The 136776-nt window shown below is 37.4% G+C and overlaps 11 protein-coding genes, 2 non-coding genes and 1 pseudogene across 15 annotated transcripts; 5 read left to right on the plus strand and 9 right to left on the minus strand.

The window, feature by feature from the left end:
• Positions 1 to 1804: 1804 nt before the first annotated feature.
• LOC116254896 (dirigent protein 25-like) lies at positions 1805 to 2883 on the minus strand. Its single transcript, XM_031630534.2, has one exon. It carries the CDS (start codon positions 2823 to 2825, stop codon positions 1938 to 1940), a length of 888 nt encoding a protein of 295 aa, XP_031486394.1. The 5' UTR covers positions 2826 to 2883; the 3' UTR covers positions 1805 to 1937.
• A 6542-nt stretch (positions 2884 to 9425) lies between these two features.
• LOC116254389 (uncharacterized) lies at positions 9426 to 11276 on the minus strand. The gene is made up of 3 exons (XM_031629769.2): positions 10343 to 11276; positions 10131 to 10206; positions 9426 to 9873 (listed from the first exon to the last, which is right to left on the minus strand). Exons 1-3 carry the CDS (start codon positions 10940 to 10942, stop codon positions 9737 to 9739), a joined length of 813 nt encoding a protein of 270 aa, XP_031485629.2. The 5' UTR covers positions 10943 to 11276; the 3' UTR covers positions 9426 to 9736.
• Positions 11277 to 27672: 16396 nt separating this feature from the next.
• On the plus strand, positions 27673 to 35105 carry LOC116254201 (spliceosome-associated protein 130 A). The gene is made up of 3 exons (XM_031629400.2): positions 27673 to 30887; positions 33975 to 34466; positions 34573 to 35105. Exons 1-3 carry the CDS (start codon positions 27879 to 27881, stop codon positions 34708 to 34710), a joined length of 3639 nt encoding a protein of 1212 aa, XP_031485260.1. The 5' UTR covers positions 27673 to 27878; the 3' UTR covers positions 34711 to 35105.
• Positions 35106 to 36339: 1234 nt separating this feature from the next.
• LOC116254483 (UDP-glucuronic acid decarboxylase 1-like) lies at positions 36340 to 41600 on the minus strand. The gene is made up of 9 exons (XM_050077955.1): positions 41402 to 41600; positions 41116 to 41305; positions 40368 to 40938; positions 39617 to 39763; positions 38745 to 38824; positions 38040 to 38123; positions 37885 to 37959; positions 36817 to 36909; positions 36340 to 36734 (listed from the first exon to the last, which is right to left on the minus strand). The coding sequence occupies exons 3-9, from the start codon at positions 40936 to 40938 to the stop codon at positions 36540 to 36542; spliced, it is 1245 nt and encodes a 414-aa protein (XP_049933912.1). The 5' UTR covers positions 41116 to 41305; positions 41402 to 41600; the 3' UTR covers positions 36340 to 36539.
• A 9052-nt stretch (positions 41601 to 50652) lies between these two features.
• On the minus strand, positions 50653 to 55556 carry LOC116254566 (caffeoylshikimate esterase-like). The gene is made up of 9 exons (XM_031630034.2): positions 55401 to 55556; positions 55250 to 55282; positions 55054 to 55147; positions 54930 to 54962; positions 54246 to 54392; positions 54031 to 54161; positions 53067 to 53204; positions 52862 to 52960; positions 50653 to 51261 (listed from the first exon to the last, which is right to left on the minus strand). Exons 1-9 carry the CDS (start codon positions 55401 to 55403, stop codon positions 50929 to 50931), a joined length of 1011 nt encoding a protein of 336 aa, XP_031485894.1. The 5' UTR covers positions 55404 to 55556; the 3' UTR covers positions 50653 to 50928.
• A 7977-nt stretch (positions 55557 to 63533) lies between these two features.
• Positions 63534 to 66771, minus strand: LOC116254567 (caffeoylshikimate esterase-like). 2 transcript variants are annotated; one of them, XM_031630037.2, is made up of 9 exons: positions 66568 to 66767; positions 66431 to 66463; positions 66242 to 66335; positions 66114 to 66146; positions 65861 to 66007; positions 65634 to 65764; positions 64742 to 64879; positions 64496 to 64594; positions 63534 to 64125 (listed from the first exon to the last, which is right to left on the minus strand). In XM_031630037.2, the coding sequence occupies exons 1-9, from the start codon at positions 66568 to 66570 to the stop codon at positions 63850 to 63852; spliced, it is 954 nt and encodes a 317-aa protein (XP_031485897.1). In that variant the 5' UTR covers positions 66571 to 66767; the 3' UTR covers positions 63534 to 63849. The 2 variants fall into 2 exon arrangements, with proteins under 2 accessions (XP_031485897.1, XP_031485896.1); XM_031630036.2 differs by lacking the exon at positions 64496 to 64594 and having other exon boundaries at positions 66568 to 66771.
• A 4320-nt stretch (positions 66772 to 71091) lies between these two features.
• Positions 71092 to 76218, minus strand: LOC116254390 (caffeoylshikimate esterase-like; annotated as a pseudogene).
• Positions 76219 to 76798: 580 nt separating this feature from the next.
• On the minus strand, positions 76799 to 81850 carry LOC116254545 (caffeoylshikimate esterase-like). Of its 2 annotated transcripts, XM_031629997.1 has the most exons (10): positions 81776 to 81847; positions 81657 to 81689; positions 81463 to 81556; positions 81347 to 81379; positions 80345 to 80491; positions 80128 to 80258; positions 79656 to 79793; positions 79424 to 79522; positions 76994 to 77276; positions 76799 to 76887 (listed from the first exon to the last, which is right to left on the minus strand). In XM_031629997.1, the coding sequence occupies exons 1-10, from the start codon at positions 81788 to 81790 to the stop codon at positions 76835 to 76837; spliced, it is 1026 nt and encodes a 341-aa protein (XP_031485857.1). In that variant the 5' UTR covers positions 81791 to 81847; the 3' UTR covers positions 76799 to 76834. The 2 variants fall into 2 exon arrangements, with proteins under 2 accessions (XP_031485857.1, XP_031485858.1); XM_031629998.1 differs by having other exon boundaries at positions 81347 to 81386; positions 81463 to 81850.
• A 627-nt stretch (positions 81851 to 82477) lies between these two features.
• LOC116254546 (60S ribosomal protein L35-like) lies at positions 82478 to 85184 on the plus strand. The gene is made up of 4 exons (XM_031630000.1): positions 82478 to 82608; positions 82761 to 82896; positions 83049 to 83205; positions 84944 to 85184. Exons 1-4 carry the CDS (start codon positions 82605 to 82607, stop codon positions 85016 to 85018), a joined length of 372 nt encoding a protein of 123 aa, XP_031485860.1. The 5' UTR covers positions 82478 to 82604; the 3' UTR covers positions 85019 to 85184.
• A 1730-nt stretch (positions 85185 to 86914) lies between these two features.
• On the plus strand, positions 86915 to 86987 carry TRNAE-CUC (transfer RNA glutamic acid (anticodon CUC)). Its single transcript has one exon. It is a non-coding gene; the product is annotated as a tRNA-Glu (tRNA).
• A 27-nt stretch (positions 86988 to 87014) lies between these two features.
• On the plus strand, positions 87015 to 89800 carry LOC116254544 (pentatricopeptide repeat-containing protein At4g19191, mitochondrial). The gene has a single exon (XM_031629996.2). The coding sequence runs from the start codon at positions 87190 to 87192 to the stop codon at positions 89338 to 89340; it is 2151 nt and encodes a 716-aa protein (XP_031485856.1). The 5' UTR covers positions 87015 to 87189; the 3' UTR covers positions 89341 to 89800.
• A 10990-nt stretch (positions 89801 to 100790) lies between these two features.
• On the plus strand, positions 100791 to 103119 carry LOC116253940 (exocyst complex component EXO70H1-like). The gene has a single exon (XM_031628942.2). It carries the CDS (start codon positions 100929 to 100931, stop codon positions 102792 to 102794), a length of 1866 nt encoding a protein of 621 aa, XP_031484802.1. The 5' UTR covers positions 100791 to 100928; the 3' UTR covers positions 102795 to 103119.
• An 806-nt stretch (positions 103120 to 103925) lies between these two features.
• TRNAG-UCC (transfer RNA glycine (anticodon UCC)) lies at positions 103926 to 103997 on the minus strand. The gene has a single exon. It is a non-coding gene; the product is annotated as a tRNA-Gly (tRNA).
• Positions 103998 to 112243: 8246 nt separating this feature from the next.
• Positions 112244 to 117956, minus strand: LOC116254664 (probable pectate lyase 4). Its single transcript, XM_031630197.2, has 5 exons — positions 117262 to 117956; positions 115754 to 116105; positions 114372 to 114582; positions 114199 to 114267; positions 112244 to 112741 (listed from the first exon to the last, which is right to left on the minus strand). The coding sequence occupies exons 1-5, from the start codon at positions 117566 to 117568 to the stop codon at positions 112490 to 112492; spliced, it is 1191 nt and encodes a 396-aa protein (XP_031486057.1). The 5' UTR covers positions 117569 to 117956; the 3' UTR covers positions 112244 to 112489.
• Between the last annotated feature and the right edge of the window lie 18820 nt (positions 117957 to 136776).

The following is a 136776-nucleotide window of genomic DNA, read 5'->3' on the forward strand; positions in this document are numbered from 1 at the left end:
GAAGTTTCTTCGAATATAAACGGCTTCATCGCAGCTCTGGTGGATTCATTGAATTCTTTTGAGTTGATCCATTGAATGTTCGAAGATGGATATTCTGGTACATGATTTCCAGATCTTATTTATACTGTAGCATTGTGATCGTTGATATATTACAGATACGCAGTAGAATCGCAGATTTATTTAGTTGCACATAAGAATCTTTGTTTGATCCTTCATTTCAAAAATAAATATGTAAACTTTTATTGATGAGATTAGCCGACAATTTTATATGATCCGGCCTATTCATAACTGGCCTCAGGTCCTTGGTCTAGCATATCTTAATCCGCCTGACAATTTCAGTTCTTTTCACAAAGGGGCTATAAACCAATTAACCATTTAGCTGACCTTCTTCTTATGTGTTCTAAAGTTTCCTCTCAATTTTCGATTTAAACTCTCACATTTCCACTCCATTCAATCAAAAATATGTGTTCACCTTAATGTTATTTTAAGTCTGAATATTAAACCGGGATATCTAATGTCACGACACAACCCACTTTCATACCAGGTTGAGGCAAATCTCAACCCACCTCCTACCTACTTCTCTTCCTTTCACAAGAAAGGTGATGAACCATGACAATTAATTACCCGATCAACCAAGGTCAAAGCCTAAATTTTTTTAGGGGGCCACATAGTATTTTCAAAATGTATATAGGAACCAAACAATATTTTTAGAAATTTTGAAAAATTCAAATTTAAAAATTTTTCAAAAGTAGAAATGTTCTTTTTCGAATACGAATAGATACATGGCCCTTGCCGGCAAGGGCATAGTATGAGAATCGAACTGTAGTTTCAAAACTAACTTTAATAGAAGCTAAAATTTGATTGTTAAAATTTATTATATAAGTTAAACTAAAATTTTTTATTTTACATAAAATTTTAAAAATCTAAAGGGGGCATAAACCTTGCACCGTCCCACTGCTTTCACCCCTGCCTATCTATGGGCACCCCTTCCCTCCACCCTTATAGCCGATCTTTTTATATATATATCAACATTCGTCTCAATCTTCAATATAAAACTAAATTTTTAAATATTAAAAAAAAAAACCCCTGAATATCTTTCTTCAAATAGAAATTGCAAAATGAGACGACGGCGCTCTTGAGTGGGCCACTGAAGTACTGAACCGAATGGATTTCCAAGACTAATACCGTCACGATCTTGTGCAATTACCTGATTAGGTGCTCATAATAAAAGTTTTATATGTTTAATCTCTTCAGTTAAGTTACATATAACAGAAAATAGAACGCATAGGTACATAGAAAACATTAGCTCTATTTAGGCAGATAATTAACTGGTCATGCAATTTCGGCTACTTGAATGGATTCTTCAATAAATCACATTTTTGCAACACAACTGTGATCTACCATTTTAAAAGAACAGAATTTGCTATTACGTAATTTCACATTTAAAAGAAATAGCTTCTGCCAATCATCAAGTCTCAGCAAAACCGTGATTAATCCATGAACTTTGACTAAAACAACGCAGAAAAATTGTTCTTCGAGCAACTGATCACGACCTTGTGGTAGGAGATGAAACAAGAAGGATTGATTTATTAGACTGGTAATGAGTGGAGAAGAATGAGGACATTGACGCTTCTCTTCTTTCTTTTTATGATCAGAAATTCTACGAAGACCGCTTGATGAGCCCGTTGATCGGAGGAAAAACTGCCGGTAAGCCGTCGCGTTCATCTCTTCAAGAACAAAAACATACACAATATTCTTCATTATTTACTTTAATTGAACTTCTTCACACAGAACAGTACACTCGGATAATTTCAAATTTTCTACAATGGCCACGCCATGAACACTCAGACACTTTGTAGATAGGAAAAAGAGAGTGAGAAGAAACAGAGACCAGAGACTTTCTCAGCACCAAGATGATTTCCCCCATGCAAGCCTTTCTAGTAGGAGAGGTAGACCTCGAACTGCAGCACGGTCTGTGCGCCGTCCGTCTCGTGGGTGTTGACCGGAGGGAGGGTTCGGATGGAGGCGTGGCCCTTGGCGTTGACGTACTTTCCGGTGCCGCCGATGACGGCGATGTACGACTCCGAGACGGCGGTGCGGTGCACGCCGAAGAAGCTGAGGCTGTCAGCGAAGCCGCCGCTCTCCAGCAGGGCCGTGAAGGCCAAGGTCTGGCTGCTGCCGTCCTCAGAGCTGGCCACGTAGAAGCCCTGGGCCTTGCCCACCACGGGGGAACCCAGCTCGTCGCCCTGGGTCAGCTGGTCGTCTATGACGGTAATGGTGCCGAACTCCAGCTTCTCCAGCGTCGCCCCCAGAGGCAGCTGGCCGCCGTTCACGAACGGCTGGTTCTGCCCCCCGGCGGCGCTGCCAACCTGCAAGGCCGTGACGCCGCCCAGGCCCGTCAGGAACGACTGGACGGTGCCGCCGTTGGTGTCCACGTTCTGGCCGTTGGCGTTGGGGAGCGGGACACCGCCGTTGCCGAGGAAGACGTCCGTTGGCTGGGCGAAGGCGAGCATGCCGGCGGCCGCGACGCTATTGACTATGCCGGTGACTGCCCGGGCGGTGGGGTGGGTCCCGCCCAGGATGTCGTGCATGTAGAAAGTGAGACTGTGGTCTCCACCTGGCGTCGTTTCTGGGACCACAGCGGGACCCACGACTGGTGGGTCGGGCAATGGTGTGGTGGGTGCGTCTAGTGGGCTCGGCAAGGGTGCGAGCGGTCCGGGACCCTCGTCTAGGAGGGTTCGAGCGCAGATGGCTGGGGCAAGTGTGAGTGCTAGCAAGGCCATGAACCCAAGCATGGAGAGAGAGGCAGCCTTAAACTGTGCCATTTTTGTTGGTTTATGAACTTTGGCGAGGATTTAGAGAGAGAGAGAGAGAGAGAATACTGTGTTTGATTGATGAGTATGGTTAGGTTAGGACTTGGTGTGGTTTAAATAGAGAGAGAGATTTAGAGAGAGAGAGAAAGAGGAGTTGGTGCAAGCTTTCTCCTGAGTGCCTTGATGGAGTTGTTGCTCAGCCTGCTACTTGCTCCTCTTTCATTTTTCTACTAAAATGGGTTTGAAGGTGGGTTAGATTGGTCTAGAGATGCCAATGGGTCGGGTTATTCATCTAATTGTTGATCCCAATCTAGGTCCATTCTTCTATTTTGGGCATTCAAAATTATTCACTTCCAAATCAAAAGTTGGACCCGGGTTTGTTATTTAATAGTTTCATGCAACTTGGGGACTTGGTTAACTGAAACAAATTTAATCAATTATCTGTTTATCAATCAGACTTGGTCTTATTCTTTGTGTCGGCCGCTGGTCTTGTAAAAAATCGGTTGTCAATTTGATTCTCATGGTTGCTATTCTTCTAAACTGCAAATGGCAGATGTGTGACGCTCTAGTTAATGGGTATACCGCTCCCTTGGGTATCAAAACTGAAACAAACTTAGTCAGTTATCTGTTTATCAGTCCTGCTTTTCAATATTGATTAGGTACATGAAACTTTGATATGGCCAATAATTTGGACCAGATCTATCAGATCATTAGTCCAAATCTAGTGACACATAAGCTGACGTGGGCAGTTGCCCACGCTAGCAACAAATTTTTTATTTATTTTTACATACTTTTACGTAGATCTTTTACAATTATTTACTTATTTATATATGTTATGCACCTTTAAAAATGAGAATTTCTATAAGAGTGTCTTTGGTAATGCTAATCGGATTCTGTTGACAACTGAGGACAAATAATTAGCGTATGGGCTGTGCCATCTGAATATGATTCTCAGATCGTAACCGAATCCAGAATCCAGATACCTCATTCAAACCCTACTGCTTGATGTTTTGGGTTTCGAGCTAGTTGGATTCGGGTTCAAACAGTCACATTCGAGCCAAAATCTAAAAACCAATTGGATCAGTTTCGGTTGTCTAAGACCCAGTAAAGGCGATTCCCAATGCAAATCTTCTGATCCTTCTACATCCCTACCAATCTCTTCCCATGATACTTAAAGTGAATTTTGGACCCAAGTTGTTCAGATCATTACAGTTCCTCAATCAAACAAGGTACTCTTTCTTTCAATTGCTTGCTGATGCCCTACTTATTGTCTCTAGAAGCATAATGGATCGTAACTAATGCACATTCAATGCGAATTAAAGAAAGCAAATAAGACATAGCTTGCTTTCGAGATCAATGCTCCAAAGAAGTCTCGACTCCTACAAGAACTCTTTGTCTTTCCATCCCAGTGGCCGGAAAACCACTCCCGGAAAAAGAGAAAAAGAGAGAGACCTTGATGCACTGGTGCTGGTCCTGCCTGATCTCCGGCTTCTTTTTATTTGGATTCTTTTCCTTATGTCCAGGCCAAAGGGAAAATGCCAAAATTGTCAAAGGTTTTTGCCCACGAGAGATACCTACCTTCGCTCTTTCGGAAAAGAAGATCCACTGAGTTTTGAACTCGTGACATTGTGTAGCACAACCCAGGAGTCGCTTTTGTCAGAAGGGAAAAGACATTGGGACCGATTAGTATTTGAAGCATGCATTCTAGAAAGCTTAGGGAAACTCTTAGGAGGAATGCGATAGTCTTAATTTGAGATTTGAGGTGATCTCAGATAATTGAGAATTTGGTATCTATGGGTTTTAAGGGACCTCAAATATGAGGCTTTCGCTATACACTAAGGTTGTGTTTGAAATCCTAGAATTTTGATACTGGAGTCAAAATTCCAACTCAAACTGTAATTGATATGAAAATTCCAGTTCTAGTTTTCCTTTTTTGGTGTTTGATAAGATTCCAGAATGAATTAAAGAAAACTTGTTTGATGAAAAGAGAGTTAAAATGTCAGCAGCCCTCAATTAAAAAACATCATGCCTTATGCCCCAATGTGATAAAAAAAAAATCCGGAATTCTAGAACCATAGCTCCAGTAATCAAAATTCTTTGTTTGATAACCAAATTCAAGAATGGGAACAGTGATTCTTTTCATTGATTCCAAGCGAATCAAACATTCCCCTAAGGAGTTTATATATATATTTTTCACATAGCAGTAAAATCCGGTGTTTGTTTACATGGCAAGTCTCGCACAAAAAAGAATCTTAGATCAGACTAAGATCTGAGATCCAAGCCTATCAAACACACTTTTCGATTACATGCATCAAACCCTTTTTACTCATCGTTGGACTTGCGAAGGGAAGGGACTAGTAGAAAACGCAGAGTGAAAAACTGAGAATCCAATTACTTGACAAAGAACTACCAATTACTTAACAACCTACCTTACAAGTTCCTCAAATTTCTTTATAATCTTGGATGTAGCACTAAGTTTTTCAAAGTGAGACGTTATAAACTACATCCCTTAAGGCACATTCATCCGCACGTGTGATACTTCAAATCCAAGTGTTGAACCGGCTCTGGTACCACAGTAATGACGCAGCACCCTCCCACATTGGGCTCAGGCCCATACGATCCTAACCCACACTCTAATAACTTCAGTTCCAATTCAGAAGAAAACTTTTTTTTTTTTGGGAGGGAACCAAAGCTCCTATGTACGTTGGGCTGGTTTGTTACATGTAAACCCATCAAGAACTTAGTTATAATATTATTTTATCTAAATATATATTATTATCATCAATTACATTTATATATTATATTGTATATATTTTTATTATAATTGAACCAGGACGGGCTCATGCCCAAGTTGCAGCCAGTCGTCGGGACTGATGCCCACCCATATCATGCAAACTTTGCTTCTCATTATTAGAACACCAAAATGATGTATAAACACGCGCGCGCACACACACACACAGAAGAGAATTTTTTCTTTTTTTTTATTAGTTCGCTTGAGAAATGATGGAACAATTTCTTCTTTCTCTTAGAGATACATACTCAATTTTGTAATAGAAAAAAAGCAAGAGTTGGCAAAAATGTTAGATGAAAAATATAGTAATAAAAATAACAAAAAATGAATAAAAGAATCTTAAACGAGGATCGTCCATCAAAAGGATGGATGACCTTCATTTGATGTCGGGGAATGTTAACTAAAAGATAGGAGTCTATATACACTCTACCTTTTAGTTAACATTTCGGGACATCAAACGAAGGTCATCCATCTTTTTGAAGGATTTTTCTCTTTTCATTTATTCTTTCCCCTTCCAGCCTACTCTTGAGCATATCCACATTTTCACTAGTCACATATATGGGCTCAAAGTTGCTTTTGGGAGGGAGCATCTAATTCCTCCACTCATGCAACTTTCCACTATTTTGCTTCCTTCCTTCCTTCTGATGCATTGGTATCCATTTCTACCATTGGGAATTCTTCCTGTCCATCAATTTTGAAACATTATGAAGTCTTGAAACAATGTCACTCAAACCCAATAGCTCATCCTAGCTAAACTCTCCATGAAAACAAGCCAAATCTTGAACATGTCAAGATTGATTCATTAATTTACTAATCTGGTTCATTACATTGCCAATAAATGTGTCCCTCTGGGGTTGGTGCAATAACTTGGAGTGGTGGTTGGTAAGCAGTCAGTCTCTATTTTGAGTGTCAGAAACATCAACCTCTTGTACTGTAAGAGAAATGGTCATCGATGCACAAGTTAAAACACAGTGGGGGCGACGCCCTAAAGCACCGAAAGCCAGCTCTGTACCCAATAAGGACAAAAGGTTGGACAAAAGCTTCGGATTTGCATTAGGCATTGGGGACATAAAATTCTGTTCATCTCTTAGTAGGGCATCCCATAAAGTTGAGCATACTCTTGCAATGAAAATTTTGCGCTGCTCATTGTGTTCTTCATTAGTATCATTTTGAGAGTGCATCGTGACCATATGCAGACAAGAGCCAATGCACACTTTATTCTCCATGTCTTCGCTCATCAATAAAGTTCCTCCTCTCCTTTCTTTGCACCAATTACCTTATCATAAGTGCCTTGGAGTGGTAGGAACCTTTTTCTAGTTTGAACCCCAGATAATTTTCATACTCTTTTTTTTTTTTTAGTGTATGCACATAATTTATTGAATAATGTAAGGATGTCAATATATTCGGTTTGGATTGGATATCTGATTGAAACATTTCTAAAAAATTGGATATGGAGAAATTTAATATCCGAGATCGGGTCGGATTTATATTTTAAAAATATCGTCTGATCGGACTCAAATTCGGATATACATAAACATCTGATTGGATTTGGATTCGAATCATATTTAGTTTTAAATAAGTACATATATCCAGTACTCTAACATTTTGTAAATCGGCCAGATCCATTTCAAAACTCAGATTCAGCGAATAAGTATAAGATTTAATTTTAAATAAATACCATATATCTAATGCTCTTACAGTTTGAAAATTGGTCAGCGTCGGTTCAAAATTTGGATTCAGATATGAATGTAATATTTGGATTCAGATTGTGAAATTAGATTTTGGATTCAGATTCATATATGACTTTTTGTTTTTCGTATTCAAATCTGAACATATAAATATTCTAAAAAACAGATAATGTTAACGGAATATCTGATTTGAATCCAATATGTTGATATCCCTAAACTTATGTTGTTAAGATGATTATCCATGAAACTCTTGGGATGCAAGAATTGGTAGAGCTGTGTATATATATATATATATATATATATATATATATATATATATATATATATATATATATATATATATATATATATATATATATATATGGAAAACGTGGCTATGTGTAAGCTTCCAGTTGAATTAAGAGATTATGTAAGTTGGTTTGAAACTTCCAACTTGTTGAATTAGGAGACTACTTAAAGTTCAACACTTGGAGCACACATGGCTAAAGGGAAGAAAGGGGGAAAATACTTGGCAGATTTCTATGCTGACAATAGTAAAATAACGCATGAAAAGATGCTTTATGTTGGCATGAGGACTACTCCTTCACGCTACAAGTGACAAATGAAAGGACCTATTTTCTTTTCTTTTCCGTTCCCTTTGCTTCTAGGGTTCAGGTTGTGTCAAGGTCCGATGCACTATCAAGTTAGTGTTCGGCTCCATTCCATTGGTTCGTGAATATAACGCCTATGAGAATCAAATTAAAGTTTTAATAATTTATTAGGACAAAAAGATCAAATTATCAATTTAATGACTTCTGAGGTGAAATTATATAAAAGCAAAAAAAAAAAAAGATAAAAAGAAAGGCTTTTAAGAAAAGCCAAAAAAATTTGATCTTGAAAGTTGGAATGCCCGTTTCTAAGGTACGTAAGAAAGGCAAAAAATTGTATTTCTAAAGAAGTCATATAAGTACTTTGGCGAAGTTCTTCTCAAGGAAATGTGCTTACATTATTTTAGGCACGATTCCTGATCATGTTGGTTCATCCGAGAACAGCCAAAAACTTTAAATATTTGCGCTAAGCCTTTATTTTAAACTTATATTCATACAAGCTTGTAGCTCACACATTTCTAAGTTCAAGATCAACGATTTCTAAATTAAAAGCCTAACTTAACGTTTTAAATCCCGAACGTTTTGAAACGTTAAAAACTTTTAAATTCACTGTATTCTCCTTTGTAAGAGTCAACACCTCATACCCTCCTGGTTAGTGGCAACAAACAAGGAATGAGAGGGGGGCAGAAAGAAACAGAGAAATATATAAATTATATGAAAAAGTGCAGGGATGAAAAATAAATATCGAAAACTTGACGAGTACATTAGGTTTCACGAATTGAAAAAGTTAAAGACTCTTAATTTTGAAGCATAAGTTTTCAATTGATATAAATTTTAATATTTTGCATTTATTTATACAGTTGAATCGATAGAAAACAGCAGCGCTCATAAATCATAATAGTGCCATAGAGACAAGAAACATACGAGCCATGATTCTCTCACTTCTCTTTATATCAAACCGGACCGGAGATAGGCGTGAGAAGCTAGAGCATATTTTATCTCCTCTCTCTCTTACATACATGCACACATACACACACACACACACACATATATATATATATATATATATATATATATATATATATATAAAAGTAAAAACAAAATAACTCACCCAGCCATCTAAGTAAGGCTGTTTAATGATGAATAGTTGAAAAAAAACCAAACAAAAAATATGCTGGACATTTTTACCATCTAGTACTAGTTCACAAATTTTTCTTATTATTTTTATTTCAATCGATCATATGTTTTAAATGGATTATTCTAGTTAAATGACTGTGTTATATATATATATATATATATATATATATATATATATATATATATATAATGGTAACTAGTTTTTTAAAGTCACTTACCCATTTAATTAGGACCGTCCAATCCAAGATAATGGACGGTTAAGAGTTAAATGAAAAGAAAAAATTATGAACATTTTCATATATTTGTATTAGTTCACATTGATTAAATAGACGTCTTTAGATGGCTAAGTGACCTTGGATAGCCATGATCAACATTCAAAATATATATATATATATATATATAGACTAGATTATAAATATTTTCTACATTCATGGAAGATGAATGGGCAGGTATACGACAGTCGGAAAATGTGGAATGATTTCCGAAGACCAAAAGATGCCTTACAAGTTCTTTCTAAGAGCCATCGCATACATACACTGAAAATCCGGCATTTTTTCTCCTCTGCGCACAAAAGCCTGCCTCCACCGCCGCAAGCTTTTCTCCCTCATATCCATCAGCACTCAATTATTTACATATATAATATTGCTCCCTCCCTTTCCCCCCTTACAAATGTAAGACATTTTTTTCGTCTTCTTTTCTCTTTTCCCTGACAAAGTGGTGCTACGAATTCGCTGCTGCAGAAGACCAGAACTGTGCATACTTCACACGAGACACGCTCTGCAGAACTCCCATCGGCGACACGTCCCCCACAATAGTCACCTTCTTCGTTTTTGCGTCTATCGTGAAAGAACTCACTCCTGCCAACCAGCCAAATTGCAAAGATATAAAGCATTTGAAGAGGAAATAATAATGCAGATCAATTTATAAGAATGACTGTAATTTTCTTCCTTCATTTGCACTGAACCCTTAGCATCTATTTGTATTCAAGATATCTGAACTATGAATTTCTTGCTAACTGACATGCAATGTTCTAGTTGGAGTCCTGATCTTATGATAAGCGGTTGATCAATTTACAGATGAATGCAGTCAATAGAACCATGTTGGCATGTGATACCTTCCATCCTTGAGATGTGCTTTCTCACTTTCATTTCACAGCCTTTGCAGTGTATGGAGACTTTCAGGACGACAACCTTCAAGATGAAAAGGAAAACGTGAGACGTCCCAAAAAGAAATTGAAAAGACAGAATGACAGTTTGAATAAAACTAATCAAAAGTTGAACTCTATAATATTGCATTTTCTGCTTTTAGAAGTTGCAAAGCAAGTACCTGATCTGAGGGAGGAGTAGCAGGGGAATCTTTTGTGGGGGATTGATCTGTTTCTGTGGGTTTGATGGGAATGAGAGCAGGAAGAGGCTCAATATCAGGAAGTATGCTCAAGATGCTTGTGTCACTGAGCAGATACCTCGACGAGCTTGAAGGGCTTTTGGATTCAGAGATCTTCTTGGACTTGCGGCCATGGATTTCTTTGGATGGTGGGGAAGGACTGTGCTTGTTTCTGTTGAAAGTTGTGACCTTGCTCAAGAGAAACCTCGATGAACCAAATGCAGAGCTGGCACTTTCTGTAGGAATTTTGGGTTTGTGGCCATGAATTTCTCTAGTAGAAGATGCAGGAGGAGAAGAAGAAGAGGCAGAACCAACAGAAACAGAAGCATAAGAGGAAGAGGAGTGCTTGCTCTTCTGCTGCTGCTGCTGGTGGTGGTGGAGGTGGTGGAAGCCTTTAGGCTTCGATGGTAGTCCTGGGATCAACGACTTCCTCATGGAACTATTTCCTTCAAGCCTTCCATGGCGAGTTACAGAGCTCACGTCGATGCTCCTGCAGATGGCAATTGAGGAAGCAGATGCGCAGAAAATGTCAATCCCTTTCATGGCTCTGACAGTGAAGTGAGGAATCAAATTTAACAAGGATGAGGCCTTTTGATCGCTAACCAAACATTTGACATAAGAATGAAGAGAGAAATCTAACAAGGATGAGATCTTTTGGCTGGTCGCTAACCAAACATTGACATGAGATTTGAGAAAAGGAATCGGACAAGGATGAATTATTTTTGGCTGATCGCTAGCCAAACATTGACAAAAAGAGAGACAGAGGGAGAGGAATAAAACTTCGATTTCAGTTGTGTCTGTGTGTTCTTATACAAAAAAGAAGGAGAGGGAGAGAGAGGGAGGGAGACCACCCAAGTGGTAGATGAGAACCCAATTCTAGAAAAAAAGAATGGATGTCATACGCACAATCGGGTAATTTGGTTTATGTCAGTTTTGATTAAACTCTTTAGGTATTTCATGTCACATGGGACTAAGTGTCCCTGAGATTTATCGTCTCAGCTTTTTTTTCTATGCACTCATTGAAGAGCTTTTAGATCTTGTTAAGTGTTTAATAGAGTCAACTCTGTCAATTAGGAACTTTTAATCGTTGCAGAAAACAGGTCTTGACAACTAACGGAACTTTTTTTTTTTCAAATTGTTTCTGGCCACTGATAAAATTACAAAATATATAGTTTTTTTATCTAAAAATATTTTAACGGCATATTTTTCATGTATACTTGTGTAATTTTTTGCATTTTGATATCGTGCTAGAGTTATGATATCAAATTTAACTTGTGTTCTTATATGACTATATTGAGTGATTTATGACTATATTGAGTAACATATGTTTTGGCATTTATGACTATACTGAGTGAGCTTCACTAAAGGTTAAAAAAAAGTTGCTTTATCATGGTACTCTTGTTAATGCTAAATAATTTAAACTAGTGAATGTTTTTATAATAATATAATCTACTTTTATAATAATATAATAAGATGAAACAGAGATAAAGGAACCGGAATCACCATCTATAAAATCCGACCCGGACCCGACCCATTTGCACCGTCACTAAAATCCCACGCTGGCTCTTGTCCAAAATATGAACACAATTATTCGCATGATCCAGTCAAAGCTTTAAACAGTTTGTCTTCATCCCTCAACTGTCACGTTCTGACAGCTTTCATGTCTTCCTTCGTTCATTAAATTTGAAAAAAAAAAAAAAAAAAACCTTTTGTTATTCCCACAAATGCCAAATTAAATTGTTGGCAAAGAGAAATATTTGCTACCATTTTTCAATTTTTTTCTATTTTTTCATGAAAAAACTAAGTGTACAAATGTTTAAAAAAATAGAAGAAATTAACAGAGTGGGTACGCTGACAACCAGTTTAACGAAAACTACCATGAGATGATATATGAGGTAATATGAAAGATCTAAATATGTAAACTTGCCACAAAAATACAACAAATGATTGATAAACGACATATATGATTTCCTTTTTTTATTAAACTTGTTCTCCATTTGCCATGCAAAGGACAGAACTAATTCATTCAACTTTGGTGCACATGAGGTAATGAATAATTATCAAAATAATAATGGGAGGTAGAAATGTGCAAAGAACTTCTACAGCTAAGCTTTGTTGCTAAAGGACATCAGACACCATGTCTTTGCAGGGCATCTGCATTATTTCCATTGCAGCCTCTTTTTTGTGGAGAGAAAAATTTCATTTATTATTTATCTACGCAATCATTTATGTGTGTGCATTTTTTCTGTATAAAAATATAATGGAGCTTGCTTTTTTTTTAAATGTTTACTCAACAGAAACCACTTTTAACATAAAACCCTCAATATCATATATTTATGCCTCCAAGGTTTTGTCCTGCTTTAAGTCTTGATGGATTTATGGTACATCATTCGGCTCGAGTGTCATATTTACCACTGCATGCAGATGAGTAACATAGTGGATCATGACATAACTACAAACCTCAAAATCGTTGAGTGTGACTCACCATTGTAAATTGTATATATTTTTTGTTTAAATATTGGATTTTAATTTGTTATATATATATATATATATATATATATATATGTATGTATGTATCGTCTTTGCGTTTTGAAAATGCCTTCAGCAACGACCCAACCATGTAGATAAATTTTATATAGTATAGGACTGAACAAGAAATCATGCAATTCCATTGTGTGAATTTGATCTTGTAAAAGCCATTATAAAAACAAACAGGTATGCGTGTTGGTTCATAAAATTTGACAAATCAGGAATATTACTGATTTTGTTTTTATGTTTTAGTGACTTTTATAACTGAGCATTTGGGCAAGAGTTTTTTTCTTATCTAGACGGGAAAAAACTTATTGGAATTTTTTTTATCAAATATTACACAATAAAAAAGAGGATTTTACAATTTTTGGAAATACAATAGAAATCTTCTGAATCAAACAAAAGAAATAAGGAATAACATACAAATGTTTTAAAAAAAAAACATGGATTTTCAACTTCACAACCCATATTAAAAAAAATTTGGCAAAAAAAATTTATGATAACATGATTTTACTGCCATGACTTTCAACTATTTAGGAAACCCCATTTTTTGTTCTTGCGATTTCAATCTGCTTCCTCAGAAGTCCTCTCATATTCATCTCTATCAACACCGCATGCCCAATTCATTCAGTGGTATTTCAAAAGCATGAGTTGGCGTTCCTATCTTTTTACAAAAGTGAGAAGTTAGTGGAAGTTCGGGTACCACAAAAAAAGTTTCCAAAGTTCTTTAGTTTCTCAATTTCCTGACATTTGTCACAAAGAAAACCCTAACAAGATCCAAATATTTTCTTGGTTTTGCCAGAATGTGGAAATTCAAGAATAGAATGACCAACAAGATGAAAAAGAAGCGAACTAATACAAATGATAAAAACACTTATTACTTTTTTCTTCTTGTTTTTCTTTTAACCACCATCTATCATGTTCGATTAGATTGCCTGACTCTAAAAAGTTAAAATCATCATTGACTATATATATATATATATATATATATATATATATATATATATATATATATATATATATATATATATATATATATATATATATATATATATATATATATATATATATATAAAAAAGCATACAAAGGGCTTTACATGGGTTGGTAAACTAGTGGTGGAAGAAAACATTTTTTTTTTGGGCTTAGGGGCACTACCATTATAATATAAATATTTAAAATTTTAAGAGGGTACCCTATATACAAATAAAAATATAATGAGGCATCAATGTATGTATAAATGAAGCACTTCTTGTGAGCTGGTGTCGGCAATTGCCCATACGGACCTACACCTGCATCCACTACTAGTTGAATTAAAAGTTCCAAATTCTAAAAAATCAAGATTTATAGCAAGGGTATACATCACTGGCCATGAAATAAAAGCGACAGAGAGAAATGTGTAAGCATTACTAATCAATCGCGGTTTATGCCGGTGAATAGGGTTCTAAACATATCCACAACAGCAAAAATAAGTCAAAGCCAAAGAACTGGATCCGCGATAATAAAAAATGACAAAATCCTCGAACCAGATTCAGACCATTTGCAAGACTAATGTGGGAATGTCTAAAAAAATAGTTGCCCATGTGTTAAGGGAGAAAAAAAAATCCAAAGTAAAGTATGTTACATTAGTTTTATCTTTATGAATGTGACATGCAATGTTGAATACATTCTCTCTTTCTCTCTCTTAAAAAGAAACACATCAAAATAATTTTGAGTAAAAGTGAAATAGCGAGATTGAAGCTTTTGAGTAACAAAGAATTCATTTGAATCATCTGTTGTTTATGAGTTTAAATATAAAGTAGAAAAAAACTTTTGGTGTAATCCCGTAAATAGCCGCCTTTTTACAGCAAAGGACATCCTACCACTTCTCAAAATATCACATATAATTGGGCAACCCTAGAGGGAAAGAAGCTGTGGAAAGTTTATAAAATGTCTATGTGAAGTGGTTTTTGACACAAGAAAGGGCCAATGCATAAAGCCAAGAAGCATCAGATTCCATGGTTTTAATTTCAGTGTTCCCAACATCCACTGTGGGTGAAGAAGGGATGGGAAAAAGGAAAGGCCAATAGTGCCTTCATGTCCCTTTCACTCACCTGCCATGGTCATCTTCTTGAGACATCTGTTTCTTTGGTTCCATGAGAATCCATCCTCCCTACTCTATTATTGTTGTTTCTTTTCCTGCTTTTCTGCTTTCTTTGTTCTCTTCCCCTTAATTCCTTCCTGGGTGAGTGAAAGAATTAGAATTCTTCTGTTTTTGTTGATCATTCTTTAATCTTTACCTAATAAAGTTAGGGCCCTACCCCCCGCATCCATTCATCGAAGAGAATTTTAACTAAAAAAAATGAAGCTCCCAGATCAATATAGTCCATGGTTGTGTCGATGTCTGGTGAGGTTACAACATACATATATTTTGGTATCGAGTTTTCGCCTCATACAGCTCAGCAGTCAACTCTTTTTTGGCGTTACATCTTTCTTAATCTACCGTATCTAGCTGAATGAGATTTATCGGAGATCTATCCCTTCTTGGATTAGCCAAATCAAATAACCTGAAGAGGTTAAGTTAATTACATAAGTTTCAAACTCTCTCTTCTCCCACTCTCAGAAGAATGAAGCATAGATATCTCCCTCTATCATTAGAGTTTTTTGAAAGTTAACTATCTGGGTTTCGTCTAGAAATTCATATAGAATCTTTCAAAAAGGTTTGAAACTATTAAAGATGAGAAAATACCTTTGATCTTGAATTTGCGGAATCTTGAAACAATTTCAGGTCTGAGGTCAGAAAAAATGGCCTCTTAGTTGGTGGATACTGCAGGTTGTACATATGAATGTCAGCTTTGGGAAAAAATGTATTTGAAAGGCTGGATGCACATATGGGAGTGCAAGTACTAGGAGTACAATATGTGGAGAGGCATAGTGACACCCCCACTAGCCATGTGCATGGGGAAATTTGGATCACATTGTCCTCAAGAGTTAACATGGAGGACCAATCTAATTACTATCAAAAACTAAATTAATTATGTAAACCAATCTAATAAAATCTCACAAGGACCAACCGAGATTCTTGTGGCCGGCATGGTGGAGAAAAGGTTGTTGGTGCCGGAGAAGATGCCGGAGAGTCGATCCTTTGTTATGCATGTACCTTATGAATGTATCTCCGAGCAATTTGAATGGAATATGAGAATGCCATGATTTAGATGCTCTTATTTTTGAGAGAATGTAGATCCTCAACTTCTATACTCAAATACAAATTCCAAGTGAGCATGAGGCTTACAACCCACCTTTTTTAGAAAGATCTTGAAGTCTCCTTCCTTCTTCTATCTAGGTACTGAGTTGCATGAGTGTCAGCGATATATAAAATGCAATTAAAATGTTGTGATCTGTCACTTAAGACACAGAAGCATAGCACCCACAATGCAAATGCACATTCAGAAACAAAAAGAATTTTTCCCACAAATCTTTGTATTTAATGCTTTCATTATTTTAATAAAATGTGTGTAGGCCTTACCAAAGAACTATGGGATGCAATGAAATGCAATAATATTTTTCCAGGGGAAATATACCCGAGTATGGGACTTGGAACATTACCATTCAAATAATGTCAGAATTAGTTTGGAATCGGCTTGGCCAATTAACCAGCGACAGTGAAATAATAATGTCTCTATTTGCTGTTTTCAACCATGTTCAAATAAAATATTAGTCATACCATATGAAGACAGATTCAAGTTCAGGCGCCATCATCTTTTCCCCAAGATAAGCACAACACAAGAAGATCATAAACACAACGTCCCAAAGATGAGAAAGACTGTGAAATGAGATAATTATTTTAATTAAACCAGTAAGGTCCCATGTCACTTTAGCCGATGGCACCTTGACGATCGAGAGGCGGTGAAGGGTGACAGATACGGCCTGCAACTTTTTCTTTTCCTCTCTTGAGTGGTTTTCCGGACAGGAAGGTCAAAAAGGTTGGGGGTTTGGGGAATCGGAAGATGCCAAGTTGCCGGTTGCCATCCATTAATGTACGGTCACCGAGAACTCATCGGTTTCATCAATAATAAATGCTTTACTATGTGTTATTTCAATGAAATCATGGAGGAGAAAGGAGAGAGTTGGTGCTTTCTGTGTTATCTTCAACCTGCTGTATTTTCCTTCTTTCGAGAAGACAGACCAAAACAATTGTGTTATCAATGTTATTGATATATTTTTTGATGAGTTGGTGTAATGGAGCGGGGATGGTAGGCGGTTAGTCTTTTTTTTGAGCAGAGACTGATTTTTCAGGAATAAAGGAAAGGTGAAAGCTTCTACGAGTGGACAAGCATGGCGTCGGTAGGGAAAATGAAGTGGCTGATACAGCTTTCTTGGAGGATTGCATTGAACATGATGAATATGTTCAAAGTGGTTCCTATCAGCCACTATGTGAACATAAATTTGATTTTAAAAAATTAACTGAATTTTTTAAAGTTAATTCTTTCTTCTTTTTTTCAAGATGAGTGGTTATTTCCTTACTCCCCAGTTTCATAAAGTTTGCTTCAAGCTTTTCTTTTTTCTTTTTATAATACAAAGGAGTAACACATCAGGTGGTGGTGGTCATAATAATCCCAAGTTTCGTAATATCGGCCTTCTTTAAATAGACCGCCTTGCTACCCAGTGCACTACATCTCTGAACAAATGACAAAGCCTCTTTTGCATCAATCATCAAAGCAGTAATATTAGTTGAATGGTTTGGCAAGTTACAAATAAAAAATAATTAAGAGAATTAAAACAAAAAACTTGTTACCCTTTAAGTCACTCTTGACAACGACCGTATATCCAACTTTGACTTATATGAGAAAAAGTGTCCCCAGAATTCAAACGCGTGACTACATGGCAGCCAAAGCCCATCCGGCTACACTAACCCTTTTCCGCATAGATTGTTGTATTTATATTTATGACTGCAGAAAATCTAGGTTTATATATATATATATATATATATATATATATATATATATATATATATATATATATATATATATGTATATATATATATATGTGGATGTGATTTCTTATTGCTTTTATAAATATTAAGAATTGTCCAAAACTATATTGAAATAAGCCGGTGACCCTTTTTTTAGATGGTTAAATATTTAAAATTGTCATTATAAACCATCGTTAAGAGAATCATTAACCATTTACATGATAAGCTGCCAGTAATTCTTTTAAAGCTAAAATGTTTAGCAGCATGTTTTAGTTATTTAACCATCAGGTAACATCTAGTAGTATGTTGATTTCAATTTCCACAGAACTACTTATCAAAAATTATTTTAACAGCATAAAATCATAACTTTTTTCATTAAAAAATGTGTAAACTCCTTCTTCTTAGTAAATGAATCATAATGAGCACATCCTGGTTAGAGTTGTGGAAAAATAATTTTAAAATTTTCTCTAGTTTCAGTCTTCAAGTCTTACGACATACACTTGCAATATATGTAAGGGATCCATAATCAGATCTGCTAAAAAATTTTGGATCGAATTTCTAACTGGATTTTGGTGTGTACCGATCCGTAAAGTGAAATTGAATATGATGCACAACTGGGGTTCAAAAAAGATTCGACTACATTTCCTTATTATGTCAAAAGAGGTTCTGAATCCAAGTCCGAATCTGAATCCTATTAGTTTAATTTGGTAAAATCTGGATCCAAATCTTATTTTCATAATCAATATCATAATATGTGCAGGTGCAACCGCCAGTCTTGAATTTGATTCGTAATTAAACCAAAAATAATCTTTGAATTCCACACATGAAGAGCATTTTATTGAAAGGTGACGTATAATTCACTATCACTAATCTTCAATTGAAAATAACTGAAAATTATTAAAATTTAATAAATTATTTCTCTCTCTCTCTCTCTCTCTCTCTCTCTCTCTCTCTCTCGCTCTCTCTCTCTCTCTCTCTCTCTCCACACACACACACACACATATATATATATATAGAAAAATTGATGTAACATGTAGGTTTGTTATGGTTTATGAATATACTTGTGTAATATACGCAGTTAGATTATATTAAACCGACCTTTGACTCGCTAAAGTTGGATGATTAGGCTTGGTCATTCACAAACAGGAAATACCCTAATCATCAAGGATTTGGAAGAAACCAAATGAGATTCTCAAGGAACAAATGCCCAACAGTGCAAACTTTTTCTTTGAGGCCAAGATGGGTTTGGTTCTACATAATAGAGAATCAGATTCTTGGCTTTATATTGTTTTTGCCGCCCCATTAGTGAATGTTAATCACTTTTTATCATTCTCATGATGATTACCAATGAGGTAATCTTTCTTATCTGCTTTTTGTTTCTCTCTCCCTCTTTTGTTTTTCATGAGAGAGAGGAACTTTGACAAATAAACAATTAGGGGCTCACTTTTTATCATTCTCATGATTTCTTATCTGCTTGTAAGAGTTGGCGATTTACATTGAAATTTTGTAGGATAGTTGGTCAGGCAGGCGCGAGTGTAAAAAGCTTGTTGTTTGTTTGATTTCTGTGGATGCTATTCTCATGGACCGTCAAAAGTGAGATCGCGGCACTCTAGTTGCAGGGTGTATCGTATCCCACCCAAGACCCACAGCTAGGGGGAATGGGGTGGTCTTCGGATCTTCTTTGGGTGGTGGGTTGTTAAGCTCTTGCTCACCAAAAGAGTTGGGTAGGTACACTAGAAAGAAATTTCAACACTCTTCCAATTCAAAAGTGAGCTTTATTTAGTAGATTCAGTAAGAAAATAAAAGGAACAGAAGTGAATAGCAATTAGATTTGATATTAATATCAAAGTTCTTACTGAATCAGATCACCTGTGAAAATTTGGATCCGGGTTTCAACCTTTTTTTATACTTGAAGTTGTATTAAACTCAGACTCTGATTAGAGGCATCTGATCAGTTGAACATGGTAATAGTGATATCTAATCCAGTGACATACTTTATCCTATGGAGGGCTGAAATCCTGATTTCTCTTCATTTGAAGGGCCTATCATGATGAGCATGTATATATATATATATATATATATATATATATATACACACACACACACACACACACACACACCATCTAACATGGGTCGAAGTAGCTTGCTTGTTCATTAACTTGAAAATATTATTCAGGATGGCCTGTAAAAAATGTTCTTATTCAAGTAAGTCTCTGTTTATCATTTTGGTGTGCTATAGTACAGACAGATTGATTGGTGAACAGAGAAGCTTACGGCTTGGGTGCACCCAACTTAGTAAAATTAACTCATTTATATTTGGCCAGAGTAGCTCAAGAGTTGCTCATTAAGGCCAAACTAATCAAGCACAAAGGGAACACTTGAGAGCATCGGATTTCCGATGATCTCATTCTGCTTGACAGTGTTGATGTCCCAGAATCTCCAACAATTCCCATAGTTTATCAGACTAAGGATTTCAGTTCAGACCTAAAACCCGCACTTACATCTACAATTTTCAGTTTCACATACACAAAAGATCAATTCAAGTTTAGATTTGAAGGGATCGACTCTTTCCAATCATAAACCTTAGGGGCCATTTGGCATTAGGATTACTGTATCAGCATTCCATGAATCTGCCTTGAAATTCATGGGTACCCCACTTTCCATGAGTGTACCTCAATTTTGAGGCAGATTCATGAAACACTCATAATGTGCTCAAAGACACTGTTAGGAATTTATATCAGAAGAATCAAGTCAAGTAAACATATATAAGCTCATATAATATATAAAGTGTAGTATGGAATGCAGTATGTTTCAACAAACATATAACTTTGTCTAATTGGTTAGGGTTCATGGCATGTAAGAAACAGCAACTAGTTTCCATGCACGCCAGTTTCCATGAGAAAACTGCAGGAGGTTTCCTTTATTTCCTCACATCTCTTTCCTCTAAGCTAGCTATTGAAGGCTTCGCGATGAGTCCACTACTTAAGGCTTGTCAATCGGACTGGGTGGGGTATCATCAAGTCGCCGTAGATGAGTTTAAATTTGGACGGGAGAGATCTAGAGCCAAATGCCACTGAATTCCCTATGATGAGGTTCAGATAGTCATTGGGATCCAACATATTTCAAATATTATGGATGAAAACTACATTTTAATATAACACTTCAAAAGTTTAGTATTGCATTGAAGGCAGTGAGATATTTTAAGAGCTTCTACATGAGATTATTAATTAGTTAGTTGCCTTGATTTCTACTTTGCTTTAGGGCTGAAACCAGAACTATTAATGACCAGGTTGGGATCTACGGGATCAGGGGCTCAAGTTCAATGGGAAAGCAGGTTGGTTTATTATGTTGGCATCAGAGCTCGTTCAATACTCAGACCTGCAGTCTCATACTCGTTCAATACTCAGACCTGCAGTCTCATATGCATACACGTGTGCCTTAAGGAAATGGGTTGTAACTCTCTAAAAGTTTAATTTTGTATTGAAGATTATAAAAGATCTTCAAAGACCTAAGTCCCTTGTGGGCTAGATTGTTACACCTAATCCCTCTCATCATCAGATTGACAACCAAAGGTTCTCCTTTCCTTAAAAAGACATGAATAAAGAAAAAAATCTTTGGCCAAAGCCTTCAAGTGGCATAGCCAATTGATTGTAATACCACAAATTCAAATTCAAAGTAAGCTTCTCCTAAACTGGTGATGAGCAATGAATGAAATCTCTCATTTACTTAGATTTCAGAGAGGAGTGTATCAATCCATTCACGGAAATCAATTTTAGTTTTGGACCATTGGGACCTCAGGGTAAGTTGTCATGAACTTGACTTGGCCAACGAATTCATTATGTGAAATACCAAACCAGCTTACCAGCTCTGGTTTTTTGCATTACTTATCCACTTGTCACTCTCAATTTTTAATGTGTTTAGAGGAAAAAACAAGAACCTAAAAGTGACGCCACAAGGGCTCTATACCATGTTCGAGGAAACTGCAAATTCATGAATAGTGCTGGGGTGATATATGCATGGAAATACATAGGTACGGTCGCTGTCGTGGCAGTGCAAAGCTTCTCGCCCCCTGCCCTCCTGACTATTATTTCTTGCACGTCTGTGAATCTTTTTATAATATTGTCACTTCCCTTTTGCCTTTCATAGATGCTGTTTCTATGATCGTGATGCGGTTGCTTCGCTTATGATTGTCTACACTCAAGACAAATTCTGCGTCAGTCAAAAACGATCTGCAAATTATGCACAACCTACTTCTAAAGAGATACCATGAAAATCTTTTTCATTTTATGAGTCTCATATGTTCTTTACTGTTTAATCTCATAAAACTCCAACTCAACTAGCGTTCACAGGCTACTGATTATTAAAGTTGGATCAACCATAATTTATGACATGTGGACAAGGTTAACTCGATGGTTCGAGATTGCCCAAGTCGACATCAACGCTATAAACTGAAATTTATATGGAATTGATATCTGAGACTTTCCAGCAACCAGCAAGAACCTACCACCCATCTCATTTGCACCCAATAGCATCAGCATCCCTTCTACAATTACGATCCATCTCTAATATATGAAAGAGAGAGAGAGAAAGAGCCAGGATATAACAATAGTAATGTGGAAAGTGTAAATAGTCAAAGAGTAGAAAGCTGTAGCAAGCTTCCCCAATCCCATGTCATTTATTGTAACAATTGCTGAGACGTCAAAGAGAACGCTTCTAGTTGGACGGTCCAAATTAATGTACAGTCCATCCGAGAAGACCAGACCGTCCACCAGATGTTGAACTCATGCTCATTAAGGCCAAACTAATAAAACACAAAGAGAACACTTGAGAGCATCAGATTTCTGATGATCTGATTCTGCATGACAGTGTTGATGTCCTGGAATATCCAACAATGCCCATAGTTTATCAGACTAAGGATTTCAGTTCAGACATAAAACCCGCACTTACATCTACAATTATCTGTTTCACATACACGAAAGATCAATTCAAATTAAGATCTTGAAGGGATCGACTCTTTCCAATCATAAACCGTAGGGGCCATTTGGCATTAGGATTACTGTGTCAGCATTCCATGAATCTGCCTTGAAATTCATGGATACCCCACTTTCCATGAGTGTACCTCAATTTTGAGGCAGATTCATGAAACACTCATAATGTGCCCTTAATGTCAAAGACACTGTTAGGAATTTATATCAGAAGAATCAAGTCAAGTAAACATATATAAGCTCATATAATATATAAAGTGTAGTATGGAATGCAGTATGTTTCAACAAACATATAACTTTGTCTAATTGGTTAGGGTTCATGGCATGTAAGAAACAGGCTGTTCTTTTTGGAACCACATTGTGCTTAGATTTAAGGTTAAGCCTCGTAGGCTTCCATCAGCTGGCTTTGTTTCAATCGAGCAACTTGGATTATTTGGTAATTCATTCAACTCATTTTTAAATCTCACTGGAGTAAGAACCCCATGAGGTGAAACGAACAACTCTTCATTTTCTAAATTTCTCTTTAGTAGAATGGTAAACTGGGGCTAAGGCTCCTACTAGAATGTGCCATGAGTTGAGTGCGCCTCAGGGGTCTAAGTCTGGGATCCTTTCAACTTGAAGGCCTTAAGTCATCCACCTAGCTACTTGGTACTGGTTGGCTCTGAATAATCATGAGGGGAGGATGAATTAGGTCTTGTTCTGCAAGAGGTTCCATTTTCAGTTTTAACAAAGGACTGTTGTTCTGCACACAGAAGAGCGAAAAAACAGGAGACAGAGATCCTTCTTTTGACAATGCAATAAGATAGTTGCTGAAATCAATTCATTCTGCATCTTCAGAAAGAGAGAGAGAGAGAGAGGGAAGAGTGAGATAATCGAAATTACTTGAACCTGCATGGAGCTATGAGGTTTCTGTCCTATAAATATAACAGATGCTTATAATTGCTATTTTTACCACTGGTATGCCATTTGTGAAGCTTTGTTAGTCATTAGATGTCAATGTCTGCCAAGAAGATGCTGATGCACTTGATCATAGCACATGTTTGCTTATGACCTTCAAGTTTAGTTGGTCCACAGTTCAGTTTCTAGTTGCATGTTTCAGCATAGTCAGATAGGATCTACCTAATCCAGCTTGCCAATTCTCAGTGAAAAGTACAACAAATTTCAGCCAAAGATCAGATTTGCTTAGAATCCTTTAACACCTCTCTAATAATGAGAACTTGAGGGTGTAATGATCAGAACCGAAGGATATGCTGATTCACCTTATAACATGATCTGGCCTAACTTTGGTTGTACAGCTGCAGTTTATGGCCTAAACGCTGCATTGGCAATAGTTCTTGGCCAAAATCTGTTGCGAATTCTGCGATCATGTTTACCTAATCAACCCGCTGCTTATGAACATCCCTATGCAGCATGAGAAGCAAGCTAGATCCCTTTGTAGCTGATCCCATCCTCTAGTCTTCTCAGCTTGAAAACCCACAGTTATGCATTGATTTGAAGACAGAGCATGAAAGAGTGTTCAAATAACAATATGCTTACCTGCTCACACCATTCACTGCAAACAATGAAAGGCTGCAACTTGTTAGAATTAAAAGTCAAGGCTTTTTGTTAAAACAAAAGAAATGAATTGAGATCAATTTGTACTAAATAGACCAACATGAATACATTTACGTGTTGTGATTTCATCAAAACATTGTACCATCCTTCAGCTTTTGGAAGGAGATGTGCTCCTTAAGCATAATTAAAGGATCATCAGTTCAACTCAGTAACTCCATTTTCTTGTTATATTCAGATCTATGCCTCCCAACTTCAATACACTGTTTTGTCTAGAAACTGTAGGCAAGTGTGGACACCCAGGAAATGAACAATGTTAAATAGGTATTTGAACTCAAAGATTTCAGCACTATGGGTGAAGCCTATGCTTACAAACAGATCATATATGGACACTTCCACATTTTCACTTCACTTTATTGTAACTCACAAAAACTATCTTGCAGTATCATATCATGACAGAAAGGACAAGGTTGCCACCATTGTCTCTTGCAGATGATGAGATAGTCTCATAAGAAATGGAGTAACATGAATGAGATTCAATTGGACAAACGGATTTATTTGGCTTTGTTTAGCATCTATTTTCCGCTTGAGATAATAAATACCATGTTTAGAAGTTGTTTATTATGAAGTCCATGCTTTTTCAAATGTCACCTTAATCCATACAGCATTCATGACTTCATGGTGACCATTAGTCCTTTTACTTGTATAACGAACTGGAATCTGATAAATTGTTTGGCCGGATTTTAGGCTTATTATAAAAATCACAGGAAGCAAGAGGTACATTTTCCCATCAATGAATCCATTGCTTGCTTACTGCTCCTTTCACAGTAGGGAGATAATGCATACATGCTCTGTTGCTCAGGTATTTATTAAGGAAGTAGTAATACAGTAGCTATACTGACAGTCTACGGAGTCTGACGAAAATCCGGCAACTTAATCGACAAAATGACCGGATTAACACCAGAGAAGTGGAATAACTCTTTAGATAATCATCTGAGTAATTTAAATGCAACAGGAATGGAATAGAATCACATTCTTGGCAGCCCAGCGGGTGTAAACCATCTTTGATTTTACAATTTCGTTTTGAATAGATTACATCTATGGGATAGGTAAGTGATAACCTCCCACAAGCTGAACCCACCCTTACCTCTAGGGTCCATGGTTGCTTCGGAGCTTCATAATGAAACACTGCACCAACAACTTGGTGCTACACACGAGAATAGCACTCATGAGAATTGAACTGAGATAGTCCCAACTGCACACCCGACGAACTAACTACACTACACATAACATAATATTTCAGGAGGCATTTGATTAGTTCATATTTAACATCCATTTGATCTGATGTGGTATGCATGTGTTGATGTGGTAAAAAAATTCAGGGCAAAATCCATAATTCATCAAATTAAGAATTTTAGATTAGACTTAAAAATCCCACTTCAAATATTTAGTTTCTTTTCTTGCTTTGAAAAAAAGGTCTGATTTAAGATCAAGGGGGTTTGATTTAAGATAAGAGAAGATATGATCTCGGATCCCAGATCCTGAAGATCCAAGTTTCAAATACCAGACATGGGATCACATGTCAGTTCCGATAACCTCCATAAATAGGGTTGGTAGACCGGATCAGTGTTCATGGTAGAAAATGGTTTTGAGGTTTTTAGTTTGAAAACCTAAGTGTTTAAACACATGATAAAACCTTGCCGGGGCAGTTGGGATTTAGTGAAGACCTAGAATACTACTATCTATAAGCAGGGGGGGTTTTATATGTAAAAAATCAAATATTTTTAGTTTGGCCCGACCCATCGCTTCTCTTGGCCATACCGTCGCTCCTCTTGGCCCGACCCGCGGATGGTTTGGCCTGCCCCTGAAAAAAATCCTAGCTCCGCCCCTGTCTATAAGTAAGTTCCTGTTGGGCAAGAAAGTTGTAAACATATCTCATCAAATTTGATTAAATAAATTCAATCTAATTCTTACTTTTCTGGGATAAAAACATAGAGATTTTCATGGGCATCGTTTTTAGAATCATATAACGTCATGTCCATGTGCTGGACCAGTTATCAAATAATGAATTGGGCAAACTTGGATGAAACAACCACATAAATCATATCCCATATCATCAAAGTTGATCAAATAGAAGTGGAACACATCGAGGTCTGATGGGAACTCAAGTAATAAGACTCGAACTCACACACAAGTTCCACTCGTCCTTGTAAATTTGAGCTTCAACTTTATGGGTTATATTTGCATGTAGATTCAAGAACAAGGTTTGGATTTGAAGAAAATGCAAAAGCGTTTTATTCGAAATTTTTGAAAAAAACGTGTATAACATATGAAAAACAAGTCAGCCGTATAAAACGTAAAAAAAACGTGTTTAAAAAAAACGCCAACAAATAAAAAACAGGTATAATACGGGCATAAAACATGTTTTTTTAAGAAATGCTAAAAAATATAAAACGAGTATAATATATGCGTTTTTTAATATTTTTTTCATATTTTTATTAATTTTTATTTTTTTTATAATTTTCAGGATTTATTAAATGTTTTAAATGTTTTAAAAATTCATCAAAATATTTTAGAGATATACTTTGTCATACTCGAAAAATTCTTTACTTATAATACCCGTACACAAATTTTTTTTTTATGAAAATGGTTGGTTGTTTGCGGTGAAGAAATCTCTTTTTTACGGGCATATTTTTAGTAATAATTCAAAAAAAAAAAAAACATTTACGAATTTACAGCTAAAGCTTAAATATATATATTTTCATGCATTCTTCAACGTCTTTATTGTACTCGACAGTTCTAATATTTGTACTTCTACGTAAGAAACTCTACTTTTTACTTCAATTGTTGTTTGCAATTTAAGTAATTATGAACTCAAAAAACGAGTTCAAAAAATTACTCACATTCTTTCTTGACAAATTGTTCATTTCCTCTTTCCTAGGAACATTCATATTATTTATTGAAAAAATAAAAAGCAAATTCATCAAGTTAACTTTAGGGATATTCATATTATTTATTGGAAAAAATAAAAAGTAAATTCATCAAGTTAAATTTAGACCTAAGGATACAAAAAACATAGAAAGGGTACCAAGTTGAAAAGCTTATACCCAAAGGTCATTCGTTACGAAAAAACCAAATCCAAACACTTAAAACAAAAAGTGAGGACGAGATTGTCAATTTCCCTAGAAGGCGGTGCTGAATTTGAAAAAATCCCTATTTTGCTATAAATCGGATGCTGGTTTGAACCCGATCCATTTCCATATCCCGATTCTTAGGGCATCTTCCTCATTCCTCTCTCCCTCTCTTCTCTGAAACTCCAGTCCCTCCATTTTCCCTCCTTTTCTTGAAACCCTAAACCCTAAAAAAAATCCACTTCGGATCTCCCCAGGAAGACGAAAGGAGGGAAGCACCACTAAGGAAGAAGAAGAAGAAGAAGAAGAAGAAGAGAAGGAGGGAGGAGCGGAGATGTATCTCTACAGCCTGACGCTGCAGAGGGCGACGGGCGTTGTCTGCGCGACGCACGGCAGCTTCGTCGGTGGGAAGACGCAGGAAATCGTGGTGGCGAGGGGAAAGGTCCTCGACCTCCTTCGCCCTGATGATACCGGAAAGCTCCAGACCATCCTCTCTGTCGAGGTCTTTGGCGCCGTTCGCTCCCTCGCACAGTTTCGCCTCACCGGGTCCCAGAAGGACTACGTTGTTGTTGGCTCGGATTCCGGCCGCATCGTCATTCTCGAGTATAACAAGGAAAGGAACGCCTTCGACAAGGTCCACCAGGAGACCTTCGGAAAGTCCGGCTGCCGGCGCATCGTCCCCGGCCAGTTCCTCGCCGTCGATCCCAAAGGGCGTGCCGTCATGATCGGCGCCTGCGAGAAGCAGAAGCTTGTCTACGTTCTCAACCGTGATACTGCCGCCCGCCTCACCATCTCCTCCCCTCTTGAGGCCCACAAGTCTCACACGCTCGTCTACTCGATCGCCGCCGTCGATTGTGGCTTCGATAATCCGGTTTTCGCCGCGATTGAGCTCGATTACTCCGAGGCGGATCAGGATCCGTCCGGTCAGGCTGCCAACGACGCCCAGAAGCACCTCACTTTCTACGAGCTCGACCTCGGCTTGAACCACGTCTCCCGGAAGTGGTCTGAGCCCATCGACAATGGCGCCAATTTGCTTGTCACTGTCCCCGGAGGCGGCGAGGGCCCCGGTGGAATACTCGTTTGTGCGGAGAACTTCGTTATCTACAAGAACCAGGGACACCCGGACGTTCGTGCGGTTATTCCCCGGCGGGCAGATCTCCCGGCCGAGCGCGGTGTCCTGGTTGTTTCCGTGGCCACCCACAGGCAGAAGACCATCTTCTTCTTCCTACTACAGACCGAGTATGGGGACATCTTCAAGGTTACCCTGGTGCACCAGAACGACCAGGTGAGCGAGCTCAAGATTAAGTATTTCGACACAATCCCGGTGACGACGTCGATGTGCCTGCTGCGCTCTGGGTTCCTTTTCGCGGCCTCCGAGTTTGGTAACCATGCTCTCTATCAATTTAAGGCAATTGGGGAGGACCCTGATGTGGAGTCGTCGTCAGCTACGCTTATGGAGACAGAAGAAGGGTTCCAGCCCGTGTTCTTCCAGCCGAGGGGCCTTAAGAACCTGGGGCAGATCGACCAGGTGGAGAGCTTGATGCCCATCATGGATATGAAAGTCATCAATCTGTTTGAAGAGGAGACGCCTCAAATTTTTGCACTCTGTGGTCGGGGGCCTCGCTCTTCGATGCGAATTCTCCGACCTGGACTTGCTATCAGTGAGATGGCTGTTTCACAGTTGCCTGGTGTTCCCAGTGCCGTGTGGACAGTGAAGAAGAATGTGAACGATGAGTTTGATGCCTACATTGTGGTCTCCTTCGCAAATGCTACTCTGGTTCTTTCTATTGGAGAGACTGTGGAGGAAGTTAGCGACAGCGGGTTTCTAGATACGACACCTTCTTTGGCGGTCTCGTTGCTGGGAGATGATTCTCTTATGCAGGTTCATCCGAATGGAATCAGGCATATCAGGGAGGACGGGAGGATTAACGAGTGGAAGACTCCAGGAAAAAAAACAATTGTGAAGGTTGGATCGAACCGGTTGCAGGTGGTAATCGCACTGAGTGGTGGGGAACTCATATATTTCGAGATGGATCTCACTGGTCAGTTGATGGAGGTCGAGAAGCACGAAATGTCAGGTGATGTTGCTTGCTTGGACATCGCACCAGTACCGGAAGGGAGGCAGAGGTCAAGGTTTCTTGCAGTTGGATCGTATGACAACACAATTCGGATTCTTTCACTTGACCCCGATGACTGTATGCAGGTTCTGAGTGTTCAGAGCGTTTCATCTGCGCCAGAGTCGCTTCTGTTGCTTGAGGTTCAGGCCTCTGTTGGTGGAGAGGATGGTGCTGATCGTCCGGCCAGTGTGTTTCTGAATGCAGGGTTGCAGAATGGGGTCCTTTTTAGGACAGTGGTTGATATGGTAACTGGGCAATTGTCTGATACAAGATCTCGGTTCTTGGGGTTGCGAGCACCAAAGCTTTTTTCAGCAATGGTGAGAGGGAGAAGGGCGATGCTCTGCCTTTCAAGTAGGCCGTGGCTGGGATACATTCACCAGGGTCACTTCTTACTGACTCCTCTTTCTTACGAGACTCTTGAGTATGCAGCTTCCTTTTCATCAGATCAATGTGCTGAGGGTGTGGTGGCTGTGGCTGGAGATGCATTGAGAGTGTTCACTATTGAGAGGTTGGGGGAGACATTCAACGAGACGGCAATTCCTTTGAGATATACACCAAGGAAATTTGTTCTTCATCCAAAAAAGAAACTCTTGGTGATGATTGAGAGCGACCAGGGAGCTTTTGCTGCTGAGGAGCGGGAAGCTGCTCGCAAAGAATGCTTGGAGGCAATGGGAGAGGGTAATGGAAATGCTAACACTGAGCAAATGGAGAATGGTGACGATGAGGAAAAGGAGGATCCTCTTCCTGATGAGCAGTATGGTTATCCTAAAGCAGAGTCAGGTAAGTGGGCATCATGCATCAGGGTTCTCGAGCCAAAGAGTGGCAATACAACCTGTCTGTTGGAGCTCCAGGATAATGAAGCTGCATTTAGCGTTTGTACTGTGAATTTTCATGATAAGGAATACGGCACGCTATTGGCTGTTGGGACAGCGAAAGGTTTGCAGTTTTGTCCCAAAAAGAATTTTATGGCAGGATTCATTCACATTTATAGGTTCTTGGACGATGGAAAATCACTTGAACTGTTACATAAGACGCCTGTGGATGGAATTCCTCTTGCCTTGTGCCAGTTTCAAGGTCGTTTACTAGCTGGTATTGGGCCTGTGCTCAGAGTCTATGACTTGGGAAAGAGGAAGCTGCTAAGGAAGTGTGAGAATAAGCTATTCCCTAATACAATTATCTCAATTAACACATACAGAGATCGGATTTATGTTGGTGACATCCAAGAGGTATGGCTACTGTTCAACATAGCATTTTCTTAGATGATATTCTTCCAGAGGTTGTGCTTTGAAGTGCATAATAATTATTATTGTCCGTAAAGAAGTTTTTCAGCTGGCATCCTCTTGTTCCTATTTGCATTATAAACTTGAGACATACAACTTAGCCTTACTGCTGATGTACTTTTAGTAAGTAGGCCATTAAAGGAGGAACTTGTTGCTTAATTTATAAATCTTCTAGTTCTAGATGCTTATGTTCTTATTTACATTATAAACTTGAGATGTACGACTTCTGGCCTTACTGCTGATGTAGTTTTTAGTAACTAGGCTATCAAACAAGGAACTTTTTTCTTAATTTATGGACATTCTAGATGCTTATTTATCTTAGATCCTTGATATGAACAGTCTGTGCTGATGTAGCTTTCATTACAGGTATTTAGTTGCCATATGATATGAGACTTAGTTACCTAGTAGATAGTAGATAGATTTACATAATAAACTGTTGGGCTTTGTCACTATATTCTACAACTTTGAAAATAATATTTTTGCAACAAGGATGTATTGTACTCTGTTCTTTAGATGGGTTGTGGATTGGAGTAAAGGACTTCTGAGGATTAAACAGGCAGGACTAGGCTTGTGGAGCTTTAAGAGTGAAAAGTAGTTTTTCCCTTGTGCTTACGTTATGTGAAACATAGTGGCGAATCCAGAGTTTGGACCTACTTGGATAGGTCTTAAACAAGAGTCAACATATAATATATCATTGTAGATGGTTGCTCTTTATTTGACAAAGGTTTTGACTTTTGAGGAAGCTATTCTCCGTTTCCCTTCAAAGTTATCCTATATACTAGAGTTGGCTGACAAGGGTAGGCCACTTACTGACCTTTTGGTTAGAGTTTATTATGAGCCAGCTCTTTACTTGGCATCAAGCACCTCTTATGTCGTCGGACATTGTGCATGACTTTTTCTAATGGAAAACTTCAAACTGATGTCGAGCGTCTTGTTGGTTTAACTGGTTGGACACCTCTAGAATCCTAAGTAGGCCAAATCACCAAAAGGAAGGAGACAAGAATTTCACTGTTGATGAAAGAGTCGTGCTGAACTATTTGGTGCAAGCTGTAATATATTGTCTACTGGAATTTGTTGTGAAGTAGCCAAATTTTAGAATATTTGTGTTAGCCAGACCCTAGTCACTTCAATGAACTTTGATTCATAAGCATGATGAATAACTGTTCGATTGAGCTTACAAGGGGCCTTCTTCCTTTTTATACAAATATAACATTAATAGACTAAAATTGACTATGAGATTTATAATCTATTTTTACTTAACATTCATCTAGTGCAAGCATGTTATGAAAGGTAATCAGCCCTTGTTTAGTTGCAGTATCCAGTATTCTGTAGCTGGTGCTCAAACATAAGAAAGGCAGAAATATATCTCAGTGCTGTTCAAGCCTCTTGCAGTTCAAGCCTTCATTAGTTGAAAAGGCCTCAGCTTCTCATCTTGCCTTCTCTTTGTTCAAGATTCTTCCATTTATGTCAACTTATCCTCTAAACCTGGGGGCATTATGAATGATCGAGAGTCACGTAGCAGTTCTCATTAGTTAACCTATGTGGGGCTTCTCTTGTTCAAGTCTAGAAGGGAACAATAGGGAACCATGACCATCCGTCCTGCAGATTCTGTCTCTCTACATAAATGGTTTGGCTGACCATTCTTACCATGCATTTGGTGCTCTTTCATTGTACTTATTCCATTGGTGAATTAAATTGAGAGGAGATTGGGACGTCTATCTCTGCCTGCAGGTTCTCTCTCTCTCCCCCACCCCTCTCTCTCTCTCTATATATATATATATATTTATATATATAGACAACACAAGTAAATGATCTGGCTGACCAATCCTGTTATGCATGAGCATTATTTTATCTATTTGTTTTTCTACAATTTAAAATATCAAGGATCCTTTTTAGTCTGGAAATTGTTAACTTTTCAGAAAACTTGGGATATTGAAAGTTAATATCTTGAACTTGAATTTCAATCCTGAGGATTCAGATGTAGCTGAAATTTGAACGTTACTTAATTTTTGAGAGAGGGTTTGCTGTTTGATCATCTCATTCTTTCAATGTCTAAATTAAAACTTTATAAGTAGGGATGAAAATGCCAATTTCGGAGTCAAATCTAGGTTTTCCAAGTTCAATTTAAATTGACATATTGAGCCTACTTTTGAATTGGTGATGTAAAACATATCGTAGTTCAGCTAACATAATGTGACACTTTCATGTGTTTGGATACTTTCGAGGGCATTATTAATTAGGTCCACTTTAAGCTACTGAATGTTCTATATAATTTTACTAGTTGAAACTTGGTGGTTATTTGTGTTGCACTTTGTTCAAATTTAAAAGTAGTCTTCTCACATAGTTGGATTTACGTGTTTGTAGTGTCTTTCTTTCTAGCTTTCTTTTGTTATGTTTATATATAGAGCATATAATTTTAAAGATTCACAAGGTAGAGGTTATACGGAAGGGGCCTAGTGCTTTACCTTTTTTCTTTTTGACAACATTGGTTGGAACTGTATCTGCTTTGGTTCTTGAACACGTCCTTCAAATCAGCACAATACAAGCATGTGAATTGCCACCTAATGGACCGTGGGAGTGCCATTATATGATATCCTTTTTGGCCTTTTCATATGTTTACGAATCATATGTTATGTGTGTAGGCATGTGGTTATGGCAATTTTTTTCTTTGCTTATGCTATACTTGTTGGCTACATGTTGTTGGCTAAGCATATGGAGATTCAGCGATATGGTTATTGAGCGTGTTTGTTTTTGTTATTGACCACATGAACCTTCAGTCACCCAAACTTTTGCACTTGTTTTGTAAACGTGATATAGCTTTTTTATCATTGAACGTTTCAGCATCCTGTTATGGAAGTATGGTTAAACCTGGAATTCTACCTGCAAGTTTAGTCTGACTGATGTTATTTTATTACCTTCTACTGGCATTGTCAATCTTTCTTTTTGGGAGGAGGGGGGTGGGCGTGGGGGCATTGAAGAGTGGATTTTTTTTTTTGTTTTCTTTTATGACTAACTTGAGTTGTCCTCTTGCAGTCATTCCATTATGTGAAATATAGAAGGGATGAGAATCAGCTGTATATATTTGCAGATGACTCAGTTCCACGGTGGTTGACTGCATCCCACCATGTAGATTTTGACACTATGGCTGGTGCTGACAAATTTGGAAATATATACTTTGTAAGATTGCCTCAAGATGTGTCCGATGAGATTGAGGAAGACCCTACTGGTGGTAAGATTAAGTGGGAGCAGGGCAAGTTGAATGGGGCTCCCAACAAGGTTGAAGAAATTGTTCAGTTCCATGTTGGGGATGTTGTCACGTGCTTGCAGAAGGCATCGCTCATACCTGGTGGTGGCGAGTGCATTATATATGGCACCGTGATGGGTAGCCTAGGGGCTTTTCTTCCATTCACGTCAAGGGAGGATGTAGACTTCTTCTCTCACTTGGAGATGCACATGAGGCAGGAGCACCCACCACTTTGCGGTCGAGATCACATGGCCTACAGATCTGCCTATTTCCCTGTCAAGGTACTTTGCTGACAGTGACACTTCATTTCTTTGAATTACTGCTTTCTTGACCTCCCAATGTTCTAGTTCCATGACTAACCTGATATATGGGGCGGTGCATGTGCAGGATGTGATTGATGGGGATCTATGTGAACAATTTCCAGCATTAGCTCCTGATTTGCAGAGGAAGATAGCAGACGAGTTGGATAGAACTCCGGGAGAGATTCTAAAAAAATTGGAAGATATTAGAAATAAAATTATTTGAAGGGTTAATGCAGATCGATTGTTGTTTATTTACATCCAATCGTTCTTCCAACACACTGGTGGTTCGGGGTAACATTGCTCATTATGCTACCAACAAAAGCAAAACTCCAAGCACCTTGGGAGAAAAAACTGAAAGCTTTGAAGAGTAACTATCTGGTGTTTTTTTGGCAGTTGGAAGGCTTTTGCAACTTGGGCCTTTGAGGTGGTGACTGGTGGTTGGCTGGCGCCTCTGCAAAGACGCCCTGGTGGCTCTTTTGGCAAATGTCATTGTTTAATGGCTGCTTCTGAGATCATAATGTCATAATGTATCATCTTACCACTAGTATCCTGACAAGCTGTCTATTTTTCGGATGTAGCTTTTAATCAATCTTGCAGCTTGCTATGCTATTATTTCAACTTCAATTTAGTTATTTTTGCTTTCTGATTGATTAAATTGAGTGTTTAAGTCTTCAGTCTCGTTACAACTACACCTATGTGTTTTTGATTAGGTAGTACAGGAAGTTGATTGAGAACTTGTATTAGAAACATGACTTTGGACTTCAGAAGTGCACGCCTAAAACATCAGACCCAGTTTGTGATGCGACGGTGGTTCGGCTTGTATTGGCGACATTTTTATTTAAGGATAGTGCTGTTTGATTCCTGTATTAGTTGATACGGGGCTGTATTAACGAACGCAGACCCTCAGCTGACTGATATTTGATAGGGGTCCGATTCTGGAGTTTGTTGCCGGTACTGTATTAACGAACGCAGACCCTCAGCTGACTGATATTTGATAGGGGTCCGATTCTGGAGTTTGTTGCCGGTACGATTCCTGTATTCCCGTCCACAGTTACGTTGATAACTGCCGTATCTTCCCACATTGTGAATTCATCATCTGTAGTTTTTAATCAGCCAGATAAAATTATGCCATCGTTTTTTGGTTTTTGATTCTTGAAGCAAGTCCGGTAAATAGCTGCCGTCATCTCTTCTACTTTTAGTCAACCGGTAGATCATGTCCGTCTGGAACTTTTCGATTCTTGAAGCACTCCTGCTGCCGTCCGCCTCTTTTCCTGTGCAAGCGATGATGTGTCCCGACTCGGTTCCTTGTGTATAATTGGTAAGCGAAAATATCAAAATCTGACCATCGTTTCTTTATCAGCGGCAGTTATCTGATATTTAAAAATAATTTCGATTGTTCTTCTCATCATTTAATCATGGAAGTGAGACTCAGTAATTTAAATATTAAACTGATCTTTTATGATTCGTTTCTGAAACCCAGATGCAGCAATTGACTTTGAAAGGGAGGACTACATGGGTGAAAGAGAAATGATGCAATATCCACGGCAGCAATGTAACTGAACTTGGAGGCAGGACGGCCTAATTAAATATTTTCTTCAAATAATTTTCTGTACCAAGCTTCATCGATTATACTACTAAATGCAATCTGAATTTCTAGAAGCCTAAATGGGCGAACCCCCGTCCTTGAAGCTTCGCTGTACCGTATTGCCTTCTGTTAAGGTGAAAAACGGAACAGTAGAACCGCAGACCATGGGAATGAAGAAACTGCCGAAAGACAAGTTGCTAAGAATTGAAATATTCACATCTAAAGATGATGTGAAGAGTACGAAAAAGGGGGCAGCTGAGGCCTGAGGGCATGAAAAAGTTACATTTATAGTTTAAGGAAGATTTCACAAGAAATCGATCATATCTGCAATCGACAATGATTTAGCTAAGTGTAGGGCTAACTCCTATAATGCTATGAATTTTGAACACGAATAGGTAGCTAGAGATGCTTGCTATTATACAGGACAGACGGAAAAATAATAATGCTCATATCCCTTTTATTGACTATCAATTGTCATCATTCATGACACGCTTCCGAAAATCAGTCACCATCAAGGGTAGTCCTTCCTTCAGCGGGACCTTTGGTTCCCAGTTCAACAGTTCCTTTGCTTTACTTATATCCGGTTTCCTTTTGTGAGGGTCGTCTGCAGTATTTGGTTTAAATACAATTTTGGCGCTGGGATCTACAATCTCCTTCACAACCTGCAATTAGCAGACAATTTTGTACTGAATAAGATGAAACCAAGAGAAGATGAATCAAAGATGCCATTTTCCAGTGACAAACCTCAGCGAGTTCTAGCATGGTGAACTCTCCAGGGTTACCCAAGTTGAAAGGACCAACGTGCTCCCCTTCCATTAGCCGAATTAATCCATCAACCTAGTCATAGTTAAAGACACAGAAGGTTTAAGCAAGGTGAAGTAGAAAAATGCCTCAAGAGTGGCCAAGCAGTTAGATCCATTTTGAACAGATAATTTCGATCATAAGGGATATTTTAGTTTTTTGATACCAGGATGACATGGCCAAGTCAAATGGTCAATGTATCAGAACCAATGGCAATCAGCTTTGCCAGAAGACATGCAATAAAAGATCTTTCAGATGTGAACTGAAAATTTTGTTATTTTGAGTTGACGATTTGTTTTAATGCCATACGAAATTACCATTCCATATACAATTAAATGACTAAATTTCTTACTTTTTCATTCACATAAAGTGATTTTTTTCGTGTCTAGAATGTCATTTACCTTACAGAAAACAGATACAAAGGCCAAACTAAAATGCACATCATAAAATTTGAACATGTGACTACTACAAAGTAAGCAGATAATGAATAAAAAAACATAGTATAACTGGCATGCAGTAATTCAGCTAAAGCATGTAACCTGTGATTTATTGTGTATGCTTGAAGGATATTTCTCATAATATCGAGACTAATATAAAAGCATTCCAGCTTCAAGTTGAGCTTCCAAAGCAATTTCCTGTGAAGCAAGCTTCCTAGATAAATAGCATTTGACTTTCTTAATTCCCTTAAGTTTCAAGGTTATAGATGTGCTTACTTGGAATCAAATCATACAGATTGATAAAGAAAAATAGAAGTAATATGAAAGACATCAAGCACTATCCTCGTACATCTAATCTACACTATAGGCGGGATTCATGCAAATAAACATGTGAACTAAAAGTTGCTAAAAATAGAGCATTGCATTCTCCAATAAATACCCTGTACAGCAGGGTTCAGCAAATTCAACAGGCAACAGTTGTCCAAAAATAGCAATAGAGGATTAGAACAACAATGCTTCAGGCTCAGCCAACTCAAGAAGGACAAACATTTGATAAATTTATAGAGGAGAATACCAGATCAGAAACATATTGAAAGCTTCTCGTCTGCTTGCCATCACCATAGACAGTCATTGGCTCCCCACGGAGGGCCTGAACAACAGAAGTGTCAGCTTAGTATGAGATCTACGATCTAGGGAAATGATAGACGAATATTGTGAACTGAAATGAACCTGAGCAACAAAGTTGCTGACAACACGTCCATCATCTATACACATCCTTGGTCCATATGTGTTGAAAATTCGAGCTATGCGTACCTGAAAATAAAGAAATCTTCGATCAGAAAGTATTTTATGAGGAAAATTTGGGAAGTCAGAATTTGGTTTCTTGAAACACCAAAAAGATATTATAAAATTTATTTCTCCTTTGGATACTCATCAATTCTTTTGCAATTATTAGCTTCAAAAGTGGAAAAGAATAAAATTATTATCTCAATAAACCATCCACTATGCCATGAAAGACTAAAAAGAGAAAAAATCCAAACTGTTCTGCATTCAAAGAGCCAGGAGCATGTTGAAAAGTCATAATACAGACAAACTTACAAGTAAATTTGCTGGACTTCCAAAACACGGAAGAGTGCTTCATCTAATTTGTGAGAGATCTTTTGAAGGAAAAGGCAACAGGAAACAACAAGAAAAACATGGACATATTCTGTTCTAATGGTAAAATGATGCAACAAATTGCACAATACAAGCAGTCATCAAGAACCACATATTGATGAAAAATTTCCTCTACCACATTTTAGTAATCTGCAAAATATTGGTCACCTTTGCCAAGTAAAGGTCAAGTAGAAATCAATAAGATAAAAGATAGAATAGATTATGTTGATTCTATATCATGGAGACCTGTTCATGGAAGACATTATAATGGTTTGTTACCTCAACATTTGCACCTCGATGGTAATCCATTGCCAAAGTCTCTGCTGTCCTTTTTCCTTCATCATAACAGCTTCTTACACCTAAGCAGCCAAAACCCTTGAAGCTTCAAAATTAACATGAAGACAATGCAGAATCTACACCTCAATATAGGGAAAATGGAATTTCTCCCTTTCATAATCAATATTATTAACTTAAAATTAGCTGCCTGCTTGAATTCATTGACAAATAATATCACTGCGTGAATGTGTTCCCAGTTTTCTCTAGAATTTTAGACTTTTACTGGAAGTTTCCCTGAGAAAATTGAATTGTTATTATGTCTCCAAATAATTGAAGTACAAACATTGTCAAGATAAATAACATCAGCAACATAAAAATAATGGCAGCCAAACATTGTAATACTTTAAAGTGATATAATTATTAAAAAAAGAACTTGTACTTTTCATACCAATTTCAAATAGCTGAAGTGAAATATATCAAAATTTCACTTTAAAGTTTCAGTTTCCTAGACACTAACGTTTGTACCTTCAAAATTCTCAAATGTTTTTCCTTTATTGACAAAAATTGAGTTTTTTTAAAGAAAACTTTGCTATTAGCATCAGGAAGCCTCTATGGTGACAGAAAAAGAGCATAGAAACAGGCAAAAAGCATTTTGAATTATAAATATAAGGAGGTAAAAGGAGTTTGAAATGTATAGAAAGAACTTCAAGGAAGAAATGAAGTCCAATGTGGAAGATGAAAAGTCTAAAGAACGAAAGGAAATAAAAACTGGGTTGAAGTCCCACCACCGATATCAAGTCAACATTAACAGGCTCATCTATGAATGTGTTTGTCTAATGTACATACACATGTTACCTGCAAAATAGATCTCTCACCTATAGGGTTGACATGGCCCCAATATGTTTCCTTCTGTGGGTGCTCAAGTGGGTCGCCGTAAACCTCACTGGTACTTGTCAAAAGAAACCTTGCACCAATTCTCTTTGCCAGGCCCAACATGTTCAGGGTCCCCATTACATTAGTCTTGTAAACATAGTTAAGAAACACATGATATGCAGTTCGAATTTAAGCTTATAAAGCCTAATAAAATTAATATATACACATATTGAGGCTCGGATTACTCCGTCCAGGTTTGAGCAGAAATCCTCCAGCCTCTCACAGCACACTGCCCGATGCATTGCCATCAGGGGGCTGTGATTGGATGGATGTCCTGATGGCCAGAAGATTTCACCTCCAATGTATGTGTTGTATATATCAATATATATATATAGACACACACATACACACACAGCCACCCCCTAGGAGAAACCTGTAACTATGAAATTACTTTGGAATTTCAGAAGTCTCTATTTGAAGTCTTTCATTCTCCATAGAAAAGAGACATCACATGCCATTGAGAATGGAGAAGTCCACAGGCACAGAGACTCACTCACATGGTTAAGCTACAATAGGGCACATTAATCATTTAGCACAATATCATCCAAACACAATTTCTACCAAAAAGCGTAATCCAATGAAGACTTGCAATTTGCGAAGCATGCAGCTACTTAGCACCAAAGTTTCTAACAAACATGTCAAGCCAACATAAGGAACAAGAATAGGACAACATAATAGTCACTGCAAAGGATATGATAGTCTTGATGGGATTATACTTGTAGTGAACAGGTGAAGCAGGGCAGGCCAGGTGATAGATCTGATCGACCTCCAAAAGAATGGGCTCAACCACGTCATGTCGGATCAGCTCGAACCTCGGATTGCCAAAATGGTGCACCACATTCTCCTTCCTACCAGTGAAGAAATTGTCCACAACTATGACATTATCGCCTCTGTCAAGCAACCTATCCACAAGGTGACTGCCGACAAATCCCGCCCCGCCAGTCACCACTATCCTCCTTCCCGGGCTCTTCACCCCAACAGGCACCCTCCTGTTCTTGGCAACCATAGCGGAACCCCCGTAGCCGTATCCTTCAATCTCTTCACGGTTCACTCCAGTGACTGCCGATGGGTAGACAGAATGCCGGCTCTCCACAGCTCCGAGCTTCGAGACGCTAGGTTGAAGCATGAAGAACGTGGAGGCGATCAACATGCCGACGAGGACGAAGAGAAGCCTCTGTTCTCTCAATAGATAATTGAACCAGAACTTCGGCCATGATCTGGCCTTCTGAGTTTTCGTGGAGAAAGGGATCGAGTGCGGCGGCATCTGCAGTTCATCGTCACCTCTGTAACTCGAACTATATTGCTTGTGCAATTGTTTCATGATGTGGTTGTGCTCAAAATCGAAAGAAAAATCGCGATTTCGACTAGAGAAATGCTGTGGAGGTTGAGTGTTTCACCAAGCGAAACAGAGAAACTTGGCTATGGAGGGTGATGGGCATACCTGTAAAGCGCTGGATCTCCGAAATTCTCGAATAAATCCCAACGAGATCGCGAAATTGGCGCGGGAAAACTTTTCCTCCCGACAAAAGGAGGAGACTGGAGACGTCGGTAGGCCGATTAAAACGCCCTTACAGCGTCGTCAGCAGATCTCCGGAACTCCTGCCACCCTCTTCGAATCATGAACTGGGCATCTTGAAAACGCAATGGAATTACAAAATTTGCCCCGAAAAGCTATGTGGGTGTTCGGAATTTCTTCCAGAAATGAAGAGATCTCAGATGGAACGTACCTCAGACGACAGATCCCTATCGTTTACGCGGTGAGTTGGTCTCTAACGATTTCTTACCCCTTTCAATGGTGTGAAGCGGATTCTTTTATCATGGGAAACAGTTTAAAAAATGCACAGATGGGCGGCTTCAATCTGATTTATAATGCATGAGACACTGTGACCGCGTGGTCTTCTTGGACGCGCAAAACCACAAGCCGCCTTTGCTCCGGCTAAACGCTAAATACACACTACAATTTACATCACCACACAAAATCTCGTGAAGTCTTCAACTTTCGTCGAGTTGGCACCCTTGCGAAATCTTCAAGCTAGCGTCATTGACTTACAATCAACTGACCCGTTAACAGAACAAATTCATTGTTTATGTTGCTTTGATTAACGCATGAACGGTGATCACATATGTGAAATTCCAACACTTTTTCAATTGATCTTAATCGTTTCATCCCATAGTCCCCCTTACCTCCCTGCCCCAGGATTTAAGGCTGCTGAGATGTGGCTGATCCTTATAGTACATCATTCAATTTGCATTAATGCAACTACTACCATTTACCATGTAAAAATGTCTAGAATCAACACATAATCCTCAAAAGCATATCAACGTGCTCATTTGTAAGTCTTTCAAATCATGTGTGTTCAATATAATGCATAAAATACTTGGGGGGTATTTGACTGACAACCTAAACCTGGTTTTGCCTCATAACACCAATTCAATAATGTTTGGATGACATTGAGACTGGGTTTTTGCTAAAACCTGGTTTTGGCAAAACCAGGCTTTCATGAAGGACCTGAAAAACTTGCTTCTCACCAGGTTTTTCAGGTAAAACTAAACCAAGTTTTTCACTTGTCATCCAAACTTCCAAACCAAGTTTACAAAACCGAGTTTTTGATCACGTTTTCACAAAACCAAGTTTTTTGAGTGTCATTCAAACACTCCCTTACATTTGATAATAATCATAAGCTATAGTACTTTTGAGTACAACTTTTAGTTCTTTTTGTCTACAAAGTTTTCTACATCGTTTCTCATGCACACCCTGGTAGCTTGTTTTCTTTTTTTTTTCAATCAACTATTTTTGGTTTCAAGAGCAATTGTATTATTTCATTAAAATGAATTATCACAGCCTAGCTGCATGCTTTTTTTTCTTTCCTCCTCATTTTGTTTTCAAGAGCAACTGTATTATTTCATTAACATAAAAAATATTACCTCTGGATTGAATGGCAGAAATTAATAGGTCAGTTTCTATTAAGTTGGGTGAACATGTAAGTCATATGATGAAACCAATGCGGAGCAGCGGAAGCATATTATAGATATCACGAGATATGGCAAGCAAGGAAGCCCCAACATGTTGACCGTGTTACTTGGCCTGGGCATCTGGCCGGGCCGGGCCCTGCCCGATTTGGTTCGTTTAAGATTAAAAAAATATTTTTTTAAATTTTTTTTGTTATAATAATATATATTTATTATTAACAAATATATTTTATATTTTAAAAAAAATATTTTATAATTAAAAAATTATTTTTTATTTTTAAACCGGTCGGGTCGAGACCCGGGTTATCGGGCCGGGCCCGGGTTGACCGGCCCGACGGCCCCGATCGGGCCAGACCTTACCGGGCCGGCCCGGCCTGGCCCGATACCGACCCTTACGTGTTGCCGGCAAGCTGGGACTTATTGATTGCGAATGAAGAAAAGTCAATACCATATCCAAACCTGAATTTAAATTCAAAATTTGGATGACTTTTAAATTCTTAACCGAATCCTAATCTTTCTTTTAAATTGACAACTGCTTCCAAATTTGACTTTTAAATGCATTCCATATTTGACTTTTAAATGCATAGCCAAAACCATCCACATATTTGTATACTAAAATTAGCTTTCAAAATGTATGAATATAGGACATAGGAAATTCAATGAGTTATCTATTTAAAAATCGAATCTGAATTTGAATGCGATTTAGTGTCATTTCTTTAAATGCAAAATCGTTCCAATTTGCTAATTGGATTGTCAATTTTTCCCACATCCAACTTTTTAAAGTAATTCGGTTCCATATGTGATTGGAATCAGATTCATTAACATCCCTAGTCCCTTGGATTTATAAAAGGAACATGACATATTTAAAACATATCACTAAAAATCAACTGTCACTTCATGGTGTTTTTAGCGCGCACGCACACACACACACACACACACACACATATATATATATATATATATATATACAAGGCCTGAAAGAAACCATTCTTTCTTGTATATATTTATTTTAAACTGAATCCAGTCCAAATGTGGATCCGAATTCGATTGGATATTTATGTATATCGAATCTAAATTCAATTGTTGGTCATTTCCAAAGTCGAATTCGATTCAATTTGATTTATTAATCAGATATTAAATTTTTTTCCATCTCTAACTTTTCCTGAATGGTTCGGTCAGGATCTGAATCCGATTCATTGGCATCCAAAGTACAAGGAAAAGACAGATCTTGCTTATGTGGGATCTAGATTTGGTTTGATAAATCCATATCCAAGTGTGTGTGTGAGATATATATATATATATATATATATATATATATATATATATATATATATATTAGGAGTAATCCATATCTAAAATTCAAACTCGTTCCAATTTGCTAATTGGATAATCAAAATTTTTCCCATATCCAACTTTTTAAAGTAATTAGGTCACATATATGAATGGAATCAGATTCATTAACATCCCTAGTCCTTTGGATTCATATAGGAACGTGATATCTTTATATATATTAAGAGTTTTAAGATGTTATGTGCTACATGTTGCCGGATGGTTAAAAATTTAAAACCTGTCATTAAAAAGCAACTGTCACATGGACATTAGCAACAATATATGACACATTAACAGTTCATTGTGTTTTTAGCACAGATTTATGATGCTTTTAGCAATATATATAAAGTGGCATCGGTGAAGTGTGCAACCCTTGGCGATCCTTAGTTTCAAGACCTGTAAGAAACTATTCTTTCTTGTATATATTTATTCTAAACTGAATCCAGTCCAAATGTGGATCTGAATTCGATTGGATATTTACGAATATCCCAATCTATATTCAGTTGTTGGTCATTTCTAAAATTGAACCCGATTTGATTTGATTTCTTAATCAGATATTAATTTCTTTTTCATATCTAATTTTCCCGAAATGGTTCTGTCAGGATCCAAATCTGATACATTGGCATCCTAAATACAAGGATAACACAGATCTTGCCTATGTGGGAATTAGATTTGGTTTGATAAATTTCGATCCAAGTGAGAGAGAGATAGAGAGAGGACCATGTACAAGAACTAAGGTCATGACAGGTGCAATCGGCCACACTGTCAACCTTTCTTGATGTCAATGGATCCAATTCGAATTGGATGTACCCTTTACTATACTCCTAATTTTATCTGGTATTCACATGTTTGGATTCAAATTATGATTTGAATGCGAATGAAAAAAAATGTCAAATACCATATACAAATCTGAATTTAAATTCAAAATTTGGATCTCACTTTTAAATTCAGACCTGAATCCTAACCTAGCTTTTAAATTTAAAGCAATTTGGTCGAATATCTGATCGGAATCTGATTCATTAACATCTCTAGTCCTTGAAATTGGCTTACTCCTCCATTAGCTAAGATTCGTTGAGATGAAGCAGTTCTCCCGCACTATTCTCATCCCCAAGATGGCTACGCGATTGAAGTAAGATGTGTTTTCGCTTATATATATATATATATATATATATATATATGTCAATTTTATTAAACAGATGTAATTTTTTTTTCTAATATTTTGGTCCCATACCCAATCTGAATGACCTCTGTAGTCTGGTCTAAATATTTTCATAAATTTCGCCATTCTTTGGCTCATATTTGTAACTAGTTTTTGTATGAGCATAAATCTTATCACCCATTTAGTGAATTTTCCAATCAGTTTAATGATTTAGTTTAAACAAGTTATAAATCGACAAAAAAAATATCATCACGCAACTAGAAAATAATGACGAAAAAATAACAACACATGAGACCCTTGCATCAATTTATCCAATTCCAATCAGCCAAGTTAAGGCGAGGCTTACAATGAAGCGTGTCCAAAACAAGCGTACCCTGTTCTATTGGACTGTCCCAACTGCTTTTCTTCCCTTCCCTCACTTAGTGCAAACACCCAAAAAATGTCTTTCACTTAAAACTTTTTCTTATTTCATCAAACACACCTAAGAGATGGTGAAAAACCTCTTTCATACCAATGAGAACTTTCCCTTTTACTCTAAGTCACCAGACTCTTCTATTTTACTGCTGCATCGGAGTCCGCATCGAGTCGGGTGCGCACCAGACATGGGTGTGGCTTCGACTCACACCTGAGCCTGAGCCCAGTTAAAATGTCATATTACTAAATTATTTATATAATATATGTTGTTTTGATATTTTCCTATGCAATACAATTATTTAAGTATGTTATATACATTAATAACTAAATTGTAATAATATGATCATTTTGATATATATATAATAAATTAAAAAATAATAATAATAATAAAATACCATCGCTGCATCGTCGCACTTGAATTTTTTGAGATGTTCCATTCCGGCACTCGCACCCGCATCTGTGCACCCTGCACTATGGCGCGACATAGCTTTTACTGAAGTATCCCCCCACAACAGGGGACATATCAAAAATTTTTTTGATTGAGGGACACTCAAGTCACTAGCCCAAGCTTGACGTGGGCGTCATATGTAATTTTTAATTCATCACAATGTCACTTTGAGATTTTCCAATGAAATTTTTGAATGGGATGGTATGGGTAGTGGCCTACACCAGCCGCCGTGTATCTCCGCCACGCCGGGGCGGAGCCATCAAACTTTTCTATGGGGCATTAAGTATATTGTTAACAACCAAGTTCACCTAAGCCCATGGGACAGTGACCTGAGTCTCGTGGGGCTACTTCAGTGAGACACACGTCCGATAGAGACCCCACCTATCTCCGGCCCTGCCGCCACTGCCTCAATGAAAGAAAGTGCTGTCAGTTCCATTATTTGTCATATATAATGCATGCAGCTCAACTAGTTGCATTGCATGTGATCTTATGATCGGTTGGGTAGAGTCCAACTATGGACCATAAAAATAACAAATTTCTCGTGTTTTAGACTTGCATATCCATGGGAGGTGTTGTAGGTGGGTGGTGCCTTGGCTGTAATGCATGAAGCCACGGATCAAATCCCATGGTTGTGTACAATTGTGCAAAGTCTCCTACTCAATATAATATTCTTAGAAATACATGTTGTTATAACACATTTTTTAAAAGCGTCATGTTTCTATTTTGGTATTTTTTAAATTAAGATATTCTTCTTGCCAAACAGTCTCAAAAGGGAGTATAGCAGGTTGTACATGTTAGACCCCTAACACAAGACAGTGTGTTCGAGAGTTTGTAATGACAATCATGCCCTCAATGATAAACCATAAGACGTTCGTCTATAAGAAAAAAAAAGTGGAATCAAATAAATAATTTTATGTAAAATGACGAAAATACCCTTGTCCGAGCCTAAGATGAATTTGCGGTTGATGCTTCTTGTCTTTTTTTTTTTTCTCCTTTCTCAAAACTGGATTCTAGAGTAATATGTATAAATCATATTCTGCATATCGATATTTAAAAAGTCTATCTAATTGCACCCTGATTTTCAATAGCTTTAATTATGCCTTTTACGTAGATTTGGTAGTAGCAAATGAATGGAATCAAAGATTATGGAAGTTCCTAGCCTTCTTATTTTTTCAAGTTTAAGCATTAAACTAGTCCTGCTATAACCCAGGATCAGTAGAAAAAGCAAGCAAATTGTGCTATGTCCTCTAGTTTTCATAGGCTGGTGTGGGCAGTTGCCCACACCAGCTTCCCAATTTTCTTCCATTTTTACATTAAAATCGTTTAATATTTACTTTGTCATATATGTAAGTGTCCTTTTAGGTATGAAAACCTTTGAATCAGTGTCCTTCCAAAAAAATTTTCTAACTCCACCACTGATTGTGCATAATAGATATTGTATTTATTCAATTGTTATTTTATTGTCCTCAATGTTCAGCTGAAATTAGTTTCTAGCAACTTCATCAATAACCTGGTTTTCGTCATCAATCAATAACAGGCCTAGGTAATTTTGGATCAGTTTCGATATAAAAAGTACTCAAGTATGCCTAAGTATCCACTTTGAATACTTGGGTGGGGGTGGCAGTGGTGCAGAGACCTTATTTAAGTACCTTATTGAAGTACGCATAATCGCATATGACTTAGACAAAGGCATATATATTTTCTAATAATTTTTACTGGTAAAATTTTTGAAATTTTTACTTATAAGTTTTGCTGGTTTGAAGCTCCTTCAACAAGATTCGGACTACATCAAATGTGGTCACCATGTTTGAAAACCTACGTTTCAAGTTTATAGTTAAATTCTTCCATTAATCAACTGTCCTAACTTCTTCAGGCTTGCAAAAATTCCATTACATGTCAAAAAGACAAATTTATACCACTTTCTAAGTTTTTAGACATGAAATTGCATATGTGACAACATTTCTGATAAATCCTTAATACACACACACACAGGCACACACACACCCATACTAACCTTTTTTTATCTATTCTTGAACATGAGATTAATTTAGGAACTTTATGTTTGCGACGGAAAAAAAAATGCTACTGAAGGAGATGCCGCTGATGCCAGGCAGAGAAGGGACACCTTTATTGGCACAAAAGGAAAATATTCAAAATATGCTTTTGTAAAAGTGTCATGGAATTGGTTTGGGATGTGATTTAGATTCAGGCCTCTCCACATTGTGGGGGTGGGCATCGGGCTGGGTACCATCGGCTTGACTCAGCTGAGCCTCTAAAGTTGAATCTCTGGCCAGTGATAACTCATTTTTAATATTATTTTTAAAATATATACATATATATCATCATATATCTTTTGTTATTATTAATTATATTCATATAGTATTGTATTAAAAATATATTTTTATTCTAATCAAGATGGGTGGAGCCTTGTCTCGGGACCGAGTTGCAGGTAGTCGAGCTGGGTGGGGACTGCAGGCCGCGGCCTAGCATGGGCCTGACTTCATATCCGGTTGGGCCAGCCCAGCCCGATGCAGCCGAACCCTATCCACCACCAGTAGTTGTTAAGTTTTTACCTGGTAGCTTATGGATGATGTATGTTCAAGTTGGATAAAATATTCATGTGTTCGACCCTTTCATAGTGGCAAAGCTAGTTGCGGGGTTGTGTAGGCAGTTGCCCATACAGACTCAGCTAATTTATTTTATTTACATATTAGATCTTACACACAATTTAATTTATTACATATTGAGTGCAGTTTACATTTAAAAGTTCTTATATTAAATAGTGTTTAACAACTACAAAGTTGTAGCTGATGTACTGTCCCTTCAAAAGTAAACAAGCAGTCACCTACTATGAAACTGGGTGACTTTTTAAAGCTTTCCAGCATTTTTTTTGCTAATAAAGGGAACCTTTTTTAATGTGTAATTTCAGCATATTCACAGCCAAACACTTTCATTATTTCTGGAGCCCAAAACTAAATGAAAGCTGCTTGGATGTTTCACAACTCTTAAAGGCTGCTGGAATTTTGTTGCCTCCTTAAATATATCACTTTCTATCTCCTTGCTCCATGCACTTGACCTCACATTGAATCACAGATCATATCTTGGCTGGTCAGATTTGTGATTTTGATTGAACTTGGGTCTTTTCTTTCAATCCTTCATATATATATATATATATATATATATATATATATATATATATATATATATATATATATATATATATATATATATATATATATATATATATATATATACTCCAGCTATCTAGAGTCATTCAACCATCTAATCAATACCGTCTATCTAAAGTAGATGAATGATTGAGAGAAAACTGAAAAGAAAAAAGTATAAACTAATATATATATATATATATATATAGTCTCTCTCCTTTGACAGAGTCAAAACTGATCATATCTAGACTTTTATTAAAACATTCCTAGAAATTCAGTGACCTAAGAGCATAGCAATATCTGCTGGAAAATCGGAAGAGGCAGGACAAAATTCCAACCTCACTGCCCACACTTTTTAATCAAGTTTATAAGCCCAGCAAGTGGGACATATGCAGTGGAGGATTTAGGTGTAGGCTTGTATAAAAGTTTTTATTCCACCCCCTTAAAAGTGATATTCGGAAAATATAGTTCGCCTTCGGTAAACATTTTAGAGGATATAGTTCGGCTCCTATTCCCTAAGAAAAATTCCTGGCTCCTCCCTTGCCCGTTTCCTTTTTTATTGTCCTTCTGTATTAATATGCGGCCGATGGGGTCACAAATTGATGGGTCTGATTTGGTACCAGCTTTGCGTCATTCTTTTGTCTGCAAAATCTGATTTCTACCCGATCTCGAACTTATTTAGCTGTCCCAAGTCTGTTCCATTTTCATCCTTGGGCAGATGCACCTTTCATGTCCTCTTAATTGACTGATAATGAGATGCACCTACTGCTACCAATATGTTGATGATTTTAAGTAAACATTCAAGCAGAAATGATGTTGGCATGGAGCATCAAAATGCCCAAGAAAGGTCTGGATCATAATCGGATGCTTTCTTTATGGAAAGAAGAAAGAGAGCGGAAAAAAGGAAAAGAAAAATGAAGTTCACGTTCTACGTGGTCATCTCAATAAATACTGATGGCGACCATCTAACTTTCTTCTCACAACTAAAGAATTACATGTTCTACTCGGACAAAATTTTACGATGGCAGAAAGATCAGGATAGGGGTAGAGCCAGAAATTTTTCATGAGAAGGGCTGAATTAAAGTTTCTAAATTTTGACATGGACAGAAATATTATTTTTCAGAAGTTTCATATAGGAGAAGTAATTTTTTTTAAAAATTTACTTCTCCTATATGAAACTTTTGAAAAATGATTTTAATTTTTTCTTTTTGAGGTAGGGCCAGGGCCCTTGTGGGATGAAAATGGACAAGGCAGGGCTTAAGTTTTGGAGCTTTTCCAATGTGTGGTTGCTTCAAAAGATCCAAGCAAATCCGACAAAGTACTGCAAAGACCACTATGAAGCAATCCAATCTTATAGGACAGCTTTATGATATTGAAGCAACTTTCTATGCATATTTTCCCACTGTGGAGACATCTTTTCCATATCAAGTGCACAAACAAATCCAACTTAAGTGCCATTCAATAATGTAGACCATGCACAAGTAACATCAATGAGGTAATATGTGGCCCACATCATTACTCCATTTGGTTTATACAGCTATGGTTGTTTAGAATTGACATAAATTTACTCCCTTTGGTTCATTTCTTCATCTTATTAGGCGCTTACTTGATTTGGTGCCTTTTAGACACCTTGGCACTAATGTGATGTGGAGAAACAGGGCACAAGCAGGTACAACAGGAAACAAATGTTGTATGCCTAAGGCAAGAAACTATAACTACACTCTAAGTTGAGTCCCATATTATTAGTTATATACAATGTTTGCATGGTCATCTCCCTTTTAGACTGAGTGAGCCGGCAAGCGACAAGGTCAACCTCGGTACCAGTAGGCTCGAGTCCGGGTCACCGTAGTCCGTCTTGTGGTGATCACTGTCTAGCCTTGAGTTTCCTTGTGCGATTTGCTGGTCCAACCAGTTGATTATGTCGGAGAAGACGAGCCCAATGTTTTCCGGTGGCTCGCCGGAGGTCAGTGCATGCCACATCCCGGGATAAAGCCTTAGGGTCTTGTCTGTGCTTGATGCAGACTCATATAGGAGCTTGCTGACTGAAGGGTCAGTTACTTGGTCCTCCTGACCATGTACTACCAAGAAGGGCAGTGATACCTAAGCATACCCAAACAAGGTGAACGTATTCTTGTCATAAGGCAGTACATGGAAACTAAACCAACTTGCAGTTTGAGCTCTTAAATGTAGCAAGCAGCTTGAGAGAGAAAAGAAACACCCAGGTGGAAGGGGAGTGAAAGAGGTATGTGTGTGTATGTGTGTTGGTGCGTGCTTGATGGCCGAGAAAAAATTAAATATTTTAGTTTCTAGTTATGCATCAACATTTACGAACTAGGCCAGGTCGGGCTGGGTCAGGTAACCAACATACTTCTCGATGTGGGTGCAGCTCAGTTCTTATAGGACTGGCTCGAGCTCGGGTCAGGCTTGGTCTAGTGGCATGACATAGATCTGGGTTCAAAGTTGCCTTATTTGTATGTTGATACCTCGGTAACTTTTACTTATTCCATTAAAGGAGCTCCTGAAAGTTTAAAAATTTAAACTATTAGTGCCCCTTAATTAGCTAGAAATTTCTGGCTCCGCCACTGGGCCTACGTGTCTAGGTCTTATAGCTCATCGTCGCACCATTTTGACTGAATTTATTAACTGTTGGGGTTGGTGGGGCTTGACTAAGTTCAACAATGGAGTGGTTTTGGAGAAGGAATTGATGGAACACTATTTGATATAAAGAGATGCAAGCATTTTTTTTTTTTTGAAAATTTAAACTGAAAAATTTATTTATATTCTATATCCAATGCCAACAAGGACGACCAAAATCGATTGCGACAAGAAAAGTCAAGGATATACAACAATAACAATGACAATAAAAAAAAAAAAATATGTGGTGCATAATGTAGGAAAGTGCTTGAATTTCCCTTATATTTATATAGCAGAAAACAAGCTGGTAGCTTTGCTAGCACAGTTGTCCAAGCATTATGGAGTCAACATTGTAAAAATAAGTGCGTCATCTGTATTTATCTATGAAGAGATAAGATAAATCAATGCAAGTCAATCCTTGCAGTTAATGTGGTCAACAAGATATTCCTACCGCAATTTCTAAATTATGGAGTTATTCCAACAACAAATTTGAAAAAAAAAATACAGTAACAAATTATATTTGAAGATTATATATATATATATATATATATATATATATATATATATATATATATGTGTGTGTGTGTGTGTGTGTGTGTGTGAGTGAGGTGGGGGGGGGGGAGAGAGAGAGAGAGAGAGAGAGAGAAAAGAGACTTTTCTGGCTCATATGCGCCCCTATATGTACGCTTAGATTGTCTCCAAACACGTTTTGTGGTATTTAATCATATGGATGAAACTAAATAACCATGAAAATCTGATGTATATGTGAGGTTTATGATCGTTTTATGTTTAGTCTGAGCTTGCTTGTTTGAAAAATCATAATTTAGATGAGTCACCTTCTTGAAATCCAACTATATACGCGAATTCTACATGTCCAGCGCTATAGAATTAAAAAAAAAAGAAGCATGCGATTCATTGACATAGAGAACCGATTTTATAAGAATCTAAAGGGCAACCACTTTGAACTTTGTTGATAACTTTATCAGGTAATATTCACATATAAACTTGGCAGGCAGGTGATAATCGTGTATATGTAAGAACACTTGAGTTGTATAAAGGATTTTACCTCATGGAGACTCTTCTCTATTTGCAAGCTAATCTTCAAGAGCTCATGCCCAGTCTTTAACCGAGGCCTTCCCTTGTAACAATATCGATTGGAACGAACCTGCAACTAAGGAAATCTTCATAAGAATCCGTTTCATCTGCAAGCCTAAGTTCTCCTAAGAAATAACTCAAATTCAATTCACGAAAAGGGGTTCCATTTCATCCACCTCTTCTCTTCTCTTTGGCTCTTTTATTGCTACATTTATGATGTTCTTAGTGGGGACAATCTTCCATGTAGGGATGATCTTGCATAGCTTCGCGGAAATGCTGATTAACAAAGCATTCGGCTTCATGTCGTCGGCTATCTGGACATGTAAACAATCCCATCAGATTACTAAAATCAATTAATATAGTCCCGAAAGGTGTAGCACAACCGGGCGCGGTAAGGTGACTCATGAAAAAAGGGTTTGAGTTCTAAATCCCCGTGATCATTGTCACACTCTGGCGCTACTCTCACAAACTACAAAACGGTGTTTGGCGTTCAAGAGGGGAGGTATGAATTTTTCATTAGTGGGGTCAAATTTTAATTTTAGTCTCGAAAGGTGTAGCACAACCGGGCGGCAAGGTGACTCAAGAAAAAAGGGTTTGAGTTCTAAATCCCCGTGATCATTGTCACACTCTAGTGCTACTCTCACAAACTACAAAACGGTGTTTGGCGTTCAAGAGGGGAGGTAGGAATTTTTCATTAGTGGGGTCAAATTATAATTTGAAAGTCGAAATATATTTTTTTTTCAAAATTTTTATATAGATAAAATGCTCTTTTTTTTTTAATTACATGTAGAATTTGTGTTTTTGAATATTTGAATGGGAGATGGGCCATGGCTCCTGTCTGCCTCCATTGGCTCCACCCATACTGGTGCTACTCTCGAGTTGAAAGGTGTGATCATAAGTTCATGTAGATTTCAAAACTGCTCTGGACCCAGGGACAAAGCAAAGAAAAAAGGGTTTCAGCCACCCACTCGGCAATAGAGTTGGCAAACCCTTAAAGGTGGCTGCCATCACCACCGCCACCGTCACTATTGCCGTCACCGGCCGGGACCATGACCACCTACATTTTGGGTGCAATAACTACTATCACAAACAAAGTAAAAGTTTGGAAGAATGTGACTTCCATTTATGCAGCGATTATACCTTGCACATGGGTGCAACCAGAATTGCACCATCCCAAAACGAAGGCTGCCTCTTGTGCACAAGAAGGGCGACTGCACCACCCATGGACTCGCCCAACAGGAACCTCTTCTTCTCCTTGTTCTCCTTCCTCTCTGCCAAAGCCATGGCGCCGGAAAACTGATTAAAACTCAGTCACGCAGATCAGTCGAGATTAATCGATTTACGGTGTTGCTTACCGGCGACGGTCGCGAAGAAATCACAACAATCACCAACAACTTGATCAAAACTAGAGACCAATCCCTGCAAGCCTGATGATTTTCCATGGCCCTCATAGTCTATTCCATACACCGCCAGCCCTGCTTCTGCTAACCTTATTGCAGTACCTACATTACATACCAATATGCAAAAACTTACTCTACATTTCTTTCTATATACATACATACATATACATACGTGCCTGTGCCTGTGAGTGGTAGAACTGCATCGTCTCTTTAACTTTTTAAAAAGCCAATTGCATCATTTCTTCAACTTTTTAAAAAGCAAAAGCCAATGTTGCCAGATGGTTCTATGAATCATTGCTAAAAACACTCAAACCATCAATAAAGTTCATACTACTTTTAATTTGTAGTCATATATATATAAGTATCCGTTATTTAGCTCATCAAAATTTTTAGTCCAGTTGCGTGACGCAAGTACCTTCATGACTGGGAAACAGGGGACTAATATAGTGAATAAAAAAAAATTTAATGAATGCAATATTCACCTGCTTCCGCTTCCTCTTATGTACACACATACGCAAATAGTAGCATAAATATATGCGTGCGTGCATGCTTATGCGCTTGTTTGCGTGTGTGTATAGACTGCGTGCGTGCCAAAATTTTTTCATAAAACAGAACAGAGAAAACCAGAGAGCACGTTACCTTTCATGGAGATGCTGCATTCCATAGCATAACCTGTAGTGTTTGAGATCAACATAAGAGAATGAGAAGCAATTCTGTCAAATTTGAAGCCGAAGAGGAGAGACAAAACAGAGGAGGGGATCACCATGGCAGAGAAAGACGAGGCCTCTGGGCTCCTGGTTTCTGGGCAGCCATCTGCAGGTGAAGAGCTTCAGCCCTCGCCGGTTGATGATGCATTCCTGACGATGGAGGTTGCGTTCAAGGAGTCAAAATTCAGTTGAAAAAAGAAAGCAAGAGTCGATGAAAGCAATTGAGAGTTCTGTTTTCTTGAGAAAGCTTGCCTCTTCGTATCTTACGTTCTCCGTCGTATCTGCCTGCAGAGAAACAGAAAGAAGTCTTGAATTGAGATCTTGGAAGAAGACCATTAAAGGGAAACGCAACTCTTAAACTGAAATGGGAGTTTCAAGGATTCATGGGGACCTGAAATATTACCATTAGAATATGGGGAATGCTGGTTTTGTCGCCGTAACAGGAAGGCTGGAGAGGGAGAGGGAGAGGGAAGGAGAGCAGGGAGAGGAGGATGATATAAGTAGAAGATCAGAAGATGCCCTTAAGTAGTTGCCCTTACTGCAAGTATGGCTTACCAATTTTGAAATGACGCTACTTTCCTGTTTTTAGTTGTGACAACGCGTGCGGAGAACTGAATAAGGAGTATAAGGACGGTTAAGAAAGTACCTATCCGTGAGTTATATATATATATATATATATATATATATATATATATATATATATATTGTTGCTCAACTAAGCTAAAAATTCAGACACTTATGGGAAACATCTAGGTCATCAATTCCAATGAGAACAAATGGTAGACATTTTGATGCAAATATAAAAGTCAAAATTGTTTTTTTTCAATAATTTACATAATAGATTTCGTTTAAGATAACTAATCAGTTTCCTTCTTTTTCTCTATCTCATCACAAGATGAAGGGTATTTTAAGTCTTGAAAAGCAATTTGACTTTTATATTTTTAATTTGCTCATTTTCTTTGCAGTTGATAGCTTAGATGATTCCTATCAAAATTTGATATGATAGTTATATGTTGGTGACTTTGTCATTTCAAAGTTATCGAGGCATCTAGATAAGATCATTGATCTATCATAACAGGCAGTTAAGAGAAAAACATTGAAAAAAAAGATGATGAACATTTTAATTGTATTTCTCTTAATCATTCATCTTTTTTAAATAGACAACCTTGATTAGATGGTTTAGTGACTCTAGATAACAAAAATCATTTCACACACACTCTTTTATAGAGGTTTCAAAGGGAATGGATATATATAAAAATAAAATTGTAGAACCTCTTAGCATCTAATCCACCTGCATCAAGGAAACAGACTGAAATGCAAAAGGAAAGTAAATAAAAATTTCGAAGCAAATTTCTCTCCAAAGTGTATCACCCCCAGTCAGATCCAAGATCACGATTTAAGATTATTGGAAACTTCAAAAACCCAGATCTTGAATTTCCAGCCCTCATTAATTCCTGCCGGCCCACTTGAATGGGATGCTCCAAGTGAATGGATTTTATAAAGTCGAGCATTGCAGATCACATATCCACATTGCTGCTAAGTTCTTGCTTCCAACAAACTTTGAAAACGACCTCTCTACTCCATATTTTACCTCATCTGTGTTTGCACCTATTGGAAATTTTTTTCCCTCTACAAAAGTACTTTTCATGCACTAAATCATCTAGAAGGAAAAGTTTTTCCCTTTTTAGATGGATTAGTTGACTGACAACCATGGCCTACCTCACATTTCAAGGGATGTAAATGGTTTGGGTTCGACTCAGATCCACTGTTTACCGTCTCCCATTTGATCAGATATATTTTAATTAGAACTGGGTTGTTGTGGAACTTAAGTAAAGAGCGGAACACCCGTCAACTAAAGTATCGTGCGTTTACCATATGCAATTTAGATGAGTAAAGCCTACGAAAATGAAACTGACGACCGAACTTTTACGTATAACCACAGTCACAGAAAACACATTTTTTCGAAAAAAACACGAAAAGGCGATAAATTAAGACCATTTTAAACTAAAAAAACGTTAAAACAGAAAAAACGTGTTTTTTTTCAGTTTTTTTTTCACTTTTTCATTTAATGTGAAACATTTTCTTTTCATTTTCTATTTTTTATTTGTTACAAATCTACTTATCTTTTGATGTTGTGTTATCAGTTTCTCACTTATTTTATTTTCTCATATTTTTAGTTTTTTAAAATTTTAAAAATTTACCTTTTTCTGTTTTTTTTTTCAAACTCACCATATTATACCCGAAAAAACCTCACCATTTATTTGAATTTTGGACTCGAGTTTGCATTAAAAAACCTGAAACATATATCGAGCCCCAGTCTTATTGGATCTCTCTAGATTTGCTTAGTTTCTAGTGCTAATCTTACTAACTCTTGCACTTCACCTACTCCAAATCTCCACCGCAAATAACTTCTTCACCTACTCCTTTTTACGGTTGTTCCGGGATTATCGTGTTGCAGGTAGATCTTAGCATTTACTTGCCGTCAACTGTATTTTTCCTCTTTTATGTACAATATTTAATGGGGTTAAGCTGACCGACCTAGATATTAAATGACATAATTGACAAAAATGGTTCATTCATGAAAGAGAAGGAACAGAATATCAATGGAGAGAAACCTACCTATCTTCTGCCGAAGAAATTATAGAAATCTCTTTATGAATTGCAAATAAAAGAACGACAACAACAACAATCTTCAAATGCCCGTAAACTTCTAAACCAAACTTGTTACCGAACCAAATTGGAGCACCAGCGGAGCTTTCTTGGGGCTGCTGGGCAGCTATTATTTAGTTTTCCATTATTACTTTGAAATAATGGACTCTCTCTCTCTCTCTCTCTCTCTCTCTATATATATATATATATATATATATATATATATATATATATATATATATGAAATGTTGAATTACTACCCATTAACCAAAATTGCCTGTGAATTGGAGCAGCGAATGAAACGAGTCCCAGAAGCAGATTTTAGTGATTATGTGCAGGGATATCAATAGATCGATTTAAACTAGATATATGAAGTAACTGATTCAAAATAGTCAGAAATGGATTTTCTAATTAAAGTCCGGTTAAAAGCAGTGGCATCAAATTAAATTCAGATTCGATTTTAAATTAAATATCCATTTGAATTCAGATCTGGATTTAGCTTCAGATAAATATCTTACACCTAGCATCTATATATCATTTTCAAATTCTGTTCTTAATATAACACAATGTGGTTGGAATTGGGTTGCGTGTTTAAAAGTCAGATTCAGATTTGAATGTGAAAAAAAAAAATCAGATTCAGATGTGATTTGAATTGTGAATTTAAAAACTCAGATTCATATATGGTATAAGCTTTTCTTCGTTCATATTTGAATCCAAATTTAAACCCAAATATATAAAACGCTGATAAATTGGGTATGGCAAAGGAGCATAAAAAATAGAATCCAATCTTTTTATATCCCTAATCACATGCATACATTATATTTGTATCAAAATTAGAGAAGAATCACAAAGTAAATGAATCAAAACAAGCCTGCCCATTTAACATTCAAACATGAATATATTCTTTTCATTTGTTTTTAAAAGAAAAACTTGACAAATTCTAATTCTTTTTCCAATTTCTCATGTGATTATTTTCCCCAACTCCCTTATGAGAATTGGGTGTCGAAGGATTAATTATACATCTACAAGGGAGATGATAAAACTTTGCATTTGATATCAAACACATTTGAAGTCTGAGCCAATATAAATGAAGGCCCTAGAGAACGAATATTTCTTCCAGTTTGATCCTTGGGCATGTGGGACAATTAAGGCCACAAAGTAACTCCTAATATGTAAAAAAATATCCAAGATTTTTATTTCTGCCACAAACGCATGGTTTACTACTTCGACACAATGGACCTCCCCTGACACACCTTGTTTGAGTTAGTTCACATATATGAAAATCCATGCCCACTTGTCCACTGGTGCTTGGCCGGACCGGAAAGCGAGCGTGGCCCATCTAAAACTCGGACACATGGCACCAACGAAGGAAAGTCACGTGTCTCTCTCGCCAATTATTTCTACGTGGGGGCCAACCTATCTACCAAGTGATTAATACCGAATTACAAAGCGACATTTGTGCCGGGGTCGGCAAGCTCACCCAAAAGAACATTTAACTAGACTAGAAGGTGGACTAGAGACTGTTTGGCAACAATAATGCACTGTTACTGTCTCATGCATCTACCAAAAAAACATGGAACATATTTATGAAATATTATAACATGTGATCCATAAAAAATAGTTTTCAATAGTTAAGCGTAAAACGGGACATGCAATATGCATGCATAATCTTTTTCTAGTTTTCCAATTACACAAAAAGAGAGATCAATTCAACTTTACAAGGCCATTTTGACATGATAACAAGTTTATATGCGCTTGTTCATGTGACATTTTCAAATAAGAGAGAAAGAAAGAGAGAGAGAGAGAAGATAGATTACTTGATTAAATAGTTGGACGTGTACTGTACTGTTATTTGCCCTTCTAAGTAACTTAAATTGGCTATATTATTTAGGCTCTTTAGATATTACCAGTGAAAGCATAGATGTAATATCCTAACTTCCAAAAAAGCATAGTGATCGAGAAGAAAGCATGAAACTGCAAAAGATGAGAAGAGAAGCATCCCATGGCTCATGCAAAGTTGTGGAAGATGAGAAGACTATGAAAAGCCACATAATCCGCAACAAAAAAATTTCCAATTGTTAGCTTCTTCTTTTTCGGATGTTCTGTTTTATATCTCGCTAGTTGTTCTTTTAATTTTGATCCTTATAATTTATCAAGCAAGAGGTTATGAGTTTTTAGATCACGGTCTAAACATGAAACTGAATTTGAACATAAGATCGAAGAGATACCAATCATCGCTTGAACAGATGCAAAGTTGCATGGAAGTGGGGGCTTTTCATTAACAGGAATACTCCATGTTTTGGAACATAGTGCTTAACGAAGGTGTCCTTTTTTTTTTTTTGGACGTGACGGCCAAGGCGATCGATGAAAATGTTATAGTAATACACTGTCATTATTCAATGAAAATGGAGCAGATTCATGAAATGATATGTTACTGTTGACATTGGAACATATTCAGAGGACAATAATGATATGTTACTGTTGCCAAACGACCCCACATGAAACGTTTTTGATATGTTACTGTTGCCAAACGACCCCACATGAAACGTTGTTCCAAAATATGCCGCATTCATGCTACCAAATACCCTCTAATTCTCTACTTGACTTCCCCTAGGTAAAGGTCACATTTGATTGCAAACCATTGGATGTGACAGCCAAGGTGATCTAAGATCTTAGGACCTTTTGATTTCAAACCATTAGTTTCTAACAAGACTAAATTCGCTGTTTGAAAAAGATGTATAAACTTGTTTGTAAATTTGTAATTCTTGCATGTTACGATTCGTAAACCCTTTCTGCCGTCTAACTTAGGTCCATAGATTAATTGAGATCATCGACAAATCCGTGGTTCAGCCTGCCCTATTGTTGGACAGTAAGATGAAATACTCATTCTTTTCACTCAACTACATCTACTACCCCTATATCCAATTTGTAGCAAATTATGAAGCTAATATATACCCAACCTAATCTACAAAGAACCAAGAAATAACCAACGGTGAAATTATGGATCTGATATTCCACAATAACTTTGCTACTGCAAAGGGAAAAATAAAAGCTAAACAAAACCGTTGACTGCCCTAATTAGTCTGTCAGGTCAAAGTCAGTCTGTTAGGTCAAACTGTAGTCCAAAAAAGTGTCGGCCTAGCTAACCGAAATCAAGACAGTCTTTAGCCGATCAAGCCAGGCCCACTTGATATAAGTTGTCCCATCTAAGATTGTCTGGGCTCTTTAACCCGGTCAAGATGTACTTGGCAGCTTCAAATTTACTCTGGTGGGATATCCTCAAGACATTGAAGCCGCTCACCCTTTCCCCTTGCTTCTAGGGTCTGGCGCTGCTTTGGGACCTCGGTAGGAAGCGCGATACCTGTCAACTAAGCGCTGCATGCTCACTGTTTGTGGTTTAGGAAAGTAGCAGTCGTAGGAATCAAATTGACGTCCGGTTTTTCACTATTCTACCAGTCCAACCAGCGACACTATACCCCTTGAAACAGTTTTACTATATTGGAGAAGTTGTCAAGATCTTTAAGCTTAAAGAACAACACTGTACATGTTCTTTCTCCAACGTGTGTTTTGAGAACATGAGGTTCTTATTATGTGGCATGGATTCAAATATAATATTCACGACCACATCATACTTCTTGATACAAAACCATGGTATTTTCAAATCATTTGTTATAAGAACATGTGTTCCAAGAACATAGTATTTTTCTTATCAAACGTGCTCTATAGATATATCAGGTTAAATAATGAGCATGACCAAGATTCTTACCCTACCTAAAAAATAGTTTGTCAGCTATTTTTTTTTTTAAAGAAAAAGGTTATCACAAAATTAATTTGCATGGCCCATCGAAAAATTCTATGTGGATATATGAAAGCAGGCATGCAAAATAATGAAAAAATGCCTGCAATTTGACATGGTGGACCAGTTAATAAATGGATTGACTTTCAGTCGTATTTATCATGAATACTGCGGACAATAACCCGGAAGCAAATAAAATATATAATATACTGCATTATGGTGAACAACTTATCAGAATATTTATAATTACATTGTTTGGTATACTGAAAATAGCACCATATTTTTTTATTATTTTGTGCATTAAACCCTAGTTCAATAAAAAGGAAAAAAAAAATCTACCCATAAATGGATTATCAGAGTCCACCGTGCTACGTTTGATAATGAAACAATATGCATCTGTATGAAGGGATTAGAATTAAAATTATGCATCTGGTTTTGAGCATCATTTTTAAAATAAACAGCCATTATCAATGTTATCCATCCGGACATTTGGGAGTCTTGATCTAAAAGATGAACAACATTCAGGGGATGCCTTTGCATAAAAATTTTTGCCCAATAAGATCTGACCTCAAATCCAGTTGCTTATGAAGATCAACCACACAAATGTTTGGCAGATGTTGCATGCCATGGTGATCATCTTACTTAATTCAATATGAAAAGAACTATAAGAACTTTATTAGAAGAAAAAGGCCATTGAAAACTACTACAATCAATAGCTACTTGAATGTGTGGTTGGCTGTCATGATCAGCTCATATCTTGCCCTAGATGCATGGTTTGTGTTACTTTTGCTTCTTTCTCCATTAAAAGCGTGGTTTATGATAAACGTTGACATTGATGTGCAAGTTGAGTGCCGTATTGGTTTACAATTCAAGACAAATCTAGACAATATATATATATATATATATATATATATATATTGTGACAGCTATCAGATGTTGCCGGATGGTTAAATATTTATATAAGTTGTAGTTAAATGCATCGTAAACTGTTGCTAAAAGCACTATAAATCATCCTTATACTATAAAATGTTGTTAGTGCGTCATTTGCATATTCCTAAACGTTTTGTCTTCTAGCAACATCTGACAGCAATATAAATATATATATATATATATATATATATTATAGTGGATGTTTTTAGATGACTAAAAATAAAAGGTTTGTCACTAAAAAAAGTCATTACAGGAGAGTTAGTGATGGTTTATATTACAACAAAGGTTAATGGTCCTTTTGGCAAAAGTTTATGAGTTGACTAAGTTTTTAGTTATTAACCATCTGTCAATTTGAGAACTATATAAATTAAATATGAGGTTTCTGATCGAGAATCACAAAGTGTCACATGGAAAATACTTTTTAAAATTCAAAATACTAATCATCATCTACCTTTTCTAAAAAATAAATCTCCGCTTGATGCTGTAAACCATTAATCAAGCTGGCCGGATATTATTGTCAGTCACTTGTTCTATAAACAATATATAGATGCATAATATACAAATTTCATGCAGAATAAATTTGTAGCCCATACATGTTCATCGCAGTGATCCAAATCAAAATGAGTTTACAAGTTCGTACATTAACCGTTCATGTTTACAAGCCAAGATTGAAGACAAAGTCAGGATTTGATCTATTGGCCAATTCAAGTGTGTCATGTGCGTCTTTGAGCATTTTTTTATATAGTTTAAGGTTTATTATAATTACGTTAATTTTATTTATTTATTTATTTAATTTTGTAAACAGAAATGTAAATAATGCATTTAATTAGTGTTTGATAGCCTCATATCTCAGGCTGCATGAAAAGGTGCTTGTTGTAAGATCCTCAAGTTTAAACAAACAGAGGAACTTAGTAGCATGGATCTTAAATCCATGTTGCATGCAAAAAATTATGGATTTCAGGTCAGTTGAGGGGAGACTGTGACCTAGAATTCACCGATTTGAGATCCTGTTGATCTCAAACTGCCATGGAACTCATATCAGCGGTGAAACAAACACAACCATTGAAGAATTGATCATGGCCTATCCTAAAGGCCTTTAAGTCAAACTGTGGAACAACTTTTGTTCTTTGTAACAGTGTAAGATCCAAAACTATGATCATGTGCTTGTGATCCACATGAAAACTAGATGTAATAAGCTTGTAAACAATTATTTCACTATGTTCAACTGATCCCATATGTGAATCCATTGCATCTAAGATGTCCTCTTTCTAGGTGAAGCACATTTACTATGAATTGTGCCAAAACTATTTGGTTTCTTCTATTTGGTATTGGAGAGGGTTGATACTGTATATTATCTATAGAAACAAAACCAAATCTAGAGAAATGAGTCCCCCCCCACTAGCACATCATTTTTTCCAAGCCCTGTTTCCTTTTGACCGACTCATGCGCCGCTAAGAAACAAGGGCCAAGCTCGAGTCTAGCTTGCCGGGATCTGGTCATCTTGCTCGGCCTTGATCTCGCTTTCCATCCTTGAGTTTCCTTGAGAGATTTGCTTGTCCAGCCAGTTGACGATGTCCGTGAAGACGAGTTCAATGTTCTCCGGCGTCTCGCCGGAGATCAGAGCGTGCCACATGCCGGAGTAGAGCTTGAAAGTTTTATCCGTGCTTGACGCAGACTCGTATAGGAGCTTGCTGACCTTGGGATCGGTCACTCTGTCTTCCTCACCATGTAAGATCAGGAAGGGAAGTATCACCTAACAACAGATGAAAATGAGACACATGAAAACCTCTTTTATATATATATATATATATGTGTGTGTGTGTGTGCGTGTGAAAAGGAGAGGAATTGGTAGGTATATTGCTTTAAGTGCATGACCCGTAAGAAATCATCTTTAACTGTTGATCTTTTGAAGATGAAAGGCTGAAAGAAAATCAAAGAGAAAAAAGATAGGATAGTTTAGTCGCCCAGCATTAATTAACAACTTTTTTTCTTGATTTTTTTTCGATCTTAGAAAGATCAACAGCCAAAGATGAATCCTTACAAGTCATGTACCTACCAATTTCTAATATATATATGTGTGTGTGTGAGAGAGAGAGAGAGAGAGAGAGAGAGAGAGAGAGTACCTCATGGAGGCTCTTCTCTAGTGCCGTACTAACCCTGAGCAGTTCATAACCAGTCTTCAAACGGGTATTCCCCTTATAACAATAAGGATCAGAAAGAAACTGAAAAAAAAAAAAAGAAAACAAAATCAATGTTCATGCTTTTGTGAGCACTAGCTTTAGTAATATCCCCGCAAAAATTCATGAAATTTTGCTAATTATTTATTTGAAAATAGATATAAAAATAATAAGCAACTGTCTGCCATTTACCTCCTCTCTTTTGCTTGGTACTTTTATAGCGACGTCCATGAGATCCTTGGTGGGGATTATCTTCCAGGTAGGGATGATCCTGCACAATTTGGATAGAATACTGATTACCAGAGGACTTGGCTTGATCTCATCGGCTATCTGGGCAATCAGTATCAATATCACCACATTAATTACCAGATTGATAAATAGACACGAAGATCTTAAAGTTAAACATAAATAATTTTATGTCAACATCCCTAATATATATATATATATATACACACACACGAGTCTGGTGCCAAAACCATGTTAGAAATCTGAATTTAATAATCAAACAATAGAGTCTTTAAGATTGATTTTTGATGCTAAAATCAGATTACTAACACAGTTTTAGAATAATCATCTAAACCGGCAGAAACTTTTCAATAGAGAAGAGAAAGACGATGAAAGTTTATTTAAAATGATTTCCAAAGACAGTTTTAGGACGGGCCGTCTGGCAATAGTTGTCAGTGTTTCATGAATCTATCACAAGTATTGGAAACTTTTTAAAATACTTATACAAATAGTCCATCAATATGTTTGACTATTTTGAGAAGATTCATGGAACACTCTTATAATATTTTTCATGCCAAACTGCCCCATAAGGCACACTGCTAAAAAAGGTTTTATGTTTGGGCCCGAACGGACATGGGAGACTTCCTAGCAACAATAACAACATGCTATTCTTTTATATATCTCTTGTAAAAAATGAAGCAGATTCAATATAGAATACTTTTTATGTATTTCATGAATCTATTCCAATCTTTAGTGCAAATTAGTGAAATAATAACATACTGATACTGTTGCAAAACAGACCGTCAGAGTTTATTTATACAATAAGGATAAATAAAAAGATGAACCCATGAAGGTGGACCTTGCACATGGGTGCGACCAAAACTGCACCATCCCAAAAAGAAGGCTGCTTCTTGTGCAGCAGAAGCGCTACTGCACCACCCATGGATTCCCCCAGCAGAAACCTCATCTTGTTCTTGTTCTCCATCCTCTCTGCCCACAACCAAGAGATCCCGAGAAACCCATTAAACTCAGTCATAAGACTGATCAGTTGAACTGAATACAATACTGTTTTCACCCTCTGCTTACCGATTATGCTAGTGTAAAATTCCCAGCAATCACCAACAACTTCATCAAAGTTGGGAATGTATCCTCTTAGGCCTGAGGATCTTCCATGGCCTTCATAATCGATTCCATAAGCCGCCATTCCTGCTTCTGCTAGTCTTATTCCAATACCTGAATTATGCATCAAAAGGTTATAATCTTAAGTATTTTTGTCTACATGAGCTCAGCTCTGTCTGTAGTATGAAAGAACGGGAAGAGGAATCAAACAGATCGTTACCGTTCATGGAAGTTTCACATCCCAAAGCGTACCCTGCATAGAATTCAAGGCAGAAAAAAAAAATGATGGAGTTGAACACCAAATTGGAGGGGATGAAGCTGTAATTTGAATGGTGATAAAAGAATCACCATGGCAAAGAAAGACCAATGATTTTGGTTCCTGGTTTCTAGGCAACCATCTGCAGGTGAAGAGCTTCAATCCACGTCGACTGATGATGAATTCCTGTCATGAAAATTATGAAATTATGCGATTTTTATGTCAAAATAATGTTCGGAATAAACGTGAAACGGAAAGAAAAGAAACATTGGTAGCCTTGCCTCTTCGTACTGCACCTGCTCTGTATTTTCTGCCTGCAGAAGAACGAGAAAAGATCAACCAAATTAACCAAGAATATAGTCTGAGGAAATTTGAAGATGGGTGTTCCGAAGAATTGATTCAGACACAAAAATCTCACCATTTGAATGATGGAAAATAGTTTGCTCTCTTCTCTAAGAATTAAAACAACTCCAAAACAGAGGGACAGAGAGGCAGAGACCAAGTGACTCTTATGTATAAGTCCAAAGTCTTAAAGAATCTGCCTCTTCTTCTCTTCCGGTTCCAAAGTTCTTCAGCTTTTCGGCTGCAAATTTAGGCCTTTCGTTTCTTCAGGCACAGCCTTCGTCTCAGTTCTCACTAACTGACGTGGCCGCCACAGTCGGACCTGAAAGGCCCACTGAATCTGAGAAACGATTGGTGAACCAGTCTATTTTCATTTATCAACTAAGTTAAACAAATTAATTTTCAAAAATAATTTGTGTGATGAAGATGCTATTTCCGGATGACATGCTTATCTGCCAATAAAGCCGTTTATGGCAGTTCTCTTTCCATCGTTTCATGCAATGGCTGGAAGTTATAAAATTTTGTTTAAGTGACGCTATTTATAAAATTTTAAATTTTTCAAGAGCATTAATTTATAAAGAAAGAAAAATTACTATAAAACATCAATATAAAAATAAAACATACTTTTCGCCAGTTCATTGGGGCAATTGCCCACACGGTGCCTACACCTGCCTCTATCCCTAATTGGTGTTCTGATGAACATGATCTAGCAATGATATTAAAGCTTCCTTTCTTGGATTTTGATTGACTTAAAAAATTCATGAATTATTGAACCAGTTATGAACTACATTACAAGTAGGGCGGAGCCAAGGAGAGCATGAGCACTGGCCCCACCTCAATTTTTTTTTTAAATTTACTCGTAAATTTAAAAAAAATTCACTTGTTTTATATAAAAATTTTGAAAAATGATATTTAAGCCTCTATCAAAATTTAGAATCTTTAATTCAACTCTTCTCATGAAAAATTTCTTACTCTACCCTTAATTACAAAAAACATAAAATATCAGTAACCAAATGAATAGGGCCGAGAAACTCCTGTATATCTTCTTTTGTTGCTATATAAAGGTTGAAATTGAGAAACAATAAACGCTACTATATATTGTCCGGTGAGCAAGCAAACACCCTTCATTCCTTTTACCTTTGGGTAACATGACAGTGATGCATCCTTCAATACACAAAAAGTAAGAAAATGTACTGTATACTTGCTCAAAAGTTAAATGACTGGTTGCCAAGTCAATATATTTCCGAATATGATGTAAGCATTAGCGTGTGAGGCCAATGTTGGGGCTGGCTCGGGTACATGGTGCCATACTTTAAGAAGCTAGTAACTGCATTTTAGGATGTTCATTTTCATCCATACTTTAGTCGCTTAGAAACTAGAATAAGAATATATATATATATATCCTGCTCATTTAGAAACTTTTGACACACTCTTAAAAATATTTCTCACATATCGCTTATTGCTTTCTTAAAAATTTTTAATAAGTCATTAAGCCTGGACAACAGGCCTGGGTACTCAATGGGTACCCGACCGGAGTCGTTCCAATGAGCTCGATTCAGACTGACTAATTTTTTTAATTTTTATTTAATAATAATATATAATTTATTATTAAATAAAATATGTATTTAATAATAAAACATCGATACACAGCTATCGTGGTCTTTTTAATAAGTGGTACTGATAGCTCCCTTTGTTATAGCATAAGAATTAACCACTTTTTTCTAAGATCTTGTGCATTAGACATGGAGACTCGAGGATGTGAGTGGAGAAAAAGATACATGTTTGGCATGACTTTTCGTTGTTTTTATTTGAGTCTGAATACGAATAAAAATATATGAATATGAAAAAAATATGGTTAATCCGATTCGAATTCGATCTGTTGACATCTTTAGGTGTGGGCCTGTGCCCACACCAATTCTTCCAAAGACTCATGCGGCTAGGTCCAGTTATATGGAATTTCCACATCAAAGATGAGTTGATAACTCAAAGTACCTCTTGGTCAAAAGACGTTTGCACTGCTACTGCTTGTGTCATTCCTACAGCATGCATGCATGCAAAAAAAAAAAAAATCCTGGAAAGAACTTTATCGTGTTTGTTTGATGCCAAAATCATCCAAAAGTTCTAGTTTAGGCAAACGTTCAACAAAAACCCAGTTTAAATAACTAATATCTGCTTCTGATATGGTTTAAGCATCATACAATTACGGGTCGTTTGGCTAATGAAATTGTTACACATCATTTTACCAAAATGCTCAAAAAGATTAGGGTCGATTCATGAACCACTGGTTTGAGCTAAAGTGTTTTTATATAATTTGACGCTCCAAATCTGAATTTAAATAACTTCCATGTAAAACCAAATCGATATCCAACTTTTACAGACATTCAAATCCATTTATATTACATGTAATTCAAAATGGGATATGGTGTTGTGTCATATACATATTTAATAAATATCAAAACAGTCAGATATAGTGCCTATGCCCGAACCAAACAGTCAGATATAATACGATTATACGTTCAAGAGTTAGTAAGCATTTAATTTAATCATTAGCTAAACATAACTTTGGGGAAAAAAAAATCGCCTTCTTCAATGACATTTTCACTATCCACTTTTTAAAAGAAAACTGTGCATGGCGAAAAAGTACCCCAATTAAATCCTCAAAGCATGTTGGAGGGACTCTGATTTTAAAAACTATGGACTTTTTTTTTTGTTTAATTTTATTTTGAGTTGTCAAAAGTGACATTCAAGCAGTTGGGCACTTTTGTTTTCTTAAAATTTTTCTTCTTTTCTTATTCATCCCTACGAACGACAGTTTTTGCTTCTTCTCTACAAGGGCATTTTTGTCATTTCAAGCTGGATGCCCAGGCTTACCTACATGTAGGGATGTCAATATATCTGATTTTAATTGGATATTTAACTGAATTGTTCTAAAAAGAGTATCAAACCAAGGAATTGCATCATATTTAAATTTAAGAAATAACATCAATTTTCATCTACACGAAAAATGTGATCATATTCAAATTTTGATTGGATTGGGTTTGATTTCAAAGAAATATTCTATCTCCAATGCTGGTACATTTTAAAAATTTGCCGGATTTGGTTCAAAATTCAAATTGAGATTCAGATGTGGATGTAAAAATTAAATATATATCGGATTCAAATTGTGAAATTGGATTTCGAATTCGCATCGTACTTCTTTTTTTGTTTGTGTTTGAATTTGAATTCGAATCTGAACTTGTGAATATCCAAAAAGAGCTGATATGGTTAATAGTATATTTGATTTGAGTCTTAGCCATTGACATCCATAGTTGCATATTAAGGGCTGAAAATAACAAAATACGCTTGATAATAAACATTTATAAGAGTAAATGTTGAATTCTAAATGCAGACTTCTCATAAAAGAAAAAAAGAAGAAGAAAAAAACCTTCTAGTGAAACATTGGAACACAAGTTCCTGTATTATCTACCTAACATGGAAACCAGCCTATGGGCCACTTACTTGGATCCTGATATTGTTTTTATTACCAAATTTATACTTTCATTAATTTATTGTGCAATACTTTATTATCACTGAAAGAAAAGAGCCTAAAAAATTACATCGTCATGGGAAACGAGACCTAGGTTCAACCACATGTAGTGCCCACACCCAGGGGGCGGCAGAGGCCATGGCCCTTCTCATATTTTAGAAATTTAAAATTTTATATGTAAATTTTAAAAATTTTAGTTTAACCTACATAAACAAATTTTGAAAAAATATATTTCAGCCCATGTTAAAATTTTGAAACTATAATTTGGTACATACAACAAAAAATTCCTTTCTCTACCCCCTACCCACATCACACCTGAGTCCATAATTCAAATGCTCGTTAGCCAAAAAATCCGAGCTCTATTTCCTAGACAATGTGTAGGCTCTTCCTATTTAATTCTCATGAGTGTTACTTGCTATCTTTTTCTTCCCAGTCTTTTGGGTGAATGCCTTCCATATATATATATATAGGGGGGAGGGAGGAGGGGGGCCGCCTAGGCCATGGCCCCACCTTGATCAATGAAAAAAAAAACTTTTACATTGAAAAAAATATTATTTTTTAATCACTCTATGTATTTTTTAGATTTAAATTCAGTTTGACCCTACCCGAATCCAAAGGTTAGACTCTCATGTCTCCGCCACTATATATATATATATATATATATATATATATTAGTCACAGAAACAGGAAGCGAGAGCAAAAACATGATAAGAGCACTACCAAAACCACATGGTCATGGAGAAGTGAACCATGAAACTGCATTGCAAAATAAATCAGAGATACATGGCCGAAATAAGATTGAGCAAAAATTACAAGGCCCAAGAGATTCCACTTGACCCATCCATGTGCCCATTCTTCGCCTCCCAGCATCTCGGATTGCATATGTGCTGGTTTTAAACTCGCCCTCTCCTATATACATAGAAGCATAGCGCCCACTGAAATTGAACGAACGGGAACTATGTTTGCTATGCACCACTCACCCAACCCAACTAGACTATGCCTCGTGGGGCTTATAATGACCCTAAAGTCAATCCAATGCAGTGTTGTGTGCATAATAGTTGAACACATTCTAATCTAAACTAGGGTTTCTTCCTCGCCCTTGCATTCTCTTTCAAGTCCTGAGTTTCCTAGATCCACATGCTTGTCCAGCCAGCCGGTTATGTCGGAAAAGACGAGCTCGATGTTTTCCGGTGGCTCGCCGGAAGTCAGTGCATGCCACATCCCGGGGTACAGCTTGAGGGTCTTGTCTGTGCTCGATGCAGAGTCGAAAAGGAGCTTGCTGACTGAGGGATCAGTTATTCTGTCTTCCTCACCATGCACCACCAAGAATGGCAGTGATACCTAACCAGACCACAGCGGCGGAAGTTAAGATCCTTCCAAGTACATTGAAAGCCTAGTTGCAATCAGGAGGAAGCCATTATCAAAGGAAAGTTCAGATGGAGATTCACAAACACCTCACTCCCTTCACACACAGCAAACGCAGTATATTTTAGTTAAAATGCATTGACTGCACTGTTTGGTTCTCTTTAGTCACGAGACATGATATCTCAAGAGTACCTCATGGAACACGCTCTAAGCTTTATTTTCTCCAAAAGAGCTTTTTCGTGGGACTGAGTTGTCCTAGCAGCCTTAGTTGGTTTTGAGTCTATTGGCCTCTGACTATTCTCTTGACACTAGAGGAGCGTTTGATTGCTTCACATATGAGATTGATGATCTCAGAACAGAGGATTTAATGTCGGAAACTCCCTTCTCCCAAATTTTTTTCCCCACGCAGCATCATATTTAAGGTTCTAACTATAATGACAATCTCCAATCAACATTTTTTACACAGTGGAGAAATATGGAGTTCATTTATTTTATGAGCTTTGCATAAAAGAGAAACTGTGCATGTTGGTATATGAAATTCAGTAAAAAAAAAAAAGAAGGAAATGCATTAGTCACCTCGTGAAGACTCTTCTCCAATTTCAAGCTGACCTTTAGGAGTTCATTCCCAGTCTTTAACCGAGGGATTCCTTTATAGCAGTATGGATTAGAACGAAACTGTAATTCATAATCACAAAAAAAATTAATCAAAAAGTTAACAATCTACTAATTGGAAAAGACCTAAACGACAACCCCTTCCCTTTTTGGGGTTCTGGTTTTATTGGGACATGTGTGGGTTATGATAAACTCATCAACTATAGTGTTATGTATAGGGTATGGTACACCTGTCAACTACAGTGGTAGGGTACAGTACACTTGTCAACTACAGTATGACAACCTCCAGATCAAAAAATGACAACATTACCATTTATGTCTTTTACGTGTCAGTTTGGCTGATAACTTATGCTACACCCTTTCATACGATAATTCTTAAAAAAAAAAACTTAAAAAAAAGATAAAATTAATGCCTATATAATTAAAAGATATGAAAGAAAAAGCTGTAAAATTTTACCTCTTCTCTCTTCTTTGGATCCTTTATGCCGACATTGACTAGATCAAGAGTAGGGATCAACTTCCACGTGGGGCCGATCTTGCATAGTTTATTCAAACAGCTGTGCACTAGAGGATTGGGCTTCATCTCCTCTGAGATCTGCAACAAATCATCAACTAATTGAATAACTCTCACAATAATATCAGCGAGCTCATCAGAAAATCACTTGAACTCAGGGGCGAAGCCAGGATTTTTTCTAGGGTCGGGCCAAGACGATTTGCAGACCGGGCCAAGGTCGGGCCAAGAGGAGCGATCGGTCGGGCCAAACTAAAAAAAATTGATTTTTTCAATGTAAAAAAAAAAAAAAATCCTGGTGTCACCCGGGCAAGCCCCCCCTCCCTCCGCTTCTGCTTGAACTGACCATCAAAACTAGATCCTCCGGCTTTGATTCTTCTTAATTTGACAAAAAGACCAAAAATGAAAAGAACTTGAGTTTTCATGAAATTTTTAGTGGAAGACAGTCATAGGGATGCTAACAGATCAGATTTGAATAGGATTTATCATTTACTATATCCACTCTTTTGGATGTTTGTGTATTTGGATCTGAAAACTAATAAAAAAAATACTATATTCGGATCTGAATCTGAATGTACAATTCAAATCTAATTTTTAGATTCACATCTGTATCTATCTTCTAAACTGAATCCGAACTACTGCATCACGATATGTAAGGATAAACTTTCAAAATGTATGGATGTGGGATATACTGGAAACTAATTTAAGCCTAAATGAACCCAAATCTGAATCCAACTCCCATGCTGTAATTACTTAAATCTGAATCTGAATCGGTCCGGATGTCTTTCTTAAAAATTCCAAATTTAATTTGATTTCTTAATTGAATATTAATATTTGTGTTTTTTAAAATGGATCGGTTTGATATCCGATCTAAATTGAATTTATTGACAAAACTGGATTTGGAGAAGCAAAAAAAATCTGCCCCGGTATTTGGACCCACTCTCAAAGGAAGTCGTTTTCTAAAATTCAAGTTTAGTTAAACTCGTTTTTTAAATCATTTTTTAGAACTTGGCTTTTCACAAACTTAGTTGAGACTGTCACCCAAACACGTCTTGAATAACATTTTAAGGGCAAAGCATCATTTGAATCAAAATGCATGGCATGATAAAAGATAATCAACATAGATATGAATAATTTTGGAAAACAAAGAGAAATAAACTTAAAAAGATCTAACAATAATAATTCTAAATTTGGATTCATCTTTATACAAGGGAATTGAAATCAGCTTATAGTCACATAGTTGGTGTTGTTTTTTTTTTTATTTCATATAATTAAAAGCGGTCGCTGTGTATTTACTACAGCCAATTGTTTGACCATGGTTTTCCGGTGACATGAAAAGAAATTACCATTGAACTACAAAGTAGCCGGCTGATTTGAGATTTTAATATATATATATATATATATATATATATATATATATATATATGCACCATTGACACCAAAACTATATAAGACTGTATAAATGAAAGCAGTATCATGGAAGTAGACCTTGCACATGGGTGCAACCAGAATCGCGCCATCCCAATAAGAAGGCTGCTTCTGGTGCAGAAAAGAGCCACCGCACCACCCATGGACTCCCCATAAAGAAACCTCATCTTGTTCTTGTTCTCCTTCCTCTCTGCATAACCAGAAGATCCAAACTCAATCACATAAATGATCAGTTCATAAGATGTTGCTTTTTCTTTGGGGCTTTCTCCGCAGACTCACCGGCGACGCTTGTGAAGAAATCACGGCAATCGCCGACAATTTCATCGAAGTTGGAGACGTATCCTCTCAGGCCTGCTGATTTTCCGTGGCCTTCGTAATCGATCCCATACACCGCCATTCCTGCTTCTGCTAGCCTTGTCCCAGTACCTATGTCAATACTTTCCGCGTCAATTCTTCTCCATTTTTTAGTTTCTTCAGAATTCGAGCGTGTAATTTTAGAGAGAGAAAGACGATACCTTTCATGGTTATGCTACACTCCATAGCGTAACCTGTCGTAATCAGAGAAAAATCTATCATGGGGAGCACAAATTTTCGAGAAGTTACTGGAAATGTGTGTTGGGTAGTTGAAAAATTGCATGGAAGGAGAGATGGTGGTCACCGTGAAGGAGAAAGATCAGGGCTTTTGGCTCTCGATTTCCGGCCGGCAGCCACCTACAGGTGAAGAGTTTTAGTCCCCGGCGATTGATAATGAACTCCTGCAAAGGAAAAATGAAAAGGAAGACTGTTAACGGAAATACAGATCACGAAACGTAAGATACAATTGTTTCTGCTGTAGATTAGATTAATGGTGCTTAATTACCCCTTCATATTTCACTTTTCCTGTAATCTCTGCCTGCAAAATGAACAAGAAAACAGGAAAAAAGCACAACAAAATTGATAAAAAATTAAAAAAAATAATAAAAAAAATGAAGATGGGGATAGGAGAACTATTAGTGACAATCAAAATTCATTCTTACCATTGAGAAGAAAGTAAACGAGAGAGAGAGAGATAGAGAGCGAGAATGTCCGGAAAGGTGGGTGGGAGATATCAGTTCTATCTTGAATATTTGTGTTCTATATAGAGTAACGTGCTCTTAATCGTAGTCAACCTGACCTGTCTTCCTCTGCTTTTCTTGGTTAATAAATCTCGTCTTTGACACCAAATGACAGATTTGATCCAATCTATTTTAGTGACTTTCTTTCGATTTCCTTTTACACCTTTTGACCAGCTTAGATCCGCTTGAACTTACTCTCTCTCTCTCTCTCTCTCTCTCTCTCTCTATATATATATATATATATATATATATATATATATATATATATATATGTATGTATGAAAAAGCTTGCAAAAATCATAAGAATATTTTGAACTTTTAAGGCTTTCATAAAATTAGTCTTGTATCTCTTCTATCCAATCATTCTTCGAACCAAAATCTTACAATCTATGCATGCTAATATGATGAAATAAGAAAGGTGATTTTTCTAAGGTTTTATGAAAATCAAGCAGTATATGTATTACATAAAGATAAGTATTTATTATATTGAAGAGGATACTTTGAGGTTTTAGTTGTCTCATATTAAGGAAATTTAACTCGTGTATATAAACTAATTAAAAAAAAGTTTTAAGTAGATCGTCTTGATATGATGCTTTTGCCATAACTACATGGCTAAATTTTTTCATCTACTTTCATCCATTGCAGTTGAAATTTTGGCAAAACTAAAATATAGAAAAAATGTCAAGACGACAAATGTGAGGGCACCTTTTCACCAAACATGCTATATATATATATATATATATATATATATATATATATATATATATATATATATATATAAACTGACGTTATATTTTCATCTTCTCTCTCCTTTTTTTTTCCTCTCCTTCTTTCTCATCTTCCATCTTTCCTCTTCTGCCATCTTTCATCTTCTAAGGAGAATCCGACAGCTCCTCCCCCACCATTGCCGGAGGGCCAGATCGGTGACCGGTGATGTCGCCGGACCACTGGCAACGGCAGGAGAGGAGCTGTCGGGTCCCCCCCTTCTTAAAGCAATGTTTCTTTAAAATGACACTTTTATCCTTATGGTTGATGGTGCGAACTTTTGTTCAAGCAATGTTTTATTCACGAGTACAGCAAGTAAATTTTTGAAGAGAGAAGGTCGTTTTGGTCATTTAAAGAACGAATGGATGAAGCACAGAGAATGAACCCTGGTTCGGAATGGGAATTCATTTCACCTACCCAAATCATCTCAAGCAGTTATTATGGAGCAGTGTTATAAAAATCGACCCGAATCAGCATGAATCGGCCGGCTGTCATGAACCGATTCAAGAGTGCCACATTTTTTATTTTCTATTAATGTTGTAATATGTCTTAAATTTTTTACTTTTATTCATTTTTTATTCGAAAAATGACTTCTTTAATATTTTTGGCTGATTGACAACCGATTCACATATAAATATCTAACTGGATTTGAATTAAGATTCAAATGGGGAGTCAGTTTTAAGTAAATATCTTACATCCAATATCCATACATTTTGAAAGTCAGTTTTCGATATATAATATTGATGTTGGGATTTGGTTGTACATTCGAAAGAGAAATTTGGATTTCATTGTACAGTCAAAATTCGGATACGGATTAGGATATGGTATGGGATTTTCTTCATTCACATTCAAATCCAAATTTAAATCCGAATATTGGAACATCTGATAAATGGGATGTATGTTCCTTATATTGTCCAGATCTTAGGGAATTTGGTGCAATTGGAAGCAAGTTTGACAAATAACATGTTATAATGTGTTTCCAATTCTACAAAAAGGAGTCCTTGTACATTAACTGAACCACAGGAGACCACAAACCCTTTTATCAATTGGTGACCAGCCAATGTGCAGTTGGTGATTGAGGAGGCATTCCTTGTCCTAAAAAAAGGAGAAAAAGAAGCACACTTGTTACAAAAGAAACTAAAACATTCTATACATTATGCACATCATTTGTTCACAAAATTGTCCTCTTTTGTAGAACAACCTTGACTTTGAGATGCTGTCATCTGGCTTCCATTTTCGTGCCCGAGCTCGATCTGGACCTGCGAATTTCGCCGCTCAATCTGCTTGTTCAACCAGCTGATTATGTCTGAGAAGACGAGTTCGATGTTCTCCGGCGACTCACCGGAAGTCAAGTAGTGCCACATGTTTGGGTACAGTTTTAGGGTCTTGTCTGAGCTTGGTGCAGACTCATATAGGAGCTTGCTGACTGAAGGATCAGTAACATGGTCTTCCTCACCATGCACTATCAAGAAGGGAAGTGATACCTAATCATACATAGCAAGGGCAGTTCAGATCCTGTCATATGAAGTATTACATGAAAATCTCCATTTCTTATCATGTGGAAATAATCAGTAGTTAAAATGATGTGTGAAAGGGGAATTGAAGAAATAATAATAAGAAGTCCACACCAAACATAAAAGAGGCAAGCTTTTCTTCGTTATAACTCCATTGAAGTACAAGAAGCCAACTGTCTCCAAACTGACCATCCAACTGCTCTATGCAGTGGATTTCAACCCACTTTGTCGCTAGATTTCGTTCCACATTCAAAAGGCTATAAACCATAACAAAAGATAAGCATGCTTTTAATTTATAGGCCTTGGCTTAACATCTCATTAAATGCAGAGGGATTGAATATGTTAAGGCTAGATAAGACTGAATATGATCTAGGGCACACCAAGCAATCTCTCAGTATGAGAGATGTGCACTTTTTTTTTTTTTGTTATTAAGTTCAAAGGATTATATTATCTTAGTTGGTATACAATATTCTTTTATGATTATAGGGTTGCATGCTTATTGTCAGTATGTTCATTAGTGATGCCTACAATTGATACACTTTTGAAGTGTTGTAATATCTCTACAATGATTGGTAGGTCTGTGTAATGAGTCGAGCCACCTCGAGCTTGACTCGAACTCACTTGTTTAGTTCTACTTGTTTGTTAAATGAGTCGAGCTCAAGCTTAACTGAAAACTCAAGCTTGTAAATTAATCAAGTTCAAGTTACATGAACTAGACCCATTTGTCCTCGATTTACTTGCCCCTGTACTTTCCAGCAAAATGAGGGTGACAGAGAGAAAATATTGATATCTACTAGTGGCTTGTATATTTAGGGGATGAAGCAATCAAATGTGTATTTGTGAGATATCATAAAAGTCAGAAGTACAAATACTTTGATCTTATTTCCAAAGGGACTATGTTAGTGTGGATGTCACATTCTTTGAGTACTAATGCTACTTCTTTCATCACTTATCCTTCGAGAATACTGAAAGGTCTAGCTCATCCCAGCTTCATATTCCATTAGAGTCATTTCCTTGTGTCCTTTCGTTTGTTCCTGTGCAGTCAACCCCTCGCTTTGTTAATCCTCCATAGGTTTACATGGGACGACAACTCCCTTCTTATGACTCTCCATCTGTTCCTTCGCAAAAAGTAAATCTCCCTTATGAGTTTAATAAGGCTAATGAAGTTCTTGGCTGCTCTACAGGTTCTCCTATAGCTTTGCAAAAAGAAAAGAGACAATGAACTCTGCATCCTATTTCCAAATTTGTGTCTACTGATTTATGTTGGAAAATGTATGCAGAATTTTATTGCTTTCATGTCTGTTGTGCCTATTCCAACAAATGATCACCAAGCACTTGTTGGTCCCAAGTGAAAACAGGTTATGCAAGAAGAACTAGATACATTGCTTTCTCAAGGGACCTGGGATCTAATACATCTACCTCCTGAGTGGCAGTGACATTGTTAGCTTCAAGTGGGTATTTAAAGTACAAAGGCAAGTTGGTGGCAAAAAGACACACAGACATATGGAGTAAACTTCTTTGAGATTTTTTCTCAAGTCGCCAAATTAGACACTATTTGGCTTGTCATTTTAGTAGTAGTTCATTATGAAGAGAGCATGTATCAGCTTGACGTTAAAAATGGTTTTCTATATTGAGATATGTTTGAAACAACATATATGAAGCAACCACCAAAATTTTAATGGTAGAGAGAGGCGTGGAAAAGTATGCAGACTGAAGAAAACTATATATGACATAAAACAGACTCCACAAGTTTTGTTCCATAAATTGTTTGATATTTTATCTAGATACAAGTTCCAAAGATCTCCCTCAGACCATTTACTATTCTTAAAAAAGAGTTTCAAATGGATAGTTATTATGGTGGTTTGTATGGATGACATTATTTTGACATGTGATGATGAACAAGAAATGATAAACACTAAATTGTACCTACAAAAGCATTTTTTTGACTAAATATCTCAAACCTCTTAGATAATCATATTCACTTGTTTGTATCGTGAGCCTTCTTTTTGTATACAATAGTTTAGGATGGTGAGTATTAAGTGTTATTTCTGTTTAGTCTTTCTTTGCTATATTTTTAGTTAATGTGTAGACTGATGCAGGTGAAGTGTCATTCTTACCTCATTGAGACTCTTCTCCATTTCCATGCTCACTTTGAGGAGTTCACATCCGGTCTTCAAACGCGGCTTTCCCTTATAGCAACAAGAATTCGTCCTAACCTAACATTTGCCAAGGTATATCAGCATCATGTTTTATAATTTTAATGTAAGCTTTTGTACATAATTAATAATATTAATCAACCAAAAATTTACTAACAGCATATTTATTATTTTATTTGTTTTTAAAACTTACCTCCTCCCTTTTTTTGGGATCTTTTATGCCAACGTCGATGATATCTTTAGTTGGAACAATCTTCAATGTGGGCATAATTTTGCTTAACTTATTTAAAACCCCAACAACGAAAGCATTTGGCTTCATCTCATCAGTTACCTGCCCACAAAATAATCCCAAGATGATATCCATCAAATTTCCGCATCATCGATGTTGTAAAAATGATTCAATTATGTTTTAGTTATTTCTTATAAACTTATCATCATACAATCATTTTTTAGAATTTACTCTTAAAATACTTTCATATATAAGTGAAAACCCTAAAAAAATTTATCTTTCAATTAATGAAAGCAAAATCAAAAACTAATTATTTTGTTTTTTTGTTTCTATTAACAAATCCACCCCACCACTTAAGCATTAAATACTTAAACCAGAAAAAAAAAAAAAAGAATGAATTCAAAGACAGCAAGATCTTGGCATGCAGCAACTAGACCTTGAGCATGGGTGAGACCAAAATTGCACCATCCCAATAAGTAGGCTGCCTTTTGTGCACAAGAAGGGCCACTGCACCACCCATGGCTTCACCTAGAAGATACCTCAACTTGTTCCTGTTCTCTTCCTTCTCTAGGAAAACCAAGATACTGAGAAGCAAGATATACATAAGGTACCCCATTTGGGAGAGCTTGTTTGTTTTGGTTCGCTTCGCTTACCGGTGATGCTGGTGAAGAAATCACTACAATCGTCGACAACGTCGTCGAAGTTGGAGATGTATCCCTGGAGTCCTGATGATTTCCCATGGCCTTCATAGTCGATCCCATGCACTTCCATCCCTTCTCGTGCCAATCTTATGCCTGTACCTGTTGCGCCGAATATATGTGTGACCAAGCAATGGCCAGATGAGACATTGCTTTTTGAAACATGAAATACCAGATGAGACATTCTGATGTCAAAACTTGGCAACGCAGCTTAATCTCTGACTTTGTAGCATAGTTTGTCGCATAAAATGCGTATTATTCGAAAAATGTGTATAATACCCGAGAAATAAGTCACCAGTATAAAACGGCAATTTGATGCGTCTTTTTTAAAAAAAACACATCACAAAATAAAAAAAACATGAAAAAGCAAGTATTAAAAACATTCTTTCCTATTTTTTATTAATTTTTATTTTTTTATAATTTTTAGGATTTATTAATTGTTTTAAATTTTTAAAAATTTACATCAATTTTCTCGAGATATGCAACTTTGGAGCATTATACTGAAGAAATTTATCGCCATATAATATCCGTACATGATATATGTGACAACACTTTGGGCCATTTTTTTCAAAGTTGATTATCATAGGTTCAACTCTCAAGATGCCCAAATCCTTAAAAACCTGATGTGCATATTAGTTTTTAATGAATTTTATTCTTATATTTTTAATTATTTGTTAATTGGCTCATGAAAAAAAGGATTAAAAAATTAGTTGCAGAATAGAATAATGGTGAATACCAAGCACATTTTAGATGCCCTGAACACACACGAACACACAAAACATTCATTGGCACGATAAACCATTGCTAAAAGTTCTAATAGTTGCTGCACTATAAAGTGTCATTAATCTAGGCATTTTGTAGTCACATATTTTAAATTTTTATGTATTTGATTTAAATTTTCGTATATACAGTAGATAAAAAAAAAAAAAGAGAGTTCAGGGTGCAGAGAGAAATTACCTTTCATCGAGATGCTGCATTCCATGGCGTACCCTGTTTGCTGGGAAAGAAAAATCAATCAAACACGAACAAAGAAAAACAAAAAATCATGTCCGGAAGGGAACGACGGCGATCACCGTGGAGAAGAAAGACCAATCCCTTCGTCTCGTGTTTCCGGGGTCGCCATTTGCAGGTGAAGAGCTTCAACCCTCGCCGGTTGATGAAGAACTCCTGGAACGAACCCAGCCGATCATGATCTCAACAAAATACATTCACTGAAACAGAAATCGAGTGAAATAAACAAGAAATCCTGAGGTTTCATGGTGCTTGCCCCTTCGTATTTCACATCTGCTGCATGTTCTCCCTGCAGAAAACAACACCAAATTAGCAGATTTAACCCACAAACTGGTTTTGATCAGAAACGAAGATGACGGCTTCCCGGGATCCTACCAACCGGGCGCTCATCTTGGTGATCGGAGAAAGAGGGAGAGAGAGAGAGAGGGAGAAATTGATCGATCGATCGAATTGAATTTTAACTTGTGATCGAATGGGAGAAGCGGCGGATTTGCTGAATCGGCCACCGATTCGAGTCTGGATTAGTCGATTCTGATAGCATTTGTTGTTCTCCCAGAAATGGCGGTGCGGATCACTGGGTGCGGCCAGCTGATAACTTCCTCGCCTATTTTTGGTGGATTTGATAACGAGTGACATACAATTTTGGATTAGATTTGAGTGGTTTGGATCGAGTCATGTGATCCACAAAGCAGGAATGGAGCAGCCAAGATTAGGTTGTACCCTCTACTAAAACTGGTAACTTGTATGTATGGTTGCATATTTGGATTTGAATTCAGATTTGGATTTGAATCCAAAATGTTATAAGAATTGCCAAAGATCGAATTCGAATATGACATATCAATGGTCAAATCTAAATTTTAAAATATTGTTTTTAAAATTCCAAATTCGATTCTAATAGGAAGAATGCAAAACCATAATTGAATAGAAAATCATTTTGTTTCAAATATTTATTGGACTGGAAAAAAAAAAGGAAGGAAAGTAGGAAGCTCTGTACCATGGATGATTTATGAAAAGTAGAAAGGCTCTTATTAACACAAGGAAAACTTGATAAGCACTTTTTCGAAATAGTGCATAAATTGGTAGTCAAAAGTGAATCTTCTTTTCCCGTATAAAAGCCCTTGTGGCTGTGGAATTAGGGTTTCTCTCACGGTCTCTCTGTTCGTCGTCGTCCTCAATCTGTTCCACCGCAGCGTTCGAATCCGCCATGGGTGAGCTTTACCGATTCGGAGTTTTCTAATCCTTTTCAATTTAATGGAATGGAAATTTTGTTTTTCTTTCACGCGTTTTCATTTCCTCCATTTTTTTTTGTTTAGCATTTTTGAGTAATCTCTGTTGGTTTCTTCTCGTTTTCCTCTGATAGCGAGAATCAAGGTTCACGAGCTCAGGACGAAGACTAAGACGGAGCTTCTGAACCAACTGAAGGATCTCAAGGCGGAGCTCGCTCTGCTCCGTGTCGCGAAGGTTACCGGCGGCGCCCCGAACAAGCTCTCCAAGATGTATGCTTTTCGCCCCCTCTTGTATCTGTTGTTTTTTCGTCGTCCCTAGGGTTTCTTCTGTTCTTCCTTGAGATCACTTCTCTAAAGTCTCTGATTGAGTCCTTTTGTTTTGCTTTTTTGTGCTTACGTTTTCGTTGTTTTTGGAAATGCAGAAAGGTCGTGAGGTTGTCGATCGCACAGGTGCTGACTGTCATCTCGCAGAAGCAGAAGGCCGCGCTCCGGGAGGCGTACAAGAAGAAGAAGTACATTCCACTCGATCTGAGGCCAAAGAAGACCCGTGCTATCAGACGACGCCTCACAAAGCATCAGGTTGGTATTATTTATTTACTTTTCACCTATTTCTATTTTACGTTTCGTTGGTGGTTCTAGCTTGGTATTTTCCACACAAAATCAAGGAGTCCTTATTGTATGTCCGTGTGTTCATTCTATGCACTATCGTCATTCCAGCGTGTGGGAGTTTCTTAACGCATGCTGATTTGTGGAATTTATGTAGTTTACATATATTATGATGAATTGGTATAAGGACAATCAAATTATGTTTTTTGACGATGGGTGATGACTTCTCAAAGAGATGCAAGTTGTTTTCACTTGTGCGGTTGTTCAAATATCGTATATCGTGCTCCTTATATTTTGTTTCCAGGTGTATACGCAGAGAATATGTAGTAGTTTATATTTAGTGAATTGGTTCATTTTGGGGAAGGCGTGCCTTAGAATTCCAACTGGTATTTGAAATTTAGAAACTGTCCTAAAGAAACTTTATTATGTTATATGTCTGCAGTAGTACCTATGCGATGTTGTTTTATGCTCATTGGTATCATATCAGCAGTAAGCCCACGAAGCCATGTTTTCTTCAGTTACTGGTGACTGGAATTTGGGTACTACTTTAGTTTCTCTACAGCTGCCAAAACACAATATAACAAAACCATTTTGTAGGAATTGGACTTTTGGCCGATGATACTGATTTCAAACCTTTAGAGCACTGGAAAAGCAGTAGACTAGGAGGAAGGCAATTATATGCAATTGCGTATTAAGAGATACTTGATATACATGAAATAAAGCTGACTTTTGCAGAATTCGCAATTGTTCTATATGGAAAGACAATTCTCTTTGAAATGTGAATTCCCATTTATTCCAATTAGCGTTCTATGTGAATCAGGATTCTCATCACTAGTTATCCCGATTTCAAACCACAGGAATCAGTCTTCTAGTGGTAGGAGTCAAAATTCCTTTGTTACTAGTGCTGCCGTGTGTTCCCAAGGCTTTCATATCGAGTCTCAAACCATCATCAGTGATCCATATTTTTGTGTATCAACTACCAAGGCTCTTCAGCGTCACTGTCCTGAACCATCTACATAATCTCATGATGGAAAAAACTTTGAATTTCAAGATTTCTGGATAATGTTGTTGAATCCTGTTTTTGCCAATGTTTAGGTGCAGAATATCGTGATCACAATATATGGATATTCAGATGCTTAATACGATTCATGCTGTAGCTTTTAGTGGCAATGCAGCTTGTATGCTCTGTGATGCATATAATGGTTGATGTTGTGCACTAAGTTATGCTTGAGGCAGTGTGTTTACAGTAGCTAACGTTTGTTTTGAGAACCATACATGTGCATATATACTCTGCTTGTCTCTTCTCTGCTTCCTAATGGGAGATATAACTCCTGAATTGAACTTTGATCACTTGGAAAAGCTTCCATGTCTGTTGTCTTCTCCAACTTTCCGTTAAACCATCTTTTGCAGGTCGGGTGCATCCTACTTTTGCAACTTGAAAATTGCATGGATGTTATAGAGGCCTTTAATATGTCTACTTGGCCATGACATAGGGATGGAATGGTGGCCTAGTAGGATATGGTCAGGCTATTTGCTTCCTTAGTGATGTACACAACCATGCCATGTTGTGATGTTTCTCTTTCATGCAAGCTCAGAAGCTTATGCCGATTATTAGGTTGATTATCAAAATGAGAATGTATTCAACGCCTGCTTGATGGTCAAAAATCTGTTTCTTATTTCTAATTCGACAATTGTTGCCGAACTTGTGCAGGAATCTTTGAAGACAGAACGCGAAAAGAAAAGGGAAAAATATTTTCCGTTGAGGAAATATGCCATCAAGGCTTAGATGTAGCCAAATCAAGCCAGTAATTGCTTTTGGTTAGATGAACTAAAATTATTTTCCAATTTTGGGGAATTGATTTTGTTAGTTTTTTGGATTTCCTCCGTGATATTTTCTTGTTCTGTGTTGAACCGTTGCGTTTGCATCATTTATATCAAGCTGTCTCTCTGCATCTCTCTCTTCCACACGCACGTGTTTTAGTTGGACTTGTTATGGTTTCATAAGTCGTAGATCCATGGAATTTTATTCAAGTCTCCCTATATTTTGGATGGGGATGGGACAAGCTCTAGTGAGCATATTATCAGATTATGACCAGGTAGATGTACCCAAATATATTGTGAACTCTTGACCTTTAGCTTGGTCTTTCGTTCAGGCCTAGCAGCCAGGTGGATGGTGCTCTTAGCCTTCTTAACTCTTGCTATAAAAGTAGTCTTGTTAAAATTCCTTGGCCAGTCTGAACACTTGCTATGAGAGCAGTCGTTTTAATAGTTCAAACATAATCTGATGGTTGGTCTGAATTCGAACTGAGCAGTTGCATTGAATAAAAAAATAGGGTGGGAGTGGGACGTTGTTCAGGGTTTTTTTTTACACACATATTGTGATTCAATTGCGTTCGAAAATTTAAATGAAGTATGGTTATATTTTTTTTTTGTCAATGAGCGGGACGCAATGGAAGCCATATCCAGTCTGAATACTTTGGGCAGAAATTGAAGGCAGGCAACCTAGCGGGTGTCGTCCTATCTCGATGCACGTTTCAATCTATTGAAGAAAATTTTTTGTTAATTTGAGACCGTCACAAAGAATCCGATGCACTTTCGAATTTTATTAATTTTTTATATTATATCATCTGAAGCAAAATGTTTTTGAGTTTCACATTCTTGACCTCCCTCACCTCGAACCCTTCTGCTGAAGCCTCCTGATCTACAAATATGTTGTTTCCTTTGAACCGTAGTGATAAACATCGACAACCTTCTGATTTATCCAATATTAGACCATAGATTTTGAATGTATGCCGGGAGAACCGTGTAATTTTATAGCGTCTTTGGATAATCGCCAGTTTTATCATCACAACTGAAATCCTTTTTATCATTGACGTTTTTTTTTCAAGTATATTTATTACATGTACTGGCAAACTTCTCAAGGTTTTTCATAGCTTTATCATCATTAGTGTTGGCTTGTCTTACTTTTGACGGCGTTAAATTGATGACAACCGGTTTTTAACATAACTTGCTTTACTCGAAGAAACTTCCCTTAACGTAGTCTAAATCAGGCAAACGGTTCCATGTTTTCTCTTCTTGCATCATGAACGAACTTGACAAGTGCAAAACAAGTTGATTATCATTGACATGGTCCGTCAATCTGGTTTTTGGTTGATAGATTATTCCGTCTTGTGAATGTAATGAGCATATGTTAGACGTGTACCATACTATCAATAATGTACATTGTATATGTATGTGCGAAAGATAATATATAAGTATGAAATAAGAGATAATATTTATGAGATAACAAAACTGTATGAGATAATGTCAAACATCAATATAAGATAATGTTTATGAGATTGAGATAATGCTAAACATAAGTATGAAATAATGTATATGAAATGATAAAATATTTATAAGACAACGAGATAATAGAGAGATGTATGAGATAATACTTATGTGTTTTTTTATTATTCAATGGTCATAACGATGACAAATTTTATTTTTATCTCCAAATCTTTTTTTTTGTCGGTTTTTTTTTTTATCATCATTAAAATGACACATTAAATTACATACGCAGAAACAACTTCTATAACTATCTTTACCTTTTACAAACACATGTAATGCTTAGGTCTCGCCTCTCGGCGCAACTAAAATTCCACTATATTGCTCATTTAAGAAACGTTTGGTTGTCGAACATCGATCCGTTGTAGTCTAGTTGGTTAGGATACTCGGCTCTCACCCGAGAGACCCGGGTTCGAGTCCCGGCAACGGAATTTAATTTTTTGCTCCGTTTTCTGGTTCGTCCCTTTCCCCACTCTTGCCTGTTTGAGTGAAGGTATCAGGGTCTCGTTTTCCCTTTGTTGTTTCGTGGAAGCCATTTTGCAGAAGTCATTACCTTTGTCTTCCTCGTCTCGTTGTAGTTCTTCTTCCTCGAAGAATGACGAAGAGCCTTCCTCCATTCTGCACTGGGCGACCATGGCGAAGTTTCTCCCTTCTCGTCGCATACTCCCTACCAGAACTCTCCCCCGATTCAGCTCAAGGCTGTTCGGTCAAGCCATTGTCCATGCCCACCTGAAGCAGATTCAGAGAGCCCATGCCCACCTCCTAGTGAATGGCCTCCATGAGGACGACAGCCTCTTAGCAGACACCATCTTCCACGCCAAACAAGGCTCTTACTATGACATTCTGTACTGCCGCCTAATCTTCGATCGGATCCCCAGCCCCACGGTTTCTACATGGAACTGTCTGATCAGGCTCTATGCAGATTCCTACTGGGACGCCTCGTATTCCTTCCTTCTGTACCGGGAAATGCGGCGTCGGGCAAACCAGCCTGACCATCTTACGTTTCCCTTCTTGCTCAAGGGCTTAGGCAATGGTGGGACGCTTTCAGACGCCGTTTGCGTCCACACCCATGTTCTGAAATCGGGATTTTTGTCGGATTTGTTTGTACAGACCTCGTTGATGAGTTTTTATACGAAATTTTGTTGTATGGAGTACGCACACCAAATATTCGATCAAATGAGTGAACGAGATACAGCGTCTTGGAACGTTCTGATTGGTGGGTATTCGCAGAAAGGCTGCTTAGGATCCGTCTTTTCGGTTTTCCAGGGGATGCGGCGTCTGTCTTATTGCTCACCGGATTGTATCACAGTTATGAGTTTGATGCAGGCCTGTGTGGGGGAAGACAATCGGCAAGTCGGGGAGTCCATTCATTGTTTGGTAATTAAGAATGGCATGGAGAAGGACGTTTCAGTCAAGAACACGCTGATTGCCATGCTTGGCAAGTGCGAAGATAGCGAATCGGCCGAGTTATTATTTAGTGAAATGGACCCGCTTGATCGGAACACGGTGTCTTGGAACGCCTTGATTTCAGGTTGCTGTTGTCAAGAGGATTCTACCGGAGCAGTAAATATTTTCAATCGGATGCTGCAGTCGGATGAAAGACCTGATCTGGGGACTATTTTGAGCTTGGTCTCAGCATTGGCTGAATTTGATATGCTGCCGGCTGGAGGAAGCATTCATTGTTATGTTCTCAAGGCTGGTTTCGATTCAAACATCTCCGCGGGGAATGCAATTATTTCAATGTATTCAAAATGTGGGGATGCGCAGGCTGCATATCAAGTTTTTGCTGAGATGAGAACGAGAAACCGCGTCACCTGGACTTCCATTGTTTCTGGGTTTGCTCAAAGTGGTTGCTCAGATGAAGCTAAACAGTTATTCAAGGACATGTTAATGGCTGGTGAGAAACCTGATTCCGTGACTATAGTCGCCATGCTCTCTGCTTGTAGCATCTCGGGGGATCATGAATATGGAAAATGGATACATGACTACACAATTGCAGGAGGGCTCATTACTAATGTCATTGTCTGCAACGCGTTGGTGGACATGTATGCTAAATGCGGCAGCATGAGTGATGCTCGCCAAGTTTTTGAAAGAATGCAGGAGAAGAACATTATCTCTTGGACAACTATGATACTGGGTTACGCCATGAATGGAGAGTTCAAAGAGGCACTCAATATTTTTTCTGAGATGCTGAAGTTGGGCATAAGACCTAATCATGTTACTTTTCTTGCTGTTCTCTCAGCATGCGTTCATGGTGGTCTATTGGAGAAGAGCCTACAGATTTTTCACTCCATGACTGCTACGTATCATATACTTCCCAGGTTAGAGCACTATGCTTGTGTCGCTGACCTTCTAGGTCGCCAAGGGAACATCCAACAAGCACTGGATTTAATACAAAGTATGCCCGTTAGACCTGATGCTGGTATATGGGGTGCCTTGCTGGGAGCTTGCAGAATTCACCACGAAATCGAGATAGGAGAGTTTGTTGCAGAGAGACTTCTGGAGCTAGACCCAAGTGCTGTTTCCCATGTTTCCATGGCCAATATATATGCAGGAGAAGGGAAATGGGAAGGTGCTGCAAGATTAAGAATGATGATGAAGTCGAAGAAAGTAAAGAAAACACCTGGTTGCAGTTTTGTTCAAGCAAATGGCAGTACTCATTCATTTGCTGTTGAAGATAGGTCACATCCTGAACATCGGATGATTTATGAAGTTGTTGATGGGTTGGCATTACAGCTGAAGGGCATTGAAGTCGTGGAAATTGAAGAAGCGGTAAATTTTTGAAGTGCATTTTTCTAGCTATGCACCTGAGTCAGAGTTCTTCAATTGACAGATGGTTTGTTTTCCAAGTGTTCCTCCGCCTTGCTATGAAACAGATTTCTTCTTCAGAATGGTTGTTCTGTTAACACCCATCCAACCGTTAAAGACCAGCAAATCCACTATCTGCTCCTGGACATCCATTTAAGCGGGAACCCAGGCAGCAGTAGGCCAGCTTTAAGCACCTCAAACTTTTGGTTCTTAGATTGTTGTGGAGGTTGGAACTATTCCATGAGGATATCAGGGATATATTCATCAGCCTGTTATTTCCACCAGCTGAATGAGGTTAAGCTAGACTGATTTTCTATGGATCTTTGGTTCGCAAAATGATCTACATCTGCGACAGGTCTGCAGAGATTAATTGTAAATACAGCATGGTCTTAATATCTAAACTAATTCAGGTGTAGGGGCCTCCAATTTGGATTCCCACTGCAGCAAAAAGTTTTGGGCCTGAGTTAGATTTGCATGTTGAAGGAAATGACCAGTTTAATTCCACCAACTCAAATGCATCTCTTGGGCACAATCTAGTCTTTGGCTGATTAAGCTCAGCCATATCAATCAGATAAAATGTCCGTACAGGTGAGATACACCTGCAATCCCATGGAGATAAGATCTGCAAGACTTGGGCTGGGAATCTTTATTAGTCAATTTTTGCACTTTCCACTGGTGTTGCAGGCCCTTTTGGGCAATGAACTGTCTTACTTGCCAATATTTAGATCCACAACTAGGACCCATGATAAATAGATAAAAAAATCACATGCACTGAGACTCAAAGAAAGGGGCACCAACTTAGGGGGGTCTTTATATAAATAAGATCCAACAACATAGATATAATGCAAGTTAACAGCAACAATCTCAAACCTAAAGAAAGTGGACTCTACTTGGGTCAATAACCAAAGGATCCAACCAAGGGATGGAACAACCGCGTGGACTGAAACCTAAAACAGCGACCTGGCCCACATCCAGTCGTTAAGCAAAGACACAAGTATGACCAAGTAATATTACTTTTGGCCGTCAACATCATCATTTGCAGGTAGATGGTAGGACTCATAATTTAGTTTAATCTTCTTAGTTCCAATTGATCTTTTTTCTATTTTTTTCAGGTGAGTGGTTATTTTTCTACTACCAAAAGAGAGGCCATAGTCTCCCATGTACCCTCGTTGTAGTTCACAGAGCTTGTGTCTAAAATTTTGTCGTTTAAGAGAATAGCACACTGGAACGTAACAATGACCACAAGTTTCATAAGGCGGACTTTCTTTTGAGTGGACCACCTGCTGCCCAGTTGCACTACATCCCTTGGAGCATGTAATCTTTTTAGTTGGAAACCTGAATGCACCCATGTATGAATCTAGTGTACATAAATGTGCAATTGAAGTTAAGAGGCATTTTTTCTCTCTCAGGGTGACCCCCAAGTCAAGTTCAACTGAAAATGGAGTCACATCATCCTAAAGAAAAGCTGCAACGTTGTCCGAGAATGACAGCATATATCAGGAAATCAGTCCACTGAAGGCCGCCTCTATTGACCATTTCTTGGGATTGGATCAATAAACTTCACTTTGTAAACCAGGTTTTCTTTGAACTCAGTTGCTTGTGAGAAATCCATAGACCAGTCCACATGAACTACGACTCAAGCCATGGGAGTTCAGTTGAATTGTATGCCTCGAGTGCGTGTTTGTTGCCGCAAACCTAAGGCAATCGAAAGACTCTCTACTGGATGAGAAAATGAGAAAAGCATAGAGATGTTTCAGAGACACCTTCGGATGCTACCAGGATGTCCATATCTATGCTGACTTCTTCTAAGAAAACGGCAAAAGATCGGAAAAGATGCGGATTCGAACCAGAAAGAAGATGGTTTTTGGCTTCTTCTCTGTTCTCGTGGAAGTTGGTTTATTTTCAAAGTAATGAAGCTTGGAAAGAGATGTTCCTCCAAGAAACTGCTCTTGTTTTTATGTACGCAACAGGGTGAACCCACTTGCTGCCGCACCAAGAAATGGAAGGTCCAAGCCTTTAGCTCATCAACGTGATGCCCTGAGCTTATCCCAAGTATATCTACCATGACTTCTTCCAAAGGGCAGATGGGCAAATGTCTGTACAAGCCCACAAAATACCTTATCTATACATTGACATATCATTATTATTTACTTATTTATACATGGAGTGCCCCTTAAAGTTAGATTTACATGTCAGTGTCCTCTACTCAGAAATTTCTAGCTCCGCCGCCCAGACGACTAACCCCCCTATGAACAGAGGCCATAACTATGATGGTCTTAAGGTAGTAAAATTTCTTGCAAAGCATGTTTCTAATCACACAAAAGCAGTAATGATCTGTGTACAGTCTATGAGAGCCATATATAAGATGAGAGCTACCTTAAGCCTAGTAACGACATCTATTAAAGAAATCCTTTTATTTTCACTTTTTTAAAGTCTCGATGGACATAGCATAATTGGTCGAACTGGTTGGTAGGTGAGAGTTTAGTCATTCGTTCAACTTTCATAGGTGCTACTCATCTGAACGGCGAAGGGCTATTCTCAAATTAAAGGGAGTAACTGTAAATTCACTCGATCCTGATGCAACTCTAAACCTCGGAACAGGGGAAAGGAGGGAGCTTCTGCTTCTCACTCAGACATCTTGATTCCTTCCTGCTCAGCCGAAAGGCCTCTAGAAGAGGACCAAACTTGTGAACAAGAAGACCAATCAACCAAAAATCATATGACATGATTGGATTCAGTTGGTTGACGGGTTCGTGTAGGGCCAGGCAAATTAGTCCGAGGAAAAAATCTAATTTCAAACCGAGTGAAAATGGATATTAGGTAGGACCGGTACTTGGAAAAATAATATCATTCAACATTTGATGCTTTCAAAGCCAACAAGTTTGATACCGATGTGTCTCAAAGTCTTTTGAAGTCCATTAATTACTCTGAAACACAACACAGAGTAAGAACAAAAACAGTTACATGTTTGTTGAAGTTATGGGGACCAAGTCCGATATCCTCCTCTATGCAAGGAAATGCACTTGGCCTTTTAATAGTCAAATGGACTAAGTGGGATCCAAACCATTCAACTACAGAAGTAGTCGTTTGATTTATATATATATATATATATATATAACATATCCAGAAATGATTTTTAAGTTTACAATCTAAATGCGATCGGAATTATAGGTTCCCACCCAAATTCCAACTTAGAAAAGCACGACTATGATATGTCAAAAACTGACTTGCAAACAGAAATATCGAAATAGGATGTTTATTTAAAACTGAATGTGATTTTGAATCTGAATTCTATTGAGTTCTTATTTAAACCGTGTTTGCAACCAAATTCCATCAAACGTGATTTCTTTAGTCAAAATCCGATCTGATTTCTTAATTGAATGTTAAATCTTTTTTGGTATTCTACCTTTTCTTAAGCAGTTCAGTCAGATATTTGATTTGAATAATGATCTGTCGACAATTATTCCTAGCTAAGGTGTTGAAGTTAGGTTTTTTTTTAACACAAAAATTCATATATATATATATATATATATATATATATATATATATATATAAGGAGAGATGACATGTCCCTTGACATAAACTGAAAGTGTTCTAGTTATTCTAACTTGCATCTTGGAAAGAAAAGGTTAAATCCGATAGAAATTCAAATAACAGGAATTTTAGGTGAACAAGGAATACCCTTTTTGACTTGGTGTGTGATTGAACAATTTCAACAACTGATGAATGGCATTCCTTGTGAAGAATGATAATTCATACAAATTTGTCCGTTGCTTATGGCTCGTAGTGTTGTTTTCTCACATACCAATTTTCTTAACTTGTATAACCATAATTAATAAGAAATCTTCAAACTGATGACCTCACTTCTAAGTCTGCATTTCCTTTGACGCCTAATCGGAAAGGTCAGATTTGATTAATTCTAGTCACATCTGATTAACATAATACACAAGATTAAGAACTTTCAGGCAAGCTCCTGCCCCAACTTAAATCTACTAAGATTTGAAAAAGACTGTTGAGACTGCAGGGAGAGCTACATGTGAGTTTGTGCGTGCAGTTGCCTACACAGCCCCACAAAATTTCTGTATTTATATATCAGTTGAACCCGAATATATATACATATGTGTATATATATATATATATATATATATATATATATATATATATATATATATATATAAGTGCCCTCTCAAGCATTTTGTTATACATGTGAAAGATTCAAAATTTTTTAATGAGTTCCTCTCAACCAAAAAATAAAGGTTCTAGCTCCGCCTACTGTAATTACAGAGCAAAAGAACTATAATATTCAGTAGACCTTAATGAAACATTTAAAATTTCTGGACGTTTCTCGATATAATTCTTTTTTTATCTTACATTAAATTCTTATGCACAGTAAAATAACAATTGGTATATGGTCGTACAATTTTTAAAAATATAAAATCAAGGTACGTATGTTTATTGATTGAGAGTTAAGTGCTTCAAGTTTCTAACTCTTGTTATCTTTATTTTAAGATGATTTCCTTTTGACAGCTATTTTCTTGTCATTTTTACAATAGGATATCACTTATGTATAGTTAAACGAACATCAAATTTACTCCCATTTTTACACATAAATAAGGGGCCGATGTCACTACGTGCATACTCAACCCTTAAAATTGCCTTACAAAACATTAAATGCCATTCATGTAGTCACTATTTTAATTTACATAAAAAAATTCTGAATTTCCAAAAGTTCTCCCTTTTAATTTTGATAATACATATACCCTGTCGGTTGTTTCATCAAATTTGCATTTTGCCAGGCGAAGATAGGGCCGAGTTACACCATATCATGTCAACAAACAAGTTGCAGGCTTTTGGCGAGGACAACATTATGGGTTCCGCCAATCAGAACAGAACATGTCAGCTAATTCAGCCTCATTAGAATGAAACCACTTTTTTTTTTTAATGTTTACTCAGGAAAACTGTCTTTAGCGTAAAACCCCCAAGAACCCAAGAACATACTCTTATATCTCTAAGGTTTTGGCTTGCTTTAGAGCTTAAGTGGACCTACATGCAGTACATTCTTTAACTCAAGTGTCGCACTTGCTGCTATTTGAATATCAAAGAAGTAATACACCAGAACGTGACAGCGACCACCAGATTTGAACTTTAGATCCCCTGGTTGCGTATGCCTCTTGAGGTAAGGAAGAGTTTCTTTTCAATGTTATGATCTTTTATTTTTTCTTTTTATCTCACCTTTATAAGGGTTGTTAAAGTCGAACTCTTGCAGAAGCCTAAATAACAAAGTCTCTTAGCTCGGGCACGATTTCTTTGGAACCCAAATCAAACGGACCAGCTTCTGTTTTTCTTTTGTATTCATTTGCTGAGGTCTTATTTTAAGGTTGGTATAACTCCTAATATTGAAACATGCTTATTCTATAGAGTCTACTCCCTTTAATGCATACATGTTATCAGATTTTTTTCTTCTCATGAATATGAGAAGAGAAACACCAACTTGAACCCTCTTGGGGAGCAGAGAAGCAAACATATAGACTTCACCTCCTTAATATGAAAGATCATGCCATGAGATGCCTATCAACTGTGAATTATTTACCTCCAGCTTTGAAGTCCTTGGTCTGACTTTAAGCTAGGTTGGCACTAGTGGTCGAGTCGCATCGGGGCTGGCAAGGACTGTATTAAAGTCTTTGTCCGACTTTAAGCGCGGTTGGTGCTAGTGGCGGTGATACATGGCGGCTGGTGTGTGCTCCATCAAAAGATTCATTAGAAGATACATGGCGGCTGGTGTGTGCTCCATCAAAAGATTCATTAGAAAAATGAAAAATGACATTGTGATGACTTAAAAATTACACGTACCACCACATCAGACCTACGTTGGTGAATCGACTACCCCTCGGCCAAAATATCCTAGCTCCGCTGCTGGTTGGTAGATTTTGTGGATTCACAGGTTGCTGAATCAGTAGATTCACCAAAATCAGCACAGTGGCTGATTCAATTATATATATATAGCATGAATTTTTTGCACAATTAGCTGCATGAATGCTTGAGTTCGAGGTTCTCTGGATAGCAGAAATTTTTCATGAGCGGAGCGGAATTAAAGTTTCTAAATTTTGACAGGGCCGAAGTATGGTTTTTCAAAGTTTTTACATAGGACAAGTGAAATTTTCTAAAATTTACATATAATTTTTTTTTAAAAATTTGAGATGGGACCACGGCCCATGCGAGCCCCCCTTGGCTCTCCCTCTCGCAGCCATTAATTCACAATTCCCATTTTCTTGGTTCAGAAGCAAACAGTACCACACAACAGCTAATGCAAGTTCGAGTCAGTGGGTAACCAACAAAACATAATTAAAGCCTTAGTAGAATTTTCAGCTCCCATGGAGCCAAGACCCCTTAACATTCGCACAATGATAATTGGGTTGACCGACTTGACTCAAGAACCAATGGAGCTTCAAGAATCCACAGAAGTTGCAGTCACCATCTTGACTCTGTCTATGCCACCACAAGGTACAGGCGTGGCTAAGGAACTACTTTTCTTTAAACCCTAGATTGGTTAAGGCAGAACAAGAAAGATCAAGAGCATGTACTCGTGATTAAGCCCTATATACGCCTAAGTCGAAGCTTAATTAGTTGTTGGTTCATCTCTAAAACACTTGGACAAAAAGTTCTTGTGTAAAAAGCTCAAAGGACAGAGTTCCTAGTGCATCTTTTGTCCGCCATGCAACATGCAAAGCTGAGTATGAAGTGGGTTTTTTGTTTACATATAGGTGTCTCTTAAAATTTTAAAATTATATAACTAGTGCCTCTTAACCAAAATTTTCTGGCTCCGACCCTGAATGGTTCCCCTCATGGAGACAGTTCCTGGTCTAACGCGTGGATCGAATCTAACAATGAACTTTTCCTTCATCATTTATACATGCCCTAAGTATTCAAATCTTTACTCCTAGGCCTAAGTCAGCTTCTGTTGGAGCCCTTGGTAGATTGGTAAGTCAAGAAAGAGAAGAGAAGAAACAGAAAAATGAAGACAATTTGCAAATGCATTGTGTCATGACAGGGAAGTGAATGAAAAGGGCAGGAAGGTGCCAACCACTAAAGTGTAAAGTGGATGAAACAAAGCCACAAGAAGTTTCTGAGCTTGCTGATAACTCCATCCACAAGTTCCCACTGACATTAAACTCTAGGAGCTTTTGTTGAAGAAAAAAAAGGGCAGACAAATTGTCCACAACTGTTATCATGTGTCTTTCTTGATCACAAAAATGTTTGTGGCTAACCTCACATCTCATATGTGATTATCAATATCTTATGATCAGTTATATGTATGGAAAATGGCCTCTCATTCATTTGAGGGTGTACGTGCCAGTTCGGGAGTCCGCCATGCGGAGTCTCCACCAAGTGTCGGGATGTGCTTGGCCGGCCTACCGCATTGTTGAAAAGCCAGGACAAATGAGAAAAGAAGTGATATCTTGGAGCTCTGTGTTGAATTTTGGCATTGTCTTCATCATGCCATTTTGAATATAGGCCATAAGATTTTTCCATGGTCTCCAACATCTAGAATCACAAAACAGATTATGTAAGGATAATTCCTTAAAATCTTGACTTAAGATGAAATCTGCTTGTAAAGTCACTAGGAAAAAGAAATTTTGGAGTTTGGATTCAAAATATTATTCTTTGTTATCGAGTTGTAGAAAGTGGGAAAGATTTTCCCTTGCTTGAAACGGCGCAGGCTGGGTGTATGAACACGAAAATTTTCTCCTTGTCTGGTCCACCCTGGAAACTTTTCGCCTTTGTATCAAACACCTTCTTCTGAATTAAGATAAAAACTAAGTTGTGGCAATTTGTAGAATTGTGCTAATTAACAATTTTTTTTATTTGATTTTTTTTTTATTTCTTTCCCACTGTTCCAAGCTTCTCTTTGAAATTAAAACAAAATTGGGCCCAAGTTTGTTCTAGAAGGTGTTTGGATGGAATTCCAAAATATATATGCTGTGTTTTGTCTTCAAACCCAAGTTTTTTTATTGAGTAAGTGCCATTAAAACTGAGTTTTATAAGGAAAACCAGTTTTGATAGGACCTGGGTTTGCAAAAGGAGTGAAAATTTTGATCTCCTTCAAGTTGTTTATAAAAAACCAAATTTTGTATGTCACACAAACAAAGAAACCAAATGTGGAAAATTCATTTAAAAACTTGGCTTTTATAAAACCAGTTTTTCATAGACCTGAGTTGTCATCCAAACACCCCCCTACAGTTTTCATGCAATTTAATATCTTCTGTCATTTCTTCGTCAGCAACTTCAAAAACAATTTCTTTCAACTCACTGAGTTGAGTTGATGATAAGAGTTAGAGAACATATCTATCTCTCTCTCTCTATCTCTCTTTCTCTCTCTCTCTCATGAGCATACTTTACTCTTCTATTATATGAGACGACAAGTTGTTACCAGTTTTTGTGAATATATTATCATTTGGTTGGGTATCCTTTCTTTCTAGAATATATATGTATATATAAAATGAGAATTGAATGGTGACTCTAGCTTTTTAGAGTGACTCAGCCATCCAATCTATACCGTCTGAATCGACGACTCAAAGAAAAATAAGAAGAAAAAAGTGATGGTCATTTTCATCATCTAATATTAGTTTATATTTGTTTCTCTTTGTTTTTCTCTCAGCCATATATATACTTTAGATTCATAGTTTTAGTTAGATGGTTGGGTGTCTCTAGATAACAAGAGTCATCGTTCACTCACTTTTATATATATATATAGAAAATGTGCTACAGGCAAACGTAGATATACGTTAAAGTTGAGATCAATAGATTCAATATTGATATGCTTCAAAATGTACACAAGTTTATAGCTGCGACAGAGCCGAATAAGAAAGCATAAGAAAAGCCTTGGAAGAATAAAAAAATTGTGGGAAGGAAGTCCACTCTCACAAATCTTAGAAGACTTGAACATAAGAAACCACACACACTCACACCCTCACTCACTTTTTGATATATATATATATATATATATATATATATATATATATATATATATATATATATATATATAGTGACTTTGGCAACGCCCATATGATGCAAATATGATTGACAGAAAGCCAAAAAGAAAAATATAGAGAATACTATTAAATGACGAATATATATATATATATATATATATAAAATGGGTATCCCGTCCATTAACTGCTGCCTCATGCATTACATATTATTACATATTATGTGTGTGTATGTTTGTACGAGCGGATAAATTTAATAGTTGCAGTGAGATGCATGGTTGGATCCATGACAGGTAGCTTGCAAATCATGTTAGATTTAATATGTGGGTGCGAATCTGATCCACTTTTTGGGAGACCAGCTCCAATATCGCACTCATCCCTACACCATCACTGGTCAGCAAGGCGTCATTAGTGGCTGAAACCCTTTCTATATAAGCAATCTAAGGAAGCATTTGCATCCCATCGGATTTGAAATTCATGAATCTGATGTGTATGTGACGAGGCATTTTTTTTTTTTTTTTACAGATCGTAGATTAAATCCATGTTATCGAAATATTTTTCATTTATCTTCAACTCATCAACTCAACGCATTGTTTCATTTTGTACTGTGGTAAAAATCCGTTTGGAAACTGAATCAGTGGGCTCCTAATTCGGCGAACCGACTGATTCAACCAAATCAATGTCCGCTGAAAATTTTCTAAAAAGTTACTTTTAAAAAAGATAAAATAAAAAATACAGGAAAAATAAATTAAAAACATGACATTAATAGTTCAAAAATCGTCTGAATTTGGAAAACAAAATTATAAATATGCTATTCGAGTTCCAAGTGAAATATTTACTATGATGTTCTCCCCATTGTTTTTCTACAAACTTTAAGTTGAAAATTTTGATGCTCACTGAAATTGACTTTTATATTTCCAGAAGCTTCCCTTGCCCAAGTCAAGCTCAGATAGGAAATGGAGAAATTTCCACTTGCAACTCACTTTTTAACCATAATTTAAAGATAGGTTTGATGCTTCTAATTTTCTTGAAGCGGGCCTGAATTTTATCGACAAATACCAAGGAACTAGAAAGAAACAACCATTCCACCCGGTTTTTCTTCAATAAAAGGGAAAATCTGAAATGATGTTGAAAGGGAATCCCCCTGGAAAAACAGTAAGCATACCTGCACCGGTCTTTTAGGATAGTGAGTTCCTTGTCAGGCAAGTCTTCACTTCCGCAAAAGCCTGTGGAAACCAACTTCCCAAGAAAATGAAATTAGTCAAGGAACGAAGCGAAGTGAACTGACCGCATCATCATCACCATGAATAAACATCCTAAAATATATTGCAATCACGATGGAACCTCAATGAATTTTGCAATAAAGTGAATTTATGGCGACCCTCACCCTCACTGGCCTGTTCTCTTGGATACTTAGGCATGAAGTTTCCCTCCCATTTTAACTTTAATTTCAATTTTTTTAGGAGGCGTTTTATCGTCTTGAATTTTGGTTTTAAAACTAAAGTTCTAGAGATAAAATTTCAAGTTCGAGTTTTCCTTTATTTGATAATTCAGAATTTTGATTTCGAAATTGAAAATGATATTTGATCAAACATGAATTAGGATTCTAGACTTATGAATTAGAGCTGTCATGACATGTGTCTTAAGAAAAGATTGAAAATTTTTAAAAATTTTGGAGTCATATTTTCACCTTTAAAAGTAAAATCACAATTCCAAAATTTGATTCAAGTTTATAATTTCAAAATCAAAATTCTTTATTTGATAACACAATCTTTATTTCATCAATATTGAGAATTTTAATTTTAAAATTTAAAGTTTATACTTGATCAACAATGGTTAAGTCTGGGCACTGGACCGAGCCGCCGCAGAGTACCTAGTACTTGCTCGACAAGAGCCCAAGAAAACGTGACCCGAGTCCAGAGGGCTTGTTATCGAGCCGGTTCGAGTGGGTCTGATAATGATTTTTTTAATTTTTTTATTAATTTATGTATATGTATATATATAATATTATCATTAATTATTATATATATTATTTTATATTAAAATATTTTTTGAATGTAATCGGGCTGAACTCGAGCTCGAGTTTTACATAAAATACAAATTTTTTCTTTAATATTTACGGTTAATAAAATTAAATTTAAAAATGAAAAATGATGTTTAGAAAATGGCATTTATGAAGTTAATTAGAATAAATAAAGGGGAAAAGGGAGACGCGTATAACCCGCGTATCGAACCCACATGTTACCTCAAATGCATAGTGAAGGGCCAAAGATGTGTTTTCCTTGCCAATGACGTCACGGACTGAGAACGAAAGATGAACGGGCGAGGGAAGGAGCGGCCGCCCCACCTCTCCCGACTCGCAGCCACCAGCTTTTGTCCCTGACGCAACCGAAATATCGTGACAAGAAAGCGCAGTTAGCCATCGAAAATCGTTACGTTAAGTTGCTTATGGCAGCAAGCAATGGCGGTCAAATCCCGGAGCTGTAACTTGCAGAGAAAACTGTCTATATAAACCCCATTAACCCTCAGCTGTCCTCTGAGCCACAGTCTCGCATCTCTCTCTAACTCTCTCGACGAATGATGGCAACGAAAGCAACCTTACTCAGCCTTTTTTCTTCCAGAGAAAGAGGAAGAGGAGATGGGGAGCTTTACTCCGCCATAGCCGCTTCCTCCGGCTCATCTGGCCGCCTCGCTTCGGCGACTCCACGTCGCCTCAATTCCTTCCAGGTTCGGGACATCCTCTCCCGCGCACAGGCGTTCGTCTCCAAGTGGGATCCCAACTCCTCCGCCTATGCCAAGATCACTTCCCTCTGGTACGAGAGCCGCCAGGAGGCCAAGGAGTACGTTCGCTCCGTGATCGAGCTCCAGGCCGCCATGCTGTTCCTTGCCTCCAGTAACCCGTCCTCGCCGGACCTCATCCGCGCGCAGAGCCTGATGCAGACCGCCATGAAGCGGTTAGAGAAGGAGTTCTACCAGATACTCGCCGCTAACCGCGACTACCTGGACCCCGAATCCGTCTCGGGCCGGTCGTCCACCAGCACTTTGGAGTTCGAGGACGATATGAACTTGGACGACGAGATCAGGGAGGTCGGGAAGTCGATTGGCGATGTGGAGAGGGTGTCCGCGCTGGCCATGGCGGATCTCGCCTCCATCGCCGAGTGTATGATCGCCACCGGGTACGGAAAAGAGTGCGTGAAGGTTTATATGATCGTGCGGAAGTCCATCATCGACGAGGGGCTCTACCGTCTCGGTGTCGAGCGATTGAGCTCCTCCCGGATGAAAAAGATGGATTGGGGAATCATGGAGATGAAGATCAAAGGATGGATACATGCCGTAAAGATCGCCGTCAAGACGCTCTTTTACGGCGAGCGTATCCTCTGCGATCATGTCTTCGCTACGTCCCAACACATCCGGGAAGCGTGCTTCGCGTCCATCACCAAGGAAGGAGCGCAACTGCTCTTCGGCTTCCCTGAAGCTGTCGCCAGAGGAAAGAAGTCGCCGGAGAAGATGTTCAAGATGCTTGATCTATACGACGCGATCGCGGAGCTCTGGCCGGATATAGAGTCCACCTTCTCCTGCGAGTCATCCAGCGCCGTGCGAGCCCAGGCCGTCTCCGCGCTCACCAAGCTCGGCGAGGCCGTCCGATCGATGCTGGCGGATTTCGAGGCGGCGATGCAGAAGGACTCGGCCAAGACGCCCGTGCCGAGAGGCGGCCTCCATCCTCTCACGCGCTACGTCATGAACTTCCTCTCCCTCCTTGCTGATTACCGCGACATCCTAGCCGATATCGTCGCCGGTTGGCCGATGAAGAAGTCTCTTCCGGTTGAGATTTCCGATCGCATTGACGATAACCCGATATCCGGCCGGTTCGCGTGGCTCATTCTCGTCCTCCTCTGCAAGCTCGACAGCAAGGTGAGCCTCTACAGGGACGTGGCGGTCTCCTACCTCTTCCTGACGAACAACCTCAACTACATCATCGGGAAGGTCCAAAGCTCCAACCTCCGGTTCATCCTCGGCGACATGTGGCTGCAACTGCACACCGAGAAGCTCCGCCAGTACGCCATAAGCTACGTGCAGACGGCGTGGAGCAAGGTGGCGGAGGCCCTGACGGAGTTCCCGGAAGAGCCCGACGCCGAGAGCGGGAGAGAGGCGTTCCGGCGGTTCAGCGCTTCGTTCGAGGAGGCGTACCAGTCGCAGACAGCATCGATCGTGACGGACGACCGGCTCAGGGAAAGCCTGAAGCTGTCGATCGCGCGGATGGTCGTTCCGGCGTACCGCTCCTTCCACGGCCGGTTTAGCGGTTTGCTCATGGAGGAAGAGGGCCAGAGCGTGGTCAGGTACTCGCCGGAAGATCTGGAAAACTACATCTCCGACCTCTTTTACGGGAGCAGTGCCAGCGGCAGCGCAACATCTTCCATCCAATCGCAAGGCTCCTCCCTGTGATGAAGAGCTCGTCCGTGGTGTGTACATAGTACAGCAAAATAAAAAAAATAAAGAAACGAATAAATTTTGTTTAATTGTAATATAAACATTTGTAACCACAATTTACGATACGAAGTTCGTATTAGAAGGCCATTCTGGCTCTCAAGTGAGTGAGAAAATTTTATGCGCCTTTTTCTTTAACTCAACAAAATTTTGATGTAGGCACCTCATATAATAATTTTAGAGTCACAACAATGTAATGTTGAGATATTATAATGTAAGTTTTTAATGAGCTGGTGTGGGCAGTGGCCCGTCCCAGCTAACAAGTAGCTTGAAAGAACATGGATTTTACGCCACCAAGCAAACGACAAAGTCTCTCAGCCTCGGATGTGAATTTCTTGACACTCAAATTCATTCAACAAAGAAGAAAAAAAAAAGTAAAGAAAATAAAGAAACTAGGACTTGTTACTTTCCCAATCCAATAGAAGATGAAAGCTGAACAAAATTGTTGTATTTTCTCTTCATGTTCGACCGTGCAAGTATTACACTCGTTCTAAACGTGCATTTTGAAGAAAAAAGAAAAAGAAGGAAATCAAAATCAAAACGAATACTCCAATTTAGTATAAAATTCAGATCCAGATCAGGTTTATCTTTGGATCCAAATGGAGGATCCAGATCGACGTCAGCCATGATGCATCAGCGGTGGACTTGAGATTGCATTACTCAGTCTGCCGTTAACGGAAGAACACCTTTGACTTGTTCTCGGAGACACTTGAGTCTCGCTACCCATAGATTTTGGGGAGTCAAGGTTGATGAGGACAAGTTCTTCTGTCTTTTGCACCAACTTTCGGACTTTTTTCACAAAAAACGAAAGATCCATTTGAATTTAACGTTTTAAAAAGGATAAAAATCATCACCCATCAAATTTTATCTCTATGCCTCTTTGAATGTTTATTTTGTTTCGCTTTATCTTTTAACTTTGACTGTTTAGAATGGTGCAGCTGGTAGGGCTGATGGGCCCGGCTTTTTGGTACTATTGATTTTTCTTATTACAAATTTTGTTGAATACATATGAATGAATTTATGAGACTGGTGACTTAAAATAAACGTGCCAAGACTATACAAAATGGAAATAGGAATGGGGAAGGATATTGCGTTTGCCGGGAGTCGAACCCGGGTCTATTGCTTGGAAGGCAATTATCCTAACCGTTGGACTACAAACGCTTGCTGGACAAGGTTACTTGTATGTCCTATAAACGTAGGCGTCTCTTGACCGCTCGTGCGCCTAATGGTTCAGCCACTCAGGGCTGGCTTATCTCGACATTGCAAGTCGCACTTGTCTATTGCGAATGAATACATTAAATACGTAACGCGCTCATCATATCAAGTCCGTTTACGCAAGCTATGTGACGTGGTTGCAAATCTTTTCAAGACTTTTGGTTCCCTAACGTCAAGCGGTATTCAAGAAACGTGTGAAAGGATAGGCTTGTTTTGGAATTTGGTTTTACTAAAGGAAACCTTTCTTAGGGACTAATTCTTCTTTTAATCACAATTCTCTCGCCCCCAAGAAATGCTTCCCAAATAAAGAAGCTTCCAGACAAGTCTTCCTTCCAACATTTTTGCCCCCCCTTTCTCTTGTTCTCTTTATATATATATATATATATATATATATATATATATATATATATATATATATATATATATATATATATATATATATATATATATATATATAGTTGAGTGGCTTGTAGTCATGCTTTAAGAGTGGTATCGTGATGGTATTAAAAAGTAACATTGATCTATAAAATAAGGGATTATTTGAGTGGCTTGTAGTCATGCTTTAAGAGTGGTATCGTGATGGTATTAAAAAGTAACATTGATCTATAAAATAAGGGATTATTATGAGGCTAAGTGGTTTGGTTCTTGTCCGACCTATCTTTTTCTCTCGATATTTCGGGATATCTCTTTTTTTTTCTCTCTTTCTCTCTCTTTGGATCTATTATTTTTTAATTGTTTCATAATTTGTTAATTTTTGGATTGCAGAATTTCTTTTCATTATTTGATCAAAAGGATTTTCGAGATATATTTTTTTATTATTACCCTAATTCAATTTATTTTTTTGGCTTTGAATTTATAAATAAATAAAGATTGTGCAATGGAGACACTTAAGCTCTGAACAATGAAATAATGAGGCTTTTTTATTTCTTGATTTCTGAAACAATCCTAGATAATCATGGAGGCAACCTAAGGTAGTGGCTACGCTTCTCCTCTTGCAATCGGTCAATTCAAGTTGAATAAGTGGCAATTTTATGCTTCGATGCTCATTCTTATTTGAAATCTTTAATATTTTCCTTTTTTAATATCCAAATATTCTTCTTTTTTTAATATCCAAGAACTCTTGGCTGATGCATCAAAAGTTCTTAAGGGAGCATTCGGTGACACGAAATTGAGTACAAAGGTGTGTTTGTTGGTTGGACGTGTGCCTTGTGTATACATAATTTGAGACAGATAATTAGCAAGATATCAAGTCTGAGACCATTCATCTACAGCCACCGTGTTTGTCTAAAACGGATATGAGGTCTTAGATCATAGCCGGACCTGATTTTTAAATTTGTATTCTGAAATTGATCTAGGCCCAACTTTTATTTTCATATATGATTCTGAATCCGATTGTTAGATAAACAATTAAATCCAAACCACATTATCATATGTTAAGAACCAACTTACAGAATATATGGGTATTGGACATAAGACACTAAACCCAAACCTGAATTTGTATTCAAATCCAATCTGATATTTACTTGAAACGAATGTAAATCCTTCCGGATATCGTTTCTTAAATATGAATCTCATTCCATTTCCTAATCGAATATTAATCCCTTTTTTTTTCATATTTGACCTTCTTAAACCATTTTGGTTGGACATCTAGTCTGAATTTGATTCATTGGCATCTCTACGGAGACACCAAGAAGATGATATTTCCTTGCACCCAGGAACGGGAAGAACAAATGCAACTAGAGATGTCAATATATCTGATTTGCATTGGATATCCGATTGAACTATTCCGAAAAAATTGGATATGAAAAAAAAATTAATATTCGATTAAGAAATAAGACCAGATTCAGATTTAACAAATGACAACCTATCTTATTCAGATGCGGATATTAATATTCAATTGATTCAGATTCGAATTGGATTTGGTATTAAATAATGTTCTACGTCCAATGCTTTTACATTTTGAAGATCAGCCAGATTCAGATTCAGATTCAGATATGAATATTAAAATCAGATTTGGGTTGTGAAATCGGATTTTGAATTCAAATATGACTTTTCTTTGTTCGAATGTGAATCCAAATTGGAATCTAAATATGTGAATATCCAGGAAAATGGATATGATTAAAGATATATATGATTCGAATATGATCCATTGATATCCCTAAATGCAGCCTCAAGAGTGGCTGCAATTGCGAGGCACTCCACAATAAATGTTTCTAGTTGGTTTATATCCAGGATCCAAAAAAAGTGTTTCTAGTTGTTCTAGATCTGACCCGTTTGCATCCAAAATTTACATTCTTGAAGAAAGTGACATGGAGCCAATTGTTTTCTTATGCCATAACTGATGTCAAGGGATTAGATCTCCAACTCATCAAAGGAACCTTCAGCTTCTGACTTTTTCCCTTTTCTGGTTTTTGGTACTGTGCTTTTATTTTATTTGTATGATAAACACACTGAAACAAGCTGTTCTTATCAGCATCCGACCAAGAATGCTTATAATATGGCCGCCACAATCTTACTGACTTTGCAAGCCAGAAAGCACGGTGCACCAAGGTCAATGTGTTGCATGTGCAGCTGCTTATGGCAGAAGAATGAACAATATTGGCTGTTCATGATTCAGAAGTCAACCATATTAGAAAACAAATGCTCTGGGAGTTTTTTAAACTAGCATATGATCTTAGCATGGGATAAGGGTTTTTGTTAGTTCAGATGATAAGAATGTGAAGTTGGATATGCTGATAAGTTGTTCAGACATTTCATAAAACTGGTTCCTGTAACCATGGCTGTGGGGATCTAAATGGTTCAGATTCAGATAATGCAATTACATTGAAAACAGATTCCATAGGTTTCTATGCTAAAAACTTGCAGATTTACGACGTTCTTTGAAATAAGGCATCAGATTCAGGCAGCAGCTTTATTTTCACGCCACAGTTTGTCTGGCCTTCATCACACTTTTGTGCACTTTTTCTGCGATTTTGTTCCTCTTGTTAGATTGCTATTAGCATCTAACAAAAACAAACTCAAGTTTTCTTCTGCACAATTTGAACGCCACATAGTAACAGTTCTTGCCCTTTAGATGTTGCTGACAGAGTAAAGAACTTCAACATTATTTTCTCTTTTTATCAGCAAGATGGGGTTAGGCAGATCCTACCCGATTATGCCAAGAGATGCACTCTGAGTTGGGCACTTTTAATAGATTACGCCAACAGATGCATCAGGGTTTTGTTGCAACTCCTGACCCACTTCCGCTTGAAGGTGTTGAGCTGAACACCTAGCTAGACAGGTGGACAAAGTTCTAGTTGGTACAAAACTTCTGTTCAGGCAAAACAACCAGAAGAACCAACACTCAACAAGATCAAACTAGAAAATCCGAACAAGTCAGGTACTGAGATGAGCTAAAAAAGTACATAAAAAGCATCAGTTTGACCAAGCTGATTATGAGCTCAGTAGTCAGTAGCCGAGCGACGCAATTGAAACTCAAGTTTGTTTCCACCAAAACTTTCCATTAGATGTCACCTTTCACTAAGAAAACCAGTGAACGACCACCATTTTTGGTACATTGCCATTCAAGATTGAGATATGTTTTCCACAACAAACATCTGAAGGGACAATAATTTTGATCTACGTGGGATAGGCCGCAATTAAACTTTGATTTGGAGGCGTACGGATGAACACATCCTAAAAGATCTACAACATACATAACATCAACCAGCAGTCAGAACTAGAAGTGTTGGTCTGCTGTCTATCTTTGGATGATAAAACTTGCAGTTTAAATAACTACCAACGTTTAATTGAGGAACAAAAAAACTTCGTGTTGGAAGGATAACAGTTAACACAGTCTGCCTGATGCATATGTGAGCCTGTATAGCTCATGGCTACTTCACAACCTCACCTGTCACCTCAATGCAGGATGCTGTGGACATCATGTGTGAAATGACAAATGAGCCACGTATCCAATCTCATCTACTACGATGGGTTCTTTAATTGTCAGGAATCAGCCGATACCGTTACATACATCCAAATCATGTGAAGAGAAGAATGGTACAGAAGCAGTACAATGGTCAATGAATGACTTCTGCAGCGATGCAGCCACTCCATTTTATACTCCATAATGTCATCCAGATTAATTGGTCCTGCAAACCGAGAGATTTGTGAAGTTTTAACCCCCTTTTGTCCTTATCTATTATTGTAGTTTACCAATTGTTTTACCTTTTTTTAAGCTGTTATTATCAGCAGTCAGTGCAACACGAGACTTTTCGATGCTTCACCCTTATTCTATTCCTCGCCATAAACCCTCTTACAATCTATTCTTCTCCGTGGTTCACTTAGAACACCTGTACTTAGTGCAGGAATGTTTTCAACAGGACGATGTGGATGGCACACCGCGGTCAACAGGTTGCCTGTGCGTCACCGTGTGACAGAAGCATGAGAAGCCATTCCAGATCATAATTCAGGAGTCAAAACTGAAAAAGAACAAGGAGGGAGATTAATAAACACAGACGACCTTTATTGTACAGGTGGAATGAGTGCCAAGGTTGCGTATTCGACATGAGTACTTTACAAAGCAAAACCAGTTCCAGTGGGAACAGCTACCATATAATGCTTAGGCAGTAGCATCGTCTTCCTCATGTGTTACAAGTTGCAGTATTACCCACCATTTTGTTACAATTTTTAATTGTTTCTGTTAATTTTAAATTTCCATGGTACAGTGTACACGTTGTGTGATATGTAATGCCATTTTAGGCAGTAGACCCTGTGCAGCACAAAAGAACTAGATGTTTTCTCTTTCTATCAGCAAGCTAGGTTAATTTAGGCGGATCCAGCCAGATTATCCAAGAGATAAATCTAAATTACACTTACCGCCATCAGTTGATGCCAAGAAACACATTCCCAGTTAGGTACATTTCTGCTAGTTTGTGTCAAGAAACAGGTTGTGGGTTTGTTGAAACTCGATCTACTTCAGCTTGAAGATCTAAGCGGAACACCTGGCCAGGTGGACAAAGTTCCAGTTGTTACAGAACTTCTGTTCAGACAAAACAACCAGAAGAAATGACATCAAGATAGAATTGGAAAATCTGAACATGTGAGCAAATTTCAACTACTGAAAGGAACAAAAAAAGTATGCAGAGCATCAGTTTGGCAGATGATGAGCTCAGTAGTTAGGAGCCAACGCAATTGAGGATCAAGACTGCCTGGTTTAACCAAGGTTTCAGTTAGATAACCTCTTTCACTAAGAAAAACTAGTCAGCCGCAGCCACCGTTGACATATTGCCATTCTAGATTGTCCCATGGTTTTCATCATAACCATATGGAAGTACAATAAGTTTCAGCTAGATGGGTAGGCCCCAGACTTTGATTTGGAGGCCTATATTGGATCAGCACCTCCTCAAATCTATGTACTGTAACATCACATAGCAGACAGAGTTGGTATACTGACGACACTTGCAGTTTAAAAAAATACCACGTTTAATACATGTACGGCAAGGTCTGCGTTGGACGATAAGGCAAGTTGCGATATGCATATGTGATCCCGTATGCCTCATAGCCGTTTCATAACCTGACTGTCACCTCAATGCAGGATCCTGTACTGTGCGATAAATGACAAATGAAGCACGTAATCAATCTCATCTACCACAATGGATTGTTTAATATTCAGGAATCAGCAGACACCATTAAGTGCACCCAAATCATATGGAGAAAAGAATTGTACAGAAGCAGTACGGGGGATGATTTCTGCTGCCACTTCATTTCTATACCATGATGTCATGGCAAATTAATTGGTCCTACAATTCATGAAAGAATCCCCAAGTTTCAACTGCTAACCTTTCTATCCTTCCCAATTTTTGTAGTTTACCAAATTGTGGTTACATTTTCTAAGCTACTCTTGTCAGCAGCCACTAAAATATTAATAATAAAGTGTTTCTGACGTCTGACTTTTTGATGCTTCACCCTTTATTTTATTGCTTGTGATAAACTCTCTTGAAACAAGCTATTCTTCTCCTCGATAGTCAATTCACTGACAACAACTGTAACTTAGTAGCACAGAAATGTTACGCAACCGCACGGTATGGTTGATATGGCAAAGTCAGCAGGTTGCATGTGTGTCAGCTTGTGACAGAAGCATGAGTAGCCATGCCAGATCATTATTGAAGTGTGAAAACTAAAAATGGAATAAGGGGAGAGCTTAATACAAAAGACCTTTGTTATACAAGTCCAAGTTTGGAAGATTTTCAAATGTGTACTTTACAAAACAAAACCAGTTCCTGTAGGAACGGCTCCCAAAGTAATGCTTATGCAGTGAAGTCGTCTTCCTCGTGTTTTACTGGTTGCCCTACTGCCCACGATATGATGACTCTTTCTAAGAGTTCCTGTTTAGTGTTTCCAGTATACACGTTGGATACATGTCATTGTCATTGAAGAAAGTAAGCTTCTTAATAAGAGCATGTCATCAGTAAGAAAGTCTCTGCCATTCAGAGACAGATCTTCCTGCTTAGATCTTATGCCATCAGATGATGTTTCCTGCCAGCTGCTTGTCTGGTAAACGCTGCCCACATATGTCATTAATAACTAGATGGTCCAAATTAAGAAAACGAACTGTGGTTCTTTGTAGCAGTGGATACTGGTTGATGACGATTAAATTGAAGTGCAGTTGAGTCAATATGTTTGTTGTTTCTAAATGTGTTTCTTTCACATCTTTAACATTGTTCCCTCCCCTATACAGCTAAGGGAACTAGAGGAAAGAAAAAGGAAAGTGATCCCTTTGATAAATGATAAAACTCGTTCCTGTTCTGGAGGTCAAGTCCAACACAAAGGCGTATCATTTGAATCTCATCAAAAGTTAAGTTTTCAGCATAGCAGTTTTAGGCATCATCTTGATGGTTCCTTCTTTCTTGGCTTTAGTGTTGACACGGATCCATCGGGTGCTCGACCAATAAACCAGGAGAAGAACGTTGATTTTGGTGCACAAGTTACCTTCTAGACGACCAGGCTCCTAAGCCATGGTCTATAGTTGACATCAACAGCGGCCCATTCTAAGACAACTCCCACTCTGGCCCCACTTCCATGTAGCATTTGGCATACTGAGGCATGTTAGTTCATCCAGATAATCCTTCTTACATCATTTTTTCAGTACACAAATGTGAAACACGAAGGTGCTTTGACATCAATTGGGTACTTAACCAACCAAACAAGAAGGACAAGAGAGATTTTGGTGCACATATAAGGTTCAGCGCTTAAACCACGTCCTACCAACAGTAGAACCAAATGCGTATCAAACGGGTCTACTCATCCTATTCTCATCTTTCATAGTAAACATCATCACAATCCTGTGTTGGATTATGCCCGGAACAACACAAAACGACCTGTCTGCATCTGGAAGCAACCGCCTGTCAAACTCTGATCAAACTCCATCAGATGGTGGTAATTCTGGCAGAAGGATGGATCTGGAATGGCTTCCAGATCAACTGCATTATATGCTTCGAATGATGTTTTGTCACACTTCTTCCTATCAGTAAGGCGACAATTCAAGTCCTGTGCACTAAGGCCCAAGCAAAGCCGCTCATTTCATGAGCCAGACTGATCACAGCAGCTAAAAGGCCATTTCAATACATCATAAGGGTTGCTGTCCATTGGGTCATTCGTGGCCAGTTTCCTGATAGCATTCATATGGAGGTTTCAAGGCCATGTAAAGCAAGCACCATCTCTAATGTATAGATAAACCTGCGATCGAAGTTGCCAACAGATTACCTGATTGCGTCCAAGGCTATATGAACCAGTGTCACGCATCACAACTTCACCTCATAATACGATTCGGTGACCCATGCACCATCAATGATAAGGATTATGTGCCAGAGAAGAAGCCATCCTACCATTCAGTTGAGTCATTGGAGAGCTTCCACTGCATGCTTGATTCTGTCAAGCACTGGTATCGGCCTTTATGAACGATAAGAAGCTCGTTCAAGTCCTCGTCACCTACCACGTGTAAGTTCTACCAACTAATCAAGGAACTCCCAAATTTTGACCTATAATATGATTTCCTCGTTCATGATGGTCCGCATTTCAGAATCAACCGACAAACTTTGTTGAGTATTTCTTTCATATTTTGACTACTCGATGATAAGCTGTCTGAAACAAGCTAGTTGGCCAAGAAGAAATGATGCATGCAGGAACTTTATGCAACCATGCAGAACGCAAGCTATGGTAAGGTCAAGAATACCTTGTTTAGCTGACTTTAGGAAAATTATAACCACAAAAACCAAATCCTAAGTACACCATATAAAAAGATACATATACTCAGAAAGATGCTCTTAGGTTGGATCAGTATACAACGTCTGTGATATATAACAAAATTATTCAGAATGTACATATCAAAATGCAATAACAGTCGTTGTAAGCATGGACGGATCACAGATTTTCATATTGAAAACGCAATGGATGCACATTTAATATTGGGCTGCAAAGTCCTGCACAGCAGTATCTTCTGGACGCACGACAGCTTGCCATCCTGCACACAATTTGAGGACCTCTTTTAATGCATCAGTGGGTGCTTCAATTGTGCATGGTGGGTACATGTCACTGGCTTTGAAGAAAGATGACTCGTCCATAGTTGCTTGGAGACCAGGTTCAGCACCCGACAGGAACAGATCCCCTTCAGATATTATGCAGCCAGATTGTGCCACATCCTTGTCTACTGCCTGCTCAACCAAACAGTAATTGACATCTTGCAGTGCCAACAAAACTCCTAAAATCAGAAACTAAGCAATTATTTCTACGGCAAGCATGGAGGCTAAAGGCCGCTAGATGACCCACAACATGAACCAATAGGCCTGAGATAACTGCTAAAGTTGGTTTAAGTCTTCCATCTCTTTACTTCTTGTCCAACCAGAAATCAACCATATATTTCGCTAAAATCCATTAGCAATTCAGTTCAAGTTCCTCATTCACAGATCAACCACATAATCATTTTTTGACTCAAACAAAAACACTAAAATGCTGAAAAGACTTATTGAATAAAATGATAAACAAGGAAAATGTTCGATTGATGTGGAAGCTTGACCAGTGAGGAAATAGACACTATATGGTGGCCTAAAGTGGAACTATAATAAGTGAAGAACAGAAAAGTTAGTAGTGGCCTGATAAAATAATGCGAAGAGCACTCTCAAGGGAGATTAGACAACTGGTTTGGTGCAGCTGATTGCAGCCGACTCTTCTTGACTTCTTTTGGGTATGAATCCAAGCCACATTAGTCAGTATGAAATCTTTCATGATCCATATAAAAACATGAACCTGATCCTAAAAGTATGTAATCGTAGTGCTTGAGGTTTTCAATAAAATTAACATTCATTAGCCACAAAAGGTAAGCATTGATGCAAGAAAAAATAAAGAGGAAACGCCCAAACCTAAACCACAGGATGACCACCAACTTGCAACTTGCAAGGTGTCTGCAAGTTTGCTAGTACTAAATATGTTATAGATAATCAACAATCTGAGAATTTGTTAGGCTTTGTCTTAGTTTAATAATGTTAGACAAGTTTTATTTTACATTATGCGTTGGTTATTAGCCAGTTTGGAGTCAGTTTGGATCGGGTATTTAATAGAGACCCGCTTTGCTTTATGCTGTAAGTATTTTGGGCGTGATTTGCCCTAATGCAAGTTTATAATGAGGTTTTATTCTCTCTCCTAATCTCTCTCTCTCTCTCGTTCTTTTCTCTACTCCTTGCCGCCAGCCCCTTGATAGCCCTAGAGGCTATCAGAATTGGAATTGCATAAAAGTATTCAAAGCTCAATGTTCTCATCTACAATGATAATGCATGCATGAATGTCACCGGTGGGTGGTGTCAGGCAGTATACTTGACCAATTATTACATCAGGTTAAAAAATAGTTCTGTGAAAGATGAATGCCAATCACCTTATAAGACATTAATGATCCTTGGATCAACGTGGGTATTTCTTCAACATCTTGGTGTATATCAAGTACAATACGTGTAGAAGGATATTTGATTCTATAGAATCAAGTCAGTTGTGAAGATGCTATTGATAACATGATGCAGGGCCATAGCCAAAACATAACAACCATTTTCTGTTTATAACATTTTGTTCTATATAGATTTCAACAACGTAAATGAAAATTAAAAAACTGTTAAAAGGCAACCTTTTCTGTCATATATCTAAAAGCCAGCTTCTTCTGTCCTCCTTCATAAATATTGCACTGAGAAAGAATCTGTTCTCAAAGTAAGCAGTTTGACAAAAAACCATATTAACATAGGTGAGAGAACTTAGAGTACTCAGAACAAATTTAAGATTATAATGGATGTAGCTTCATACCTGTGACTCTACGCTAGCACATACTGCATATATGCCCCAGTTTCTAGTGTAGTTATTATATAAATGAACTTTTCCAAATCGAACACGAGGATGTCTTTGACGAGTCCCATCAAAAAAGCAATGGTGAATCGTCACCCGGATACACCTATCAAAAGCATGACTGGGATCTGCTCCAATAAGCATAGTTTTATCATGTCGAAAAAAATGACATCTGTTGACAGAAGTAAATATTAGAATAGCTGGAAAGTGTCTGAGGAAAAAACGAAAGTAGACCTTCTAGATAGCGCATGTGAAACATCATGGAACAAATGCTCACAATGAAGAACATGCTCACAGATTGACAACAAACAAAATTCTTGCAACATGGATAACTGGCCCACTTCAAAATCTTAAATGAAGAAATATAGATAAAGGATGATAAATGTTGACTTAAGAGTATTCATAACTTCAAAAACAAAGAGAACATGGCCAAAAGCACAACAAAAAAAGAAAAAAAAATCCATCAGTTCAAAACTTGTTGAAATTTAAAATAGTCAGCACATATACAACTTTTAATACTTCCACCACCATCTTATATCCAAGGTTCCGCTTCTGACTGGTAGGGAAACATGTTGGCAAGAACAAACCACTTTAATACTTGTCAGATATTTCCCACTCTCCCTATCCATTTTGTGAGATATTATGTGCTCATTGACCGTTAAGAAAGGTATGCTTATATACGATAAATGACAAAAAAAGAAGTGACCACCATGATGGATTAGATCAAATTGCACCCAGGCCACATTTCATTTCTAATTTACTTAGTTGGCAGAATCCTCAAAACAAAAGTATAGTAGGAAAGTAGTAGGTTGAGAGGACAAAAAACTATTGAAAGACTAAAATATTTCAAAACAAGGATGACCAGTCCTAACTCTGACATAATGAGGCACAGAACTAACATCAAAGTCGTGAAGCACAAGGATATAACAAGAAATTAATTCTAAATTAACTGCAAATGCAGTTACCTGAATAGCAAACTGTAAAGTACCTACCTTGATATAGTAATATCTTTGCTTGCCCATGTGAAATCAATTAATCCATCATCACAGTCACGTAAACTACAGTGACCTATCCATATAGGCATCGAAATTAGGTTTTATCTGAATCCATCAACATTTGGCCTCTTCCACCTTCAAACTCCAGCTTGATTACTAAATCACTAATTTGCTAGGACTCTCAAATAAAAGTGTATTGATGAGGAGAAAAAACTATTGAAAGACACCCAACTATTTTTCAGAACAAGGATGGCCAGTGCTAACCCTAACACGATAGGGCACAAGAAGAATGTAATCCTAGATTAATTGCAAAAGCAGTTACCAGTTACCAAACTGTAAGGTACCTACCTTGATATCGTAATATCTGTGCTTGCCCGTGTGATATCAATTAATCCATCATCATAGTCACATAAACTACAACGATCTATCCATATATGCCTTGAATTCGGCTTTATCTGAATACCATCAACATCTGGCCCTCTTCCACCTTCAAATTCCAGATTGCAAACGATGATATGTTCACATTCTTTTAGTTGCAAACCCTTGCCCGTTAGTTTTATCCTCTGGCCACGGCCATCAATAGTTTTATAGGATGACACTCTCAAGTAGGATGAAAGGTTAATTATGCCAGAAATTTCGAACACAATCCATAGTGGTTCCTTTCTTCGGCATGCCTCACGAAGTGAGCCACATCCATCATCTACACAAATAGAACAAACATATGCAAGTTACAAACAGCATTTTCTCTGGATAAAAAGGGGGAAAGAAGCAAGAGAAAAAATTATAAGCAACTTTGGATTGCACATTTGAGAGGAAGTGTGCAGTTATTAGTGAATTAGCTCTCCATCAGAAGTAAAGTGAAAAGGACCAGATGTCCATCATAAGCAAAATCTGAAAGAAGTGGAAAAGAAGAAACAAACAATTCCATAACCATCCAAACACATTGTACTAGGTTGGCGCCACTCTTGCAGATAACAGTCCATCTCAAGCAAAATATGAAAGAAGTGAAAGAAGAAACAAACAATTATATGATCATACGAACACATGTTACTAGGTTGGCACCACACTTGCAGATGACAGAACACGATGCACGCGCTTTTAATCACCACAACCGGTATGAGGTTGTCTATTTTGAAGAAATTCCTTATTCAGAGACCCTTTTTTTTACCTCCTAATTTCCTGTAAACCAATTTTCAAATTCGTTGCATACACTAGCTCACTTTTCCTAGTGGAAAATTTACCACAATATTCACTTCCAAGTCAACTCATCAGTCTTCAAATTTTGGAAACTTGAGGTAAAAAAAAATCCATGTGTTTCCAGACATGACACTGTTCGAACATTCAGCAACACGAAATTGACCGAGAGATACTATCATTTAACAACCATTGCAGCACATATCACAGTGAATAGTATAAGCAAAGGTCAATTAATGAATATGGTTCAACAAAAAAGCGTCCAGCTAAATGGAATTCAGGTGGCTATGGTTGCAAGATAAATGGTGAGGCAGGTCATATGAAGACAGTATTGCTTGCTATATAATTTTTCCAAGTGACATTATTCGACCGACATGGGGGTCTCGAAATTTGCTTCAGAAAAAATACTAAACCTAGCAAGAAGTAGATCACTGAAGATTACTACAGTCAGAAAAGATATTTTAAGATACAAACCACAGCCTGAACTTTTATCTCAAGGCATCCTTAACATTTCTTTCACTAAACCAAAAAGACAGAAGGAGCTCCTTTCACCAAAAGCCCAAAAAGACAGAAAGAACTCACGAATTTCCTGTCAAATCAGACAATAGCCAGCTGCCATGCTACGTGGAAGACGGTTCCGTGGAGAGAGAGAGAGAGAGTACCCGCGAGGGAGGTGACATGGTAGACAGCTCCATGGAGCCCGCCGACGGCGAAGCGGCCGAAACCCTCAGCCTGACCAGCGAGCGCCCTCAGGGACGCATCCACTTGAGAATAAGGTAGAGTCATGCCTGGTCCTGGACGGTGATCTTGATGATGGTGGTGGTGGTGGTCCGGCCGGTGGTTGTGAAATCCAGGTTCAGCTGCGGGCGTCGGGGAACCTCCGTTAGGCGCAACCGGAGCGCTAAATTTGGCCGGTCGAGACTGACGAGGAGGTCGGGAGCCTGAGGGGCGACCATGGACCGTGCCCATCTATTTACCTTCCGAAATTACAAGCCGACGGCTGCTTTTGCCGATGGTGATGGCTTTGTCAGGAGCAAATTTAGGCCCTCAACAGAAATATTGTTGGGCAACTAGTTTCAGAGTCAGTTGATAGTTCTCACCAACCAGCTAATGCTAGAGAGAGAGAGAGAGAGAGAGAGAGAGAGAGAGAGAGGATAAAGCGCAATTCCATTGCTAAAAAGACGGAAAGTTTCAGAAGATGCTCTGGAACTTGACCTGTCACCGCTGGTCGCCGGAAAAGTGGAAAGACCCTTATCTGGGGACGCAGAAAGTGGGGTCGCTCAAATCGGAGCACTGACCGGAATCTGAAGGGGTTGAAATTCTAATTGAACTCCACATACAATTTTGGTATTTGATTTTGAATCCAACTCTGAGATTTTGATAAATATCTGACCCATATAAAAGCTGAATATTTTCATGTTGGATAGGATTCTGTTTCAAAGATCCAAGTCTGAACTCAAGTCCTAGTCTAAATCTAACTAATTAAGACTCAATTAAGTCGACTATTATGAATAATCTCTTAGCAGCTGCTCCTACTAGATCATGAATTGATACAATTCTGGGCAGACCCAGGCGTCAACCTTGGACATCAAATTCGAATAATTCAAGCTTTTGCACAAAATGCGATGGTCACACTAAATATACTAATTTTAGATTAGCCTTTTAATCTGAATTTGACATAATCCTACGCTCTTCTGGAGTTTCGCATATAGTTTTAGTCTTTTAGATTTGTCATGAATGTGAACCACAACTTGTGTTTAAAGTTGGCCCAAATGTAGAACCATGTTAAACTTGTTCAGGTGTATGACTGAGCACTCAATTGGAGCATTCAACTACATATCGTGCATGTGGCTTCAAAAATTATCTGAACTTAAGATAAGGCCTGTTCTACAGACTACAATGTAGAAATGATAACCCAACTCTAGGTTTAATTATTGGTAACAATAAACCAACTCTAGATTTAATTATTGGTAACAAATGTCGCAAAGGGCCTAAAGTAGTAGGGACAATTTGAATAGTTCAGTGTGTCATAGTCTAAGATCCAATCATGTGGTTCACACTTGAAGAACTCATTACTATGACCCATATCCAGGAGGTATCTGAGCGCAGTTTGATCGAATCTCTTGATATATTCCAAAACAAACCCCGTATACTTCCGTAATAGGTTTGCAATTCCGTTCACGGGCGATCATGGAGATGGTTTTAAAATAGACAGAATGAATCTCCTGTTGTGTTGCTTTTATCCTCAAATTCAGCTTCGTGATTGCAGAGTAAAACCAAACACCCATCAAAGAGATTAACATAAGAAGTATATTCACATTTGCCAACTCCATACACCAGATGAGACTAGAATACTCAAACATATTAAGTTGGTAGATTTTGGTATAATCTGTCTAATGACTAGTAGATTTTGGGGTGCCCCATGACAGGAAGATGAATCTACCACATGGGTCATATTAACTGCACAAAATGCTTTAGGCTACAAATTTGTGCAGCCTTGTCAACAGCAAAGGAGCATGCTCTGTGCTAGAACTTGAAGCACTCTCTGCATTAAAGACACACATTGATCAATCACACCCAGAATATCTGCTTTTCCATCATACGCAATGTAGAAGAGTCCGTCCGCTTTTTGAAGGTGATATAAGTTGCAATGTAAGCAAGCAACATGGTTAATGCATCATGCATGTATTCAGAACTCTATGGTTGGAGATAAGACGCAGTTACTGCATATACAGGCAATGATGTAGGCTCACATATAACAATCTCAATTCCAATTAGGATTCTGCAGGCTGATGTTTGTCAATAGCAAATGAAAAGAAGACATCTAATGATCATATAGAACCCTCACTGAACGCAACTGTACTAATGTTGTACTGTGATGACCAATGCTGCCAGCTTTTTCTTAAATAACAGTGCTATTACAGATCAGTTCTCCAAAAAGTAGCAGACATTCCAGTTTGTGACTTGATTAATGGAGATAAAAACCTTTTGGTGTAAAATGTTTGTCAGGATTCAATAACAGCAACTGATGAAATGTTTTTGACTTTTCTTTTGTTTCAAATTTATCAATTTTCATAAAATTCTGAAACAAGCAGCTTTTGTCAAATATTTCCTAGGCAAACAAATGCAGGAAACTTATGCAACTGTGAGATGTCAATGGTATAGCAAGGGCAGTTGTTTGTATTAGTAGCATAAGATGCAAAACAAGATCATGATTTGAAACACATCAAGAAGAATATCATGCAATAGGCGATCTTTTCTTGGAATAAGATATCTCCTTGTTACACGAGTTATCAGAGATCATAGGTTCGATAAACAGGATAATCTTATCCGGGAGTTCATGTTCTGGAGTGCAATACCTGTCAGTTCCTGCAAGCATTAATATATCATAGTGTACCAGTGAAAAGAAAATTGATGATAGATTTATTTGTGAGGGTTCAAGGCCCTATGCAACATTATCTTCCTGAGTGGAAGCTTGCATCCTGAAAAACTTTGATGACATTCTTTAGTGCATCAATGGCTGGGCAGTATCGCTAGTGTTGAAGCAGAAAAGTCTCAACAGTAGCTGTTACATCACAAAGAGCTTAATCAACAATGATATAATACATGCATGTTCTAGTCCAGCAAAAGCTTCAAATAGAAAACTAGAACATCTGGCGATGCATCAGATAATGGTAGTGGGGATGTCTATACAGTAATGTTTATAGGACCAATTTGATTGCAAACTACAGAAAGGCTTCCATTTATGTGCATTAATTTCGGAAATTTCATGCACAATAAGATGACATTCCTCCACAAGAGTGCATGCATTTCTGCAATTTCCATCATGCATGTCTAAGATTATATATCTGACCAAAAAGAATATGAAATTGGCAGCTACATGTTTGATTAATTCTGAATTTTGAGACTCTGGTTTTGGCCATGCTAGTACTTGTATCCAGCTTATACTTCTACGGGTAGACCTTTTTAAAATTGGAAAACTAGTTGTCTATGACAAGCCCCAGAAAGACAGTAGAATAATATTCCCTTTGTAATATGAAATGTCTCTGTATTTTATGGAAAAGCAGTAAATGCCCGAAGCTTAAGATGTGAAATATTGCAGGTTAGACATTCCTATAAAGCAAAAGTGGATGATTTCAGATTATAATCTGGTGTTAATCTAAGGACATACAAATTACAAAGTGACAATGTCTCAGTACAATGAAACGATATCTTACAGAATCCATGAAAACCGCAGGTTGAGCTTCTGAAACAAGAAAGTTTGGTCTTGCAGAGTATATAAAAAACTTGGATTGTCTTCAAGGAAATCGAAGTCGGTGCGGATTGAGAAATGAAGCTTCCCAGTTCAGATCAAAGTATGGACCTACCAATTCTCTCATCATATTTGAACACGCAACTCTTTGATAATTCACACTTAGGAACAAAAAACTTTGATTCTCCGGCAAGTGTTAATTCAGTAGAATGAAAGGCAAAGAAAAGAAACAGCTTAACTCTCTAAAGCCTAAGCTGTGAGGTAAGCAAGTAGGTGTTTCTCTTAGTGCAGACCAGGTCACCCCGCACCGTAGCTTGTCAATGTGAAACACCATTAGGACTGTAAACTTCTAGATTGATGTACAATCATTAGTACCTTAATGGTCTTCTTAACTGTTGTCACTTGATTAACATTCACAAGTTTGTTTCGGAACAATCCATGGGCTGAGAATTGAATTCTTCTCTAGCATGTTGAAGTCCCAGTACAGTTCCTGAGGTGCATAACTTAAAGGGGTAGGCTGGGACATATTATGCAACACATTAGGGGGGAGGGGGTGTGTTAAACTATATATGCAAGTTATGCAAGTTGAAGCACACAGAAATCTCACCACCTAATACCAACGCAGCTCTGGACCTTCAACGCATGGGAAAGGGGGAGAGCTTCGACTTTCATTCCCGAAGTCCCAGTACAGTCAAGATCCATCATAGGTAGTTTAAGTAGCATAGTTCAATGATCAACTCAGCCTATTCGAACTGAATCTATGGAAAATTGATTCAATTCACCAGTGGACTCAATGGTGCCATGTTTCGTACACTATTCACATTTTATTATTTTTTTAACATATATGCAATAATATATTTTACTGATTCATAACAATTCAACCCAATCATTGGTCCCAACTTATTTGATTCAATTTCCATTTTTAATAGCCTTGGAATCCACTGATCATCTAAATTTGGGACGGGTTATATTTATATAGCAGTAGTTTAACATAATGGTGTCCAAGAAGGTCAATAGAACGTGAAACTAGCACAAGAAATTAGAAGGAGGAATTGAAGGGCACCATTGAAAGTGGTGAAAACTTTCCAGAAGTTAAATAAGCTTTCCATGGAAACACAAAATTTAGATGTGATGAAATGCACTCTACAGCACCATGCATGTTGCACATAGCCAAGCATCTCTTTTTTCTTGTCTGGTGAAGCACGTTAGGAAGCAGCAGATTCACTAAATAATTGTGCAATGTTAACTTTCCTGTTTGTTCAGTTCATCATGTTTGGACATCTGATTGATTGTCTGCTTCATAGTAAAATTGTTCTTTTTCATGGTAAATAACAAAAACCGAACTGGAGTTTTTCCAAGACACCAAAAGCAGATTTAACGCCTTAAAAGGGATGAAAAAAACAATGGGGTGGTATGATGAAATATTCCTCCTACTCACCCAACCAACAAAAGTGAAATCAACCATCATAAACTGGCCTTGCATATCATTTCTAATCTACGCCATTTTACGGTAGATTGATCTTGGATATCATTTCTTGTATTGTACGCTTTGAATTTTTAAAGTTTTGCATCACTTTAACATATATAGTTTTACATATTTATATAAACTTATTATAGCTTTCCATACTACTTCTTATTGAGGTGTACATAACGAGAGGATGCAGTGCCCGTGCCTAACTCCGGACTTTTATGGAGGGGCAGTTTCGGAATGTTTAGAAGAAATGGATATTTCAGTCATTTTGTGGAAAATTTTTCCTTTTGCGATTTTTTACAGTACTGGGGATGGGTCTCCCATCCATGGGCATTTTTCGTCATTTTTGGGCCCTAACAGGCTGCCTCGTGTTAGGACCTCCCATCCTGTACATGATAATATTGCTTCCAACTCATCTCTTGCCTCTCAGATAACCCAAACTTTTGAAATAAAGATTCCCTATTTCCAACTTCCTTATTGCTTGCTGCTTCGAATCCTCATTCTGGCAGCTATAGTAGAAGCCATGTATGGAATCCATGGGCATAAAGGACATTATAAATAAAATGTTGCGTTATTAGAAAAGAAAATATATCATTATATATAAATGTTTCGTTAGTAGAAAAAAAATATCATTATATTTCGTGGTACCTATCTTCTGGCGACATTCTCCTGACAAAAAAAAATAGTGTCGCATCAATATATATATATATATATATATATATATATATATATATATATATATATATATATATATATATATATATATATATATATATATCAAAAAGGTAAAACAACAAGAAAAAGCTTATAGACTTCTTTATCGTCTAAGTTTACACCTTTATGGTTTCTTTTCAACTGTCTATCACCATATATCGGATGTCATTCATACTGAGTTGGGTGATTCTTTTGGATAGTCAACATTCACTTTATTTATATATATATATATACATTGGAGTAATTTAATTTAATTCACAACCATTTTTTCTTCTTCTTGCCTCAATGTTTTTCTCTGAGCCTCAATGTGGAAACATAAAATTTTGTATGAGTTTAACATTTTAGTACTCAAAGTAAGGTTGGGCACCGGGCTAGGCCGTTGGCGGACACCCAATACCCTGCTCGGGCCAAGAAAAAAGAGCACCGGGCCATCCCTATTTAATATTTATTTTATTATTTATATATATAAATATAAATATTTTATAATAATTAATTATATTTATATATTATTTTATATTAAAAAATATATTTTGTAATTTAATCGGGTCAAACTTGGGCTCGGGTTTTAATGCTCGAGCCGGCCTGGGCCTGGCTCCTTATTGGGCTGGGCCAAACCGGCACGATGGACATGCTTATTTAAGAGTTTAACACTTACTCATTTCTAACTTTATATAATAATATATATATATATATATATACAATGCACCAGTAGGTACAGCTCATAACTCTCTCTCTCTCTCTTTTGCACTTCATTCCAAGTTAACAGACAAGTACTGAGAGTTTCAATGTATGATGAGTGTGTGAAAAGCTGGCTGGTTTTGGATGGGAGCTATTAGAGCAGAGTTACCGGTATATGCTCAACATTATGGTAAAGGATATGATGTTCCTCATCATTAATGTCAGTTTGTTTAACAATTTGGTCAAGTTTGCAAGATTGTATTTATGTTGGCACACAATGTTCGATAGAGATATTTTTTTATAGAGATATTTTTACAAAATGTTGACTCTTCCACTGGCTTTTCCAACTAGGACTTTTAGTATGCAATCTGTCAGCCAACTACCCATTTGCAGAAAAAACTTCCAATCCATATTTTCTTTTAACTGCATATAGTTGAATGCACGAGACATCATAAACAAAGTTGTTGGACTTTAATAATGCGCGTATGATAACCAAATAAAGAGAAGATGTTCGAAACACTGAAGCTCAGCTTGATTGCAGGTGGTTCGTCTTTCGTTTTCATTTTCTTTGTCAGTTGAAAATAACAAAACAAAAAAGGAACTTCAATGTGGCCAACTTGTAAGCAAAGCGAGTACCATCATCATTCATGATATTAACTGTGCATACAAAAACATGGTAAATTTACGCACAATAATCAATTTGTCTTCGTGACGATTCCTAACCTTTTTTTTTTTTTTTCTAATGAATCTTATGGATTTTGCTTCGAGTCCAAGTTTGAGTAAGTGGTTGTTATATATTAAGCCTTGAAGGCTTTGACCCAATATTATGATCTTCATAATTTCTTGTGGCTTGTTAATGCTTTTTACTGTTTAGTGCTACTCTTGTTTCAACTTTTTCGTCATTAGTATTATTAAGCGATTATGTTTGTGTAAATATTTTGTTGCAGCTGGAACAGAGATTACTAAACCAACGTTTGAGAGAGAACCGCCTGGCAGAAGGCCAAAGCCCCTACCGAGCCTCTCGTCGTCCTCCTAAGTCCACAGATTCAAAATGGAGACTGACTGCCTACCAAGCTGTTCCTTTCGTTGCGTCAAACCCCTCGGAGATTATTACTAAACCAACGTGCAAAATGTATTTTATGCTTCAACAATAAATCTAAATTTCAAAACCTTTAAGAGCTCCCGCATGAAGCTCTCTTTGTAACAATCTCTAACTTATTATAGACATTTTACATAATTATTTAGCTACACTCATCCGGGTGAGCGGGGTTTCCCACCACCCGGCAAAAGGCCGAAGCCTCTACCCAGCTCCTTACTCCCTATAGTACAGGGTCTGCTTTCAGTGCCTTGAGGTGTTGTCCCTACTATATTTCAACTTGCACATTGGTGACCCCTCTTTTACAGCACAGTGGTTGATGTCATATTTAGTCATATACCGTCTTTCACTTTAACCTGGCCCCAGAAATTTTGATTATCAAGGTTATATTCCTTAGAAGTAGAGATCTTAAAGGATCATGTTCTAATTGGAGGTACCGTTTACCATATTCAATGTATTGGTCACTTATTTTGATTCAAATTCAGATCGAATATGAATAAGGAAAATTCTATGAAATAGAGGCTATTTTAAATTCACAATCTAAATCTGACATTAATATGAATGTTAAATTTACACAAAAATCGGAATCCATTTTTAATTAGGCAACCAAATCCGACCATATTTGTGATATTTTTAAGATTCAACTTTCAAAATATTCATATGAATATTGGATATAGGGTATTCATATAAACTGAATAAGAATTCAATATAATATTTATTTCATTTTTGAATCGAAATCTGATATTATGTGATTTATTAAATCTAAATCCTATCGTATATCTTAATTGAGTATTTTTTTTTTCATATCCAACATTTTTTTTCTTGAGCAGTTCAGTCAGATACCTAATACAAATTTGATCCATAGAGAAAATCCTACATAGAGATCCCTTAATTGTGCTATTGGAACACACATTCATATAACATGTACATTATCTAAAAACTCTTATGTATTGTTCCTTGGACATTATAAATGTTATCCCTATATCTAACCATCAAATGTCGGACATAATCACGCCATGATTGCTTAAACAAAACAATGTCTGTATTGCGTCAAAACAATACCAAATAAACTAAATATTATGTGTTTGTATTGAATTGTTCAACATCACTTAAATGAGATATTCAAATTCTTTTCTGCAATTTAACCTTATATATGTGATACTTATTTTCATGAAAACAACTTGACGTGAAGCACACTACTAGATTAGTATTTATAAACATGATAATATGTCACATTTTATTCAACATATGAAAATTTTAACTAATTAAGTGGTTTCTGATATTTACTTCTTGAGGGAAGAAAAAAACCTCCGGTTTTAGTTCTACCTTTAGAGCTAACATCTTTTTTGACTAATACTTAAGTCATTTCCACTCATATTCTACCATGAATTACTCTGGTCATTATTTATACATGTAGAAATTAATGCCCAACGTCCTTGAGAACTACTTTGACACAAACGATGGATGGCGATGTAATTTTAGAAAGAAGGACACTTAGCAGCTTTCACCTGTTGGTACTTTTTTCGGTAAGCTTTAGCTTTCTTGAAGGCTTATACGTAACGATCACAATATATCTAATTTGACTGACCAAACTTATTAAAAAAAATAAGATATAAAAAAATATCTAATTAAGAAATTGAATAGAATTCGGATTTAATAAATGGCATCATATCGAATTCAGATTCGAATTTAGATATACATAATTGGATATAGATTTGGTTCGTGTTCATTTTTAGACAAATATCTTGTATCTAATGCTGTTATATTTTGAAAATTGGCAAAATTTTCTTCAAAAATTGGATTCAGATTTAGATATGAATATAAAAATTGGATTCATATTGTAAAATCGCATTTTGGATTTGGATTCGGATGTGACTTTTCTTTATTCGAATCCGAATTCAAATCCAAATATGTGAATATCAAAAAAACAGATATAATTAAAGATATGTCCTATCTGAATCGGATCCATTGGCATCCCTGTTATACGTTTATATGAAGAGCCACCAACTTTGTCCTCTATATATATATATATATATATATATATATATATATATATATATATATATATGACATTTTTTTAAGGAGAAGGCTGTTTTCCCCGACGGGCAGGTTGTCGGTGGTGCAGTGCTTGACACCCCGCCAGCCTGTGCCAGCAGTATCATGTATCATGGGATGTGACCGGCCTTGGAGCATATATATATATATATATATACCCGGCTGCTAAATATTTAAAGTCTGTTTTTAAAAGCTCCAGAAATGAATGGGACTAGTTACGTGCGGAATATAGTGATATATTCCGAACTACATGCATTGTAGTGCTGTCAGACTACATGCATTTAATATAGTGTATTTAATGAAAACAACGATATCTTAGGTTGTGTCGCTTATGCATGTCTTTGAAAATATTGAGACCTTGGAGCCATTCACTTTTCAGAAATCATAACTTGCTCATGTCTGTCTCACAGTTACGTGACTTAGAAGGTGGTTCAACTACAGAATGAATGCATGCAGATATATTTATTAGTTTTGATGAACAAATTAAATGAAAAGTTATTATTTACGAAGATGTAAATCTTATGTCGAGCAGTATAGGTGCACTAAAGCATCCTATCATTTTTTTTTAAATGCAGTGAACTTTCCAACGTGTTTAGTCACTTTCTGATGCTTTGCATCCCTCCTATTCTTTTTATATATTTTTTATTCTCTTTTTAATAAAGGATGAGAGCCTAACTCCGAGCACGATCTTTCATTAGAACATGTAAATTGAAAGGCGGCAAGCAACATCCCGAAGTACCAAAAGTATGGTTTATACCGAAATAAGGAGTTGGATGAGAGCTTCGGTTCTCCTATCGATGGTAGAACGAAATATTGTTATGCTTACGGAGAAATATGGTTTTCCCTTTAAGAGTTATATATGTCTGATTTTTATCATATTTTACAAGTTCTGGATAATTCCTAACGGTTGAACATTTTATCAATCGATCGCCTGAAAATGTGTGGACAATGACCACGGAGTTCCTGCAAGCGAAGAAAAACAAGCAACTTTTGTCGTCCATTAATTTGCTAATCAATTAGAACAGTGAACAGCTTGAGGTGTCCAAGAAGGAAAAGCAATTTTTTTCATCAATTTCACTAATAAGCAAGAAAAGTGAAAGACGCAAGACTATGTGCACAGTATTGCTTGGTTGAAATTTCATAAAACATTTTGCCAATGAAAGCAAAACAGTGTGGGGTCGGTGACAAAGGTTTTAATTTCCTTAGGTGAATACAGCAGATGACATTACTCTTATAAGTTTTGAGTGAGTTGAAGTCGCCTCAAGAAAAGGTTGAATCATTTCCTCTTTTCTCTTATTCTTCGAGCCTAGAGATGCTGAGTGCATAGGAGTGCATAGTTGGCAAACTCGTGACTTGGACTCAGATCGGTCGATGACTAGGTGAGTGAGTTGACTTGTCGACCAGTGACTCAATTGAGTTTTAAAATAAGCTCAATCAGGCGACTCAAGACCGAGTTAAGGTTGAGCAGGTTGAGTCGAGCTGAGCAAAGACGAGTTGGGCCGAGTCAAGGGCAAGCCGGGCCAATCTTGACTCGTGCCTTGTTTTCCAACGATTCAAGCTGACTTGGTTGATTCCCAAGCCAACTCGGTGAGTCAGCCAACTACTGCTGGGTGAGCCCTTTACATATTCATTAACTTTAACTAGAGTGTTGTACTGTTATAAAGAAATAGTGACCTGCTAATCGGACCAGTTATGGTATAATTTATGTTATATCTGATTGTTGTGGGTTTGACAGTGGAATTATTAACGAGAATAATAAGTGGACTTTTAATTGATTAGACAAGCCAAACACTTCCTTTGATACACGTCTCTCAACAACATTTACTAGTTTTGCAGCCCCTGATAATGTTCTCTCAGGACTTTATTTACAAGAAGAATAAGTAGCTTTTACTTGATTGAGACTTCTTTGGATACACGTCTCAGACACTATTAAATGTTTTGCAGACTTGGGTTTCTCATGGTGTTGCTATCTCAGGCACCAAGGCGGCCGCCGCCGCCGGTGGGTATACCTGGCCTAAAAATAAGGGTACCAGCCGGCCTTCAGCTGGTTTGAGTGGGCTTGAAAAAAAAAATTATTTATTTTATTAATTTTATATATAATTGTAATATTTTATTATAATTAATTATATTTATATATTGTTTTATATTAAATATATATTTTTTAATTTAATCAAGTCGGGCCTAAGCCAGGCTCTGGCTTGAGTTTTAATTCTCGAGTTAGGCCCAAGCTCAGGTTTCGAGTGTCGGGCCAATCCGAACCCTACTAATTATTGGGCCGAGTCGAGTATACCCCACAAGACATACATGAACTTTACTTGATCAACATCAAACTCCCTAATGGATTAGTAGATTTACTCACGAAAGCAGCACTTGCATGTTTTTTATTTCTGATCTGTCTCATCTATCTCCTATACAAGAAAGATTCACTCATTGAAGAACTGATATTTTGGATTTTGATATTGCCTTATAATTACAAGTTTAGATCCTCATTTTTTCATGGGGATCACGCTAGGACTTACTCTACCTTATTTTTGCATTAGAATAATGGAGCTACATGTGGGCAGCTTATTAAAAAAATCCTTTATTTTTACATTGACAAATTTAATATTTATTTTTATACATATATAGGTGTCGGTTCAGATATAAATATCTATAAATGAATGTCCCTTCAATCAATTTTCTGGCTGGGACATTGGTAGGATGTCATAATAATTTCAATTGTGTTCAGTTTTAAGAATACCAATACTATCTTTATTAACAATTAAGCTGATTATGAAATCAATTCATGATAAGCGGAGAATCCCTTTGATTTGATGTAAATTAATGTGTATATCATTATCTCCTCACTCTATTCGATCTGCATCGGGGCAGGTTTGTCTCGGCATCAACGAGATTGGCTGTCGGCTTGTTTTTATCTTGTCCAAACCATCAATGTTACGATTCAACTTGTGGAACCCCAATTGACCCGTAATTCCTATAACCAACTTATTGACGACGAACTAATGCTTTTTTTTTTCTTTTTTTTTTTGCGAACATGTAGATAACTATTTTATGGATTTTAACACATTATTTGTTGTTTTTTTTTAATATGTCATAAATGTTTTTTATTTAATTTTTCATATCCTTTTGGCTTTAATACAATTTAATAATTTGTTGTTCAAAATGCCAAAAAATGTTTGTTTATTTTGATATTTACCATGTCTGTGCAATTAACAGCATAATTAACAAACTCATCGGGCTGGCTTAGGAATCACCGGAGTCAGTCAGAGACTCGCTCGATTTAGCCGCAGTGATTTAAGTGATTTACGTTATGGTTATTTCTAAATTCGACCGAGTCAACTAGTAAAGTCCCTGACCCAGTGACCCGGTCATTTGCTGATTCATGTCTGAGTCATGAATTTACCAATTATGATTAACAAATGAGCTTATATATGTCATTTGCCAATTACGTGCATGGCACAGTTTGTTCTTTCCCTGTCATGAGAGCTGTATCATTTTGTTACTTAAAAGTACATAGCTATCTCACAAATGCAACTTCAAGGGTCACTTGAATTATTTCAAGACAAAGACACTAAAGTTTGGGATGAGTTAAAAAAAAAAAGGAACTTCCTTTACGATGCAAAATTCTTTTTTAAAAAAAGTGGCGATCTCGATCACCAAGCCTTACTAGGAAAACACGACGAACAAACTCATATGAAACATTAGAAATTAATAAAACAAAATCTACGCTATTCAAATTCACATCCGAATCTGAATCCAATTTTAAATTGAATCTGAATTGCTTTATGATATGTTGAGATATGAATAGGATATCTATTTAAAATTAAGTATGATTCGAATTCGAATGATCAAATTTTTTTTTAAATGCGAAATTAAATCTGATCATATGTCATTTCTTAAATCCGAATCCAATTTGATTACTTAACCAAATATTAATTTTTTGTCTGCATCCGATTTTTTTTAAGCACTTCAGTCTGATATCCAACCAAATCGGATAATTTATTGACATCCCTCATTTTTTTTTCTTGCTAATCAAGTGCCCAATACATTTATACATGATACTTACAAGGTAAAATGCATCCTAAGATGCATTTGTCCTTCAAACAAGGATAACATTTGAAAATGGACCCAAACAAGTGAATATTTACCTGGATAATTGTTCACCCATTTTCTTGGGTTGAAAATTTTCCACTACAAATGTCTGATTTTTTCATCGTGCCTGTCTTTTAGACAATCAAGTACTCCCCAACTTACATCATGTTGTGTTTATCATCCTCATTTTACGTTGATGGGAAGATTTTCCTGTACATGCATACCTTTAAATACAAACATGGTGGAATTCTCAGTCTGAAAAAAAAAATTCCTTTGCAATGTGTACCTAGGAACAATTTTTCCGTCTTGTTTAGCCTGCCTTTGTTAACGTTTCAAAAATTGAAATATTTCTATATCAAAAAGGAAGACTTTGAAAAAGAAAATATCTTTTTTTGGTTGACGATATCTCATGGTCCACCATATCTTTGACTGAAAAATTATATGGTTTAGATACATCATTTTTTTTTAATCTATGAAGAGCTACAATAATAGCAAAGGACATTCAAATCTTTCCACCATTTAGGTTAACATTAACTTCTTGAAAAGTTATCCGATTTTTGGAAACTTGATTTTCTAATGTTCTATGGTGAGTTATTTTACATGTTTCAGGTAGATGAAACAATCAAACGCAGAGATATTTTACCACAATTAAAGGAAAAAAAGAATTAGGAATAAAAAAGATGTAAATAGCAATTTCACCAGACCAAATCCCCTTCAATGGAAAGGTTCAGTCACTAATTGGAATTAGCCGCCAAGCCACATGTGGTCCTGTGTGGGCAACTGTCCACGTGGCCTTGCGGGGTCGGTTTTGAGTCTCCCAACTGCACCTTTGAGTACCGACAAGCGATCATCTGCGGCTCTTAATTTTCTCAAGCTGTCATAGAGTACCTCCTTAGCCAAAAATTTTCTAGCTCTGCCACTGATTGGAAGTGAATTTCATTTGAATTTGCTTGTTTATGGCGGAGAGAGAGAAGGAAGAATACAACATTCACTCAAAAATGTCATAGCAGAAAGATTAGCCTAATCAATGAATAAAGCCATAGTAACAAAAATGCACATAATTGAAATAATAATGAAAATGTGGGTATTTTCATCCAACAAAATGCAAGGCTTGCATTTTTCTCTTTTTTCCCTTCTTCTTTGTTACGTCATTGTTTTTACCATTATGTGGAATAGATATAAGGAAAAGAAAAAAGCATAAGAAATTTAGTATGTGTATCAATATATCAATAGGGCACACGGTTAGACATGAAAAAAAAAAAAAGTAGTCTCAATCTCCAAACTCTTGCAAGTGTAACTGTAGATAAACAATTACTAGTGGTGCATAAAAGCCCTGCTTTTACACAAGCAGATAATACATGGTAGTATATGTTTATAATTAGAGATGAATATTTGTGTAGACATATTAATCATACATAGTCACATCACGATATATAAATAACTTCATGAATTGGTTGGTAGGTAGATGACTGATAAATGTCGTATGAATTTTTATTGCAGAGCATGTGAAGATATACCGGTTCCATTGACCTGTCTAGGCGCTGAATTTTCTAGAGCCCACAAAGTGAAAGCAAGTCATATCATTCGATAGATTCAACACCAACTTTTTTTCTATGCTTAGAGGAAAATTTAATGGTTTAAAGATTCGAATATATATATATATATATATATATATATAAAGTGAAGTATATATTCTGTATAAAGTTTCCTAAATGGGCTAAAGGAACAATTGCTGACATTTATTACTAACTAAGAGTAATAACGGTCACTATTAACATGTCTCATAAAATTTCAGTTTCAATGCTAATATGTTAATTTGGCATAAAATAATGAACATGCATTCAACAATTGTTATTTCCAAAAATACTTGTAATGAAGGAAGAGAGAGTATTGCGAGTACATATAATAGTAATGGCATGATACATACTAAGTTATATGACAAGAACAGCAAGTCAGTTCCTTGTTGGTTGATGAAAGTACATTGATGAAAAGAGAGAAACTTATATATATTTAGTGAATTTGAAAAAAAAAAGCCTTATGTGCTTTAAGGGACTAATTTGAGCTGAAGTGAAGAAAAAAAGGACCTCATATGAATAATGAGGACCGGCGCTATTCTAGTGCCAATAAGTGCGCCAGAGCTGCAACCTCCACTACCATTTTTAATGGCGAAAAATGCTTAGTGATAGAGCTGACCATTGCACTGGCGCTATTTTCGTGCCAGCAAATGTTGGCCAAGCGATGCTTCTTTAGTGCAGGAGATGTACCAACAGCGGCCATGTAGAATACCACCACAAATGGATATATTGACCTATCATGAAACGCCAGTATTGAACGTTCACAGGCGCTAATTCTGCGTCATTTGCCTGAATCTGACGACTATTTCAAATAGAAAAACACGGAGGGTCCCTCTGGCGCTCCGAAGGCAAAAAGTGCCTCCTCGGCCAGTTCTGTCGCTGTTAACTCAGCGTCAAAGTGATTTATGGCAGTATCTCAGCTTTGTGTCGCTGATAAAAGGAAAGACTACATTTACTCGTACTCTCTGCAGCGCCAGAGATAAACCCTAAAATAGTACCACCGCTGGCCGTAAGTGTTGTAGTGTGAAACACTGAACTGCACAAGGGGAAAGACCTTAGTTGTGGTTTTTGATTTGAGTGCATCAAAAAAATCGTCTTAAGAACGCAAAATGCGTGGATTGAAATGAAATACCCAAGTAAATCCCAGTATATATGATTTATGCAAGGATGATATAACATACAAAGATGTATACAGTCTTTTCTGTAAATGTATTCTTCCTTTAATAAACGATGGAAGCCTACAAGTAGCCTTTTCCGGATTATTAATGCATTGTTAATACTATTTAACACTTGAATACGGCACCTGGCTCTGCCAATAAAGGAGCTACAGAAACTGAACCTTTCATGAACAGTTTCAGTACTGTTCCAGCTAGTTCAGTTCTATGGTGGAAGGCAGCATGTTGAATGAAGTTGTAACCAAGTAAAACAGAGTGACTCTACAAATCGTTATCTGAAGGTTGTTGCACAATTGATGAAATTTGACTCTTATCTGTTCCAATGAGAGACAATTTTCATGGCGGTACGTCACACCGTGCAGTTCGCGACCACATACTTCTGGTTTCCAACTGGACCACATAATCTTCCTAGAAAAGGACTAGATCTTTCAATATATATATATATATATATATATATATATATAGAAAGAGAGAGAGAGAGAGAGAAAAAAGAAAAAGAAAAAAGGAACTACCCTGTTGGGTTGTTCCATTGGAGTGTAACAGAAGTAGCTCAAGGCAGTGTAACAGAAGTCTCCACGCGGTGACAGTTTCTATTGTCCACGGGCGACACCGAACTTGGAGAATATATCAGGTTAGCTTTCCATGGCCTTACTGTATTTCGACAGGTGTTGCATCAGAACAGTGACACTTACCAACTACCTTATTGCCCAAAATTTGATCTGCTCAGCCGCCCAAGTGATTTTGAAAAGAAATATGAGATCCTCCCTCTCAATCAAAATAGTGACTGAAAGTACATCATTAAATATCACACCTGCAATGTCCATCTTTGTAAGAGAATGGTGCAGATAAAATCTATGTCTCCGTCTTCGCATTGTTCAATACGTCAATGGCGTCTCTTGAACTCTGCTTAAAGGATACGAAACGCTACGGGAGACCATCTCTACTGCACTAAAAACAGGTCACCCAGTCGAATTAAGAGTCAAAAACATTGTTACAAAGTTTCTTGCAAAGATAAAACGTTTCAACTTCAGTTTTCTGTTGGAAGAACATAAAATTGCTTCAGTTAACTGCTTTTACTGTAACAGCAAAAGGTTGAGAAGTCAAATTCAAATTATGGGAGGAATTCCTTGGACATAATTAGGGAAGACGACCATCGGGTTCTTCCTGCAAATCGCCGTCTTCGAAGCAACATTATTTCCAAACAATCATTTCCATTTTTCTTGTTCAAATTGTCATCTTCAAGCATCGACAGATACTGACCCAGCACTGGTACCCATCTCAAAATGAGGTGAAATTGCCTTGCAAGAACTGAGATCCTTGAATACCACCCATTCACCATCTACTTTTAACTCCAATACCAAATGAATCTGGTGGCAGTTCAAAATTGATTCCTTTTACTGCATACCATGTGGGCAGCTTGAGGGGGGTAATCTTTTGCTGTAATCTGTCAGTAGCGGAGCTAAAACGCGGTAGGGCAGCGTTGAACCTCGCATGTAAGGGACTGCCGTTCATCTTAAGACGAAGGGTGGTGAAGCAGGATCCGTCTTCCACATTTGTTGCATCTTCTGAAACTGATACATCCTACATGGGTTTTGATCTGCAACACCAGTAACCTCTACAACCTCTATATTGTCTTGATCCATGGTGGGCCTTCCCAATAAATGGTGATTACAAGGACCACCACATCTCCAAAGTCTCCAACTCTTCGAAATTATTACGACTATACAGCTCATGCAATTATATATGGCACTTGTTTTGAATTGTTCGATAAAGTTTGCGTGGTCTAAGTTAAAAGTAAGCGTGAAAAACTCACAGTGCACCGTTGAGGAGTAAATGGATCGGTTGCAGCTTCCACCTTCCTTCCTTTTTGCCGAAATGAATATGATTTTCTGTGTATTTAAATGACATGGGCAAGGGGCAGAGGCATGTGTCGGGATGGTGTGGGCAATTGCCTGCACAGTCCTAACAAAAAAGTCTCTTGTTGTGTTAAAGTTTCATGGCTAGCTACTTTTCTGATTTACATACAGGTGTCCCTTAAAAAATTAAATTTATATAACTGGCGCGCTTTTGCTAAAATTTTCGCCTCTAATTTGGGTACAATCCTGTAGCCTTAGTGCCAAAGCTAGAGAGCCAATGAAGGTGCCTTGAAGGGTTACTTTAAAATGGAGAGCTCACAAAGGAGGCAGTAAATGCAAATTACTCATGTTCCCAATCTAAAAGCTAACTGTGGACGGTTTGTGTGTGTATGTGCGTGCACGCTCTATGCACAGTCAATGTAAAAGTGCAACCAAATTAATTTAGACTTGAAAAAGGAACTTACGCCACCTAAGTTGGTGCATTCTTAATTGGCATTCATCTAACCGGAAAAAGACAAAAGTCCATCGATGTTCACCAGCTCATAGTAGGATGACTAACTACAATTTTTGGTGAGTTTTTTTCACGAAATTTGATCCAAACTTATAGACATACCCTCTAAGTTGCACAATTGGGCAAAAGAACACATATGGACGTTTAAATGAAGCAATGATGAATACACACAGACGCTTGAATTTAAGAATATATATGTGTGTGTGTGTGTGTGTGTACCTCACCAAATCCACCCCTGTGACGGGATGTAAAATGGCCCCCAAAGGTTGTTATCCTTTTTCAATCCTGTGGTTGGTGAAACATATAATGTGAACTAAAGAATTCTACCCTAATGTAGAATTACCAGCACACAGTATGACCCTTTCTTCAGCGGAATATGAGAAAAGGTTCCCAAAAGAATCACTGACCACTGGAAAGTTTGGTGCATGTACTTCTATTGCCCCAACGGTAGCTGAAAAAAGAGTTATATATGTTTTCTGAAGCAATACTCTTGACTCCTAAAGGATTTCTTCAAGATCTAACTATAAAGTGCACAAGATATGCCTGAATAACTCCCATATTATATGCCATTCTTTGTTGGCATTGCACAAGCAATTGGGTATCAATAAGATATTGGCCACTTGGCTGTAAGAGTTAAGTCATTGAATATCAGAAAAGCATCGGCTTTCTGCACTTCTTTCCTAGCGAGATTACACTAAAACTG

This window comes from Nymphaea colorata, chromosome 5 (assembly GCF_008831285.2).
Source record: "Nymphaea colorata isolate Beijing-Zhang1983 chromosome 5, ASM883128v2, whole genome shotgun sequence".
NCBI lineage: Eukaryota > Viridiplantae > Streptophyta > Magnoliopsida > Nymphaeales > Nymphaeaceae > Nymphaea > Nymphaea colorata.

Excerpts from the sequence above, each read along its gene's own strand:
- LOC116254896 (XM_031630534.2), bottom strand. The coding sequence starts at position 2,825 with ATGGCACAGTTTAAGGCTGCCTCTCTCTCCATGCTTGGGTTCATGGCC.
- LOC116254389 (XM_031629769.2), bottom strand. The coding sequence starts at position 10,942 with ATGAAAGGGATTGACATTTTCTGCGCATCTGCTTCCTCAATTGCCATC. Across the intron at positions 10,207-10,342 it reads CTACTCCTCCCTCAGATCAG|GTTGTCGTCCTGAAAGTCTC; the intron begins GTACTTGCTTTG and ends TTCATCTTGAAG. Across the intron at positions 9,874-10,130 it reads GCACATCTCAAGGATGGAAG|GAGTGAGTTCTTTCACGATA; the intron begins GTATCACATGCC and ends GCTGGTTGGCAG.
- LOC116254201 (XM_031629400.2), top strand. The coding sequence starts at position 27,879 with ATGTATCTCTACAGCCTGACGCTGCAGAGGGCGACGGGCGTTGTCTGC. Across the intron at positions 30,888-33,974 it reads ATGTTGGTGACATCCAAGAG|TCATTCCATTATGTGAAATA; the intron begins GTATGGCTACTG and ends GTCCTCTTGCAG. Across the intron at positions 34,467-34,572 it reads CTGCCTATTTCCCTGTCAAG|GATGTGATTGATGGGGATCT; the intron begins GTACTTTGCTGA and ends GTGCATGTGCAG.
- LOC116254483 (XM_050077955.1), bottom strand. The coding sequence starts at position 40,938 with ATGCCGCCGCACTCGATCCCTTTCTCCACGAAAACTCAGAAGGCCAGA. Across the intron at positions 39,764-40,367 it reads TAATCCCATCAAGACTATCA|AGACTAATGTAATGGGGACC; the intron begins TATCCTTTGCAG and ends ACTATGTTTACA. Across the intron at positions 37,960-38,039 it reads TCAGCAACTTTGTTGCTCAG|GCCCTCCGTGGGGAGCCAAT; the intron begins GTTCATTTCAGT and ends TCTGTTGTTCAG.
- LOC116254566 (XM_031630034.2), bottom strand. Across the intron at positions 54,162-54,245 it reads TTTCTTCGCGACCGTCGCCG|AGAGGAAGGAGAACAAGGAG; the intron begins GTAAGCAACACC and ends TGGCTTTGGCAG. Across the intron at positions 53,205-54,030 it reads TGGTTGCACCCATGTGCAAG|ATAGCCGACGACATGAAGCC; the intron begins GTATAATCGCTG and ends TTACATGTCCAG.
- LOC116254567 (XM_031630037.2), bottom strand. Across the intron at positions 66,147-66,241 it reads ATTGGTCTTTCTTTGCCATG|GGTACGCTTTGGGATGTGAA; the intron begins GTGATTCTTTTA and ends AATTCTATGCAG. Across the intron at positions 65,765-65,860 it reads ATTTTACACTAGCATAATCG|AGAGGATGGAGAACAAGAAC; the intron begins GTAAGCAGAGGG and ends GGTTGTGGGCAG.
- LOC116254545 (XM_031629997.1), bottom strand. Across the intron at positions 80,492-81,346 it reads ATGCAGCATCTCGATGAAAG|GTACAGGCATAAGATTGGCA; the intron begins GTAATTTCTCTC and ends TCGGCGCAACAG. Across the intron at positions 80,259-80,344 it reads TTTCTTCACCAGCATCACCG|AGAAGGAAGAGAACAGGAAC; the intron begins GTAAGCGAAGCG and ends TGGTTTTCCTAG.
- LOC116254546 (XM_031630000.1), top strand. Across the intron at positions 82,897-83,048 it reads CCGAACAAGCTCTCCAAGAT|AAAGGTCGTGAGGTTGTCGA; the intron begins GTATGCTTTTCG and ends TTGGAAATGCAG. Across the intron at positions 83,206-84,943 it reads GACGCCTCACAAAGCATCAG|GAATCTTTGAAGACAGAACG; the intron begins GTTGGTATTATT and ends GAACTTGTGCAG.
- LOC116254544 (XM_031629996.2), top strand. The coding sequence starts at position 87,190 with ATGGCGAAGTTTCTCCCTTCTCGTCGCATACTCCCTACCAGAACTCTC.
- LOC116253940 (XM_031628942.2), top strand. The coding sequence starts at position 100,929 with ATGATGGCAACGAAAGCAACCTTACTCAGCCTTTTTTCTTCCAGAGAA.
- LOC116254664 (XM_031630197.2), bottom strand. The coding sequence starts at position 117,568 with ATGGGCACGGTCCATGGTCGCCCCTCAGGCTCCCGACCTCCTCGTCAG. Across the intron at positions 114,268-114,371 it reads GTGCTAGCGTAGAGTCACAG|ATTCTTTCTCAGTGCAATAT; the intron begins GTATGAAGCTAC and ends CTTTGAGAACAG. Across the intron at positions 112,742-114,198 it reads TTAGATATATGACAGAAAAG|GCAGTAGACAAGGATGTGGC; the intron begins GTTGCCTTTTAA and ends TTGGTTGAGCAG.